Source organism: Chamaea fasciata, unplaced genomic scaffold, assembly GCF_029207755.1.
Source record: "Chamaea fasciata isolate MVZ Bird 193981 ecotype frontalis unplaced genomic scaffold, bChaFas1.0.hap1 SCAF_37, whole genome shotgun sequence".
Lineage (NCBI taxonomy): Eukaryota > Metazoa > Chordata > Aves > Passeriformes > Sylviidae > Chamaea > Chamaea fasciata.
The window spans coordinates 522,733-665,175 of NW_027094122.1; the positions used below are offsets into that span (position 1 = coordinate 522,733).

General features: G+C 50.6%; 2 protein-coding genes and 1 pseudogene across 2 annotated transcripts; 2 read left to right on the plus strand and 1 right to left on the minus strand.

The window, feature by feature from the left end:
* Window positions 1-35,980: 35,980 nt before the first annotated feature.
* On the minus strand, window positions 35,981-89,259 carry LOC136303559 (serine/threonine-protein kinase pim-1-like; the record flags this gene model as incomplete). The annotated part of the gene is made up of 7 exons (XM_066207194.1): window positions 35,981-36,402; window positions 86,557-86,567; window positions 87,650-87,803; window positions 88,050-88,226; window positions 88,444-88,810; window positions 88,990-89,040; window positions 89,161-89,259. Coding segments are annotated over 7 exons (1,281 nt in total), but the record flags the coding sequence as incomplete, so codon positions are not given.
* A 17,071-nt stretch (window positions 89,260-106,330) lies between these two features.
* Window positions 106,331-111,151, plus strand: LOC136303560 (maestro heat-like repeat-containing protein family member 7; annotated as a pseudogene).
* Window positions 111,152-116,445: 5,294 nt separating this feature from the next.
* LOC136303561 (serine/threonine-protein kinase pim-1-like) lies at window positions 116,446-117,981 on the plus strand (the record flags this gene model as incomplete). The annotated part of the gene is made up of 5 exons (XM_066207195.1): window positions 116,446-116,517; window positions 116,638-116,688; window positions 116,868-117,234; window positions 117,452-117,628; window positions 117,875-117,981. Coding segments are annotated over 5 exons (774 nt in total), but the record flags the coding sequence as incomplete, so codon positions are not given.
* Window positions 117,982-142,443: the final 24,462 nt, after the last annotated feature.

Sequence of the window (142,443 nt, forward strand, 5' to 3'; positions counted from 1 at the left end):
CCAAAAGGTAGGAAAAGGTTCTCTGCAGGGGAGGGGGAAAAAAAAAAAAAAAGGCATTTCAAAAAGTTCTCAGACATAAATTTCTGCCCCAACATGACAACCCCAAAGTCTCTGTGGTCTTTCATGACACAACATTTTTGTCAGTCCCCCAAAGCACAATCAGCTCCCCAACAAGATTTCAAGACTAAAGGACAAACCTTGCCCCCTCACCTCTCCACACCAGCTCTAGGGAGTCTCTGTCCATTGCAAGATCTCCTTTGTCAGTCTGCATTGGCAAGAGCTGGCTGCAGGAGGCATTTGCATTGGAAATCTCCCCAGATGGGGGGAAAAACAGAAGAAGCGATTCCTGAGGAAAGAAAATGGCAACGTCCTTTGGGAAGACACCGGCGTGAGCGCCCTACAAGTGAAGGCCTTTCATCCCTTGCATCAAGCAACATCCATCCATGGGGCAGCACTAGCGTTTTGATGACAATGCTGACAAAACCACTGCCCCTTCCTGCTTCTGCTGCTGACTCCAAATCATGAAAGATGTTCCAACTCTGCAAAAAACAGGCAGAGATGGCGAGAAAAAAACAGTTAGTCTGCTGAAAAGGTGACCAAAAGGATGCTTTCTCATGTCCCCTTTTCATCCTTTCCCCAGCCAAGACAAAGCAATGGCCTTTTCCCCCGTCACCGACGGTGACCCAGGCACAGGATGCAGCGTGGGGACAGAGTCCACCACTGCTCCCAGAGCCCACCCTGGCCACGGGCTTCCCGTGCCCTACCGTGCCAAGCCGAGTTGTGCTGATCTGTGCCGAGCCGTGCTGTGCTTGGCCGTGCCGTGCCGAGCCGAGCCGAACCGCAAAGTGCCGAGCCGTGCTGTGCTGCGGCCATTGCCCTCCAGCCGTTGTGGCCACTGTTGGCGATCGACGCCATGGCGGAGCTGCCGCTGCCCGCCGGGCTCAGTGCCGGCACCTTCCCTGCCAAGCTGTGGCGCCTGGCAAACAGCCCCCACGTCCGCTCCGTGCGCTGGGACAGCCAGGCCCGGGGGCTGCTCATCGACCGCTCCCTCTTGGAGCAGGAGCTGCTCAGCCCGGGCGGCTCCCAGGGGCCGGCCCCGCACACCTTCCGGGCCACGCAGTTATGCAACTTCCAGCGCCAGCTCAACCGCTACGGCTTCCGCAAGGTGCCGGGCTGGCTTGGCGATGCCGGCGCCTGGCTCCACTACAGGAACCCCTGGTTTCGCCGCGACCGCCCCGACCTCCTGCTCCGCATCAGGCGCCGGAGCACGGCCAACAGGCAGCGGCCGGCGGCGGGGCGGGAGGGGCGCAGGCGCCCACCCTGCAGCTCCCAGCAGCTCCCCAGGGCGCGGCTGCTGCCGGACGGGCGGGAGGGGCGCGCTGGCTTCAAGCCGCTGCCCAGGGAGCAGCTGTCGCTGCCGCTCGGGCGCCCGCCCTGCGGCTTCCTTCTGCTGCACAGGGACCGGCAGCTGTCCTGTTGTCCGCGGCAGGACTTTGTCCCTGGGGAGACCTGCTGTCTGCGGTCGGACTTGGTCACTGGCTGCCGAATGCCCCCGGGTAGACCTGCTGTCCGCAGCAGGACTCGTTTCCTGGGTAGACCTGCTTTCCGCTGCTGGACTTGTTTCCTGGGTAGACCTGTTGTCCGCGGCAGGGCTCGTTTCTTGGGGTAGACCTCCTGTCCACGGCAGGCGTTTGTCCCAGGGTAGACTTTTTATCCGCCGCCAGACAGTCCTGTCCACGGCAGGCGTTTGTCCCAGGGTAGACTTTTTATCCGCCGCCAGACAGTCCCTGGGGAGACCAGCTGTCTGCGGTAGGACTTGGTCCCTGGCTGTCGAATGCCCCGGGGTAGACCTGTTTTCCGCGGCAGGACTTGGTCCCTGGCTGCCCAGCCTCGGGGTAGACCTCTTGTCTACCGCTTCACTTGTTTCTTGGCTGCCCAAGTCCCGTGTAGACCTGTTTTCCGCGGCCGGACTTGGTCCATGGCTCTCCAACCCCTAGGTAGACCTGGTATCCGCCGCCGGACTTAGTCCCTTGCTGCACAACCCCTGCTTAGACCTGTTGCCTGCGGCAGGACTGGGTGCCGGGCTGCCCAACCCTTGGGTAGACCTGTTGTCCGCGGCCGGACTTTGTTCCTGGCTGGTGAATGCCGGGGTAGACCTGTTTCTGCCGCCAGACTAACTGGCTGCCCAAGGCCTGGGTAGACCTGTTCTCTTCGGCCAGACAGTCCCTTGCCGGCGAATGCATGGGTAGACCTGTTGTCCGCCGCCGGACTTGGTCCCTGGCTGCCGAATGCCGGGGTAGACCTGTTCCCCCGCGCCGCCCGCCAAACCTGGCTCCAAAATCCTGGCTAGACCGCTCGTCCCGTCCCTGGACCTCCAGGACCCTGGGTAGACCTGTTGTCCGCTGCCGTTCTGACCCAGGGCTTGGCTGGTGAATCCTGGGTACACCTGCTCTCCCGGGTCGGCCTTCGGACCTGGTTGGTGAAGCCCGGGAAGACCCATTCCCTTGCGCCAGCCCCGGCCCCAAAACCCCGCCTGCACGAGTCGTCCTCGTCCCGCCCCCGGACCGGACCGCCGCAACCCTGGCTACACCTGATCCCCCGCGCCGGGAGAGATGACAGTGAGATACAGCCATGGAAATTCCACGGCAATTCCGCCATTCCCAAGTGCCTCATTTCTCAAGCCCACATTCCCAGAGGAATTGCCCTTCCTCTCCCAAACCCACCTCTCTGCTCCACGGCTTCCTGACCATATCTGATGCCTTTTAGGGGCTCTTCCACACACGTGTGTTGCAACTAATGCTTCATCTGCTCCACCATCATCCCTTTGCATTCCCAGCACCTTGGGGTCATCCAGTTGGAACCATGGGACACTGCAAGGCTCCTGGATCCCAGCTGGAAGGAGATCAAATCCTACCCCTTGCAGCTGTACTGGGGGGATCCATGGATTCTTCATTGGAAAGGAGGTCACAGCTGGAAACCACCTGCACCGTGTGGAGACCTGGGAACAAGAAGAGAAGGGACCCATGGAGCTGTGTCCCAGCCCTGTTGGAAACCAGATAGAAATCTCCCAGGACCCCGTGCACACAGGCTAAGAGGCAGAAAAGAATGCAGGGCTTGCTTTGAAACTCTCAGAAAAACTGAGATCCATAAAGTCACACGGGCAAGAAGTGGGAATGGAAGTTTTAGTTTTAGGTGAGTAAAAAGCTGCCTTAAGTGCCTTAAGCACATCGGACACTGTAGTAGTTGATAGAAAAGCCCTGAAGTCCAGTTTAAACTTCAGTAGCATTACCTCGCGCAAAGTTCACTAAGTCCTAGACATATCATAAACATAACAGAGCATTGCTGACATTGCTAGACTGAATCGAAAGGCTGTAGGCGTAGGCCCTTGTGTAAGAAACGACCACCATTGTCCCACAACTGTGTTAGACCAGGACAGGTGCAAAAAGACAGGAAGAGCATCGTGTTTGTAGCAGGTTGGATGATTTAGGAATAGAATGCATTGGATTGGGGGTGCTGCTGCTGCCGCTTCTGCTTGGCACATGGGGACTCTGTGCTAGAAGCCATTTTGCAGAATGGCAGAGACTGTAACGCTCTGACCTTGGTGAGACTGGTGTAACCATGTCAAAAACTACTTCTACAACAAGCAGCAGCCTCTCTTGATCCTCGCTTGGCCCGCTCCAACTTGCCAGCTGTCCCCACCAGCAATGTGCCCGCTGCTCCTGCGCGCTGCCAGCCCTTCCCTGGTGGTGACAGCAGCAGCTGCTCCTGCCACCGGCCAGCTCCTGTGCCTGGAGTCCCTTCCCGTGCTGGCAGCACAAGCTCCTTCTTGCCTTGAGCCCAATGCCAGCCTGCAGCTTGGGCTGGCTTTGCCAGCTCTCTTTTCCCAAGCCTTTGACTCCCAGACTTCTGCCCCAGCCCAGGGACATTTGTTATTTCCATCACCTGCTAGTTTGACACCATGAACCATTCTGGTTTTACCTAAGAGGTGAATCGTGAGGATTTGGGGGCTTTTTTTTGTCCACAATGTCCTGTTAAGAGCAAGAACACACTGTTCTTACACCTGGAATTGTGGCTGTTCCTACACCAATGATTCCGCACTGCATGACTAAAGAAAATCTCTCCTTTTCCTTACTAAGCTGAAGCTAGAGCTTAGTGCAAATAGGTGTTAAAAGAGAATGAATGCCATAATCCCCCTTTTCTATTTTGGTCGGTTGTGGATACCTCCTCGAAGGATCCAGAACAACTCCAAAATGTTTTGCATACAGTGAAGAAAAAGCAAGCCAAAATTCCCTCTGGATGACAAGGTTAGAAAACCTGTTTGAATCACTGTCACTGTTTCTCACCACATCTGCTTAAACTGACAAGAAATTCAGCTGATTTTCTCTGAGAAAAACACAGTTCAGTTTTTGTTAAAATTTTAAAAGTTTAATAATAAACAATAAGAAGAGACATAAGAAAAGCAAAACTACAGACGTCTGGGTGCCTGGTGTTTCCACCCAAAGCACAGCTTGCTAACAAAGGATCTTTCCTTTAAATACCATAGGTTATTGCGTATTCATAAATTTCGTATGTGATTTACACATTCCTTTTGACTTTAGGTGTTCCTGCTTAATTGCAACATTTCTCTCCCACCATTCTTTCTTGCACATAAATTTTTCATGCCTCCACAAAGTCGTAAATCTCTTGATAACGAAGGCAATAAATTCTTCCCATTGGAGTCGTCGGTGTCCTTGCTATTGTGTCTATCCACATGAGATTATGTGAGGAATTTCTTCATTGCTTCTCCAATTTTTTTGTAATTTTTTTAACTAGTTACAAAAAGCATCTGCTATAGCCTAAAAACTGTATTTATCCCACTACTACAAGAGGGTATATTACTGTAGCATAACTTTCTACCATAACACATCTAAGATTCATTTTCATATTTGTAAAAAGACAAACACTTAATATGTATTTATAACAATGCTGAGGCAGTTTTGCAATGAAGCAGCAGCGTGTCATGGTGCTAAATAGGAATTTGGCATTACCTCTAATGTTCACTGCTGCAAAGTATAGTAGTACACAGCAAGGCAGACTGGGTTAACACAGTCATTCCTCCCCTCCCCTTCCTCCTGTCCATCCCATTGTCTCCTCTGCAGAAGATGCAGGCTATGAAAACAAGGCAAGGTTGTGACCCATTTTTCTTCTGCCACAGGACTTGTTAGACACTGTGTTTTTTCAAAGGACTGCATGTGCCTCTCCCCAGCTTGCTTCTTTCTCATTCTACAGAAGAAGAGAGCTGAAGGAGTTTCAGGCATGTGAGTGCCTGATCTGTCTTTCCCTCTAAAGTCTGTGCCTCCCAAAGCCCTGGTTACCTGCTGTGCTTTGGCATGAGAGCCATTCCAGCCCGAAACACAAGGGCAGTGGACTTCAACTGCAAAGCCTCTCTCTGCAATGGGATTGCTTTGAGCCTGCAGCCTCCATGGGCAAGGGCTTTGTGGGGCAGGGGCCATCACAGCCTGTGCCCTGCACACAGAGCCAGGAAAAGGGGCAGATCCTGCTGGCTTCTGCTGCTGCTGATCCGAGCAGCAACTCCCTTGGGAGTTCCCCCAGGGAACTTCACACCAAGGGCTTCCATCACTGTTGTGGCTGTGAGAACTTGTTGCTTCCCAGTTCTTCACCATCCTTGTGGATTTCTGAGAATTTCAGCCCAAGTGTCCATGGCCCTTCCTTCATCCCCAGCCTGCAGCACAGTCCCTGCGGCCTCCCCCTTGCTGCAGCTCGTTTGCAAAGTGCTGCCAAAGGCAGCGGAGCTGGCTCAGGATCCCTGTTGGCTCCTGGGCTTCAGGATGACCTTCAGAGGGACACTTGGAGCGCTTCCTGAAGAGCTGCCCATGGCATGGCGGGTGGATTTGTCCTCCCTGGGTGGCTCTGGTTGGACTTGAAGGCTCCGTGGAGTCCCGGAGTTTTCTCAGCCGCCCTTGCAGTGAGTTCTCAGCCAAGGTGTGGCTCTGCTGCCATCCCAAATCTGTGCTTTCCTTGCGCAGCCTGAGTGCAAGTGGGGCATGTGCTGGGCATGGATGGAGATTTCCATGGCCAAAATCCTCCAGTATTTACAACTGCTCATTGCTCTGGACAGCACAAATCACAAAACACCCATCGCAGTTGACAATTGTATTTTCTTGCAGATTCCTACAGCTGCACTGCTGATCGACAAATACACCAGAACTGATTTCACATGGAAAATGTCATTTATTACAAAATGCTTCACCGGCGCTGACACTATACAACTATGTATTTAATTTAACTATATATCTCAATTTAAATTAAAAAAGGGATTTTTTAAATTTTTACAACAATGCTATGTAAAAATATAGAAATATCCACTTCAGTTAAGAAAACCTTAATTTATTGCCAACATCTACAACAACTCACTAGACACAAAGATCAATTAGGTGTTTAGCAACTTAATTTATTACATATTACTGCAAGCCTAAAGCCCATCTAGGAATACAAAAATATCAGTATTTCTATCTAAACAGTCGTCTACAAAGATCTCAATCGATACAATGACACAACTATACATCTCCAAACATGTTTAAATAGAAAGATACACCCAGATACACCCACCTCAAAATACAGAAGTCAATACACAGATGTAAATAGAAAACTAGATCTATTTACTTCTAGGAATACCAATATACCTAATTAAAGAGCCATATAACTCCAACTGCATAAATAGAAATACCTACACAACTGTATTCATGGGAAATAGAATTAAAACACACATAGAACAGCATACTTACATATACATATACTTACATCCATATATACATATGTTATTACAAAGATGTATGCATATATACAGACACATATATATGTAGCATACATTTATAAATATACCAAGATACATACAGAAATATTCCTATACAAATAGTAACTTGCATATATAAATATCCATGAAATTATTCCTCTCTATGCTACAGTCCATATATCTTTAAACAGAAATCTAAGCAGAGGGATTCCCGCCGCTCCATCTTCAAAGCCTTTCACTCTGTTCTTGCTTCCTCCCCTGCAGAGCAGCACCCCTGGACAAGGACAGCAGATGGCACTGGCTCAGGGGACAGTGCCTGGGGCCACCGGCAGCTCCCAGCGCTCCAGGGACAGCCGGGGCTGGAACTGCTGCTCCGCCCGGCCCGGCCGCCAGCTCAGACCCAGCACAGCAACAGGGGACACAGGGGGCACAGGGGGAGAAACAAGAGCTGAAACAGGCAGCTGAGGGGGGGAAAGGTAAAAATGCAGCCTAGACCAACACAAATATCACTCTATCCATCTCTATCGATTCACAGACCGTCGCGGGGCTTTGCTTTGTGATGTCAGGGCACGGTTGCCACGTGGTCATGGTGACATCACAAGGTTGCCTTGGTGCCCGGAAGGCCTCAGGGGTGTCAGAGCAGCTCTTGAGCTTGCTCAGTGCAGGAGCGTCCTGCAGCTTGAGGCGTCTGTCAGTGGGCACGTGCACACTAACAGGAGACTTGCTTTTTGATAGTGTTGGAGAACAGTTGGCAAACTTGCACAGCAGTTGCCACAATGATTGGGCAACTCGCCGCTGCAGTTTTCACTGTTTATGGAGTTACTTATTCCTGCTATTTCCTGACTCACCTGGCAGGTAAGTAGAGGTTTTCCCTGGGTGTCACCTAACCTGGTTTTTGTGTCTTCCTGCTCTTTCTTAGTGACTGAGTTGATTTGGAAACAGAAAGGCCATTGGGATGCCGCTTGGGTAAAGCTCCTGTCAACATTTTCTGCTCAAAAGGGGCTGTGTGTAGCCACGGCCGTGCGGGCAGCATTTGCAAGGGAGCCTGCAGGGGTTGCGTTCCCTCCGTGGGAGAGTCTGTGGCAGCAGAGTTTGCCAATTCCTCCATTGCTGGGTCGAGCAGGACAACTTTGAAAATGTAGACTGGGAGGCCTTCTTGGAAAGTCTTCTAAAAATGGTTGTCTCCAGTTTTCTCAAAGCATCTGCTTCATTTTCCCTTGCCCACTGCAGGTCACCTGAGCCGGGTATTCAGAGGTGCTGATCCTGAGGTGAGTAAGGAAAGAACATTTGATGTTCTTGGTGTTTAAAATTGTGCAGCAAGCTGTGAGCTTGGCCTGTGGCAGTAGAGTGTAGAGGGCCAGCTGAGTAGGCTGCAAGAAAATCCCTTTCCATGTCTGCTGCAGCAAGAGCAAAGGCATCACTGCCTATTTCCTAATTTTCCATTCCAGAGCTTTAAAAGAACTAAAAGATCAGTTTTGCAGAGAGAATGTGCTTCCTGATAGTAGTCAGGGGGGAATATCTAATTTGGAGCAGTGTCCAGTTGAATCAGCCCATTAGAATTTAGTCAGAGTGACTTAGAATCCCCTTGCTCTCCAAGTTGATGATTTGTGCTTAGTAGAGCTGGTTCTAGAGCTGAAGAGAAAGAAGGTTCTAAATGATAGGTCATGGCCTGTGTCTCACGCTCCTGTCTGTCCACAGATCCCAGAACCAAGAGCAGACTCTCCTCCGGCTTCCTCTGCTCCTGGACAAGAAGCCGAAGAGGAGCCAAATGACCACAAGGCTCCAGCTGTGGTCACACCACAGCCGGAACTTTCCCAGACAGTAAGTGCCACTTCTGGAGGGTGCTGTCTTTAGTGCGAGGCAGAGCTGCAAGTTTCTGAGCAGCCAGCTCTTGCTGTTGGTGGCTGAGGATGCTGAGTGCTGCAGTCCTGCCAGACCTAGCCATTCCCCTCAGCCAGTGACAGCTGGAAAATGGGCTTTGAGCTGCCGTGTTTAGGCCCCAGCTTGCTGGGATTCTGATAGGGGCCAGCCTGGAGCAGGAAGGCTCCCTGTCTGCAGAGGAGGGAGCATGTCAAAGGCACTGTGCTCAGCCTTGGTGGATACGTAGGGGACGCTGTGGTCTGGGGACACCTGTCCCTCTCCACAGACGTGCCAAGTACCCACAGGCACCAAAAGTCTTGATCTGAGAACACAAGCTCTTTGGGGTGGTTTGTCCCCGGGAGCTTCTTGGCTGTGCTTACCTGGGAGCATTTCAGAGACACACTGGGGACGTGGAGTTGCTGTTTGAAGACAGGGATTTTGGTGCCTTTGTTGCCAGGTTGTTCTTTTGCCTCTTCAGGCAGAGCAGTCAGTAGCAGAGCTGACAGGCACTCGGAGTCCACCTGTCTTTTGGCTTTTAAAGAGCTGCTAAGAGATGATGTGTTGTCCATGAATCTTTGGGGGGCCACTCTTCTCTTGTGTGGCAAAAGACACGTTCCCTGTCAGCTTCCAAAGAGGCTGTTGGAGCTTCAGCCCCAGATGGAGGCTGATTGTACTGCTAGTGTCACAGTGGGACAGAGTGAAGGGCAGGGAGAGGGGAATTCAATGGAGCTCTTGGGACTGAGGAGGCCAGGAGTCCCCCAGGCACTGAAAGCACAGAGCCTTGTCATCTGCAGAGATCAGCACTGGGACAGGAGGGTTACAATGGAAGCAGAGGTGGGCAGGGAAGCAGAAAGAAGTGGCTGAATGAATATGATTTGTACGCTGAAAAAGGAAAAAGCTGAGCCTGATGGCATCTCCCAGTCACTTGCTCTGCATTTGTTTGCACAGAACGTGGAGGCAGAGGCACAAGCAGAGCCGCCCAAACCTCCGAGTGACACCATGGCAGCAAGGAGGAAGAGCAGGGAAGACATCAGAAGAACTCAGGATCAATGGAAACTCCATCAGGAGAGGGGCAATCAACAAAACCATGTAAGCGGAGGAGTAGTAGCCACTCCCCTGATGGAAGGTTCTGTCTCTTGTTCTTTACGGAACTTTGGAGACAAGTTGGAGGCAGAGCTGCAGAAAACTCGGGCTAGGATCAAGGCATGGGAGAAGAGGCTGGAGGAAGAAATGGAGATTCTAGCAGAAGACCGAGCAAAAATTGGTCTCCTCCTTGAGAAGCGAGAGGCTCTACAGAAACAAGTGAGTGAATGAGCAATAGCCACTGCAGTCACCAACCTGGTGCTTTCTGCCCTTCGTGCCTTTCCCCTGCAGAGCAGCAGGGGGGTGGGGTGATGCCTCTGAGTGCCATCCTGCTCCAGTGTGTGCCACAGGCACTCTGAAGGACACTCCCTGCTCTGCTGAATCTCAGCTGCTGCCCTGCACAGTGGCACTAGTGCTTTGGCCTTTTGGCCAGCAGTCATCTGAATGCATTCCTGCTGGCCTCTTCCTGCTCTCCTTGTTTCTTGAGGTGTTCTTGCAGGTGAACACGGTGACCCAGATGAATCTGGAAAGAAGCTGTCTGTATCCCTTGTGAATCTGGTCCTCTCCCTTTCCTCAGAGTCGATGACTCTTGGCTGACAGGGACAAGCTGGACTCTCTGACTGCTTTGTTCTCTTTGACTTGAGGTGGAAGTGTTGACATCTCGCCTGGCAGCCTGCAAAGATTTCCATCAAGTGACTGGCAGCAAGGAGCCCCAAGATTCCTGTGAGGCACAGAAACTGTCCCAAGCAGCAGCGCTGCCGGTTGGACACGTTCAGAAGATGCCGGAGGAAAAGAGGACTCCATGGGAGAAGGTAGAACATTTGAACAAAGAGCTGCAAGTGTGTCTGCAGCCCTTGGAAGGGGAAAAGCGTCCTTGGGAGAAAGCGGAATGGTCATTTTGGCAGTCACCCTTCAGAAAATCCATGCAAATGCATTTTGGAGAAAATGGACAATGAATCTGGCCTTGCACTCCAGTCAAACCAGCCTTTGGCTTTGAGCCATCCAGTTTGAGGAGTGGACATCAGAACAAACCCATGGCAGAGCCCTGCATGTGGCTGACAGCATCTTGCTAAGGGCTTGCACTTGAAATGGGATCTGGGGCTAATCTCTGCCAGCCACTTTTCTTTCTGACACCAACTCCTTTGTTGTCTCAGATCTCCACAGGCTCTTCTGTTGAACCTGCAGCAGCAGCAGTGTTACCTGAAGGCACTAGTGCTGGCCAAGCTGTGCAGTGGAAGCCGGGCAGTTCGTTCATCTCCAGCACTGACAGGGCTTCTGCTCAGCAACAGGAGATGGAGGATGATGAGGATGAGTCCCTGGAGCTCCTGAGTATGTCTTGTGTCTTTCTTCTCTGAGGGACAGTGTATTGTGTGCACGTGCCAGCACAGCTGGACCCAATCATCCTCCTCACTTTGGTGTCCCAGGAGCATTTAGGGCTCCCCACAGGAGAGGCTGTGCTCCAAGGCAGCAAGAGAGTGCTCTGGGTGTTCCCGCTGCCTCTGAGGGCAGCTTGGACGTGCCTGGGGTTTGCCTGAGCTTCCCCAGCTGCTAAAGGCAGAAGCAGGGGTTGTCCTTGCATCAGCAGAAGGCTGTGAGCTAGCAAATGATCTGGGCAAGTCCTGTGTGCTAGTGACCAAACTGGATAGAATAGTTAGCTTCCTAAATTCTCCTTAGACTCCTGACTTCTCATCCGCCATCAGAGCAAAAAAAAACTTCACAGAAAGTGATTGGTTTTGGCATTTTGTCTTTTGGTTGTGGTTTTAGTTTGGGTTTTTTTCCGGATTTTTTTGGGTAGAGGTTTTTTCTCCATCTTGAAGGAGCTCTTCTGCCCCATGAGTCTCAGTGGCGTAATTTTGATGACTGTTCCTATTTACCACTACTACATCTGCAGGTTTTTTAATGAGAAGATTATATATTTGTCAGTGAGGACTCTTTGGAAAGAACATCAGGTGACAGCAGAAACAGAGAGCAGGAGCTGGTTTTTTTGTGCCCCCAATGAAAAAAACAGATCCTTTTATTACATTCTGTATTTAATATCCTAGTTTTGTTCCTAGAAAGATAAGTCCAAGAGACACAGGCCTGGGGCATGATCAGATAAAAGTGCACTGTAGGCATTTCTCAGGAGTGAGCCTCCAGCCCCTCTGCTGTATATTCCTCAGATCCATGGCACTTTTTCCTACCTGATTCCCAGTCATTCCCATGACTGTTAGAATGCTACCCACTGGCCCAAGCCCTGCTCAGATCAGTCTCTAGGAAAACAAATCAAGCCCTTTGTGATTCTACAGCACAAGTCATTGAAGCTGCTTCTTGCCCAGAGCAGCTGCCGGTCCTGTGCCCTCAGATAAGAGCTGGTGGGGCTGAGAAGAGAGCCCAGCTGACTCTCTGTCTCCCGTCACCTGTTGGCACAAAAGGGCACTGCCGTGCACCTGGCTGTGTCTGCTCTCCAAGCCAATCCTGCCGTGTCCTCAGTGGGGGCACCAGCTTGGAAGGGGCTGGGTGTGGCCGTGCCTTCTTGCCATTGCTTGTCAGTGCTGGTGCCTGGGCTTTGGCAGCTTTGTGGCGGTGGCTGCCCTGGCCCTGAGGGCTGGTGTGAGCGCCGAGGCTGGAGCCTTCCTTAGCTGGGAGAGTCCCGCTGCCGGCCGGCCGCTGCAGCGCGGAGCTGCCCCGAGGCAGCAGCCCCTGCTCTGGGCCGGCTCCTGCACGGCCTGGGCTGGGCTCACAGAGGGTCAGCATCTCCTCTGGGCAGCTGTCCGTGTCCCGCCGGCACCTGAGGAGCACTGCTGTCCTTGCTGCCCTTGCCCGCTGCGGGAAGGTGGGCACGTGTGCGGGGCTGAGAGGGCGAGTGCAATGGCAGGGACTGATCCCTGCTGTCAGGGGGAGGAGAAGCAGTGTGGTTCTTCACGTGGGCCACGGGCAAGGGCGTCTTCCAGCTCAGCCTGCTCCTCAAGGGTGAGGGTCCTGCTGCTGAAGGCCCCTTGGGATTGGTTAGAGCATGAGCTGCTTGGGTTTACAAAGGGAAAGGCATTCTTTTGGTAAAGTGCTGCAAGGTGGGGAAGATGCCCTCCTCTCCTGGGAATGCATCTCCCTGTGCTTTGTTTGCTGTCAAGAGATCTCTTCAAAGGACTGTAGAAATCAGTGCTGGCCTGCTTGTACTGCAGAGCTGCCTGTCTTGTTGCAATTCTTGCAGTTGTTGTTGTTACGCAGCTGGCCACAAAGGACTCAGAAGGCCAGACTGTACAGCCCCAGCAGGGCTGCCTTTTGTATCTCCTGGATAGTGGGATCTCTGCTTTCAAGTGAGCATCTTGCATTTTGTTTCCCTCAGGGCAAATGGCGAGCATGGAAAATCCCCGAAGGAAATACATTGAAGAGGAAATTGTTGGCAGAGGGTGAGTCCAACCACAGTTACTTGTACACAATCATGGGGCAACGATCTGCTGCTGGAATATCTGTCAAGGGTGAAGTCAGGCAAGCTGCAAACATATTCAGACACTGGGGTTAGTCTGCCCCATCTCTCAGTACCAGCCAGAATTTGGAAGTGTGGTCAGAAGGAATTGTCAGACACTTGGATTTCATTGCCAGAAACAGCAACCACCCCTTTTTGTAGCAGGCAGATAACTGTTTGAAGGAACATTTCTTCCCAAGAGTTTGCTGAAGGAAATAGTGTGATCAGGATAAAAACTGCCCAGTTTAGAAACTGAAATCCAAGACGAAAGAATCACCTGGCCTTTTGAGCTGAGGCACTAAAGCCCAGTGCTTCAGAAACAGGCCCAGTGCCCATGCACTGGAGAGGAAAATGCATCATCTGCCTTCTGGCAGAGCCCTCCTGCATGCTGCAGGTTGGAGGCATTTCCAGCAGACATCTCCTGTCTGGGCTGGCTTTCACTCCAAGGTCTAAATGGCTTCTCCTTTCTTTGCTGCTGTTTTGTTTCTAGGGCTTTTGGAGAGGTTTGCAGAGCCATCGACACTGCCACAGGAGGACAGGTAAATGTCAAGAGCCCCTGCAGATTCTGCTGCTCTCCAGGGCTTTCCTCTCTCGTGTCAGCTGTGGCTGCAGCTGTGGCTAGAGCTGTGCTGCAAAGGCACAAGAAGCACAGACTGGTGCCAGCCTGCCAGCTGCATTTGGGACAGTCTTTGTCCTGCTCAGCTGCCTGAAGGAAGGCAAGGAGGGCAGCGGTTCCTTTCAGAGAAGGATGCTCTCCCTGGCTCTCAATTGCTCCAACAAAGGGGCATCTCACTGCTCTCTGGGGCTACGGCTTCAGAGTCCTGAATTCTCATTTCTGGCTGCCAGCAAATTCATCAGAATGTTCCTGGCAGTTCCTTAGGCACCTGCAGTGCTGCAGTTGGGAACTGCATGTAGGGGAGAGATCTGCAAGGCATCCCTAAAAGCCCCAAGCCCTGCCTAGGTCCCAAGATGTATCCACAGAGTACCAAGGCACGCATTTCTTCCTCTGAAGTACGGACAGAGAAACAGAGTGTGTGCTCAGAGCTTTGGGGGCTGAGAGTTGAGACACCATTTTTAACAAGTGGACAAGGCAAATTGTGGTCAGTGGCCACGTGTCCTGGAACTGGCCCCCAAAGGAGCAATGAGCTGTAGGAATGTCAGTTCCTAATTACTCCTTTGTCTAATCGCAAGGCACTTTGGCAGAGCTCACCTGTGGCATTGCAAAATCACTCGCTCCACGTGTGTTGTGGTCTCATTCCACCAGCTTCTAAAGTTACTGATTTTCTGTGTCATTCTAGGTGGCCATCAAGAAAATCAATCTTCAAGGACTGAACAGGAATCAACAAGCGCTTAATGAAATCATGGTCATGAAGAAGAATAAGAGTCCCCACGTTGTGGATTATTTAGACAGGTGAGTGGTCATGGTCTCTTCCCATGAAGGTTTGTTTCCATAGTAAAAGCATGCGAGGTTAAAACCCCACTTTGGACACTGGCAGAAAATAGAGCTGTTAATAATCAGTTAATTATTATTTCTCTACTCATCTCCAATGGATGGGAAGAGAGTCTATTTTGCCTGCATGTGTCTTCCCTGGCTTTCAAACACTGAGTTGGAACATTGGCCAAAAACCTGAATCAACCTTCCCATACTAAGTCAATACCTTGTAAGCTCACTGCCTCCATGTTGTCTCAGGATTGATTTTTTCAAGTTTCTTCAATGCTGATGAAGCATGCTAGAGAGGATTTCCCTTGGATTGTTGCCCCTCTTTTCCAGGGCTGGCCATGCCAGGAACACTAGGTGCTCCTTTCCAGAAATACCATGCGGGACAGGTTTTTCATCTTGGCTGATACTAAACTGTACTTTTGGCTTGCTGGCCATCTAAAATATCTCCTTTCTCACAGATGTGCTGTTCTCCTTGAGACTGCACAGACTGCAAACAATGCACAGCCTGGAGGGCATGTCTATTCCTTGAATTCTGTCCTTGTCACAAAGGGACCCGGAAACAAGAATCAAGCAAAGAAACCAATGTATGCATGTTCATCTGCATGGCCTTGTTCCCTTCTTTCAGCTACCTTGTGCTCGACGAACTCTGGCTGGTGATGGAGTACATGGATGGAGGCTCTCTGGATGATGTCATCGCTGAGGTTCGCATATGTGAACACCACGTTGCAACCATCAGTCGAGAGGTGAGGGATCCCATCTGTGCGTCCCAGGGCTTGGGCAGTATTGTCTGGGAAAGGGGCTCAGGACAGGAGCGATTCCGTGAGCCAGGCTTTGTTTCTGTGTGGCTGATATGCTCTGGGCAAGCAAGAGCATCTCAAGCGAACTGCCTGCCAGTGCCCCTGCACTCACTGGACTCTGTTCTTGTCCTCTTCTCTCCCGCTGTTGCATTCTCACTCTGGCTCTTGTATTTGCTCTTCTCCATCTTGCCTCTCTAAACTTTGGCCTGTCTGCACTGCATTCCTTGCCTGTAAAAGCAAAGGTGGGGGTGGCACTGTTTGAAAGGAGCAGCAAAGAAGAGAGACTCATTTCTCTGAGTCCTCAGCTGGAAAGGTTAGCAGTGCAGCCAGAATGCTCTGTACTTCTGAGCACATCCACTGCAGCAGCAGTCATCCTGGCTGGTTTGCAGGGCAGAGTCTACACCAGCAGTTGCTGTTGCTCTTTGACAAGCTGACATGCCTTTCTTTAGAAAGGTCCTGCCCTGCCTGTGTTGGAGCAGCGAGCTCTTGCCCTCAATGGCACTGTCTTCTGCCATTACTCCCCATTCCCCTGCAGAGGGAATCTTGGAGAGCTCTTTCCTTTCTTGTGTGATGAAATCACATCACTGATTTTTGCCCTCCTGTTTCTGGTTTCTCTCTCAGTGCCTGCAAGGACTGCATTTTCTCCATTCCAACCACGTGATACACCGAGATGTGAAGAGCCTCAGCATTCTCCTCAAAACGGATGGCTCTGTCAAGCTGGGTCAGTATATTCTTGGGCAGGTGCAGCGTTCCAGGGATATGTGGGCTGTGGGGCTGCTTTTGAGTGAGTGCCAGCCCCCCCAAAATGGTGCTGGTGGCAGTGCAGGGAGCCTGTTGTGAGCTGACCACGCGGTGGCAACGTGCACAGACCAATGGCAAGGATCGAGCAGTGCACAGTGGCATTGCTCTGTGTGTGTCCCTTCCAGAGGGAGGGGGCTACAAGTCTAAAGCTTCAGGGGAACAAAAGACACTGCTGGAGGCCGTGTAAAAAATGTGGGGATTTTTGAAGCAGCCAATGCCATATTTCCTTGGCTAAAGTCCTGAGGAAACAGAGCAGGGAGAGTTGTCCAGGAGATTCAGCAGCACATTCTCCAAATTCAACTGGGCAATTCTTTTCCTTGCTTTCCTAATTGCACAGGATTCAAATCAAAACCTTCTTTTGCTTTCTCCCCAGCTGATTTTGGCCTCTCTGCTCAACTCACCCCTGAGCAGAGTAGACGGAGCTCGGCGACCGGGACTGCTTGGTGGATGGCGCCTGAAATTGCAAAAGCTGAGTCCTATGGCCCCAAAGCAGACATCTGGTCTTTTGGAATTGTGGGCATTGAAATGGTGGAAGGAGAACCTCCTTACGGGAATAAAGGTCCTCTCATGGTAAGGTGTAAATACTCTCTGATCCCGCTGTCTTTCTCCCCCATCCCACGTTCCGTGTGCCATTGGACAAAATCCCATTGCCATCTGCTGGAACTACTTCCACCACGGTCCCTTTCTGAAAATGTCCCTGCAGCACATCAGCATCTGCTGGGGTTTTGGTTGCATCCGTGGGGGAACTCAAGCCTTAGCCCAGGCAGACAATCTCCCTTCTCAGGCAACATTGGGCTTTGGCTTAGAAGTCGTTCCAGCTCTTTTGGCCGTGTAGATGGCCCTACTAACAGGAAACAAGCATCTTAGAGCTGCTGTTATCTTTCCTGAAATGAAGGAAAGAAACCCAAACCCAACCAAGTTTCTAAAGCAGTGGTTTGGAGAGAAGTGTACCCCCATTCTTCTCACAGGGAAACTTGCCTTAACTGAGGGATTTCCTTTCTTTACTTTTAATTACCATTGTTTTCAAGAACCAAGGAAAAAGCTTGATGACATTTATAGCAGCTGTGCTTAAGGGACCAACAAGTGCTGCAGAGATGCTTTTCATGTCATACTCCTTGGAAATACTAGAGTGAGTTAGTAGAGCAAAGTCCCTCTTCCAACTAGCCTGTCAAGCTGGTCAGGTGAATCCTCAGAGAAGCAAAGGTGCTTTTGCTGATATAGTTTCCACTAAGGAGGTCAGTCAATGAAATCAGCTGCCAGGGCAAGATCTGCTGGATGCTGGAAAAGCTGTGGCTACATTGGGCTTTGGGTGTTTTGTTGGTCCAGGAAAGTCATCTCTTCCTCTGTGCCACGGCAGAAAGAGCCACTGCAGAGTGCAGCTGAAACAATGGGATCTGGGAGAGCAGTTCCAGATGTGAAAGAAGCAGCTGAGAGACTCGTCTTTCCTTTTTCTCCAGGCTCGATTCCTGATAGCCACCAAAGGGATCCCAGAGCTGCGGCAGCCCAAGCTCCTCTCCCCTTTGCTGCGTGACTTCCTGAGCTGCTGCCTGCAGAGAGACGAGGAGCGGCGCTGGTCTGCCAAGGAGCTGCTGCAGGTAAAATGCCAAGGGGCTGCAGGGGAAACAGTGTCCCAGGGACGGGCTCCTCCTGCACTGAACTGCCAGGCATCAGATGAGCCTCGTCCTCCTCACCTCCACTCTTGGTGCTGTTCAAATGAGAACAGCCAGGAATCCTAGACTGGGCTGGGCTGGCAGGGACCTGTAAGGGTCATCTGGTCCAAGTGCCCTGCAATGAGCAGGGGCATCTTTCAAGAGATCAGGATGCTCAGACCTGAAATATTTCCAGGCCTGGGGCATTTAGCAGCTCTTGCAGTAAGCTGTGCCACTGTTGTCCCACTGTTCCTCCTTAGACCTACTCTGACTCAATCCCCTTTTCATTGAAAAAAAGATTACCCTGCCTTTGGGGCTCTTAGCTTGGAAAGTAATGGTTCATTCTTGGCTTTTTTGTTTTCCTTTGTGCAGCATCCATTTGTAACATCGGCCAAGCCTACATCCAGCCTGGTGCCACTCATCCTTACCTTTAAGAAGTGGAAGGAGTTGACAGGAATGGACCAGTCACTTAAAAACTTTTTCTTCCATCACCAGCATTGTAGTGGATTGTAGAGTAGGATTTTAGCCTAGGATTGTAGGGTAGTATTTTGGCCTAGGATTGTAAATAAAGTTTCTGAAACCTCAAGTCATTTTGAAGATTGTCCTCCTTCTGAGCCTGTGAGAATGCTCAACATTTCCTTCTGAACTGTTCATTTTTGCTTAGAGGTGGAAAGTGACATTGATGCCTTCTTTGGTACGGTTTGAAGGGGGAGTAGGCTCTTCTTTCGTCATGCTCTCCGGACCGCAGTGCCTTTGGAATATGGCCCAGGGGCTGGGTTTTACCCAGCTGTGGCACTTGTGTTTGAGGCAGAAAGGGCAGTGGCATTTGCAGGCAGAACCAAAGGACGAGTGGGGCAGCCCAAATACCCTGTGCAGATGCAGGCCTTGAGCTCTGACTCGAGAGCATTTGGGTTGCTGCCACTTGCATTTGTATCCCTAAGTGCAATCTCTTTGTCTGGGGGAGAGTTTTGCCCAAGTGAGACAGCAGAAAGATCAGGGAGGCTGCTGGGAAAGGCGCAGAGCTGGTGCAGAGCTGTCAGCGGCTGCAGGGTGAGCCCGGGCCCCGCCTTGCCCAGGCTGGAGCCCCAGCAGAGCCCTGAGCAGCCTGAGCCTGGGCAGAGGCAGCTGCAAGGAGGCCCTTGGAGCTGCAAGAGGCAGCAGCCCGGCCCTGGGTGCCTCTTGGGGGCCCCGGGCGAATCCTGCGCTCTCAGAGCCCAGCTGGCAGCCGGCTGCTCCCGAGGGGAAGCGTGGCCGTGCTGGGCACAGCACAGACCGGTGGCATCGGCCGTCCGGAGCGTGCACAGGAGCAGAGAAAGGCAAACCACAGCCGAGGGCTGCAGGCCTGGCTGAGGATTGCCACCCTTGTGCCGGCTGCCCTCTAACTCCTGGCCAAGGCGAGCAGTGTGTGCAGCGCTCTGGGCACAGGGGAGGGAGCCGGGCTGCTCCGCAGGCTCCGGCACAGGGCAGCCTCCTTCAGGCACGGCGCTTCTGCCGGGGGAAGCGAGGCCAGCGGCAGGCAGGGACAGCTTGTCAGGTCACATCTGCAGGAGCCGGGGCCTCACGCGGCTCTGGGAGGAAGCGCCTGCAGTGCTGGAGTTGTGCACTGAGCCAGAGCAAAGGGGTGAAATGCTGAGTGTTCTGCAGAAATATTCCGGGGCACCAGGCCAGCCTGCTTTGAGCTCTCTGGCACACAGCAAGCACTGTACAATGCAGCCCTGAGCTGCTGGGAGAGGGGTGTTAGAAAGGAGCCAAGTCTTAGATGAAATTAAATGGGGAAAAAGTCCTCAAAGTCAAAGAGAACTGTTTCTGAGGAAGGATTCACCTGAGCTGGGTGTGTATCTCCCTCTCCCAAGAGCCAAACACACACACAACACACACACAGAAAATGCTGCTTTTTACTGCCTTTCCCAGCCCAGGGTGAACCGTGTCCCCTTTCCCTTTGGCTGGGTAAAAGGAAACTTGTATTCTGTCCCCACCGCCTCCTTTTCTGTCCCCTCCCCTCTTCTCCTACTTCCCTTTTGGTTTGGTCTTCACGCTGGCCCCTCTTCCAGCTCACGGCAACACCCAACAAATCAACTAGAACAAATCCAAACCCTAAATAACAACACCTAGAACCAACAACTTTCCTTCTTTCTTCTAATAACCCTTCAGCTGAAGCAAAATATTACCTCCTATCTCACTGAGGGAATCGGGCTTGTGCTTGAGCAGTGAACTGATTTGGAAGAGAGTAGAAAGGTTTCAGTAGGCAATTTGTGTTTTTCTTTCTGAATTGCTGAAGGAAAGACACAATGTGGCTTCAGTCAGCAAAAACTTTTTCAAGGTGCATTGAGGAAATGCTTGTGAGCAATTCCCAGAGAAAGAAAGTGTTGAGAAAATGTTGAACTGCAACAAATCATGGATTCCCTTCCCATTAACAGTGTTGAACCCTCTATTCCCCCAGTGCAGTGATTGATGTGTGCAAGTGGCTTCCTTAGCCTTGAGAATAGAGTAGTCTTCCTAAGAATGTAGCTGGAATGCATTCAAGGGGAAAAGAGTGGTTGTAGGAGGCTCTTGAGCATCGGAGGAGAATTGCAGGAATGGGATGTTCCCCAAATGACCACCCGAGACTCTCAAGAGAGCCCTACTCTCCTGTCAGTTACTTCTGAGAAGTGATTTAAATATGTCAACTAATTTGAGGGAATGTTTAGCCTGTGAGTTTCAGCAAAGTAATGAGTAGGTCTTGTTTCCATGGTTACAAATGAGTAGGTGGGATTTCTGGCTGAGCACGTGTTAGGAAAGTGATTCCCCACGCACCCAGCACTGAAATAAAGTCATGCCTCCTTTCTCACACCGAGCTGGCACCAGGGATCGAGCCCTTCTTGGTAACTTTGATTTTAGTCACTTCTATTGAAAGGTGAAAATGAAACCTTTTCCAGCTGTTCCCCTCGGGTTTACATTTCTGGGGGCCAAAGCTCTGTGCTGCAGGTGGCCCGCGTGTGTGCAGAGCAATGCAGCCTCCACAAAGCCCTTGGTTTCCCCACAAGTCGTCATGATTTGTTGCCAGGTGTGCCCAGCTGTGGCAGGAGAAGGAGCCCGCAGTGCAATGGGCGCCGTGCCCTGCCCAGCCAGGGCTCTCTGGCACAGAGGAGCAGCAGCAGCACCTTTCAACCCACTCCTGCCCTGGCCTCACCTGGGACACAGAAGCCTCTGGAAATCAGCACCACCTGGCCCCTTCCCAGCCTGGAGCAGCTCCTGCTGGTGGGCACATCCTGCACTTCTACTGCTTCCGAACAGGAATCAAGGCACAGGGGGAGACGGACATACAGAGAAGCCCTGGACTAGTGCAATAAATGGGCAAATGCATGGGGGAATGTGTTAGGAATCATTTCAGCTGTCATGCCAATCCTGCCTTCTCTCCTTTTCTCCCTTCACGTTTCCTGTTCTTTTCCCTCTCACATTTCCACCCCTTCCCCCTCTCGAGTCTCACAGTTTTCCTGTCATGTTTGCCTCCCAAGTTTTACTTCTTTTCCCCACCCTTTTCAGCTCCCTTTCCTCACACTTTACCTCTCACATTTCCCCACCTTCCCACTTTTTCCTGCTTTTTTGTTCTCTCATGATTCTCACAGTTTTTCCCTCATTAATCCTACCATTTTCTCCCTTCATGCTTTTCTCCTTTCATCAGTCATTTTTCTCCAGGTTGTCTCCTCATGTTTCTCACTTTTGCCCTCGTGTTTCCCAGCGTTTCCCTCTCCCATTCCTCCCACTTTTCCCCTCACATTTATCGTTCTTTCCCCCTCATGTTCCTTATACTTTTCTGGCACATTTTGTGCCCTTTTTTCACTGTTGTTTCCTGCCACTTTTCCCATCAAACTTCCCACCCTTTTCCCCCCCTCATGTTTTCTGCCTTTTTCTGCCCTCTGGTTTCTCACAATGCTCCCCTCAGGATTCTCACAATGTTCCCCTCACATTTGCAGCCTGTTTCTCTCTCTTTGACAGCAAACTTTCTCACTCTCTTCCCCGCACATTTCCCCCATTTTTTCCCCTATGTGTCTCACCCTTCTCCACTCACCTTTCTTAGAATTTTCCCATCATATTTGCTGCCTTTTCCTCCTCTCACCTTCCTCTCCTATTTTCACTCACATCTTCACCATTTTCCCCTCCGTTTTCTCACCCTTTCCCACACAGGTTTCCTACCCTTTTCTTCCCTCACACTTCCCTCCTTTTTCCACTCCCATTTCTCACATCTGTCACTTCATGTTTTCTGCCTTTTTTTCCCCCTCACATTTCTTAACCCACTGCTTCCTGTCAGTGACTCTTCCTCTTCAGTAGCTGATGGGCTTCCCTTCTTTTTTCCTGCAATCCCCTACTCCAAAGAATGGGTGCCAGAGCAGTGCTCCAGGAAGCCCCTGCCCATGGGTCTGCTGAAGAGAATGGCTGTGCTCAACTTGAACAATCTCGTGAAGAACAAACTAAACTGCAGTGAACTTCCTCCTTCAGTTTTGGTTTGTATTTCAATTCCCACATGGAAACTCCCATGGGAAAAAAATTTCTGGCTGACTTCAGAGGCCACGACAGAACTGAGTGGTTTCCCTCCTGTCCCCCAGCCCTTCCTGGCCCCAGGGCTGATGGCATTTGTGCTCCCTCAGGTTCATCTCCCCACACCAACACCATGGGGGTGCTCAGGCCTGCTCTGGGCACTGCAAACTGGGGCTCCTGAGCCAGAGCTGCCGTGTCTGTGCCTGCAAGGATGCGGCCCCCGTGTGAGCTGGGAGAGAGGCCAGGGCTGCAGAGGGGGGATGTTGTTGGAAGGTGCATGAGGACGCTCTGGGACGCTGCCCGGGGGTGTCCAGCACAGTGGGGATGGATCAGCCCCTGCTCTGCTGCTCCTTCCCGTCTCCCCCAGAGACCCTGCAGAGCCCCAGCCGGGCTGTTTGCCCCCAGCCTGCCCACGGCCACCCTGGGGCTGCTCACGGGGCTTTTCCGTGCACAGCATTGGGCCTGGGCGTGTTCTGGAGAGAGCCTGGGCAAGGAGCCTGGAGCAGCGAGGCCCTGCCCTGAGGCGTCAGCGCTGCCCCAGCGGAGCCCATGGCCTGTCCCTGCTGCAGCCCCGGCACTGCCAGCCCCAGCCCTGTGCCCGGCGCCGAGAGCACTCCGGCCCTACAGCAACACCAGGGCCAGGAGGGCAGCGGGGCAGGGCCACGGGAGCAGCGCTGCCAGCACCAAGGGCTGCTGCTCCTGGGCACAGCTGCTGTGCCAGCACTGATCTGCCCCCAGCTCTCATCCAGAGAAGAGAACCAAAGGGGGATCTCTGCAGAAAACTTGCCTGCCAGATCCTTGGGTTCCTTTAAAGCCACCAGGAGTGCAGCCCCTCATTGACACAGTCTGTGGCCACAGGGAAGGTGGAGAGAAACAAAATGAGAAATGGCACAAACAGTGACACTGCTTTGTGGACAATATTATAAAAGTAAAACAAAGGAAAAGAACCTCCAAAGTAAAGCAACAAGAGGTATCAAAAATGACTTTTATGACAAGTGATTTTGAGAAACTGGCCAGCAGTTTAATGTGTGTGAAACCATCCAGCCATCAGTCTTCCACACTGCAGCCTCGAGCTCCTGCTTCCTCAGGCTGTAGATGAGGGGGTTCATGGCTGGAGGCACCAGCGAGAACAGAACTGACAGGGCCAGATCCGGGGATGGGGAGGAGATTGGGGGGCTTCAGATAGGCAAACATGGCAGTGCTGAGGAATAGGGAGAGCACGGCTAGGTGAGGGAGGCAGGTGGAGAAGGCTTTGTGCCGTCCCTGCTCAGAGGGGATCCTCAGCACAGCCCTGATGATCTGCACATAGGAGAAAACAATGAACACAAAACAACGTAATCCTAAAGAGATGGGAAAACCAATGAACCCAAACTCCCTGAAGCAGTAGTTGGACTAGGAGAGCTTGAGGATCTGGTGAACCTCGTGGAAGAACTGGCCCAGCGCATTGCCATGGCACAGGGGCAGGGAAAATGTATTGGCCGTGTGCATGAGAGCATTGAGAAAGGCACTGGCCCCGGCAGCTGCTGCCATGTGGGCACAAGCTCTGCTGCCCAGGAGGGTCCCGTAGTGCAGGGGTCTGCAGATGGACACAGAGCGGTCATAGCACATGATGGTCAGGAGCAAATACTCTGCTGACATGAAGAACAGAAATAAAAAGAGCCGTGCAGCACCTCCCGTGTAGGAGATGGTCCTGGTGTCCCAGAGGGAATTGTGCATGGCTTTGGGGACAGTGGTGCAGGCCGCTGAGGGCCAGGTTGAGCAGGAAGAAAAACATGGGGCTGTGCAGGTGGTGGCCGCAAGCTATGGCACTGATGACGAGGCCATTGCCCAGGAGGGCAGCCAGGGAGATGCCCAGGAAGAGGCAGAAGTGCAGGAGCTGCAGCTGCTGCGTGTCTGCCAATGCCAGCAGGAGGGAAGCGGCTGATGGAGCTGCTGTTGGACATTTGCTGTGGCTGCACATGGGGACATGTTCATGGATAAAGGACAGTGACAAGTCAGGACAGGCTGCTTTGAGCCAAACATGGGTCATTCCCTGTAGACTGTCCCACTGTGATTCACCCACCCTTGTTCCTGCTCTGGGAAAACCTTCACCCAGGTCCCTGCCTGAGCTCCAGTTGTGCTGTCTGAGTGTGCCAGGAGCAGCCAGGCCTGTGCATGGGGGCTCTCCAGGAGCCGTCCCTGCCCCGCTGCCCTGGGTTTTTGGCCATGTGGCAGAGGGACAAGCCTGGATATCCAGGATTTGTCAGTGGAATCACTCCTAATGCAGAAAGGCTTGTTGCCATCTTCACTCCCACTTCTAAAGGGCATGGAGAACAGGAAGGAATTATAGACATTATTTTCCTGCCCACACATCATTCCTGGTTCTCTGAGGTCAGAAATCCCCAGCATTTCTGCTGCACCAGACCTTGCCCAGAGCAGAGGGATCCCTGAATGTCTCACCCTCTCCAAAGGTCTCTGGGCAAGGTCCTCAGCACCCCCTTCTGCCAAGGACACTCACAGCTCCCTTGGCAAACCCAACAGCATTTCCTCAGCTGTGGCATCTCTGCACTTCCCCGTGGCACATTCAGGGAACTGCCAGAGGCTCTGGCACAGATCTGCAGGCAGGAGGGCAGCTCAGAGCTTGGAAGGACGCAGCAAGGAGATCCCCGGGTGTGCCCATGATGGGATCTCAGGGAGGGGGCTCAGCTCATTCCCCTTTCCCATGGACTGCTTTGTCCACAGCCACACAGGTCACAGGGAAGCTCGGACACCCCATTCCCATGGACACAGCTGCCTGGCAAGAATCCCAAGGGCAGTGCCTGGCTCAGCTGCTGCAAATGCCAGAGCCTCCCTGAGAGCACCAGATGGCAGTGACAGTATCAGGGGAGGGCAGAACCAAGAGAAGATGTTGTGGGGCTGTGCCTGGGAGGGCAGGGCAGACACAGCCAGGCACTCAGGACAGTGTTCCCGTGCCCAGCTGTGCACAGCACCTCCCACACACCCACAGTGCCCTCCTGCCCCCAGCACTGCTCTGTTCAGCCCCCTCTCCTTCCCTGAGCCTCTCCCTGGGCCTGGACATTTCCCTGGGACCTGCTTTGCTCAGAGAACTGGGTTCACCCAGACAAAGAGAGGTTTTCTTCCTTTCTTAGCAATCAAAACCTCCTAAGTTCCAAACAATCTCCTCAATTTGTGGCAAGCCCAAGGTGTCACCAAGGAGGTTCCCCTCCCCAAGGCAGAACCATGCAAGGAATGTTTTAGACACCAATGAAGATGTACAATAAACAAAAATTTAGAGTTGGCTGGAGGCAGAATTAGACCAACTCCTCAAGGACAGACAAGCTTTGAACTCCTTGCAAGTCAAAGCTCCAGGTGGGTTGTTGGGAGGTGTGTGAGTGAGGCAAGAGTGAGGGCAAGGGAAATGCAGAGAGCCCTGGAAGTGCTTCTGTGCACACAGGCTGTGGGGAAGGGCGCTGCAGCCCAGGCCTGGGCCAGGAGTGAGGCTGGATCATCATCCCAAGCTGCCCGGGGCCATGGCAAGGGGCTGTGGCCATGGACACTGGCCTGAGCCCAGTGCCTGGGCCCCTTGCCCAGGGCTGGTGTCAGTGGCCAGAGCCAGAGGGGATCCCTTGCTGGGGGCTGTGCCACGGCCACCTGCCCTGTGCCGCGCTGGCTGCTCAGGCGCCGCGGAACCAGCAGCAAACGCCGCTGCCAGGGCCAAGGGCAGCTCAGCCAGACAGAAAGGGGCAGTGCTGGGCACTGGTTCCATGGCAACCCTCACTGGGACAGCACACCTGGGTCACCTGTCCTGGCAATTGCCACGGAAACCTGGCTCATTGGGAATGCAATGGTGGACAAAGGTTTTAGGAGGGCCTGTCCCAATAGGACAAAGGGTGCTGGTTTTAAACTGAAGGAAGGGAGGTTCAGATGCGGAGAGATAAGGAAGAAATTTCTGAGGATGAGGCTGGTGATCCACCAGGACAGGCTTTCCCAGAGAGCTGGTCAATGCCCCCTTCCTGGAAACATTCAGGTCCAGCTGGGACAGGGCTCTGAACAACCTGATCTGGTGAAAGATGTCCCTGCTCATCGCAGGCGTTTGGATGAGATGAGCACTGCAGAGCTCTTCCCATCCCAACCATTCCAGGATTGCATGGGGAGAAGGGGCTGCTGGCTGGACTCCATCCACTCCCTTGACTCCTCCTTGTCTCTGCTGGAGCCCACATCCAGCAGCCAAAGCCAGCCCCTTCTCTGGCCTTTCCCCCCCTGCCCCAGGGGCTGCCAGAGCCAGGGAGGCACAGGTGACCCTGAGGCTTTGCAGGGCTCAGGCACAGCGGCTGTGCCAGAGTCAGGGCTGAGGTGTCACTCTGCGGGCTGGGGCAGAGCCCAGGCAGAAATGAGCCCTGAAGCAGCAGCTGTGCAGTGGGGGCCAGCAGGCCGGGCTGCCAAGGGAGGCTTCTGGCCATGGCCTGGAAGCAGCTGCTGCTGCCAAGGTGCCTTTGGTGCCTCAGGCTCTCCCTGGCACAGCTCCCAGCACGGCACTCTGCACTTGTGCCCGAGCCCTTCGTTGTGTTGGCTTGGCCTGGGGCTTTTCCTGCAGCGGGACCTGCCCTGGTCATGGCACAGGAAAGGCAGTTCCTCATGGAGCAGGAGGCTCTGCCTGGAATGGGCTCAAACAAGTCCAACAAGGCCCTGTTTACTTCAAAACTGCTTCCTAGAGCACTATATTCTATATAATTGTTACAGCTCCTATACTGTGGAGTAAATAACTCTCTTTTCTCTATTTGCTCTGTTGTGTAAATAAATCTTTCTGTCTAATCCTGATCAGAATCAATCATAGCTGCATTTATGGAAATATATCTGGTATTGAATCGATAATCCTGGGGGACAAATTGCATTGCAGTTCAATTCCACCTGTCCAGTCTTTTACACGTAAACCTTTGACAAAGTCTGGGACTAGGATTGGATCCAGCCACTCCCAGTCTCCTCTCTTAGATGGAATTTGAAAAGTCAGGCATCCTGGAGGGATATGAGGATCCATGGTGTCTGTTGGGTGTCATTTCTCCACCTAGTGACTCAGCAGGAGTTTCTCCAGTGAAGAAATGAAGCTTTTGCCTGAAGCTCCCACTCTGCCCATGACAGGAAGCTGTCAGAGTCTGTCCAAGGATGTGATATGCCTCACGACTGTCTCCAATGATTGAGGACTGAGACCCCAGGCTCTGAAAGCAGCCCCTGGCCTGGCTGAGGTGGAACGCTTGCCAAGTCTCGGAGGACTGGTGTGCATCTCCATGAGAACGGAGTGCAAGAACAATGGAACTGGTCACAGTGGACTGAGCCAAGGCTGCCTGTCCAAACTGGTCTGTCCGTACTGGAAGTACGGTTTGCAGCTTGTTCCTGAGCACTCAGCCTTTACACAGCTGGTTCCCGCTTTGGCTCTGTGCCCCTTGCTTTGCTTCCCGCTTTGACCAACCTATAAAACCTCTGGAGACCCCCGCTCACTTTTGTGATCACCCCACGGGAGAAGATCGTGTCTATAGGCATCGTTAGGCATCGAAGACTCGACCCTCCACGTTTGTAGCTATAATCCCCTTCCCCTCTTTCTCTCTCTTTCCTACTATTTTTTATTTCTCTCCCCACTATGGCATTTGTTGGCACTAAATAAAGGTGCATTTTTGATGGAGTAAACTGAGTTGTTCCCCACTGTGTCTTTTGCGCTCTGAGATCCCTAAAACAAACCATCAGGTTCCCTGCGTATATTTGTGGACCCTGACATGAAATTGGCGTCACGGTCAGGACCTTGATGGACAGAGGGGTTGCGGGTTTTGTATAGCTTGTAACAGGGGAAGGACCCTCGTCTCAGCCGCACCTAGCACGCCACTTCGGTGAGTGCTGTTAAAAAGCAAGGGGGCCAGGGAAAATTCCCGCAAACTGTATACACCCAGGCGTATAGCACTCCCTGTCATCAGGATTTCACAAAAGGATCTCATTGTGCAAAAGATGGGACTGTAGTTAGTTTTTGTGTGTTTTGGGCTGCTTGGTGTCGTTGAGGAGACAACTTTTTGGAACTAAGGTGAACCACCCAGGCAGTTTTGGTCTCCTTGCCCATTCCAGGGAAGCGAAGGGAAACACAGTTTTAGCTGTGCCTTTGGTGTAACTTTAGGCGTACCTCCCTGAGAGTGGTTTTGGTCCCTGCACAAAATGAGTGAAAAAGATAAGAATGCATTTTATGCTTTGCTAGCCAAACATGGTGCTAGACCTTCTCCAGACGGAGAAAGGTGGGCACAGAATAATTGGTTTAACTTTGAAAACATTGTAGATAGAATATATTCTTTGCAACATGATGCTAGATACAAACTGGGCAGAAATAAAACCATTCTTTGCTCAGTTTTGGGGGCCTGTCTTTCGGCAGCCATAGAAACCCGTTTTGAACGGGTGAGTGAAGAAAAAGCAGTCATAGAATCCCTGCAGAATTTGGTGGAAGCTTTGCAAAAACAATTAGAACAGGAAAGAAATCAGAATTATTTGCTGCAGATTTCCCTTGCAGAAGGGCGAAGTAAAAACTTAAAATCTGCAGATTCACCCACAGAAGGAAAAACAGAAGGAAAGGAGACATACAACATTAAACAAATATACCCTCAGAAAGAATTAGTACACATGAAAAATTGTGGGGAACACTGTTGCTCCAACTTGAGACCTCTCATCAAAACAGAATACAATTATATAAATGAAGAAGATGGTGATCCCCACATAACCACCAAAGAAATACCATACACAGCCACTGAATTAGCTAAATTAAAGAAAGAATACTCCCGCCTCCCTAGTGAATCAGAGACGGAGTATGTTTTTAGAGTTTCCCTCACAGGGAGTGACCAAATTAAATTAACTGAACAAGAAGCAAGTGGCTACTGGGGACATGGAGTTTTCTTAACAACAGGAAACACACATGCTCCATGCTCCCTGACACAGCGTGCAGCTCACTGGGCAGGGGGGTTAAATCCCCTAGAGACGGGCGACCCTCTGGCAATAGTCGGTACCTCAGACCAACTCCTAGAAAACATACACAAAGCTGCATGCTTGCAAATGATACAGGAAAGAAAATTAATCTCTGGCTGTGAGTCACCAATGCAACAGCCTGTCAAACCTGAGATTATGACCCCCCTCATTCGAGGTTTGCCAGAGTCTCTTAAACCAACAGCAATTTTTCTTCCAAAAACAATAGCATCTATCGCTTCAGTAGATAGACTTGAAAGATTTCTTGGACATACAAGAGATCAAACTGGTTCCACTGACTCCACTGACTCCTCACCTTTTACAACTCCTAGCACACAATCTAACAGCAGTTATAAACTTTGGACATGGAGTGAGGTAGCAGAGGAGTTAGTAAGTTACAGTAGAAAATATGGACCAGTGAAGTACCCAGAGGACAAACCAGAAAAACCCAGAGGAGTCAGGCACATTGCCTCTCCTAATGAAAAATCAGAAAAGGGAAAACAAATTTCCAACCAGCAGCAACTGTGGTCGCTAGGGCTGAAAAGGGGAGTGCCACCAGAAGCAATGGATAACTTGCCTTATGATAAATTGGCTAAAATAATTTCTAATTGGCCCTGTCCCAAACCTATTGTGTTGGAATCATCCAAGCGATAACCCAGTGCACCTCCTCTTCCACAAACCTTGGGCAACAAGCCACAGCACTCCCTAGCACAAGTTTTAAACAATAAGACACAGCAAGTGGGGGGCGGTCAACAGAAAATAATTTCCCACTTAGAAAGCCTTGGTTTGCAGATCCCCTCTGAGAAAAGACAAAAACCTTCTCAAGAAGTAAAATGTTTGGGTATCTGGTGGAAAGGAGGTATGACATGCAGCCCACCTGGCACCCTAACCTCCTGAGATCAAATTAAAGTGCCTGAGTCCAGGAAAGATTTACAGCATGCCTTGGGATTATTAGTGTTTTGGAGAAAAACCCATTCCAGATTTTTCTATAATTGCCAGACCTCTTAATAACTTCCTGAGAAAAGGGGTAAAATGGGAACGGACTGCTTCTCAAGAAGAAGCAATGCAATTACTGATTTTTGAAGCAACTGCTCACCAAGCCCTTGGCCCTATTCATCCTATAGATCCTTTCCAGGGGGGATGGGGATTTGCTTCCTCAGGGTTGTCAGTACACATATGGCAGTGGGGTCCTGGTGGTCCGACATGGCCTGTTGGTTTTTATTCCCATGGTTTCAGAGATGCTGAAAAGAGGTATATTGCCCGGGAAAAAGGCTTGTTTGTGGTTAGCCTAGCTCTCATACAAGTAGAGAAGATTGTACAACAACAACCAGTTGTTTGGAGAGAGCATTTCCAAGTTTTTAAGTCAGTCACTACTGGGACTCCCCCACCTGACGGAGTGGCCCAGACGGCCTCAGTAAGAAAGTGGCATGCTCAGATTGAACATTATTGTAACATCTTCTCAATAACTGAAGGAGCTGTGAAAAAACCGGCAGTACAAGAAGCAGAAAACTTGGGTAGCATCCAAGACAAACCTGCCTCAGTCATTACCCCTCCCTTTCCCCCCGAACAGTCAGCAAGTCCTTGCTTTACTGATGCTTTTCCTTTTGGCCCAACAGCTCCAAGCAGAGTTCCCTCACTACAGGGACCAAGTGATTCCAAGAATCCAGCACATGGACACTTGTGCTGACATGACCCAGAATCCACAAGGATTCTGGGGGAGAACTGGCAAGCAACAAGTTCCCACAGCCACGACAGTGATGGAAGCCCTCGGTGTGAAGTTCCCTGGAGGAACTCCCAGGGGAGTTGCTGCTATAAGAACTAGTACCAGAAGGCACAAATGTAGGAACACTAGGAGATGGCCTCTAGGACCCACAGGCAATAGCTTAGGGAAAGATCAACTCTATATTTGATATATTCTATTGATTATGGCATATCAAAATATAGAATATGCAGCATTCTATTTGATCAGTTGCATATATGATACATATAAATATGTACCATTGAGTGCATTTTCATAAATATTTTCATTTCATATAGATTTGATAGATTCTTCCCACTTGGGGGAGTGAAGATGTACTGCTGTTGAGAACCTTCTGCCCACACAGCAGTCAGCCCACAGGGCTGTGCGTGCACACCCACCCACCGTCCTTGTTCTTCTCGGCATCTTGGGGCTGCTGTTGGCACAGAACTGGGATGAATTGAACTCGACACACCTGTCCATGTCCAGCCTGTCATCAACGCTGATGTGGCAGGGCACAACACACAGCTCTCAAATCACTCACATTATCATACATGCTTTCATTCCTGCTGGGGAATGGGGAACTTAGAAACACCAAAGACACAGAAAAGAGGTGGAAAAAGTTGGGATCTTTGGGACACTGCTGGTACCCTCATGTAGGAACATTTGTTGGCTTTTTTAAGGTGATAACTTTCCAAAACCTAGCAAAGCTGCTCAGCATCGGTCACCCAGTTGTGAATGGTTTTCTTGGCTTGGCAAAACTGCAGTGTTAACTGCGGACTCCGTCCTTGGTTCAAACCACCTGCCCTGACCTGCAGACAAAAGCACCAGCACCAGCAGAAGCTACATCAGCCACTTTTCTCAAAAAGCTCTCTTCAATAGGCGAGAGGAAAGGAGAACATGTCAGACAGTGTGGACTAATGACAAGACTCTGAGCAACAGTTAAAAAGCAAAGGGCCGCAGCTTCTCTGGGACACCCCTCGTGCTCCAAGGCAGCCGGGCCGCCCTGGCTGCCCGGGACCCTGCGCTCCACGGGCTCTGCAGAGCTGCACAGCGGGGAGGCAGCCTCGGGCACCTCAGGCCCTGGGCACCAGTGGCCTTCTTGGTCTGGACGGCTGCCTCTGGGCAAATGCAGGCTGCTGGCCCTCTGCTCTTGGCCCTAGCCCGGCCTTGCAGGGCTAATCCTGCTCCCGCTCTGAAACGTGCTCAAGCGGGATTTGTTTGTTTCCAGCTTTCCAGGGCATTGATTTGCACCACAAAATACTGAAGGACTAAGGCCTGAACAACAGGTCCTGAGCTAAATCTGCCCTCTGGATGACCCTTCCAACCAAACGTTCGATGGATCTGCTCCTTAACCAAGTGTTACTATCAATAGGATCTATGCATTCACTACTTGGTGAAACACATCTTTACCTTTCAGCATGAAGAAACCAGACAAGGCCACATCTGGCCTTGGTTCCTCTTTGAGCCCTGGACAGGCTCAGGGAGAAAACCAAGAGGAAGATGAAATCAGATCTGCTGCCCCAGAAGGTCTGTCAGATTGCTCGTTCACCACTGTCAAAGCTGGGCTACTCTCACAGTGCAGGCAGAAGCCTGGTGGCCAAGAAAGGGGGAGGCAGTGTAGGATTTCCTGGTTCCTGGCAGGGACTTTCCAGAGCTTTGCTGGGACAGCTTTCCCCACCTGATGAGTGGATCTGGATGAAGGATAAAGCAGAAGGGTGTCTGCTGATGTATCTTTCTTAATCACTAGAGGCAACCTTTTGTACCAGTGATGAGGTGCATTGCTTACCTTCTTCTTTTCTGATTTGTCTTTGCACTTCTGCATGATAGTAAATTACACTGTTCCTTCAGCTGGTGTCTGTGTCTGTGACTCTCCCTGCTGCAGACAGGTAAAAAATGTTATTAAAGAAAGGTCTTATGGAATATGGATGAGGCCATGCTACTTTAGCTAAGCAGCTAGCAATAGCTTGCAAGTTCCCAGTTGAAAACTGTTTAGAGAAGGTGAAGTTTGTTCACAAAACAGCCCGTTCCTAGGGAGAAAAACAAGTGCATCTGCATAAATATTAGCTCTGTTCCATCAGAACCCACCAAGGAAAAATGGAAACAACCTGAAACTTAGCACATCCACACAAATGACCTTCTGACCAATAAATGAGGCAGTAAGAAAACTACCCGCCAATGGGTGTGGTGCATGAGGTCCCTGAAAACTGGACAAAAGAAGCGATGTGAATAAAGAATTGGCTTTTCCTGCATGAAGGCTATGGAGTCTCGGCTGATTCATTACAACATCTCCCCACCACCAAAGCAAACACACAGCCAGTTGAGCACAAGACCTGCCTGTCTGCCAGCCCATTTCTCAGAAAACACCCCTGATTGCCCTCTCTGCAAGTGCAATCCCCACTTTCCCACTACCTTTTCTGCAGCCAGGCGAGAAAAGTAGTTGCTCCCAGCTCCGGACACCTCCAGAAACCAACTGCTTTCAGCAGTCACAAGCCTGAAATATCAACTTCCTTACTGAACCAGCCCACTGGGAGCTCACACAGGGAGGCCTTTTGTCCAAGGATACCCACACAAGAGCTCGAGGCTGGAGCAGTTTGAAATGCAACAGCTCCAGAGTTTAAACCTCCCTTTATCAAATGAGCACATACCAACCTGCCCCAAAGGGAAAGCCGGGAGGAAAGAGAAGCTCTTCTCCCGCAACAGCAAGCTCTGTGCTTCTTTCTGTTCCAGCTGGAGAGTGGAGGCCATGGGCTACTCCTCAGTTTGGGAAGGAACCCTGGGAAACGGCTGGATCTGGGAGACCAGCAGACGGAAGTTCCCCAAAAGGTAGGAAAAGGTTCTCTGCAGGGGAGGGGAAAAAAAAAAAAAAGGCATTTCAAAAAGTTCTCAGACATAAATTTCTGCCCCAACATGACAACCCCAAAGTCTCTGTGGTCTTTCAGGACACAACATTTTTGTCAGTCCCCCAAAGCACAATCAGCTCCCCAACAAGACTTCAAGACTAAAGGACAAACCTTGGCCCCTCACCTCTCCACACCAGCTCTAGGGAGTCTCTGTCCATTGCAAGATCTCCTTTGTCAGTCTGCATTGGCAAGAGCTGGCTGCAGGAGGCATTTGCATTGGAAATCTCCCCAGATGGGGGGAAAAACAGAAGAAGCGATTCCTGAGGAAAGAAAATGGCAACGTCCTTTGGGAAGACACCGGCGTGAGCGCCCTACAGGTGAAGGCCTTTCATCCCTTGCATCAAGAAACATCCATCCATGGGGCAGCACTAGCGTTTTGATGACAATGCTGACAAAATCACTGCTCCTTCCTGCTTCTGCTGCTGACTCCAAATCATGAAAGATGTTCCAACTCTGCAAAAAACAGGCAGAGATGGCGAGAAAAAAACAGTTAGTCTGCTGAAAAGGTGACCAAAAGGATGCTTTCTCATGTCCCCTTTTCATCCTTTCCCCAGCCAAGACAAAGCAATGTCCTTTTCCCCCGTCGCCGACGGTGACCCAGGCACAGGATGCAGCGTGGGGACAGAGTCCACCACTGCTCCCAGAGCCCACCCTGGCCACGGGCTTCCCGTGCCCTACCGTGCCGAGCCGAGTTGTGCTGATCTGTGCCGAGCCGTGCTGTGCTCGGCCGTGCCGTGCCGAGCCGAGCCGAACCGCAAAGTGCCGAGCCGTGCTGTGCTGCGGCCGTTGCCCTCCGGCCGTTGTGGCCACTGTTGGCGATCGACGCCATGGCGGAGCTGCCGCTGCCCGCCGGGCTCAGTGCCGGCACCTTCCCTGCCAAGCTGTGGTGCCTGGCGAACAGCCCCCGCGTCCGCTCCGTGCGCTGGGACAGCCAGGCCCGGGGGCTGCTCATCGACCGCTCCCTCTTGGAGCGGGAGCTGCTCGGCCCGGGCGGCTCCCAGGGGCCGGCCCCGCACACCTTCCGGGCCACGCAGTTATGCAACTTCCTGCGCCAGCTCAACCGCTACGGCTTCCGCAAGGTGCCGGGCTGGCTTGGCGATGCCGGCGCCTGGCTCCACTACACCAACCCCTGGTTTCGCCGCGACCGCCCCGACCTCCTGCTCCGCATCAGGCGCCGGAGCACGGCCAACAGGCAGCGGCCGGCGGCGGGGCGGGAGGGGCGCAGGCGCCCGCCCTGCGGCTCCCAGCAGCTCCCCAGGGCGCGGCTGCTGCCGGACGGGCGGGATGGGCGCGCTGGCTTCAAGCCGCTGCCCAGGGAGCAGCTGTCGCTGCCGCCTGGGCACCCGCCCTGCGGCTTCCTTCTGCTGCACAGGGACCGGCAGCTGTCCTGTTGTCCGCGGCAGGACTTTGTCCCTGGGGAGACCTGCTGTCTGCGGTCGGACTTGGTCACTGGCTGCCGAATGCCCTGGGGTAGACCTGCTGTCCGCAGCAGGACTCGTTTCCTGGGTAGACCTGCTTTCCGCCGCCGGACTTGTTTCCTGGGTAGACCTGTTGTCCGCGGCAGGGCTCGTTTCTTGGGGTAGACCTCCTGTCCACGGCAGGCCTTTGTCCCTGGGTAGACTTTTTATCCGCCGCCAGACAGTCCCTGGGGAGACCTGCTGTCTGCGGTAGGACTTGGTCCCTGGCTGTCGAATGCCCCGGGGTAGACCGGTTTTCCGCGGCAGGACTTGGTCCCTGGGTAGACCTGTTATCCGTCGCCGGACTTGGACCCTGGCTGCCGAATGCCCCGGGGTAGACCTGCTGTCCGCGGCAGGACTTGAGCCCTGGCTGCCCAGCCTCGGGGTAGACCTCTTGTCTACCGCTTCACTTGTTTCTTGGCTGCCCAAGTCCCGTGTAGACCTGTTTTCCGCGGCCGGACTTGGTCCATGGCTCTCCAACCCCTAGGTAGACCTGGTATCCGCCGCCGGACTTAGTCCCTTGCTGCACAACCCCTGCTTAGACCTGTTGCCTGCGGCAGGACTTGCTGCCGGGCTGCCCAACCCTTGGGTAGACCTGTTGTCCGCGGCCGGACTTGGTTCCTGGCTGGTGAATGCCGGGGTAGACCTGTTTCTGCCGCCAGACTAACTGGCTGCCCAAGGCCTGGGTAGACCTGTTCTCTTCGGCCAGACAGTCCCTTGCCGGCGAATGCATGGGTAGACCTGTTGTCCGCCGCCGGACCGTCCCTGGCTGCCGAATGCCGGGGTAGACCTGTTCCCCCGCGCCGCCCGCCAAACCTGGCTCCAAAATCCTGGCTAGACCGCTCGTCCCGTCCCTGGACCTCCAGGAGCCTGGGTAGACCTGTTGTCCGCTGCCGTTCTGACCCAGGACTTGGCTGGTGAATCCTGGGTACACCTGCTCTCCCGGGTCGGCCTTCGGACCTGGTTGGTGAAGCCCGGGAAGACCCATTCCCTTGCGCCAGCCCCGGCCCCAAAACCCCGCCTGCACGAGTCGTCCTCGTCCCGCCCCCGGACCGGACCGCCGCAACCCTGGCTACACCTGATCCCCCGCGCCGGGAGAGATGACAGTGAGATACAGCCATGGAAATTCCACGGCAATTCCGCCATTCCCAAGTGCCTCATTTCTCAAGCCCACATTCCCAGAGGAATTGCCCTTCCTCTCCCAAACCCACCTCTCTGCTCCACGGCTTCCTGACCATATCTGATGCCTTTTAGGGGCTCTTCCACACACGTGTGTTGCAACTAATGCTTCATCTGCTCCACCATCATCCCTTTGCATTCCCAGCACCTTGGGGTCATCCAGTTGGAACCATGGGACACTGCAAGGCTCCTGGATCCCAGCTGGAAGGAGATCAAATCCTACCCCTTGCAGCTGTACTGGGGGGATCCATGGATTCTTCACTGGAAAGGAGGTCACAGCTGGAAACCACCTACACCATGTGGAGACCTGGGAACAAGAAGAGAAGGGACCCATGGAGCTGTGTCCCAGCCCTGTTGGAAACCAGATAGAAATCTCCCAGGACCCCGTGCACACAGGCTAAGAGGCAGAAAAGAATGCAGGGCTTGCTTTGAAACTCTCAGAAAAACTGAGATCCATAAAGTCACACGGGCAAGAAGTGGGAATGGAAGTTTTAGTTTTAGGTGAGTAAAAAGCTGCCTTAAGTGCCTTAAGCACATCGGACACTGTATTAGTTGATAGAAAAGCCTTGAAGTCCAGTTTAAACTTCAGTAGCATTACCTCGCGCAAAGTTCACTAAGTCCTAGACATATCATAAACATAACAGAGCATTGCTGACATTGCTAGACTGAATCGAAAGGCTGTAGGCGTAGGCCCTTGTGTAAGAAACGACCACCATTGTCCCACAGCTGTGTTAGACCAGGACAGGTGCAAAAAGACAGGAAGAGCATCGTGTTTGTAGCAGATTGTGTGATTTAGGAATAGAATGCATTGGATTGGGGGTGCTGCTGCTGCCGCTTCTGCTTGGCACATGGGGACTCTGTGCTAGAAGCCATTTTGCAGAATGGCAGAGACTGTAACGCTCTGACCTTGGTGAGACTGGTGTAACCATGTCAAAAACTACTTCTACAACAAGCAGCAGCCTCTCTTGATCCTCGCTTGGCCCGCTCCAACTTGCCAGCTGTCCCCACCAGCAATGTGCCCGCTGCTCCTGCGCGCTGCCAGCCCTTCCCTGGTGGTGACAGCAGCAGCTGCTCCTGCCACCGGCCAGCTCCTGTGCCTGGAGTCCCTTCCCGTGCTGGCAGCACAAGCTCCTTCTTGCCTTGAGCCCAATGCCAGCCTGCAGCTTGGGCTGGCTTTGCCAGCTCTCTTTTCCCAAGCCTTTGACTCCCAGACTTCTGCCCCAGCCCAGGGACATTTGTTATTTCCATCACCTGCTAGTTTGACACCATGAACCATTCTGGTTTTACCTAAGAGGTGAATCGTGAGGATTTGGGGGCTTTTTTTTGTCCACAATGTCCTGTTAAGAGCAAGAACACACTGTTCTTACACCTGGAATTGTGGCTGTTCCTACACCAATGATTCCGCACTGCATGACTAAAGAAAAATCTCTCCTTTTCCTTACTAAGCTGAAGCTAGAGCTTAGTACAAATAGGTGTTAAAAGAGAATGAATGCCATAATCCCCCTTTTCTATTTTGGTCGGTTGTGGATACCTCCTCGAAGGATCCAGAACAACTCCAAAATGTTTTGCACACAGTGAAGAAAAAGCAAGCCAAAATTCCCTCTGGATGACAAGGTTAGAAAACCTCTTTGAATCACTGTCACTGTTTCTCACCACATCTGCTTAAACTGACAAGAAATTCAGCTGATTTTCTCTGAGAAAAACACAGTTCAGTTTTTGTTAAAATTTTAAAAGTTTAATAATAAACAATAAGAAGAGACATAAGAAAAGCAAAACTACAGACGTCTGGGTGCCTGGTGTTTCCACCCAAAGCACAGCTTGCTAACAAAGGATCTTTCCTTTAAATACCATAGGTTATTGCGTATTCATAAATTTCGTATGTGATTTACACATTCCTTTTGACTTTAGGTGTTCCTGCTTAATTGCAACTTTTCTCTCCCACCATTCTTTCTTGCACATAAATTTTTCATGCCTCCACAAAGTCGTAAATCTCTTGATAACGAAGGCAATAAATTCTTCCCATTGGAGTCGTCGGTGTCCTTGCTATTGTGTCTATCCACATGAGATTATGTGAGGAATTTCTTCATTGCTTCTCCAATTTTTTTGTAATTTTTTTAACTAATTACAAAAAGCATCTGCTATAGCCTAAAAACTGTATTTATCCCACTACTACAAGGGGGTATATTACTGTAGCATAACTTTCTACCATAACACATCTAAGATTCATTTTCATATTTGTAAAAAGACAAACACTTAATATGTATTTATAACAATGCTGAGGCAGTTTTGCAATGAAGCAGCAGCGTGTCATGGTGCTAAATAGGAATTTGGCATTACCTCTAATGTTCACTGCTGCAAAGTATAGTAGTACACAGCAAGGCAGACTGGGTTAACACAGTCATTCCTCCCCTCCCCTTCCTCCTGCCCATCCCATTGTCTCCTCTGCAGAAGATGCAGGCTATGAAAACAAGGCAAGGTTGTTACCCATTTTTCTTCTGCCACAGGACTGGTTAGACACTGTGTTTTTTCAAAGGACTGCATGTGCCTCTCCCCAGCTTGCTTCTTTCTCATTCTACAGAAGAAGAGAGCTGAAGGAGTTTCAGGCATGTGAGTGCCTGATCTGTCTTTCCCTCTAAAGTCTGTGCCTCCCAAAGCCCTGGTTACCTGCTGTGCTTTGGCATGAGAGCCATTCCAGCCCGAAACACAAGGGCAGTGGACTTCAACTGCAAAGCCTCTCTCTGCAATGGGATTGCTTTGAGCCTGCAGCCTCCATGGGCAAGGGCTTTGTGGGGCAGGGGCCATCACAGCCTGTGCCCTGCACACAGAGCCAGGAAAAGGAGCAGATCCTGCTGGCTTCTGCTGCTGCTGATCCAAGCAGCAACTCCCTTGGGAGTTCCCCCAGGGAACTTCACACCAAGGGCTTCCGTCACTGTTGTGGCTGTGAGAACTTGTTGCTTCCCAGTTCTTCACCATCCTTGTGGATTTCTGAGAATTTCAGCCCAAGTGTCCATGGCCCTTCCTTCATCCCCAGCCTGCAGCACAGTCCCTGCGGCCTCCCCCTTGCTGCAGCTCGTTTGCAAAGTGCTGCCAAAGGCAGCGGAGCTGGCTCAGGATCCCTGTTGGCTCCTGGGCTTCAGGATGACCTTCAGAGGGACACTTGGAGCGCTTCCTGAAGAGCTGCCCATGGCATGGCGGGTGGATTTGTCCTCCCTGGGTGGCTCTGGTTGGACTTGAAGGCTCCGTGGAGTCCCGGAGTTTTCTCAGCCGCCCTTGCAGTGAGTTCTCAGCCAAGGTGTGGCTCTGCTGCCATCCCAAATCTGTGCTTTCCTTGCGCAGCCTGAGTGCAAGTGGGGCATGTGCTGGGCATGGATGGAGATTTCCATGGCCAAAATCCTCCAGTATTTACAACTGCTCATTGCTCTGGACAGCACAAATCACAAAACACCCATTGCAGTTGACAATTGTATTTTCTTGCAGATTCCTACAGCTGCACTGCTGATCGACAAATACACCAGAATTGATTTCACATGAAAAATGTCATTTATTACAAAATGCTTCACCGGCGCTGACACTATACAACTATGTATTTAATTTAACTATATATCTCAATTTAAGGTAAAAAAGGAAGTTTTTAAATTTTTACAACAATGCTATGTAAAAATATACAAATATCTACTTCAGTTAAGAAAACCTTAATTTATTGCCAACATCTACAACAACTCACTAGACACAAAGATCAATTAGGTGTTTAGCAACTTAATTTATTACATATTACTGCAAGCCTAAAGCCCATCTAGGAATACAAAAATATCAGTATTTCTATCTAAACAGTCGTCTACAAAGATCTCAATCGATACAATGACACAACTATACATCTCCAAACATGTTTAAATAGAAAGATACACCCAGATACACCCACCTCAAAATACAGAAGTCAATACACAGATGTAAATAGAAAACTAGATCTATTTACTTCTAGGAATACCAATATACCTAATTAAAGAGCCATATAACTCCAACTGCATAAATAGAAATACCTACACAACTGTATTCATGGGAAATAGAATTAAAACACACATAGAACAGCATACTTACATATACATATACTTACATCCATATATACATATGTTATTACAAAGATGTATGCATATATACAGACACATATATATGTAGCATACATTTATAAATATACCGAGATACATACAGAAATATTCCTATACAAATAGTAACTTGCATATATAAATATCCATGAAATTATTCCTCTCTATGCTACAGTCCATATATCTTTAAACAGAAATCTAAGCAGAGGGATTCCAGCCGCCCCATCTTCAAAGCCTTTCACTCTGTTCTTGCTTCCTCCCCTGCAGAGCAGCACCCCTGGACAAGGACAGCAGATGGCACTGGCTCAGGGGACAGTGCCTGGGGCCACCGGCAGCTCCCAGCGCTCCAGGGACAGCCGAGGCTGGAACTGCTGCTCCGCCCGGCCCGGCCGCCAGCTCGGACCCAGCACAGCAACAGGGGACACAGGGGGCACCGGGGGAGAAACAAGAGCTGAAACAGGCAGCTGAGGGGGGAAAGGTAAAAATGCAGCCTAGGCCTACACAAACATCACTCTATCCGTCTCTATCGATTCACAGACCATCACGGGGCTTTGCTTTGTGATGTCAGGGCACGGTTGCCACGTGGTCATGGTGACATCGCAAGGTTGCCTTGGTGCCCGGAAGGCCTCAGGGGTGTCAGAGCAGCTCTTGAGCTTGCTCAGTGCAGGAGCGTCCTGCAGCTTGAGGCGTCTGTCAGTGGGCACGTGCACACTGACAGGAGACTTGCTTTTTGATAGTGTTGGAGAACAGTTGGCAAACTTGCACAGCAGTTGCCACAATGATTGGGCAACTCGCCGCTGCAGTTTTCACTGTTTATGGAGTTACTTATTCCTGCTATTTCCTGACTCACCTGGCAGGTAAGTAGAGGTTTTCCCTGGGTGTCACCTAACCTGGTTTTTGTGTCTTCCTGCTCTTTCTTAGTGACTGAGTTGATTTGGAAACAGAAAGGCCATTGGGATGCCGCTTGGGTAAAGCTCCTGTCAACACGTTCAGCTCAAAAGGGGGTGTCTGTAGCCACGGCCGTGCGGGCAGCATTTGTAAGGGAACCTGCAGGGGTTGCGTTCCCTCCATGGGAGAGTCTGGGGCAGCAGAGTTTGCCAATTCCTCCATTGCTGGGTCAAGCAGGACAACTTTGAAAATGTAGACTGGGAGGCCTTCTTGGAAAGTCTTCTAAAAATGGTTGTCTCCAGTTTTCTCAAAGCATCTGCTTCATTTTCCCTTGCCCACTGCAGGTCACCTGAGCCGGGTATTCAGAGGTGCTGATCCTGAGGTGAGTAAGGAAAGAACATTTGATGTTCTTGGTGTTTAAAATTGTGCAGAAAGCTGTGAGCTTGGCCTGTGGCAGTAGAGTGTAGAGGGCCAGCTGAGTAGGCTGCAAGAAAATCCCTTTCCATGTCTGCTGCAGCAAGAGCAAAGGCATCACTGCCTATTTCCTAATTTTCCATTCCAGAGCTTTAAAAGAACTAAAAGATCAGTTTTGCAGAGAGAATGTGCTTCCTGATAGTAGTCAGGGGGGAATATCTAATTTGGAGCAGTGTCCAGTTGAATCAGCCCATTAGAATTTAGTCAGAGTGACTTAGAATTCCATTGCTCTCCAAGTTGATGATTTGTGCTTAGTAGAGCTGGTTCTAGAGCTGAAGAGAAAGAAGGTTCTAAATGATAGGTCATGGCCTGTGTCTCACGCTCCTGTCTGTCCACAGATCCCAGAACCAAGAGCAGACTCTCCTCTGGCTTCCTCTGCTCCTGGACAAGAAGCCAAAGAGGAGCCAAATGACCACAAGGCTCCAGCAGTCGTCACACCACAGCCGGAACTTTCCCAGACAGTAAGTGCCACTTCTGGAGGGTGCTGTCTTTAGTGCGAGGCAGAGCTGCAAGTTTCTGAGCAGGCAGCTCTTGCTGTTGGTGGCTGAGGATGCTGAGTGCTGCAGTCCTGCCAGACCTAGCCATTCCCCTCAGCCAGTGACAGCTGGAAAATGGGCTTTGAGCTGCCGTGTTTAGGCCCCAGCTTGCTGGGATTCTGATAGGGGCCAGCCTGGAGCAGGAAGGCTCCCTGTGTGCAGAGGAGGGAGCATGTCAAAGGCACTGTGCTCAGCCTTGGTGGATACATAGGGGATGCTGTGGTCTGGGGACACCTGTCCCTCTCCACAGACATGCCAAGTACCCACAGGCACCAAAAGTCTTGATCTGAGAACACAAGCTCTTTGGGGTGGTTTGTCCCCGGGAGCTTCTTGGCTGTGCTTACCCGGGAGCACTTCAGAGACACACTGGGGATGTGGAGTTGCTGTTTGAAGACAGGGATTTTGGTGCCTTTGTTGCCAGGTTGTTCTTTTGCCTCTTCAGGCAGAGCAGTCAGTAGCAGAGCTGACAGGCACTCGGAGTCCACCTGTCTTTTGGCTTTTAAAGAGCTGCTAAGAGATGATGTGTTGTCCATGAATCTTTGGGGGGCCACTTGTGTGGCAAAAGACACGTTCCCTGTCAGCTTCCGAAGAGGCTGTTGGAGCTTCAGCCCCAGATGGAGGCTCATTGTACTGCTAGTGTCACAGTGGGACAGAGTGAAGGGCAGGGAGAGGGGAATTCAATGGAGCTCTTGGGACTGAGGAGGCCAGGAGTCCCCCAGGCACTGAAAGCACAGAGCCTTGTCATCTGCAGAGATCAGCACTGGGACAGGAGGGTTACAATGGAAGCAGAGGTGGGCAGGGAAGCAGAAAGAAGTGGCTGAATGAATATGATTTGTACGCTGAAAAAGGAAAAAGCTGAGCCTGATGGCATCTCCCAGTCACTTGCTCTGCATTTGTTTGTACAGAACGTGGAGGCAGAGGCACAAGCAGAGCCGCCCAAACCTCCGAGTGACACCATGGCAGCAAGGAGGAAGAGCAGGGAAGACATCAGAAGAACTGAGGATCAATGGAAACTCCATCAGGAGAGGGGCAATCAACAAAACCATGTAAGCGGAGGAGTAGTAGCCACTCCCCTGATGGAAGGTTCTGTCTCTTGTTCTTTACGGAACTTTGGAGACAAGCTGGAGGCAGAGCTGCAGAAAACTCGGGCTAGGATCAAGGCATGGGAGAAGAGGCTGGAGGAAGAAATGGAGATTCTAGCAGAAGACCGAGCGAAAATTGGTCTCCTCCTTGAGAAGCGAGAGGCTCTACAGAAACAAGTGAGTGAATGAGCAATAGCCACTGCAGTCACCAACCTGGTGCTTTCTGCCCTTCGTGCCTTTCCCCTGCAGAGCAGCAGGGGGGTGGGGTGATGCCTCTGAGTGCCATCCTGCTCCAGTGTGTGCCACAGGCACTCTGAAGGACACTCCCTGCTCTGCTGAATCTCAGCTGCTGCCCTGCACAGTGGCACTAGTGCTTTGGCCTTTTGGCCAGCAGTCATCTGAATGCATTCCTGCTGGCCTCTTCCTGCTCTCCTTGTTTCTTGAGGTGTTCTTGCAGGTGAACACGGTGACCCAGATGGATCTGGAAAGAAGCTGTCTGTATCCCTTGTGAATCTGGTCCTCTCCCTTTCCTCAGAGTCGATGACTCTTGGCTGACAGGGACAAGCTGGACTCTCTGACTGCTTTGTTCTCTTTGACTTGAGGTGGAAGTGTTGACATCTCGCCTGGCAGCCTGCAAAGATTTCCATCAAGTGACTGGCAGCAAGGAGCCCCAAGATTCCTGTGAGGCACAGAAACTGTCCCAAGCAGCAGCGCTGCCGGTTGGGCACGTTCAGAAGATGCCGGAGGAAAAGAGGACTCCATGGGAGAAGGTAGAACATTTGAACAAAGAGCTGCAAGTGTGTCTGCAGCCCTTGGAAGGGGAAAAGCGTCCTTGGGAGAAAGCAGAATGGTCATTTTGGCAGTCACCCTTCAGAAAATCCATGCAAATGCATTTTGGAGAAAATGGACAATGAATCTGGCCTTGCACTCCAGTCAAACCAGCCTTTGGCTTTGAGCCATCCAGTTTGAGGAGTGGACATCAGAACAAACCCATGGCAGAGCCCTGCATGTGGCTGACAGCATCTTGCTAAGGGCTTGCATTTGAAATGGGATCTGGGGCTAATCTCTGCCAGCCACTTTTCTTTCTGACACCAATTCCTTTGTTGTCTCAGATCTCCACAGGCTCTTCTGTTGAACCTGCAGCAGCAGCAGTGTCACCTGAAGGCACTAGTGCTGGCCAAGCTGTGCAGTGGAAGCCGGGCAGTTCGTTCATCTCCAGCACTGACAGGGCTTCTGCTCAGCAACAGGAGATGGAGGATGATGAGGATGAGTCCCTGGAGCTCCTGAGTATGTCTTGTGTCTTTCTTCTCTGAGGGACAGTGTATTGTGTGCACGTGTCAGCACAGCTGGACCCAATGATTCTCCTCACTTTGGGGTCCCAGGAGCATTTAGGGCTCCCCACAGGAGAGGCTGTGCTCCAAGGCAGCAAGAGAGTGCTCTGGGTGTTCCCGCTGCCTCTGAGGGCAGCTTGGACGTGCCTGGGGTTTGCCTGAGCTTCCCCAGCTGCTAAAGGCAGAAGCAGGGGTTGTCCTTGCATCAGCAGAAGGCTGTGAGCTAGCAAATGATCTGGGCAAGTCCTGTGTGCTAGTGACCAAACTGGATAGAATAGTTAGCTTCCTAAATTCTCCTTAGACTCCTGACTTCTCATCCGCCATCAGAGCAAAAAAAAACCACAGAAAGTGATTGGTTTTGGCATTTTGTCTTTTGGTTGTGGTTTTAGTTTGGGTTTTTTTATGGATTTTTTTGGGTAGAGGTTTTTTCTCCATCTTGAAGGAGCTCTTCTGCCCCATGAGTCTCAGTGGCGTAATTTTGATGACTGTTCCTATTTACCACTACTACATCTGCAGGTTTTTTAATGAGAAGATTATATATTTGTCAGTGAGGACTCTTTGGAAAGAACATCAGGTGACAGCAGAAACAGAGAGCAAGAGCTGGTTTTTTTGTGCCCCCAATGAAAAAAACAGATCCTTTTATTACAATCTGTATTTAATATCCTAGTTTTGTTCCTAGAAAGATAAGTCCAAGAGACACAGGCCTGGGGCATGATCAGATAAAAGTGCACTGTAGGCATTTCTCAGGAGTGAGCCTCCAGCCCCTCTGCTGTATATTCCTCAGATCCATGACACTTTTTCCTACCTGATTCCCAGTCATTCCCGTGACTGTTAGAATGCTACCCACTGGCCCAAGCCCTGCTCAGATCAGTCTCTAGGAAAACAAATCAAGCCCTTTGTGATTCTACAGCACAAGTCATTGAAGCTGCTTCTTGCCCAGAGCAGCTGCCGGTCCTGTGCCCTCAGATAAGAGCTGGTGGGGCTGAGAGGAGAGCCCAGCTGACGCTCTGTCTCCCGTCACCTGTTGGCACAAAAGGGCACTGACGTGCACCTGGCTGTGTCTGCTCTCCAAGCCAATCCTGCCGTGTCCTCAGTGGGGGCAGCAGCTTGGAAGGGGCTGGGTGTGGCCGTGCCTTCTTGCCATTGCTTGTCAGTGCTGGTGCCTGGGCTTTGGCAGCTTTGTGGCGGTGGCTGCCCTGGCCCTGAGGGCTGGTGTGAGCGCCGAGGCTGGAGCCTTCCTTAGCTGGGAGAGTCCCGCTGCCGGCCGGCCGCTGCAGCGCGGAGCTGCCCCGAGGCAGCAGCCCCTGCTCTGGGCCGGCTCCTGCACGGCCTGGGCTGGGCTCACAGAGGGTCAGCATCTCCTCTGGGCAGCTGTCCGTGTCCCGCCGGCACCTGAGGAGCACTGCTGTCCCTGCTGCCCTTGCCCGCTGCGGGAAGGTGGGCACGTGTGCGGGGCTGAGAGGGCGAGTGCAATGGCAGGGACTGATCCCTGCTGTCAGGGGCAGGAGAAGCAGTGTGGTTCTTCACGTGGGCCACGGGCAAGGGCGTCTTCCAGCTCAGCCTGCTCCTCAAGGGTGAGGGTCCTGCTGCTGAAGGCCCCTTGGGATTGGTTAGAGCATGAGCTGCTTGGGTTTACAAAGGGAAAGGCATTCTTTTGGTAAAGTGCTGCAAGGTGGGGAAGATGCCCTCCTCTCCTAGGAATGCATCTCCCTGTGCTTTGTTTGCTGTCAAGAGATCTCTTCAAAGGACTGTAGAAATCAGTGCTGGCCTGCTTGTACTGCAGAGCTGCCTGTCTTGTTGCAATTCTTGCAGTTGTTGTTGTTACGCAGCTGGCCACAAAGGACTCAGAAGGCCAGACTGTACAGCCCCAGCAGGGCTGCCTTTTGTATCTCCTGGATAGTGGGATCTCTGCTTTCAAGTGAGCATCTTGCATTTTGTTTCCCTCAGGGCAAATGGCGAGCATGGAAAATCCCCGAAGGAAATACATTGAAGAGGAAATTGTTGGCAGAGGGTGAGTCCAACCACAGTTACTTGTACACAATCATGGGGCAACGATCTGCTGCTGGAATATCTGTCAGGGGTGAAGTCAGGCAAGATGCAAACATATTCAGACACTGGGGTTAGTCTGCCCCATCTCTCAGTACCAGCCAGAATTTGGAAGTGTGGTCAGAAGGAATTGTCAGACACTTGGATTTCATTGCCAGAAACAGCAACCACCCCTTTTTGTAGCAGGCAGATAACTGTTTGAAGGAACATTTCTTCCCAAGAGTTTGCTGAAGGAAATAGTGTGATCAGGATAAAAACTGCCCAGTTTAGAAACTGAAATCCAAGACGAAAGAATCACCTGGCCTTTTGAGCTGAGGCACTAAAGCCCAGTGCTTCAGAAACAGGCCCAGTGCCCATGCACTGGAGAGGAAAATGCATCATCTGCCTTCTGGCAGAGCCCTCCTGCATGCTGCAGGTTGGAGGCATTTCCAGCAGACATCTCCTGTCTGGGCTGGCTTTCACTCCAAGGTCTAAATGGCTTCTCCTTTCTTTGCTGCTGTTTTGTTTCTAGGGCTTTTGGAGAGGTTTGCAGAGCGATCGACACTGCCACAGGAGGACAGGTAAATGTCAAGAGCCCCTGCAGATTCTGCTGCTCTCCAGGGCTTTCCTCTCTCGTGTCAGCTGTGGCTGCAGCTGTGGCTAGAGCTGTGCTGCAAAGGCACAAGAAGCACAGACTGGTGCCAGCCTGCCAGCTGCATTTGGGACAGTCTTTGTCCTGCTCAGCTGCCTGAAGGAAGGCAAGGGGGGCAGCAGTTCCTTTCAGAGAAGAACACTCTCCCTGGCTCTCAATTGCTCCAACAAAGGGGCATCTCACTGCTCTCTGGGGCTACGGCTTCAGAGTCCTGAATTCTCATTTCTGGCTGCCAGCAAATTCATCTGAATGTTCCTGGCAGTTCCTTAGGCACCTGCAGTGCTGCAGTTGGGAACTGCATGTAGGAGAGAGATCTGCAAGGCGTCCCTAAAAGCCCCAAGCCCTGCCTATAGCCCGAGATGTATCCACAGAGTACCAAGGCACGCATTTCTTCCTCTGAAGTATGGACAGAGAAACAGAGAGTGTGCTCAGAGCTTTGGGGGGTGAGAGTTGAGACACCATTTTTAACAAGTGGACAAGGCAAATTGTGGTCAGTGGCCACGTGTCCTGGAACTGGCCCCCAAAGGAGCAGAGAAATGAGCTGTAGGAATGTCAGTTCCTAATTACTCCTTTGTCTAATCACAAGGCACTTTGGCAGAGCTCACCTGTGTCATTGCAAAATCACTCGCTCCACGTGTGTTGTGGTCTCATTCCACCAGCTTCTAAAGTTACTGATTTTCTGTGTCATTCTAGGTGGCCATCAAGAAAATCAATCTTCAAGGACTGAACAGGAATCAACAAGCGCTTAATGAAATCATGGTCATGAAGAAGAATAAGAGTCCCCACGTTGTGGATTATTTAGACAGGTGAGTGGTCATGGTCTCTTCCCATGAAGGTTTGTTTCCATAGTAAAAGCATGCGAGGTTAAAACCCCACTTTGGACACTGGCAGAAAATAGAGCTGTTAATAATCAGTTAATTATTATTTCTCTACTCATCTCCAATGGATGGGAAGAGAGTGTATTTTGCCTGCATGTGTCTTCCCTGGCTTTCAAACACTGAGTTGGAACATTGGCCAAAAACCTGAATCAACCCTCCCATACTAAGTCAATACCTTGTAAGCTCACTGCCTCCATGTTGTCTCAGGATTGATTTTTTCAAGTTTCTTCAATGCTGATGAAGCATGCTAGAGAGGATTTCCCTTGGATTGTTGCCCCTCTTTTCCATGACTGGTCATGCCAGGAACACTAGGTGCTCCTTTCCAGAAATACCATGCGGGACAGGCTTTTCATCTTGGCTGATACTAAACTGTACTTTTTGCTTGCTGGCCATCTAAAATATCTCCTTTCTCACAGATGTGCTGTTCTCCTTGAGACTGCACAGACTGCAAACAATGCACAGCCTGGAGGGAGTGTCTATTCCTTGAATTCTGTCCTTGTCACAAAGGGACCCGGAAACAAGAATCAAGCAAAGAAACCAATGTATGCATGTTCATCTGCATGGCCTTGTTCCCTTCTTTCAGCTACCTTGTGCTCAACGAACTCTGGCTGGTGATGGAGTACATGGATGGAGGCTCTCTGGATGATGTCATCGCTGAGGTTCGCATATGTGAACACCACGTGGCAACCATCAGTCGAGAGGTGAGGGATCCCATCTGTGCGTCCCAGGGCTTGGGCAGTATTGTCTGGGAAAGGGGCTCAGGACAGGAGCGATTCCGGGAGCCAGGCTTTGTTTCTGTGTGGCTGATATGCTCTGGGCAAGCAAGAGCATCTCAAGCGAACTGCCTGCCAGTGCCCCTGCACTCACTGGACTCTGTTCTTGTCCTCTTCTCTCCTGCTGTTGCACTTTCACTCAGGCTCTTGTATTTGCTCTTCTCCATCTTGCGTCTCTAAACTTTGGCCTGTCTGCACTGCATTCCTTGCCTGTAAAAGCAAAAGTGGGGGTGGCACTGTTTGAAAGGAGCAGCAAAGAAGAGAGACTCATTTCTCTGAGTCCTCAGCTGGAAAGGTTAGCAGTGCAGCCAGAGTGCTCTGTACTTCTGAGCACATGCACTGCAGCAGCAGTCATCCTGGCTGGTTTGCAGGGCAGAGTCTACACCAGCAGTTGCTGTTGCTCTTTGGCAAGCTGACATGCCTTTCTTTAGAAAGGTGCTGCCCTGCCTGTGTTGGAGCAGCGAGCTCTTGCCCTCAATGGCACTGTCTTCTGCCATTACTCCCCATTCCCCTGCAGAGGGAATCTTGGAGAGCTCTTTCCTTTCTTGTGTGATGAAATCACATCACTGATTTTTGCCCTCCTGTTTCTGGTTTCTCTCTCAGTGCCTGCAAGGACTGCATTTTCTCCATTCCAACCACGTGATACACCGAGATGTGAAGAGCCTCAACATCCTCCTCAAAACGGATGGCTCTGTCAAGCTGGGTCAGTATATTCTTGGTCAGGTGCAGCATTCCAGGGATATGTGGGCTGTGGGGCTGCTTTTGAGTGAGTGCCAGCCCCCCCAAAACGGTGCTGGTGGCAGTGTAGGGAGCCTGTTGTGAACTGACCACGCGGTGGCAACGTGCACAGACCTATGGCAAGGATCGAGCCGTCCACAGTGGCATTGCTCTGTGAGTGTCCCTTCCAGAGGGAGGGGGCTACAAGTCTAAAGCTTCAGGGGAACAAAAGACACTGCTGGAGGCCATGTAAAAAATGTGGGGATTTTTGAAGCAGCCAATGCCATATTTCCTTGGCTAAAGTCCTGAGGAAACAGAGCAGGGAGAGTTGTCCAGGAGATTCAGCAGCACATTCTCCAACTTCAACTGGGCAATTCTTTTCCTTGCTTTCCTAATTGCACAGGATTCAAATAAAAACGGTCTTTTGCTTTCTCCCCAGCTGATTTTGGCCTCTCTGCTCAACTCACCCCTGAGCAGAGTAGACGGAACTCGGTGACCGGGACTGCTTGGTGGATGGCGCCTGAAATTGCAAAAGCTGAGTCCTATGGCCCCAAAGCAGACATCTGGTCTTTTGGAATTGTGGGCATTGAAATGGTGGAAGGAGAACCTCCTTACGGGAATAAAGGTCCTCTCATGGTAAGGTGTAAATACTCTCTGATCCCGCTGTCTTTCTCCCCCATCCCACGTTCCGTGTGCCATTGGACAAAATCCCATTGCCATCTGCTGGAACTACTTCCACCACGGTCCCTTTCTGAAAATGTCCCGGCAGCACATCAGCATCTGCTGGGGTTTTGGTTGCATCTGTGGGGGAACTCAAGCCTTAACCCAGGCAAACAATCTCCCTTCTCAGGCAACATTTGGCTTTGGCTTAGAAGTCCTTCCAGCTCTTTTGGCCGTGTAGATGGCCCTGCTAACAGGAAACAAGCATCTTAGAGCTGCTGTTATCTTTCCTGAAATGAAGGAAAGAAACCCAAACCCAACCAAGTTTCTAAAACAGTGCTTTGGAGAGAAGTGTACCCCCATTTTTCTCACAGGGAAACTTGCCTTAACTGAGGGATTTCCTTTCTTTACTTTTAATTACCATTGTTTTCAAGAACCAAGGAAAAAGCTTGATGACTTTTATAGCAGCTGTGCTTAAGGGACCAGCAAGTGCTGCAGAGATGCTTTTCATGTCATACTCCTTGGAAATACTAGAGTGAGTTAGTAGAGCAAAGTCCCTCTTCCAACTAGCCTGTCAAGCTGGTCAGGTGAATCCTCAGAGAAGCAAAGGTGCTTTTGCTGATGTAGTTTCCACTAAGGAGGTCAGTCAATGAAATCAGCTGCCAGGGCAAGATCTGCTGGATGCTGGAAAAGCTGTGGCTACATTGGGCTTTGGGTGTTTTGTTGGTCCAGGAAAGTCATCTCTTCCTCTGTGCCACGGCAGAAACAGCCACTGCAGAGTGCAGCTAAAACAATGGGATCTGGGAGAGCAGTTCCAGATGTGAAAGAAGCAGCTGAGAGACTCGTCTTTCCTTTTTCTCCAGGCTCGATTCCTGATAGCCACCAAAGGGATCCCAGAGCTGTGGCAGCCCAAGCTCCTCTCCCCTTTGCTGCGTGACTTCCTGAGCTGCTGCCTGCAGAGAGACGAGGAGCGGCGCTGGTCTGCCAAGGAGCTGCTGCAGGTAAAATGCCAAGGGGCTGCGGGGGAAACAGTGTCCCAGGGACGGGCTCCTCCTGCACTGAAGTGCCAGGCATCAGATGAGCCTCGTCCTCCTCACCTCCACTCTTGGTGCTGTTCAAATGAGAACAGCCAGGAATCCTAGACTGGGCTGGGCTGGCAGGGACCTGTAAGGGTCATCTGGTCCAAGTGCCCTGCAATGAGCAGGGGTGTCTTTAAAGAGATCAGGATGCTCAGACCTGAAATATTTCCAGGCCTGGGACATTTAGCAGCTCTTGCAGTAAGCTGTGCCACTGTTGTCCCACTGTTGCTCCTTAGACCTACTCTGACTCAATCCCCTTTTCATTGAAAAAAAGATTATCCTGCCTTTGGGGCTCTTAGCTTGGAAAGTAATGGTTCATCCTTGGCTTTTTTGTTTTCCTTTGTGCAGCATCCATTTGTAACATCGGCCAAGCCTACATCCAGCCTGGTGCCACTCATCCTTACCTTTAAGAGGTGGAAGGAGTTGACAGGAATGGACCAGTCACTTAAAAACTTTTTCTTCCATCACCAGCATTGTAGTGGATTGTAGAGTAGGATTTTAGCCTAGGATTGTAGGGTAGTATTTTGGCCTAGGACTGTAAATAAAGTTTCTGAAACCTCAAGTCATTTTGAAGATTGTCCTCCTTCTGAGCCTGTGATAATGCTCAACATTTCCTTCTGAACTGTCCATTTTTGCTTAGAGGTGGAAAGTGACATTGATGCCTTCTTTGGTACGGTTTGAAGGGGGAGTAGGCTCTTCTTTCGTCATGCTCTCCGGACCGCAGTGCCTTTGGAATATGGCCCAGGGGCTGGGTTTTACCCAGCTGTGGCACTTGTGTTTGAGGCAGAAAGGGCAGTGGCATTTGCAGGCAGAACCAAAGGACGAGTGGGGCAGCCCAAATACCCTGTGCAGATGCAGGCCTTTAGCTCTGACTCGAGAGCATTTGGGTTGCTGCCACTTGCATTTGTATCCCTAAGTGCAATCTCTTTGTCTGGGGGAGAGTTTTGCCCAAGTGAGACAGCAGAAAGATCAGGGAGGCTGCTGGGAAAGGCGCAGAGCTGGTGCAGAGCTGTCAGCGGCTGCAGGGTGAGCCCCGGCCCCGCCTTGCCCAGGCTGGAGCCCCAGCAGAGCCCTGGCAGAGCCCGGAGCAGCCTGAGCCGGGGCAGAGGCAGCTGCAAGGAGGCCCTTGGAGCTGCAAGAGGCAGCAGCCCGGCCCTGGGTGCCTCTTGGGGGCCCCGGGCGAATCCTGCGCTCTCAGAGCCCAGCTGGCAGCCGGCTGCTCCCGAGGGGAAGCGTGGCCGTGCTGGGCACAACACAGCCCGGTGGCATCGGCCGTCCGGAGCGTGCACAGGAGCAGAGAAAGGCAAACCACAGCCGAGGGCTGCAGGCCTGGCTGAGGATTGCCACCCTTGTGCCGGCTGCCCTCTAACTCCTGGCCAAGGTGAGCAGTGTGTGCAGCGCTCTGGGCACAGGGGAGGGAGCCGGGCTGCTCCGCAGGCTCCGGCACAGGGCAGCCTCCTTCAGGCACGGCGCTTCTGCCGGGGGAAGCGAGGCCAGCGGCAGGCAGGGACAGCTTGTCAGGTCACATCTGCAGGAGCCGGGGCCTCACGCGGCTCTGGGAGGAAGCGCCTGCAGTGCTGGAGTTGTGCACTGAGCCAGAGCAAAGGGGTGAAATGCGGAGTGTTCTGCAGAAATAATCCGGGGCGCCAGGCCAGCCTGCTTTGAGCTCTCTGGCACACAGCAAGCACTGTGCAATGCAGCCCTGAGCTGCTGGGAGAGGGGTGTTAGAAAGGAGCCAAGTCTTAGATGAAATTAAATGGGGACAAAGTCCTCAAAGCCAAAGAGAACTGTTTCTTAGGAAGGATTCCCCTGAGCTGGGTGTGTATCTCCCTCTCCCAAGAGCCAAACACAGACACAACACACACACAGAAAATGCTGCTTTTTACTGCCTTTCCCAGCCCAAGGTGAACCGTGTCCCCTTTCCCTTTGGCTGGGTAAAAGGAAACTTGTATTCTGTCCCCACCGCCTCCTTTTCTGTCCCCTCCCCTCTTACCCTACTTCCCTTTTGGTCTGGTCTTCACGCTGGCCCCTCTCCCAGCTCACAGCAACACCCAACGAATTAACTAGAACAAATCCAAACCCTAAACAACAACACCTAGAACCAACAGCTTTCCTTCTTTCTTCTAATAACCCTTCAGCTGAAGCAAAATATTACCTCCTATCTCACTGAGGGAATCAGGCTTGTGCTTGAGCAGTGAACTGATTTGGAAGGGAGTAGAAAGGTTTCAGTAGGCAATTTGTGTTTTCTTTCTGAATTGCTGAAGGAAAGACACAATGTGGCTTCAGTCAGCAAAAACATTTTCAAGGTGCATTTAGGACATGCTTGTGAGCAATTCCCAGAGAAAGAAAGTGTTGAGAAAATGTTGAACTGCAACAAATCGTGGATTCCCTTCCCATTAACAGTGTTGAACCCTCTATTCCCCCAGTGCAGTGATTGATGTGTGCAAGTGGCTTCCTTAGACTTGAGAATAGAGTAGTCTTCCTAAGAATGTAGCTGGAATGCATTCACGGCAAAAAGAGTGGTTGCAGGAGGCTCTTGAGCATCGGAGGAGAATTGCAGGAATGGGATGTTCCCCAAATGACCACCAGAGACTCTCAAGAGAGCCCTACTCTCCTGTCAGTAACTTCTGAGAAGTGATTTAAATTTGTCAACTAATTTGAGGGAATGCTTAACCTGTGAGTTTCAGCACAGTAATGAGTAGGTCTTATTTCCATGGTTACAAATGAGTAGGTGGGATTTCTGGCTGAGCACGTGTTAGGAAAGTGATTCCCCACGCACCCAGCACTGAAATAAAGTCATGCCTCCTTTCTCACACCGAGCTGGCACCAGGGATCGAGCCCTTCTTGGTAACTTTGATTTTAGTCACTTCTATTGAAAGGTGAAAATGAAACCGTTTCCAGCTGTTCCCCTCGGGTTTGCCTTTCTGGGGGCCAAAGCTCTGTGCTGCAGGTGGCCCGCGTGTGTGCAGAGCAATGCAGCCTCCACAATGCCCTTGGTTTCCCCACAAGTCGTCATGATTTGTTGCCAGGTGTGCCCAGCTGTGGCAGGAGAAGGAGCCCGCAGTGCAGTGGGCGCCGTGCCCTGCCCAGCCAGGGCTCTCTGGCACAGAGGAGCAGCAGCAGCACCTTTCAACCCACTCCTGCCCTGGCCTCACCTGGGACACAGAAGCCTCTGGAAATCAGCACCACCTGGCCCCTTCCCAGCCTGGAGCAGCTCCTGCTGGTGGGCACATCCTGCACTTCTACTGCTTCCGAACAGGAATCAAGGCACAGGGGGAGACGGACATACAGAGAAGCCCTGGGCTAGTGCAATAAATGGGCAAATGCATGGGGGAATGTGTTAGGAATCATTTCAGCTGTCATGCCAATCCTGCCTTCTCTCCTTTTCTCCCTTCACGTTTCCTGTTCTTTTCCCTCTCACATTTCCACCCCTTTCCCCTCTCGAGTCTCACAGTTTTCCTGTCATGTTTGCCGCCCAAGTTTTACTCATTTTCCCCACCCTTTTCAGCTCCCTTTCCTCACACTTTACCTCTCACATTTCCCCACCTTCCCACTCTTACCTCCTTTTTTGTTCTCTCATGATTCTCACAATTTTTCCCTTACTTACCCTGCCCTTTTCTCCCCTCATGCTTTTCTCCTTTCCTCAGTCATTTTTCTCCAGGTTGTCTCCTCATGTTTCGCACTTTTGCCCTCGTGTTTCCCAGCATTTCCCTCTCCCATTTCTCCCACTTTTCCCCTCACATTTATCATTCTTTCCCCCTCATGTCCCTAATACTTTTCTTGTGCATTTTGTGCCCTTTTTTCACTCTTGTTTCCTGCCACTTTTCCCATCAAACGTCCCACCCTTTTTTTCCCTTCATGTTTTCTGCCTTTTTCTGCCCTCTGGTTTCTCACAATGCTCCCCTCAGGATTCTCACAATGTTCCCCTCACATTTGCTGCCTGTTTCTCTCTCTTTGCCAGTAAACTTTCTCACTCTCTTCCCTGCACATTTCCCTCCATTTTTTCCCCTATGTGTCTCACCCTTCTCCACTCACCTTTCTTAGAATTTTCCCATCATATTTGCTGCCTTTTCCTCCTCTCCCCTTCCTCTCCTATTTTCACTCACATCTTCACCATTTTCCCCTCAGTTTTCTCAGCCTTTCCCACACAGGTTTCCTACCCTTTTCTTCCCTCACACTTCCCTCCTTTTTTCACTCCCATTTCTCACATTTGTCACCTCATGTTTTCTCCCTTTTTTCCCCCTCACATTTCTTAACCCACTGCTTCCTGTCAGTGACTCTTCCTCTTCAGTAGCTGATGGGCTTCTCTTCTTTTTTCCTGCAATCCCCTACTCCGAAGAATGGGTGCCAGAGCAGCGCTCCAAGAAGCCCCTGCCCGTGTGTCTGCTGAAGAGAATGGCTGTGCTCGACTTGAACAATCTCGTGAAGAACAACCTAAACTGCAGTGGACTTCCTGCTTCAGGTTTGGTTTTATTTCAATTCTCTCTAGTCTTCCTAGTGTTCTAAAGAAATAGGTACCCTGAGGGACACACATCACAGGTGCGCAGCCGCTTATGTAATTTCGCTCTTTTATGTAATTTATAAAACAGTTAAAGACAGAAGTAGACATCCACATCAGAAGAATCCCAGCACTCCAGTTAGTTACCTCAAATCAGTTATAAATACTTGCCAGAGATATCTCCTATTACAGAGAGGGAAAAGACTTCTCAGGAGAGCTAATGGAATTGCAATTTGCAGCAGCAAGGGACACAGTTGCATTCAGAGCAGGTCCTCACAAGTGCTTTGCACAATATCAGAGCTGGATGCAGAGCCCAGGTGCCACTACTGCAATTTTCAATATTTGACCCGAGTTACACTATGCAGATGACATTTCTGGCAGATTCCAGCTGAAGACAGATTAACTAAACTAGAGCAAAGGTATCATACGACTGTATTTGCATCTAATGCGTGACTGATATGGCTTGTGACATCAGGGTCATCAAGAAAATGACCTTGAGTGCTTTTTTCATCGTAGAAAAAGTGATTAACAGCTCATCACAAACTAGAAAAGTCTCAGTTGCTCCCACACGTGCAGAATACTGTCTCTTCCTTTACTGTAGCATCCATGTCACTCCCACTGGCCCCTTTGTACAATCATCACAAGCCACATCACTGGCTCCAAGCAACAGGCACTGCAGAGCTGCAGCAAAATGCTTGAACAATAAAAACATCAAAGTCAGATCAAGTTAAAAGGGTGCCAGTTGCAGGACGATAGCCACCATTCAATAAGAAATTGTTCCATAGGCATTAAGAACCCTAGAATGGCTCACAGGGGGAATTAGTAGAACAAGAGGAAAAAGAGATATCAAGTTACAGGTCTGATTTACTGGGCTTTTCAGGAGGGTTCATAAGAAAATTGTTGAATGCAGAGAAGATCACAGAGTAGCTTAACTTACTATAAAGGAAAAACCTGACAGAACATTTCCCTTTCAAAGGCAGACAGCTGTATGTGGCAAGTGGAGCACAAGCCCGGCTAGAACACTGCAATCACATTAACTGTTGGATGCAGAAATCTTTTTGTAGCTGCAGTTTCCATATTTTCCCCCCTACATTTGGATCCTTGCTGTTTTTCACCCCCAATAGTATGTACTAATGACATTGTCATAGGAATGAAGTTTTGAAAAGTTATTGCAAAACCTAAACATTTAGAAAAGACCCATGGGAAAGCCCATGCATACCACATATCCAGCACCAGCTTTCACAAAATATATGTCAATACGATAGCAACAAATGTATGATCAGATAAGACTCCAAAGAATTTTTGAATTTAACGTTTACATGCTAGATTTTGGGGGTTTTTAGGCATAGGAAGGCATGCATTCATTGTGTTTTGGTATTTTCACACATCAGTATTTGATGTCAAACACCCTTTCATTATATAAGCCTTGAACCAAATATAGATTAGAAGGACGGTAGGTTCTATTTAGACAGTGTATGAAAGTGTAATTAAAGGAAAATTGCTGCAGACAGGAAACAGCTCTTGGTCCCAGTAGAAACAAGTCACCTATACTTAAGTCTAAAATCACTGATACAATCCAAGTACAGGTGATTTCCCTAAATTTCAAAAAACCCTGTGATCAGAAATGCAAAATAAAACTTCTGGCACTCAGTTAATTCTCTCCCCCTCAGTCTAATGCATCAAAACAGAGACCAGAGGCCAGCACAGCAGGAAAGAGCATCTGTCCAATTGGTCACCACATCCAAGTGACTCAATGTCACACCGAGCAGGACCAACAGAGATCCTGAAAATCCTGAGAAACTGGTTTTATGGAAAAGAAAAATCAAATTCTGTCGAATCTCGTCCTGCTAAGGTTTATATGCTGGAAATATCATTACGCATCAGAAAATAAATTCCTATCACATGGCTGTCATTTCACATCATTTAAGTGAGAAACATGTACTAAGTATATTAATACCCACATTACCTTTAATTTCATCACTTTTGCACTCATAAGCAAACACAGACCCAGCGTCTCCTTCAGCCAACCACATTTTCTTCTGGGCTGCAGAAGCAAAGCTGTCCCTGTCACAGGAAGGGCCAAGGGCATCCTGACACACCAGGGTTGTTTTAAGTCTGTTTTATAGACAACTGAAACTCGGACGGGTCGTGTGAGGATGAAAACATCTGCTGACACTGACATGGGAGACCATTCCTGAGGCCACACAAGTTTTGTTCAATGTTTTAAGCAGGAATGAGAAGTATTACAAAATCTTTGGAAATACATTCCCAGTATTTGTAGGCTATCGCTCATTATGCTGAAATCATGGATTTTTTAACTGCTTCCAGTTTTCAGCTACAAAACCCTGCTTTTTGATTCAATAAAAGAAGTTATTTCATCTTAATTTGGCCCTTTTACACTCTTTAGTTTTTATCTCAACCATTCCTATTTTATTTTGAAACTCCATAATTGTGAATATAAACAGCTCTACTCTATTTAAGGAGTCATCATGTTATTTTTAAGTTAATTTTGTGGTTTTTTGGTTCTCTATGACATTTTCCTCTAGGCTACAGAACACTGAATATTCCAGCACCAGATAAGTACAGCAGTAATTGAATATTAGTCTAGATGCTTGTGGGCAGGGTACTTATGAAAAAATATCTGTGGGCTAAAAATGAAAAATCTTTTTGCACTGTGCAAAGCCAGTCAACACACTGGTTACGAAAAGGAAAGGATTTTCAGTGCAGTTATTAAAATTTGATTTCGTTCACCTTCAACACTCTACTACTGTGTATATTCTCCAGTTTTCCAAACCATTCTCTCAATTAGAAAATGGTTCACAGACACATTAAGACGGACATGGAAAAACTGAGCAGATCTCTAAATCCTACAGAGATAGTCCTCAGTCCTTTAATAAGTTTGAGTCAAGAAAACCTGGCGCTCTGGTGGAGCCTCTGACAGTAACAAAGCTCCTCAAGCTTATTTCAAAATATGATTTTACAAGTAATAACTTCACATTAGATTGAAAATTTGGCACTCTGCTTGAAGATCTAATTCTACATTCAAAAGCATTCAGTAATAAACTAAGTATTACTCTTCCCTTTCAAAACATTGATGACTAATTCATGCTCACAGTTTGGATTCAGCCAGCAGGGAAATGAACACAGCTAAATGCAAGCTTTCAAATTGACAGGCTCTCTCTAGAAACCATAAAATTATTCTTTAAACAGAACTACTGTTTTATTGCTACTGGGATCTTAGGTTCATTATGTTCTCATAACACTCTCAAACATATCTATTAATCTGCATGATTACAACAGCCAAGAATTAATTTCAGACAAATGCAGTAAGCTGCTTATTCATTCTTGATTTCAGCAACAATTTTCACTACAGATATATTTCAAAGAAATTTCCAGTGCATAATAAAAATTTTGTCTTATTCCTAACATCACAAGCGTAGCTGCTAACACAAATACCAAATGGAACGAAAATTAAGTGAATCAAGATTTTCTCTGAGTCCCAAACTCCACAAAATTCAATATTTCCACTGAACTGAAATGAAAACCTTTTTTCTTTTCATCTACAAGAAAAAAAAAAAAGTCTTAAAATTCTTTAAGCTTAGAGGTTCAAATTTTCATCAATTACTTCTGATATTTCTAGGTAATAATTTCCCCACCTGCCCATACACCAGTGCACCCTTGAAAGCAAGAGCCATGATTATAAATTCTGTTAGGCATGACAACAAATGCAATTCTGGGATACAAACAAAGAACTTAGACAGTCTAATTCTCATCTGGGAAAAGATGTCTTTTTGGGATGGGAGTGTTTTGTTCCCAATCCTAAATTCAGTTTAGCTAAGTCAAACTTTAAAAAGGCCACAGGGAAAAGTGAAAAGCATGGCGACAGCCAAGACCCTCCACATGTGAACTACCAAATATTTTGTGTCCAAGCTCTATGAAAACACATTATTCTCCAGCTTCCTCCTCAAAATACCGGGAGGACACTAGCTTTTGCTCCAACTGCTGCTTCCCTTGCCTCTCTCCCCACCTCTACTAAAATGTATTTATATAGTTATGACACATTAAAATACATATTTACACTGGCACAGGAGTTGAAGCACAACAACACTGACACGGGAGGTGCTGGTGTGTAAGAGACGGTCCAAAGATCCCTCATCTGCCTCACGACCATCGCCAAGGACAGAGACTGAAACCACTAAAAGGGACTCTAAAATCTCAACACAGGAGTTCTGGCCTGGCTGAGGTTGGTGGGATGTTGGCCGAGTGCTGCCTGCAGGTGTGTTTGATGGAAAAACCCAGCACCCACATGGGAACATCAGAACCTGAGCAGAAACAACGGGCAAGTCGCGGTGAAGTGACTGCGCCTGCTGACTCGTTCTGGTTGACACTGTACCTGCTGACGGCTGACCTGCTCTGAGTTCTCTAAATGAACACACTGCAGTGATTTCCCCCACCTGTTTGGCCAACTGCCTGTCGCTTCAAAGAGGACTATAAGGACCCCTGAGTTAACCACAGACTTTGAGATCTCCCCACAGAAGAAGACAGATCTATTGGCTGGACCATGAGGATTTCGTCTCTCCGTTGGTAGCTATAACCCACTCCCTCTTTCTCTTTTCTCGCTATCCTTTATTTCCCTTCAAACTCCCTCTATCGCATTGGTTGGCACTAAATAAAGCTGCATTTTGGATGGAGCAAACTGAGTTGTCCCCCGCTGTGTCTTTTGCGCCCTGAGATCCCTAAAACGAACCATCAGGTTCCCCGCACATGTTTGCGGACCCTGACACGGTGCCATACCCTTTTGGTCCACAGAGCTACAAAGTGCCTTGAACATGTGAAAGGGAAGTTGGGGACAAGAGAACTGTTTTTTACACTGAGAGTACGCAAATGAAACGCAGGTTATTTGTGCCCTAGATCCAATTTGCTTTTGCCAGCCTTGATAGTGCACTTAAGTGATCAAATACTTATGGTCAAGTATTATTAACAAATAAATAAAGCTAAATAAAACTTTGAAGAAACAGGAAACTGGGCTACAAAGGCAATATAAACTATCCCCCAGACAGAGCAAAGGCAGGCAAGCCCCATAACACTTAGGTTCAGTGCATGCACATATCCCAGAACTCAGAACACCAAACCAGGCGCTGTCTTTAGTGGACAAGAACCAAAATTACACGTCGTAAGTGTGAGGAAAAGGTGACCAGTAAACTGGAAAACAACCACACCCTAAGAGCTGTTGGAACTGTTTCCATCATCCTAAACCCTCCAGACAAATCATTTCTGTCTCTGCATTCTTTCTGCTTTACTTTATGGGCTGAGAAAAGCCCGTGGCATTTTATATGATGGCTTGTTCCAGAGGCTGAATCAATTCCTGTTCTTGGTGATGTTTCCGTGATGTGAACTGTGGTTGGGAGTTAACCAAGATCTCGTAATGAGAATATTTTTATAGTGTAATCTACTTGCCTAGTTATTATTGCAGCCTGGCAGTTTGCATCGAGGAGAAAATAGAAGGAAATAGGACACATTGAAACAATGAACCAAATTATGGGGTGGGGCAAAGAAATCAGGGCTGAAAAATGATCATGGAATTACTGACTGCAAAGGATCAAGCGGGGATTATTTTTCTTCTCCTCCTTCCCCTCCTATTTCGGTTCTTGATTAAAAAAAAAATGAAGTAAATATTAGGTGCTGTGTCTGTAAAACAGGGATAAGTCAATCATTCAGTTAATCCTTACTATCACCTGCAAATAGTTTAATGATTTGATGAAACTTCATTACAAATCATCTATTTGAGGAACATTACATAAAGGAAGATGAGCTAACAGTAAAGTCTTCATCCCTTAAGGTAATTTCTTAACTGGAGTTTTTCATCTTGTTTGTTTTTTGTGGGGGCAGGATTTGTCTGGTGGCTTTTTTGTACGGTTGGGATTTTGTTTAGTTGGTTTGGGATTTTCTTTGGTTGGTTTTTCATTTGCTCGTTTTGGGGATTTTGGTTGGGGTTTATTTTGGTTTGTGGATTTTGTTTGGGTGGGTTTTGGTTTCTTGGTTTTATGGTTGGTTGGGGGTATTTTTGTTTTGTTTTGTTGGGGGGTTTTTTGGTTGATTTGAGGATTGCGGTTGGTTGTTTTTTTCATTTGGCTGGTTTGGGGGATTTTTTTCTTTTTTGGTTGTTTTTTTCATTTGGTTGGCTTTTTGGTTGGTTGGTTTTTTGGTTGGTTGATTTTTTGGTTGGTTGATTTGAGGGATTTTTTTTGGTTGGTTGGTTTTTAGTTGGTTGGTTTGGGGGATTTTTTTCTTTTTTGGTTGTTTTTTTCATTTGGTTGGTATTTTGGTTGGTTGATTTGAGGGATTTTTTTTTTGGTTGGTTTCTAGTTGGTTGGTTTGGGGGATTTTTTTGTTGTTGGTTTTTTTGTTTGGTTGATTTTTTGGTTCATTTGGGTATTGTGTTTGTTTCAGATTCAGTACTAGCACCTGTAAAGAGTAGAATGAAGGCACATGAAATAGATTTTCATATACAGAAATTCACAACACATTTACTGCTAAATACTACTCCTATCTAAGCAGCCCTGCAGCATGGACACAGCACAGTTTGGAAAAGCTCTGGCCTGCAGGGCAGCATCACTCTATTTTGTGATGATATAACAGAGCACTAATAATCTTCATATAAGTAAAACCCTGCTTCCACTCTTAGCTCAGAAAACATCTTTCAGAAGTATTTCCAACTGCACTAAGCACTCTGAAAAAAGTTATCTTCCACTGCACAGTGTTTACTTTCACAGTGAGCATTGGGGGATGCAAGAGCACAGGACTGGCTCTCCCTGCCCAAAGCTGGAAACAACTCTTTCATCTCAAATTTCTCTTGCAAAATTGCCTCCAAGCTTCATTGCTTTGACCTCACAGGCTAAGGACTAATGAGGACCAGAGTCATCAGTGCTGTCTGTCTGACCTCAGCTCAGTGCTACTGGATACTTACAGAGGACATAAATTAACAAATTAATCTCATAAAAGCTCAAATTTAAAACTACTATGATGATCAGTCTTTACAGTAACCTGACTCTCTAATAAGAAAAATGCACACTTTGTTATTTCTGTGGATGGACAGAAATATTATTCTGTTATTCCATGGATAGACATGCTCAGCTGCAGCACTGCTCTGAGAAGTTCTTTGCCTGGGTTTGTGTTATTCCCAGTCAGCTGCCGCCTCCCTACCCTGAGACTAAAACCCCACCAAAAGCCTTAACAGCAGCAAATAAAGGGGAAGGCAGATGCCCCAAGTCTTCAGTTTCGTACTCCGTGCCCAAAATGACCAGCTTCTTCTACATTTTGCAACTTTCACAAAGTACCTTTCACTGCAATATATATTTCAGCCCCCCAGAAATTTGGGCAATTGAACAATTTCCCAAACTGAGTATGAAAACAAATGAAAAAATTTTGACCATGGTACCTAATCAAAGGAATATCAAGAAAGGAGCATACTGATTCCTGAATATTCACCATTAACTTGGCAGTAACTGCCTTTTTAAGGATAATTTTCTTGACGCCGTCACAGAATACATCAAGACGCCTGAAATTAGCATTGTTAACCAAAAAGGGCAGTGACTGTGCATTCTCTGCCTGGTTTGCAACTATGACCATGAAAATGAAGCATTAAAGTTTCTTGTCCCAGCTATATAGATGGCAGATGGTTTTCAAGTTATCACATGTAGGACCTTAAGTTTTTATATTAAATATTTCTAAGGGTTTTCAAGCCAGGTATTAAGAGACCAAATAAATGGCTTACTTCAAGTACAGAATTTCTCTGAACCTTGATGGGGGCACTTCAACAAATGCCATTCTAGCTATTTGCACAAACAACCCAGACACTTCAGACACCCACATCTGTCGCAACCTTCCACTCCATGAATAAGCAGCACATCACTACATTCAGGAAAGCACAACTTCATGGAGTTATTTCCATGTCTTTAATCTTTTTCCTGTGCCCTAGTGTTCTATACAAAAGGGGACAAAGATGGAAGCAGACAAACTGCGGCACATTAGGCTTATGATCCCATCTCTGGAAGTTAAGATCATCATCAGCTGATGGTTGTATAAGAATAATTACAATTGTTTTATTTGGTCGGATTTAAACATATGTTTTCAAAATTTTCATACAAATGAACAATTACAGCATAATTAGGTACCAAATCTAAGTAAACACTCTGCTAGAACAATTTTAATTAAAGGAGATACTTAAGAAATGGTTTAATAAAGCAACCCTCTAGTCAGAGAAGCAGTACTTCTACTGTATGTATTCTTCTTACTATTCCAGCAGCCAGTTACTGTCCCAGCCATGCCTGCCTTTGCCAAATTAAGAATATGATTTGAATTCTACTCAGTGTAAAAATACACTCAAGAGCACAAGAAAGAAGATGTTATCCGATGGCTATAATTTGAAAGACTTCAAAAACTGATCTTCATATTTACCTCAACTTCTTCAAAAATGTGCATTGCTAACAGGCTGTTTCTTCCAGAAGACCGAAATTTTTCCTTGTGTTCTTAAGCACTGCAGACTCTCTGACAATAAACCTTTGCCAGAGTGGACTTGAAAGAAAGAGAAGGGTGAAGGTGCTTTTATGCCAAACACAACAGTTAAGGGTTTATACAAAAATACTAGTGGGCCCACGTGAAACAATACCTGGTTAGTTTTACATTACCAATCATTATCATGATCAATTTCATAAAATATCATATCAACATCAATGCTTACTAACGAGAAGAGTTTTGCAAAAAAAAAACCCCTTAACTCCAGAACCCCTCAGGAATAAAATATTTCTATGATAATAACCTTAACTTTTAAGTGAGGAGACTAAAATACAGCACTGCAGGTTGGAAACCACGTTACAGGCGGTCTAATGGAGATGTGGAAGTGTTTACTAGCAGAGATGGGATACTTTTTCACTTGATCAGAGGAGTAGTAAAATAAAACCCAAAAGCAACAGCCCAAAGTAAAAGGACAGAGACCAAATCAATGCTAGTCTGTGTCAGACTGAGCACCTGAATGTCTTGAAAATACCTCACCAGCCTTCTGTTCACCGTTTTTGCTCTTTACTACTAGCAAGAACATTTAAAAATGAGATAAAGGTAAGTGACAACATTGACTGAAGTGCAACACTCCTCACTCCTTCAGGAACTGCAGACCCATCTTTAATCAGCAGTGGCACTTAGCCACAGTGTGAGTGGCTCACAGTCAGTCAAAGCAAGTCAACTGGAAAACCCACCCCTGCTTCTGCTAACAGAGAGAGAACAACCAACACTGAAGCAGCAATTAAACTACCGTGATTTATCCCCTTCCTTCCTGTGCAGAATTGTCCCTGTTTTAGATCTTCCCTACCTTTGCTCCTTCATGGAAATTCAGTACGCCACATCATCAGGCCTTCCCTAATCCATTTTCTATTCCAGAAGATGAACAGCCAAACAACCCTCCTTTCCAATAGCTTTCAGCTGCCCAACCCAAGCCCTCTAGCTGAGAGTTTCATCTTTATTTAACTTGTTCCTTGGCCTAAAAAATACTGCTGCTACAATAAATGAGAAGATTATGGAGCTATCGACTAATGCTTAAAAAGTGACTGAAAGAAACAAAAAAAGAAACACTTGAAAAGGTGTACCTCTCTTTCCCAGCCTCCTAATTTCCCTTTTGCTCTTCAGTTGCGGTTTCAAGTCATTTAAGATAATATTTGTTGGAAAGTATGAAGAAAAAATACTTTAACACCGCATTTGTGACTACTGTAAACTTTAAAAACTATATCTTCTACATGAACAAGAGAGTATTCAACAGCTTTGTGCTTCTGCACTCCAGAAATGATTTCAGGACAGTCAACTTCTGAACATCATCTGATATTTTAGGAACTGAGGTTTTTCACTACACATTAGTGTAACTGCTGAGCCCTTAGGTTTGCTGCTAAATAAATACTCCTGCCTATTAAAATTATTTCATCACTACTGATCCTCAACTTGTGCTTCTCAGGCTGTTATACTTTAGTACATTTCAAGTGCGAGTTCCGAAAACACAAGTCAGTATGGATGTGTTTAAACCACTTGAAAATGTTCAAGAAGTTGCCAAAGTTCACACTCCTTAAATATCACTTAAAGCATTCATTAAAATTCCTTTCCTGAGGGGCTGAAGAAATCCTGTTATACAATGGCACCTACCTCTAAACTTGCTAAAAGTAGAGGATGCATTTCAACCTCTGTAATTTGATGCTGACAGTGAAGTTACACAACAAAAATCTCTACTGCCAAGGTAAAATGTGCAAAGAGGACAAACAAACGGCTGAAGTTCAGACTGGGTAAGTTGGATTGAAAACTGGCTCAGCTGCTGGGTTCAAAGTGTTGTTGTCAGCAGCACAAAGGCCAGTAGTGGTAGAGCCCAGGGGCAAATACTGGGGCAAATATTGCCGTCCTTCACTAACCACCTTGATGATGGCATCACATGGGCCTTCACCACTTTGGAGATACCAAACTAGGAAGATCGGCTGATAGAAAAGCTGGTGGTGTTGACTTTCAAAGACACCTCTCCAGGCTGGAGAAGGGGTCAGACAGACTGTATCAGAGACAGAACTTCCTTAAGCATCAGGACGATTGTCAAGTCCCAAACTTGCCGCTATATTCAAAGTATAGATATATTCAAAACCCAGCTGGACACAGCATTGAGCAACCTGCCCCAGTTAACTTGCTCCAAGCAGAGCAGTTGGACTCAGCCACCTCCAGAAGTGCCTTCCAACCACAACCATCCCCATGATGCAGCTGCCTTCAGCTTTTGGACAGACTCTGTGGACAATAGTACACTTTTTCATTAGAGTCCATTTCAAAAAACCCCATGAGTTTTTCTGTTTTTCACAGAAATCCGACAAAAACCAACAAAGACTGTCCCATCTTGTCTCACATGATCAAATATTTCTTAAGGAAGTCTATTAAGGGCCAGTAAGGCTTTTCCTCTTCTGCATGCAGTTTTTTCAACGTAAATAAGAAAACATTCCACTGTCTAAACACCTTTTTGAGGCTGAGGATTTTGTAAATATTTGTTGCGAGAATGAATTACATCTGGGTCCTGTCTTTTTTTAATTTTGTTTGGTTTGGGGTTGTTTTTTTTTTTTCCCTGTTAATTGCCCCTAGGGCCCCCTGAGGGAGATTTTCTTTGCTAAGAAAGCCTGAGGCACATAACTCTGTCAAGCTCTGTTTGCATCTCTGCCTCCTAAAAGGGTTACTCAGGTTGTTTTTATTGCTTTGGACACACACCTGCACACAAGATACCACCTGCAAAAAGGTGGAGCAACCATCTTCCCCAAGCACAAAAAAATTTAAATATCAAAGAAAGACACTTTTCTTGAAAGAATATACCCATTGTTAGATGGCAGCCAGATCCTACTACCAGCAATGACTGGCAAATGCACAAGGTACAGACATGACTCTGCTCTCCTCCAAAACCTACAATTTTACTCGTTCTAGCTTGTTCATTTGGCACTTTGTTCTCAGCTCAAACTCTACCTGTGCCACATGCTCAAGTTGTCTTTCCTCCCCTCTGCAGTTTTTCCTCACAGCCCTAATCACAGCTGACCTCTTGTAGATTGACTACTTATCAACACTCACGAAATTCCTACTCAGTCATTCTGCAGAGCTGAGATGCCCTGGTCAGTGTCCCTGCCCGTGCACAAACTGCAGGAAGAACAAGAGCTGAACTGATATTGCTTCTCTTAAAAGCATATCTAGGGAAAACACAGGCTTCCAATCCATTAAATGAACATACAAATGAGACAAAACAGACTAATGAGATCAGGCAATAAAATTTTCATAAGAATAGAACATTTTCACTAAATTTCCTGTGCTGATTAAGGTTACATTCTGAGCTTATAAGACATATCCATTTGATAGTAAATTAATTGCTTGAGCAATGTGAATATTTTACATGTACTCTACAGTAGGTGTCCAAGATGCACACTTTAAAGTCAGCAGTGACTTTTGACAACTGTAAGCTTACAGAACTGACTGCCTCTGTTCTATCTCTAAATTTCTCATCTCAACTTTCCTCCCACTGCTGCCCCTGTTTGAGTTCCTCATTTTCCAGGTAAGGGGGACTATCCCAGGGGAGAGACACACAAGCACGGGTCTGATACTCATCCAAGAATGTTTCCATGGTTCTAACAGTTACTCAGATTATTACAGATTGACAAGTGTTGGAAACAAATATGAGTGAAAATGCAATTTTGTGCCATCAAACCAAACAAGGACAGGCTTCTTATGTCTCTACTTGCACTTGACCAGAAATAAAGCTTCCCTTTGCTTATTTCTGCTGCCCTCTGTACATGCAGCTTCTGAAATTCAGGCAATTTCTGCCTCTGGCAACAAGAATAAACTTGCACAACTACTCAGGGCTGTGTCTCCCCGAAGGAGGCAGTTTGATGCAATTTGTCAAAAGCCAAAAGAGTGCTTTAATGGACAATTTACTTCAAACGACTGCAGCTGTTGCCTAATAAAGGATCAGAGACAAAAGATTAAAAATGGTTCTACCCATGCCAATACAATTCTCAATGATCAATGAATAAAACACACCCTTTTCTATCTCCCCTTTTTAGTCAAAAGCAATAAAAGTAATGAATCATTCTCTTTCTGTAGTTTGCTACACGTGATGTTCAATCAAAGCACTTGGGGAAATTTCAGTAGGTATTGCTAACAAAGTACACATACGCATTTTGAGCTTATTGCTTTGTCTTGAAAAGTAAAGCCAGATACTCCCTCTTCTGTCAGAGCTCTAAAAAGTCACTGAAAACTTCTCTGAAACTCCACATATCAAAAAAAGCTCTAAAAAAAAAAAAGCCACCAGAACCTCCACACCCTGATCTGGTCCCAGGAGAGCTTGTGCTCCCACACTGCAAGAGTCTCATGTTCTTACGTATGAAGCTCATACTTCACTATCAGACAACATTACAAGCACAGCTGGAGCATAGAGAATGAATAATATTAAGTGTTCAACATGAACTTAATAGAAAGACAGCTCATTATTCATTTTGAGGGCCTTTCTTTGCCTCTACATCTTTCTTTGTTGAAATGATGACAATCAAAATATTACTCAACAGCAAACACAGGGAAGTTAGGACAGCAGCATCTCATTAGACCACAGGGAATATTTGGTATTTCAAGGGAGTGAAGGAAGAAAATACAGATAAACACGAGACAGAGCTAACCACAGCATTTGAATGTTACCCCAAGAGCTCCTCCATGCAACCCCATCCTTCAGTCATCCAATTTGAATTACCCCTTGAGCTACTCAGGCATATTCATCTACAAACTAAGAACAGAACTCGCATCAGGGTGATATTATTCCTTTTCAAGGTTCCAAGTACAGTTTTCAGTATTTCTCCTCCTGGGAAGCACTTATGCACTGGAGCAGCCCCACTGCTGATGTTTATTCTTTCCCAGGACTGGCAAGCCTTTGAGCTCGAGCTCCTTGGTAGTACCAAAACATTCAATTCCCTTCAATTTTGTCTTCACCTAATCCAGTACCTGCCTAGCATTTAACAGAGAGAATACTTCCATATCATCATTTACTGCATGTAGAGATGAGTTAGACACATAATTAATTTTCACCTTTACCCACGAATTTATTTCCAGATGTTCCCAATATTGCTGTGCAGCAGGCAGGATGCACACAGCAGTATGCCAAAAAATACATGAGCTGTGAGACTAGAAGGTAATTTTTGTTGACTAATGTCACTTTTCCATCAAACTCAAGGAGTTCCAGTGGGCTTGTGAATTCATTTGAAGAACAGGGTTGGGTTTTTCTCATTATGCTTATTACTGACTTCCCACCAGGACAGGCATCTTAAAATTCCAAAAACAACACACGGGCACGTGCTCAGAAGAAAAACTGCCTTCCAAATGCATCAAATCCAGAAAAACACTGCTCAGCTACATTTTATAAATCCCAGTACAAAGTATAAAGATAAAATCTGGCTTCAGGCATACAGGAAGCCATTGCCCACATTAGCACCACCTCTGGCACTCCACGCTCTGGCTATCTGTTCAAAGCACTGGATTCAACTCCTCACGTTTGAGATGTTCATACAGTTACAAGGGGCCAGCTAACACTGCTGTTTTAAGTGAAAAGTGCCAGTCAATATGTAATAAATGCTAAATAAAAAGCCACGGTGAAGAAATCTTGTCTTGTCAGTCAGGAAGATTCTAAATGAAATAAAGGAGAATCTAACCAGCACCTGTGAAAGCGTGTTCGTCCTGTATTACACCGCATCTAGCTGTGTTACCTTACAGCCACCAACAAACATCAAATTTACACCAGATAAGGACTTTTCTTTTAGGCTCATATTAACACAAACTTGTTGCTCTAAAAGCATTTCTGTACACATTTACACAGAATATAAAATACCCTAAATGCACAATACTTAAAGGAACAAAGCATCAGGTGACAAGCACTCTTTCACTATCACTCACACTTACAGAGGAGCCCTTTACTGCCTATTCCACATGGAAAGCATTTGTTCCAAACTACTAAGTCACGAGTTGCCTCCAAGGAAAATCTGATATACCAGAGTATTTTCCCCTTTAATTTTCCACCAAAGGTAAAGCACACCAAATTAATTTGTCAGAAAGCAGAGCAGTCAGGACTACCTGCACCCCCCTAAAGATCCACGAAGGAATCACTAACAGAATCTCTTGCTAACAGGAGAAAAAGAAAAATACATTTCGTGTATTTCATAAGCACAGAAACTTTGCTAGACCAATGGACGCCCATATTTCAGCCTAATGAGGCAACTCTTACTTCTTCAGCATTACATTTTCATGTACGATAGTTAACAAAAATACTCAAATGTCACCATTTACATTACAGAACTGAAAGATTCACTTGGACCTAGGCATTCAAAATAAGATGGGGTACAACATGGAACTATTACCTGAATTATGTTCAAAGCCCTGGAGAGACACGTCTGACCCCTCATTTCTCAGAGTAGACATGTATAAGTATTTAAACACACACGCTCAGCCCCCACACAGTTATTCTAAAAAAATATTACGTACTTTTACTACCAAACAAACTCCAAGTTACTCTTTCATCCTGTCACGAGAATCACATACAAAGTTTTCTATATCAGATTGTCTCTGACTAGCTAAACCATATGCTTATTTGCACTATTTACACCTTTAACAGAACTGTTTAATAGCTATTTAATAGCTGTTTAACTGTTTAATAGGTAAACCCAAACAACTTTGGTAGACTGATCAAATAATTGATCCAAGTTCATTATTGACAGGGTAGGAAACATGGAGGTTTTCTTCGAATGATAAATCACTGTGTAACTTTTTCTTAAACTTACCTGGCATAACAAATGGCTACAAATTAAGTCAAAAGCATATGGTAGAGGCTAAAGCGGAGAGCACGAGTTGAATTTTATTATACAGAACCATATGCTGCACTTAACGTCTGTGATGACTTTGCCTTTCGCCACAGACGATGCCTATAAATCAGCACTGCAGACGTGAGAACTCCACTAAACTCTACAACTGAATGATCTTGAACACACAGATTCAGTATTTTCCTTTATCACATTGTCTCAAAGGGTTACTTGTGTTATGGATCACTTTTGCGCTGTTGCAGAGTGCCATTTCTAGCACAGCCAGCTCTTTGAGCAGCACTCCAGCAATACTTAAAGGATAACTGAATAACCCATTCCAAGACCAGGGCTCCTTAGAGTTCTCCACACAGATACTCTAAATAGCAGAACACTGGGCAGAACTTTCCACAGAATCGTTTCTGAACCTAAGGAGCCGAAATTGTGAGTGCAACTTGCACATCTGCAAGACTGGGACTCAATGCTCTGCTCCAAGGCAGCTCACTTCTGCAGCTCATGCCGAGTTTGGTATTCCACATACTAAAAAACCAACATCCAACATCCTAGAATGAAATTGCTTTGATGTCAGGTAACCAGGTGAACCCTAAACAAAAAAGGAGCTTGACCACAGCAGCCTGACACAACTTTAAGCAGTGGCTGCATAATAGGAGCAAAAATAAGCCAAATATGTGAAAGGCACATACTGAGTCGAGAGGTTGATCTTCTGCTGTCTGTTAGACCACTTATCTCCAGTTCGGACATTTCTCGCTTTCCACACAGAGATTATGACATTAGAACAACACTGACATTACTGAGCAACACACAATCCCTTCAAATGGCATTTCAGTTTTGAGAACTAAGAACACTAAGCAGAAACAGCAATACAGTACACCTGACTGCTCAAATTGGTAACTTCTGGTGAACTGAAGGGAAGATGCTTTCAGAGAAGTAATTTAGCAATCCTTATTTTAAGAGTATTTAAAAATACACTGCGTTTTCATTGCCAGTGCCACAGGGCACATCACATGGAAGATGCTTCAGAAAACTGCTCACCGCAAAGGTCACATCTCAAGGTAAAGCACTTGCACTAGTAATGAAAAAGGCACTTTTCAAAAGGAAAAAGTGAAGGTTATTTCCTTGTTCCCACTGACCACAAACCCTCCTTCTTTAGGCCAGAATAACTTACACTTTTTTCTTCACTTGGCCACTTTTCACCACCACCTGGTTTTGGGGTTTTTCCCCAAAACCAGCTAATTTTATTTAGCTAAAGTCAGTTCCTGCTACTAATAACATACAAGTCAAAACCCCCACTGATTTTTGGTGAGATCAAAGCGATCAATAACTTCTGATCTCAGCTTGCCCACTGTTTCCTATTTCTTTCCCTTAAGTGTAGATTTTTAATGAGCTTGAGGCACTGCTACAGACAGCGCCACGCTGTTTCCTTAGTACATTTTATCCAGACAGTACTTGAAAAATACCATTACAAATAATGCCCAAGTACCATTTTAAGAAGAAAATGGGGCTACCCTGAGCAAATTATCTTCCTCCTTCTAAATTTGATTCCATAATCTCATCTTAATTAAAATAAAACACAATATTTATCCAGCAAATATTTTTAGAAAAACATTTATACAAAGAAGGGAATTCATATATTTCAGGGTTCTGCTCCTGGCTAAACAATTAATAATCCAAATACTGACTTCAATATCTAATTGGATAACAAGACACAACCAAACACAGTGAGGAGGGTGTGCGTGTTCACCTTTCTGGCCTCTTCAAAACACTGTCAAATCTGCAAAAACATCAGCAACAGAGAGAGAAGAATGAAAACTTTAAACTTTGCAATTCCTGTTTTTCCTGACTGTGCACCTGAAGCTCTGTTATGAGTACTTGAGAAGCACAGTAACCAAAACCATTCGCCATTTGGGATTCTCAGTGCCTAACTGTTCCAGCCAGAGAGGATTAACACAGTTCAAGGCACCTGACAACTTAATGCTTCCCAGATACTACAAAGACTAAAATCACCATTACTGGAAAACAAACAGACAAAATAAAATCCACATTTAACCCCCTGGAACCTTCCCACAACTCCCAATACACTTTTAATAAAACTGTGCCCCATGAGCCAACATCCAGCTTTCACACAAGTCACTGAGTGAGCAGCAGCAGCAGTAATCACTGCATTTTATAGTTATGTTCGTAGAGGCACAATTTTGTGGGAGAATTCATTATTTTGGTTTTGTCTGTCATTTGGGATAGTAATTGTTCTCCAAAGAACTCACCCACAACCAAACCTCTACCAATGTCAATGAATGAACAGATCACGGCCCAATATGAAGGGTAGTAGCAAAGCCATCTGTAAAGAACAGCTGTATTTGCTCCCTGCAAGAAAGCAGAGAAGCAGACAAGCATGGTGGCTTGTGGAGTGTCCTACTTAACAATATCTTATACCCCAAGCTTGTATTCCAAGTAGGAGAGGCCTGAAAACTCACCCTGCCCAGCTATCAGGCAGAAGATCAGAAAACACCAGGAATCTTACTCCTGCCCTCCCTGCAGGACCTGTGTGCTGCCAGCCTGAACCCCAAATTCTCCTCGGTGCTCTGAGCAGCTGGAGCCAGTATAAGCAGTGACCCACAGCCACAGCCCAGGCCAGATCACCCTGGAGAAACTCCACTCACCCAGCTGCATTTTTCAAAGGAGATATCTTCTACAGAATAACTGAAAGAACAACTCAAACCCAACTAGCAATCTCTTCTCAGACATTTGCAGCATCCATCCACAGGAAACTGCTCTGCCACTTGGCTCTCTCCAGTTGCTATAAAAGCCAATAACGCAGAATTGGAACTGAGACTGTCAAGAAAAGCAACTACAGTTGCACAGGTCCAGATTATGAACCGTACCATCAACACCTGGGAAGTATTATACAGGGAATCCATCAGAACACAGTTATCTTTGTTTTAAAATATACATATTCTGTCTAGTAGCACTACTAAAACTCCTTGCAGATATCCCTCTCAGGACCTGCAGTTCCTCTCCTAAAGGAAGGCTCAGTCTGGGACTCATTCCTCTCTCTTCCAAGACACTACTTTAGAAAACTGCAGGATTCCAACCTAACCCTTCCTCCAACACAGGGGCCGGAAGAAAAGATTCAGAATTTCTGTCCACCCCCATAGGTTCAGCCATACAGCTATGGCAAAATGCATCTCTTCTCTGCAGTCTTCTCACGTAAGATTTGTTTCTTTAATAAACCTTTCCTCGCAGGAGCAGTCTTAGATCAGTATGAGATTTGTAATGTTTTAAGGAAATTTATAAACCAAGGGTTTGTAGTTGCACAGACGGCAGAGATTCCAGATGAGAGAAGAGCAGACCAAATGCAGCCAGACTGGTGTTTTAAAACTGAGGTCATCGACTGATTCCTGTGATCCACAATCCCAACACCAGGCCACACCCGGTGTTCTTGCCTCTAGAGAAAAGCACACAACCTATTATCTCTGCTAAGCTCATTTGGTACCATTTAATACGTATTTATCACACACTCACAAAATGGCAAGTGTGGTTGCATCACTACCAAAAAATGCTCTTGGGGATTTACTCAATCATGGATGATTACAGAAATGGTAAGAAGAGAGGCCAAACAATAGGGGGAAAAGGTGGATTTACCCTACACAGCATCCAAATTCTTAACAACAGGATGGACTTTGCCACTTACTGCTAATGCTAACTCACATAGAAGGAGTTAGAAGTTTGATCTGCAAGACAGTTCACACAAGGCCACAAAGGAAAACAAGCACTTTACATGTTGAATTTCACCCCTGTTTATGAGGTTTTCTCATGATATTTAACTTCAATTATCAAACACAAATTTTCAAACATACTAGTGAACATCCCTCAGTCCAGAGTCTGTGCCTATTTCTTGCTCTAAGTTAGATGAGCAAACAGATAAAATTGTATCAGCTCCTTTGAACCGACCAATTTCAATTCAGCTGTGGTTACAGCATTTCAACGGCGAACAAAAAGCATGCACAGCTGAGTTTCAGAAAATATAAATACTCACACAAAACAACATTTTCAACTCCAAGAGTGTTTAGTATGACACACTTAACTACCTCCAGTACCTAAGAGATCTGTATTGAAAAATCTGAGCCACGTTACTAATTTTAAGTGGACACTAAAAAACCAAACCCAAACATTAACGTGCCACATGTCCTGGCTCTCTTAGCACTGCATTGGCCATAAACACACAATAATTTTGATTCCAAATATTTCTCAAGATTTCCTGGGTTTTTGTTGTTCCTACAAGTATCCCAGCTTGTTTTTACTCACTGTACCAGTCTCAGGTTGTAAACACAAGTGGGCTGTGACTCTCCCATGAGCAAGTTTTTTCAGGTATTTGCAAAACTGACCGCACGAACATGGTTACAGCTGCTCACATGCTCTACTGCCTACACACACTGAAATGCCAAACAATTAAGGAAGGCTCCAATGAATTCTCAAGATTTGGGATGCTTTTAAAGAGCTATTTCAAAAAATAACTAAAACCAATATTTGTTGATGCATTTACTACCACGTAATTGTACTAGAGCCCGTTGAAGAGACAAATTTGAGGGTTTTTTTTTAATGCCTTAACTTCATACTTGTACAGCAATCTAAACTGAAAAGCATCAAAATATACCACGTGGAATCACTAGTGCGACAACCAAGCCAAAAAAAATCTCTGCTATCAATCTTCAGCAGCCAGCTCCCACTTTTTTACCCTGTTTTAGAAACCATTTCTTCTTACAGAGTCACTGCCAGGCCCTCACTTTGAGTCTACTGCGTTTGACAGATCAGCTACAACATTTTTCTTCTGTAAAACAACAGAACTTAGACCAGATTTTACTCACCCACAGACTCTGCAAGCTCAGGTGTCGTTGCTTTACACTCACTGTGTCAGGTTCTCCTACCACCAAGCCCGAAGGTGCCACAGTGAAGGAGCTCTGGAACTTGCTGCTCTGATGAAGGCACTTGGTCCAACTGCAGAGTTTCCACTCTGTCTAACTGAAACCTTGACTGATGCCAGCTGCGCCTCATTTGTTCCATCACCAGGTTTTCCTGAAGAGCAGCACTCACCCTCCAAATTTTAGCCCTGTAGGGGACAAAATTAAATTATATAAAAATATACAATGAACATCTATATTATTTATAAACTGAAGCATTTATGATTTATTTAATGAAACTGTAAAGTTTAGCCCTCTAGGGGCTAAAATTAAGGGGACAACAAGTAGAAAGACAAGAGAAGCACGGTCTGTCCAAGAAGTAAAAATCACTCAAGGCCCATCAGGAGTTTGAAAGTTTCCCTCAAATAGTAAAGATCACACAAGCAAAACAGAAGTCTCCAAAGTATCTAACAGAATCATTTTGTAGAGATTACATCAGTACATCCACCATTTAATTAATTCATTAACAGGTGCTAAAACCCCTCCTTTATCTGTCCAAAGACCAATCGTGCACAGAAAAGAGGAACATATGGAAATGAAATAGAGTCTTGCAACATGCAGGCATGTGGGAGACAGACCTTTTGGGGATCCCGAAGGTGGCAGCACAATTACTAAATTACCTAAGCAAGAGTCAGCCGCCAAAAACTCCTGGGGAAGCACCACGGCCCAGAGCTGCCCCTGCCAGTGTCACATGGGACAGCTGCAGCTTGTTTGGAGGAATACCTAAAGGTGATCCACCCAGAAGGAAAGGGATCCTGCTTTAAGAGAAGTCTCCAGTTCTTAAAGGATTGCTGAAAGTAAGAGTACGTTTATTTGTATGTTTTACGCTTAATACTTGCTTGAATACCCCTCCAAAAATGTTGTTAATCTGATAACTAAGAACGTGCCATTAAAAAAATGGCATGTTTTTGTCTCTTTCTTTCAAAAGTCAAATATTCCTTGTTGTTTCATGGAAAAGCTGGCTCCTCTCCAAACACATCCTGTGAGGCCTTTTCCAGTGAAGCAGTGTGCATAATGATAAATGAAAAAGGGAAAGGTTCTTGCAAGTATTTTTATCTGTAGTATGCAGGGGTTGATCTGTTCCACCCAAAAATTATTTTCAACTTAAACAATTCACCTTTGCCAAATCCCTAACTCACTGTAAAACTCTAATAGGTACACACAACATTTCTTGTGAATAAGTTTGCAACAAATCGTACAAGTTCACCCTCAGGAAAGGTGGCAAACACCCCAAGGGAGTATACAACGCACAATATACACTCCTTGGAAGGGGAGGGAGTGAGATTTGTCCTTCCTCCTTGTCTTGGTTTAGGAAGACAGGTATCTGCCAGGTAAAATTACAATCAGAGGCTCTTTGGCAAAGATTTGGGAAATAGGAATAGCAGTTCTCTACTAGTATGTAATACAAAGCAAACAAACACAAAAAACTCCACCCCCACCAAACAACTACAGCATTAATGACAAACGACAACAGTACCAAGAACCCTGAGGGCTTTGTTTCACAAAACCCAGGGCAGTTTGGTTTCGCTGTCCCCGCAGGATCCTCAGAGCACCAAGCTGAAACAGTGGAAAAGTCCCGGGCTGGTCGCTGGGATGGCAGGGTGTCCCGGCAGGCAGGGGCAGGATGTCCCGGCAGCGCAGGGGGTGCAGGGTCACGCTGCAGCAAGAGGAGCAGCGCCGAAGGAGCCGAAGGCGAGGCAGGGCCTGGACCAGCTCCCGCAGGTGGCAGGGAAAACTCAGGATTCAGGCCGAACTGGTGATAGTAGATTTCCCAGGACTGGATCCCTTTGGCCACAGTGAAACTCCTCCAGCCAGCAACAGCCGTTCTCCGCTCGGCGTGCTCTGCGGCGGCTGAGATCCTCGAGGAGCGGCAGACACGCGTCTCCCCGAACGCCGGAGAAAGAAAAGCACGCAGCTGCCTCAAGCTTTGTCTTTTACCGGCGTTATCTCCCCCTTCCACCTTTGTCCACTTCTTTGTTTCGGTTAAGTAAACCTTTGTTTCCCGATGTTGTCCTGCCACACGTACAGATGTTACCCCAGCACCACGGGGATCAGCTGGATGAAGGGGGATGAAATCCGGGATCATTCCCAACAGTGACGGCGCCTTCCCCCCCCGGGCCAGGATCGAGGCGCTGCCGGAGGAGCGGGAGCAGCACCGGTGCCGGGTGGAGCATCCCGGAATGCCGGAGCTCGGCATCTTCTCCTGGGCTGAGGCGGGGAATGTGGAATGTGGTAACTGGGAGTTTGGGAATGTGGCACAGTGGGATGGAGGTTCCCCTGCCCCTCCTCACCATCCCGTGCTTCCCAGAGCCGGAATCCAGCAGGAATCTCACCCTGGTGGTCGTTGTGTCCGTCATCACTGCCATCGTGGTCATTCTCCTCATCGGATTCAGCGTCTGGAAGCTCCAATCCGTTTCTGCCCAAACCCATCCTGGGGGCTCACCCTGTTCTTCCCCCCCTCCCAAGACTCCTGGAAATCCCCCCATGACCCCACCAGTCCGCCCCCAAATCCTCCTGGGTCCCCCCTAAGCCCCTCACGGGGATTCCTGGGATTGTCCCCATGTCCCCTCCTCCAGGACTCTGGGGTTCCACCCTGACCTGTCTGTGCCCCCCTGGTTTCTTCCACAGCCCCCCCATGATAGTGGGGGCAGGGGCCGAGTGCTGGTGTCCCCCTGCCTGCAGCAGATCCAGGGGTGAGGGAGTTCAGGGGAGCCCTTCGTATTTTGGGTCCCCTGGGAATTGGGGTGACCCTCGGGGTCCCCCAGGATCTCCCTGAACACGCTGACGCTGCCCAGTGAGAAGGTTCGGACCCGGCACGGGGTCCCAGCTCTGTCACCTGCCCTGCCCAGGTACCCCCCAGCCCCTCCCTGGGAACCTCCAATCTCCCCGTGACACCCCAACCTCCCCTGGAACCCCAAAAACATCCCTGGGGCCCTCCAAAAACTCCCCAAGATTGCAAACGCCCCGTACGAACCCCCTAAACCCTCTCAGGACATCAGAATTCCCATGGGACCTCCCAACACGCCCCCAAGCCCCCTTGAGCAGGTTTATACTTGGCACGGGGTCCTCATCACCACCATCGGCATCACCCAGGTAGCCCCAGACCCCCCCGGGACCCCCAAACCCTCCCGGGACCCCCAAGCCCCCCATGGGGGCTCCACTACCGGAATCAACGGGAGTGGTGTCGCCCTGTCAAGGGGAGTTAAAGCGGCGCCTGACTGTCGGGGGTTCTTAAAGCCGTGATGGTGGGGAGACCCCCAAAAATCCACCCTGGGGGGCACTCTCCCATTTGCTGCACTCGAGGGAGCCCCAGACAATGACGGGTCCTGGGCTGAGCCCCCCACTCAGCCGGGGCTGTGGAGGGAACTGTGGGCGCTGGGACAGGGCTTGGGAGTCCTGGGGTTTACTGGGGGACCCCTACTGGGAACTCCCTTCCCGCTGTCCCACCTCCCCCTATCCCCCCCCTCTCACCCCTTTCCCATTGTTCCCCCAAACCTCCGCTGCCCCCAGCTCGGTTTGGGGGTGACCCACCCCTTTCCCATCGTGTCCCGGCCCGGCCCCGCTCACCCGAGAGCTCCCGGCCCGCGGCCGCACGGACGGAGGAGGAGGAGGAGGAGGAGGAGGGACAGAGAAGGAGGAAGAGGAGGGATGGAGGAGCTGGAGCCGGCAGAGGAGGCACTGCGTGACTTCACTGCTCTCTGGATCTGCAGCTCCTTCGCCCCGGGACCATCGCCCCCGTATCCTGCGGGTGACCGGGGAGGGGGAGCGCGCCCCAAATATCCTGGGCGGTTTTTTTGAAGTGGGGAGGGATGTTTGGAGCTCACAGAAAATGTATTTATGGCTCCCGGGGCTTTTTTCTGTCGGGGCCGGGCAGCTTGATGTTTGGATCTGGCAGGGCTCCAGAGCTGAGGCGCAGATGCCCCTCAAGGGGACATGGGGGGTCCCCGGGAGGTGTTTTTGGGGGTCCCGGTGGCGGTGCCGGCAGAGCCCCGGCGGGAGGCGGGTCCCCCCGCGGTGGGGTTGGGCTTCCTTAAGTTGGTGTGTGTCTCTTCGGTGCTGACCCTGCCCGCCAGCTAAACCCTGCGGGCCCCATAGAACCAAAGGTGCCCTGGGAGCCTGCAGGGCCTTGTGGAGCCAGGGGACCGCAGTGACACTGTGGATCTCCTCTCTGCACAACTGTTTTTCAAACTGCAATATCAGTAATTGCTGCCACACCATAGGCTTAAATAATCCACTCTGTTCACTATTGTTTCAAAGGATGACTTTGATTTCTCCTTGACAATCTGCATCAATTCCTTCTCCCATGACATCAACGCTTTTCAAGGCCAAGCTCCAGTGAGCAGTTCTCAAACCTCCAGTGTCCTGGAGAAATCTGAGTTCCTATTCCTGTATTGATAACTCTCATTTGCTTCTGATTTGTCCTAATTAATTCTAATGCATGAAGGTCCAGCCCTGCAGCCTCTGGGGTGGCCCTGTCAGGGGCCATCACACCCAGAACAATTTCCCCAGAAGTCAAAGTCTCACTGTGCACGGTTGTATTCGCAAATTGGGCGCAACTGTGCACATCCAGGGGTTTCCATTTCCCCACTGGGTCCATCATTAAGGGTATGGAGAACATCTGTGGGATGGGTTCTCCATCAGGACAGGTTCCCATCTCCTCATTTTTTCACCTGCTCTTTCAACTGCCCCTTTGTCTGTTTGATGATCCTGCAGCTTGTGAATAGTCTGGTACATGAAAACACCAGCAGTCCAAATCACTGTATTTTCACAGTAACAGACAAAGCATTCCACACCACAGTATCAGCAAACCCCATAAAAATCGCCAATTTCATCCCTTCCTCCTTTATTCCTTGCAAGCAGTCTCACAAAGTTTAGCACTGACATTTGAGTCGTGGCCAATGCTTTTCTGTAGGGTATTTAGTGTCACATCCCTGAGCAGCCAAAGGTGGCAAATCAGTATTGTCAGCATTACTGCACATTATCATTATTGTTTCACATATAAAGATAGAGATATAGATAGAAACATAGATTTAGACATAGTGTAACACGAGGCTGGTGGGTTGGAGACAGACACACCACACAGTATCTTCTTGAGTTCTGACCAACAGCCACAATTTATTGTTCCAAGCTCCCTTTTATGGTGAGTTTGAATTTCCCGGGCTTGGAAAGCCAACTGGTTGGGAATCTCTGCACTGCCCACATCTCTGGCCAGGGGTGTGTCTGCAGCCAGGGCTTGGATGGGCTTGGCTGAGCTCTTTGTTCCCCCAGGGACTTCTAGAACAAGCCAGGTCAGCCCAGTTGGGTCTGTTATGATCAGACTCATTATGCCCAGCTGTGAACCAGCTGGACCCTGCTACATCTCCTGCCTTTGCTTTTATTAAAATGCAGATTGTTTTCCGTTATCCCATTTGCAAGGGCCCTTTTGCAGACAGGGTAACACAAGACAGCATGGGTTTAATTTGAAGGAGGTTTTGACAAACTTAATTCTGCTCAGCCAGTGATGTGTCCCATGTACCACTGGAGCTGCAGCACTCACTCCCAGGAGCTGTCAGGCGAGATCACAATCTTCCGGGCTGGCATGTTACAGGTTAACTGCTTATGGTTCCAAACTACAACTTAACACTAAAACAAGAAAACGTTCAACTTTTAAAACCCTGAGAAAAACCAATTAACAGAATTAACAAGATTAACAATTAACAGAAAAACAATTTGTAAACAGAAAAAACCACTTTGTAAACAGAAAACCAGTTTGTAAACAAACAGAATCCTTAAATGCACCGTCACTCTAAGAGTCCCAGCTCTCCACGAGGTCGGTGAACAAGCTGTTTCCAGCACTGTTCCACACACGGCTCCACACCGTCTGTGGAGGGGCCACCAGGAGAATGCTGCTGGTGGTCTTGGACAGGACGTAAGGTAGGACAGACACGTCGGGCAGGTGCCTAAAGCGTTCCAGTGTCCTTGCAAAGCACTTTGCAAGGCTGTACTGTTAGCAAAACACCATTAGAATTGCTCTTGTGTCACGGAGACAAGACAACTTTTGAAGCATCCGTAGCATTCAACTGTAAACACCTGCGACAACATTTGATAATTAACTGTGCAGTTAGTTCAAAGACGGTGGGTGCCGTCTTTTTTGCTTGATGAGGTGGAAGCATTCATTCTGGAATGTGCAAAGGATCAGGCCAGCGTGGATTCCACTGCCCAATAACACCAGTAGGATGAAAACTAACAATGAGAATAAACACAGTGATCCACACCTCTGGGCATATCCGGTGGACTTGTCTGTTGGTGATAGCTTGCTCTGCTGTTTCAACAGCAGCTTTTGCCTCTAGGATTAATTTTCTGGGGGAAGTTAATTCAGAGTCACCCTTTAGGAGGTCAAATAAAGGTGCTAGTTGAGAGTCAGTCAGTCCCAGGTAAGGTCTGACCCAGTTGATGGTACCCAAGAGTTTTTGTGCATCGTTTAGAGTTAGAATTTTGGTTGGAAAGGGAATTGTTTGTGGCTGTATGGTCTGGTTCATTATTTTGAGTCCCCAATATTTCCAGGGTGGTTGCTGCTGCACTTTCTCTGGTGCTACTTGCAGCCCAAGTGGTTTGAACGCTTGCAACAGGCTTGGCTGAATCAGTGAGAGTTCTTTTCTGGTTTGGGTTGCAATCAAAATGTCATCCAGGCCATGGTAACAGTATGCCCCTGGAAACTGTTCTCTCACTGATCAGAGTACCTGAGCAACACCCCACTGACACATCGTGGGGCTGTTTCCCACGCCTTGGGAAAGTTCTTTCCACTGGTAACGTTGCACTGGTGCAGCGTTATTAATAGAAGGCACGGTCAAGGCAAACTTTGGGGTATCATCTGGGGGTAATGGAAGAGTGAAAAAACAGCCCTTTAAGTCCACAATCAGGATGTCCCAGGAGGCAGGCAGCATTGTGGGACATCGATGGCACACCAGGCTGCAATGTGCCCATTCTCTCCATCGTGGAATTGGTTTTTCTCAGGTCATGGAGTAACCTCCACTTAGCAGATTTCTTTTTTATAACAAATACTGGGGTGTTCCAAGGGCTCATAGATGGCTCTATGTGTCCTTGAGCCAGTTGTTCCTGTACCAGGGTTTTTAGGGCATCTAAGTCTCTCCTTTTCAAGAGACCACTGTGGTACCCACTCAGGCTGAGTAGTGAGCCATTTCAGAGCCAGTGTGGGGTACTTTACACCCTCTAATACAGTGGCCCCTGTCAAAAATCTGTTCCCACCTCAGCCCACTCCAGAGCCAGAGAACTCTAGGGAAGGGCTTCCCATCCGGGAATTTCGGATAGGACTGATTCCTCACCTTTAGATTTAAAAAGTGTCATTTTGTGCTGATCCGGCCAAGCTATGCCAATTTTGTTTTCGCAGTGGGCAGGCTCAGCACCAAGGACACAGACACCACCTGAAGGAATCAGTGAAATTTACTACAGTTCAAAGCAGCAAAGGAGCACAGAAGGAGCAGCTCAGCAATGCAGCCAGCCGTCACTACCACGGATTGCCCGCAGTGATTGAGAAAGATCCATCACCAGTTACCCTCAGCCTTTCCCATCACCCACACCCACACAGCAGCTGGGGAAGCTGTCACAGCCAAGGACTGCAGAGCCTCTCCCGGACACTGGGAATTCCTGCAGCTGCCTCCAGCCACAGCTGAGGCTCCAGCCTGGCTGGGAGAGGGCCCAGCTTTGATAGTGCTGAATAAACAAACTGCCAGCAGCACTCCTAGTGCAGGAACATCTGGTTGCATCCTCCTCTTGGGTTTCTCCCAAAGCCTGGCCAGGGCCCAAGGAGGAACCAGGGGAGTTGCCTTTGACCCTACAGCCCCGAACAAGGCCAGATGTCAGACTTCATGGCCTTGTCTGGCTTCTAAATACAGAAAGGTCAATACATGTTTCACTGAGGAGAGGATGCATCTATTACAACGCTAATGACGGTGCGTATTTTGTTAACGAGCAGATACAAAGATAACCTTTGGCTGGAAGGTTCATCGAGAGGTCACCTTTGGCTCAGGGCCGCTTGTTCAGGCCTCAGTCAGGCCTCTTGTCCAGGCCTTGGCACTTCAGGCTTTAGTGCTGGGCTTGACACTGCTGGCTTAACACTGGGACTTGATGAGCTCCCAGGTCTTTCCCAACAGAAAGGATTCTGTATTTCCATGATTTTATCTGCTGGATTCAGTCAGGTCCATGTTAGCAGCATTACTTTGGTCAAAAAGTTCCCTCTTGGTCAGCTCTTGTGGCCTAAGGCTTCAGCTCCTTCAGCTCCTGGTGCTAAGCTGCTCACGCTGAACGAGACGACTCAGAGAGAAGAATACAGTTCATCCAGTTCCATCTGGGACACTGAGAGGGGAGGGTGTGCAAACAGGAGCATTGTTTGGTGTCCCCTCCTCTCTGCCCTTCACGCCTTTCAGCGCTTAGAAACAGCTGAGAGCTTTCTCCAAGAGTGCGATGAAGCAGCTGCTCCTGCTCCCAGGTCTGGCTCTCTCCAGTCTCTGACCTTGCCTGCTTTTGTCCCTCTTGCTGTGCCCTCTGTTCCCCCGGGGCTCGGTGGCTGCTGCCCAGGACTGTGGAAGTGGCACAGATCCAGGGGTCGAGACCCTCCTTCCTCTGCCCTTGCAGCTGCCTGCTCACAGCAGCCTTTTCCATCTGGAAGCTCCACGTGGAGAGGGAGTCCTCACCTCTGTCCCTTGCACAACCCCCAGGAGCCCAGGGCTGCCATCTCAAGTCCCTGCGGGCCCTGAGGGCTCCCGGGTGCCTCAGGCTGCTGTGACACCACTGCCCACGGGAGGGAACAGTGGCGGGGGCTGTGCTCAAAGTCAGCTCCATGTGCTGCTGCTGCTGCTGCTGCTGCGGGGGTCGTTTGTCCAGCCCTGCCCCAGACTGAGGGATCGGATCCAGGCCCTGCTGCTGCTCCCTGGGGATCAGGCACAGTTTGGTTGTCGCCGTCAGGGCCAGCAGAAGCCGTGGCCGGAGCAGCGGGTGCTGACAGTGCCCCGAGGCCCGGGGCCGGAGGTGTTCCTGTGCTGGGGGCTGGTCGGAGCTGCCCCTGGTTCTCCCTCTGCCTCCCGCAGAGCTGGGCCGGGCACAAGTGGGGCAGCACAGCAAACAGGGAGCCTGCCAGTCTCTTCCAGCCCTGTCTGCTCAGAGTTTGGGCCTTGGAGCTGCAGGTGGACACAGGCAGCTGCTCCTGCTCCCTCTGCGTGTCCCCGTGTTCAGCAGCGCTGCTCCATCAGTCTGTGCCCAGCAACGGGGAAAAGCCTCAGCCCTGCAGGGCCAGGAGCTGCCGGACTCTGCCTGGGGAGCTGCTCCACACGGGAACCAGCAGCAAAGGACATTCCTTCCCTAGGACAAGTTTTCTATTAAGGAAAGAAAAAAAAAAGGAAATTAAAAACAACACAGAAAAAAAGTGGAAGATAAAAACAAAACCCAAGTGCAGCGTAGTAAAAATACTTTATAGCTTTGGATAAAGAGATAACTGAACTTTTTCAAATGAGATCTCCGTTATTTACTCCATAAATGTGCTGATGGCATGGATCCATCCTGCGGACCTCAGCAGCCTTTTAAAAAAGATTTTGTGGTTTGTTTCCAGTATTATTTTAAATTGTGATTGAAGCAATAGGAAATTGCTTTGTGCCCCGCCAGCTCCAAGCAGGACTGGGATCTAAACTTTGCCAAACCCCAAATCCTTTACAAGACGACCTTCCTTCTCACCCTGTGAATGAGCTGCACATTCCCTTTGAAATTGTCAGGGGTTTCTTAAAGACGCAAAGTCCCACTTACAGCTTTTTGCTCTGCTTGGGAAGTGCAGAAGGGCAATTCTTCATCCATCCGCTCCAGACTGCACTGCCTTAGGAACGCCGTCCACTCGCCAGGTTTTGCTCACTTGTGGCACTTCTGGAGGAGGAAGAAAGGGCAGTTGCACGATTCCAGCCAAAAAAGGAAGGAAGAGCGGGGCAGACAAAACATCCTGTGGAGATCCAGGCGTTCAGCTGGAACTGTGGAGTGCTTGGGTTCTTGCCAATTGGATGTGGATCCCTCACTGCAATCTCTTGGCCTGCAGGAGAGTCTCACTCACCTGCAAAAGCAGAAAGCTCACTCGGTGGGCTCAGAATGGGCTCGTCTGATGCAAAGCTGTCAGAGCAATGTGAGGGCAGAGCCAGCCCAGCCGTGCCTGGGGCTGAGCCCAGCAGAGCCCTGGCAGAGCCCAGAGCAGCCTCAGCACCCGCAGAGCCCGGCTGGAAGGAGAGAAACCAGAAAGTGCCCGTCAGCCGAAGGGTCCTGTCCCCTCGTCCCGGCCGCCCGCAGTGCCCAGGCCACGCTGGCCGTGCTCAGAGCTGGGCCCAAAGCTGCCCATCACTGCTGCCTTTGGGGGCAGAGCAGGAGGGCAGGACACGTGCCCAGCCTGCAGCCGGCCACGGCACATCCAGCCCTCAGCAGCTGCGCAGAGCCAAAAGGCAGCTTGACGGCCGAGTGAAGAATCTGTGGCGTCTGCCCCAGCAAAGGGAGGAACCTTTGGTGCCCGGCCAGGCCGTGCCATGCCCACATCTGGGAGCATCCCCCCAGCTGTGGACTCACCTGCAAATTGGGCCCCAGGGAGCGTGTCTGAAGAAGGTGCCAGAATCCAAGTCGATCATCCTCAGCTGCCGGTGGCCAGGTCGAGGAAGAGCTTGGCATCCTTGGGGTTGTCCTTGGTGTCTCCAGCAGCAGCCCCACCTGATACAGCTTCTCCAGGGGCTCCTCCTTCCCTGGGGGCCAGACCAGGCTGTCAGTGCTCTGCCCAGGGCCCCAGCCACCAACGAACCAGGACAAGCACAACTAGGGTGGATGGTGGCCACCAGTGCTTGCTACACCAGGTCTCCAGCTCCGCCCCAGCACAGATGTTCCCATCTGGTCATCCCTGCTCAGAGCTACAGGCAGGACAAAAACACTCTGGTTTTCTTTAGCACTGATTGCCATGAGATGTGTGGAGCTCTTACCTGTCAGGTCTTTGGATCAAACTGTGCACATGGACCTCTCCCATCTTCTGGGGACGATGAACACCCTGCAGCCAAGGATCACTGAAGAGGTCTTCTAAGGATGGCCTGTCCAAGGGTTGCATGGACAAACACCTCCTGATAACATTTTGGCACTCTGAAGAGAGAAACCAGAAACCAGCAGTCAGTTGGAGAAGGATCCCGTCTGCTTTGCCCCTCCATTCCCGTGCCCAGGCCATGCTGGGTGTGCCCAGAGCTGTGCCTAAACTTCCCCATGGACTCCCTGTTTGGAGGAGAGCAGGACATGTGCCACCTCCTCAGCAGCTGCCAGAGCAGGCTGCTCATCAGCCTGCTGCTGTCTCCCAGCACCGGGATTCCCCTGTGCCCAGAGATGAGGACCCACCTTGAGAGAGCCATCGTGGGAACAAGATGCGCCCCCAGATGAACTGCTGGCCCCTCCTGAACGGGTGCTTCCCCATGACCAGGTGGTACAGCAGGAGGCCCAGGGACCAGATGGTCGCTGCCTCGCCGTGGTAGCGTTGGTGGTGGATCCACTCTGGTGGGCTGTAGGGCAGGGTTCCTATGGAACACAGACGGAGTTCATCAGGGGATGCTGCAACTCCTAAAGCCTCGCCCCGGCATCCCTGGGCGTGTGGGGGCTGGCCCCCTCCCGCCTCCACCCAAAAGCAACTTGGCTCAAGAAATAACGCTGCTCCTAGCAGCGAGAGGGGGAAGCCGCGGTGCTACAGCCAGGCTGGGCCGTGAGATGCCCAGGAACATCCCCTGAGAGGGCTCACCTGCAAATTGCCTGTAGGCTGTGTCTTGGAGGAAGGCGCCACAGCCAAAGTCGATCAGTTTGAGCTGCCCGGTGGCCAGGTCGAGCAGGACGTTCTCGGGCTTGATGTCGCGGTGCAGGACCCCGCAGCTGGTGCAGTGCCGCACGGCCTCCAGCACCTGGCGGAACAGCCCCCGCGCCTCCTCCTCCGGCAGGAACCTCCGCTCCGCCAGGAAACCCGAGAGGTCCTGGCACCGCTCCGGACGCTCCAGCACCAACAGGAAGCTGTTGGGGAGCTCAACCCACTCCAGCAGCTGAATGATGCCACCACATCCAGAGGACAGCCTGTCCAGCAGCACGATTTCCAGGGGCGCACGGGCGCCGTTGGGCTGCCGAAGGACCACGATGCCGTCAGTGGGGCTGAGGCTGTGCCAGGGCTCGGGAACCCCTCACCCAGCCCCGGATGCTCTGGGCCCCCCGCTCAGCCCACGCCCGCTCTCCCTGCAGGGCTCCCGCCGGCTCTTCCCCTGCCGGGCCCCAGCTTCTCCCGCCGGCCCCGCTCACTCACCAGCTCGCCCCAGTGCTGGACGCGGGCCCGGGGCACGCATTTGATGGCCACCTGCGAGCAAAGGCCAGCAGCGGGCTCAGCTCGCCGCCTGCCCCGCCGCGCCCCGATCTTCTCCTCCTCCTCCTCCGCCCTCCTCCTCCTCCTCCGCCCGCCGCCAGCCCCGCCGCTCACCGGGGCGCCGTCCGAGAGCCGCGTCCCCGAGTAGACGCTGCCGAAGCCTCCGCGCCCCAGCAGCGAACCCAGCCGGTACCGGTCCTGCAGGGCCTCCCGCGCCTCCCCTGCGGGCGACACGCGGCCCTCAGCGCTCGGCCCGGGGCCAGACACGGCCCCCGAGCGCCCCCCGAGCGCCCCGGGCCGGGCATCCCCACCCGCCCCGGGCCCCGGCGGCTCGAGGCCGGCGGCTGCGCTGCCGAGCGGCGGAGCTCGGGCCGGGGAAGCCGCGGCGGAGGCGGCGGGAGCGGCCGCGCCGCGTGTGTCCTTAGCGGGGCCCGGGAGGAGCCGGGGCCGGGGTCGGGGTCGGGGCCGGGGCCGGGGCCGGGGCCGGGGCCGGGGCCGGGGCCGGGGCCGGGGCCGGGGCCGGGCTCGGGACAGGCGCAGCCAAAGCGCAGCGATGCCGCCCTGGCCCCAGGCACTGATGCCCGCCCAGCACCGCCACAGCCAGCACCGCCAGAGCCGGGCGGAGCCCAGACCGCGGCGGGACGCCCGGGGCCGGGGGCGGGCCCGGGGCATGGCCCAGCCCTGCGGGGGGAGAGGGAGAGGCCGGGACGGGGACGCCGAGAGGGGCCGGGGGGGTCGGGAAAGGGACACCGGGAGAGGCTGCGGGACACCGAGGCTGAGTGCGGGACAGCGGGAGAGGGAGAGGAGGAACAAGAGAGGGACGGGGAGGGGTCGTAGACGCCGTAGACGCCGTAGACTCGCTGCTGCCGCTGCTGCTGCCGCTGCCGCCGCAGCAACTGGAGCCCTGGGGCCGTTTGTCCGCGTGTCCGTTCCACGCTCCAGCCCCGCGCTCCGCGGGGGCAGCCCCCGAGCCGCTCCAAACACGGCAACTTGGCCGTGCTGAGCCCACATCCAGAGGCCTGACTCCTGCGCCGTGGCAGAGGATTTCCCTCGGTCGCTGCTGTGCATTGTCCCTGCTGAGGCTCAGACACTGTCAGGACACATTCCCTGCTTGTAGGATTCGTGCCCGACCCAAGCACGACGTTTATGTCTCCAGCGTTACTTTGCAGCAAAAACAGGGGAAGGCAAACTCTGTGTACGGCTCATGGTATTTTCGAGGGTCTAAAACTCACTAAGTCATCGATCTGAGAGGTGAGATCCATTTGGAATTAATGGCACGGAGAAGTAGTGCAACACGGAAAAGGGAAGCATAGAAATAAATAGAGGAAAACCTCTTGGTTTATTTCTTGCGTTTTCATTTCACTTCTGGAAAGCTGTTGCAGTTTTCCAGCAACCTTCACCACAGTCCCAGCTGCTCTTTTCAAGAACCTTTGGTGGAGAACGAGGTCGAGCTTCTGGCACAAGATGTGCCACCAACTGCAGCTTCTCCTGGATTTCCATACTGAGTGCAGCACGACTTTTGCAGCAAAGCAGGACAAATGTTTGGTAAACTTTACAATTTGTCCTTTCTTTTTTCCTTGTGGGCTGGGGAGTTGTGCCTTTGGTAAGGTTTTCCTTGTTACTGTTTTAATCCAAGAAAACAGGAGGTGGCACCAGCACTTGTTGGGGAATGCAACCCTGACTGAATCCAGAGACAGAATCTCCCTGACACTGTGTGAGCTCCCCGGGCTGGGCTCAGGTTCCTGCTGGGACTCTGCAGAGAGCTCCAGCTGGGATCAGCAGCAGCTGGAAATACCTCTGGGCATCTCCCTTTTCTGCTGCTCGCAGGAAGCAATGAAGTGAGTCAAGAAGTTCTGGTTTTTCTTTCTCCGGGTGCATTTTTTCATTGTGTTTGACACCCCAGCAGCAATTTTTGTGATGGCCTCTCTAAGTTGATTCTATTTCAGCAGCACCAGCAGCAGGGCTGTGTTGGAGCGCTGCAAATGTGGCCTGTGTGGCTTTAATTCCCCTCGACTTAGTGCCCGGGGACTTGGGAGCATTTCAATCTCTTCTTTGCACGGTGCCGGCAACAGAAAGACTGAGTTCACTGTCACAAAAGCACAGCGGGCAGCAAGGATGGAGAAAGGCAATTGCAGTTGTCCTGATAAAATCCAGTCGGCAGCCAGAGGGGTGCAGCAGCCGCCGCGATCTCCAATTGCCAAGGCAAAGGCAGCAGCAGCCTCCTGCCGTCACCTCGGGCTGAGTGAAACAGTGCTGAAAACAGCGCTGGAAGCCGACCCTTCCTTTCTCTGGAGGCTGGGTCGGGGCAGCACAGGCGGGCCCTGAGCAGTCTGGGCTGTTGGCGGGTGAGCGTTGCTCCAGGCCGCACTGGAGCCGGACAAAGGCCTTGGAAGGCGAGGCAGGAGCAGGTGGGAAGGGGCCGGCGCTGCTGCTGCTCCTGCCCGGGAGCCCCGGCCGGGCCGGGCCGGCGCCCGCTGCGCTGCGGCTCCTGCTGCTGCCAGAGCCGGGCGGGCCTCGGGGACAGGGAATGGACACGGGGGGACAGCAAAGGCCGGCGGGGCTGCGGGGATGCTGGTGCTGGGGCCAGCGCCGGCACGGAGCTTCGGCCGCAATTGACCCGGAGGGAACCGCTGGGCAAAGGCTCCATTTCAGCCTTTCTTTCCTCACGGCTGCGAAACGACCGAAATAAAAGGAGAACCAGCAGGGCCCGGCCCCTTCTCCTTCGGGAGGAGCTCCACGCCTGGGGCCGGGAGGGGCCCTGAGGGGCCGGGAGGGGCAATGAAGGGCCATGAAGGGCTGTCGGGGGCCAGGAGAGGTTCTGTGTAGCCAGGAGGGGTTTGAGGGGCCGTGAGGAGCCTCAGCCCCGGCAGCAGCGGGGTCCCACCGTGTCCCCAGGGCAGGGCAGCCGTGAGGGGCCGCGAGTGCAGACGTGGCAGCAGAGCGGGCTTGGGGCACCTCCGGGAGGGGATGAGAGCCTTCCCCAGCTCCAAACCACACCAAACCCACCACTAACAGGATTTCCCATCTTTAGAATCCACTGGCAACTTGGAGTCGACTGAACCGTTTAATCCCAGTGGAAAATGCAAGGGAATTTTCCTAATGACTTACATCCAGCCTTGGTTAATCGTGTCTAAGGTTTAAAAATCTGACCAGTGAAAAGTAACACTAATAAATAATAAGAACAATAGCAAGAAATAAACTCCCAAATCCCAACATTCAGCACCACACCAAAATGACCAACCTCATTTTTCTTTACTAGCACAAGGTTCATGAAAACAAATGCTGTTAACTTTCTCCACCTCACATCTTCCCCACCAGACAAATGAGGCCGTTTGCAGTGTTTAATACAAGTCACAATGGAGGGCTGGAGGGAAGAACGGGGAGACACTACCAATTTACATGTCAAACCCAGCGGTCCAGCTTCAAAGCGGAGAGAATAAAATGGAATGGGGGCAGGGGCTGGTCAGATGTTCCTCTAAAGGATGGCAAAATCACCTCCAAGTGAACAGGAGGGGAAAATCAATCCCTATAAACCACCCAGGGTGTTCAGGGACTCAGCTGTGAGGAGCTGGACATGGACAGAGGCATCTGGAACAGTTCTTTCCTCAGGCTGAGCTCTCCAGCCTGGCCCTGAAGTCAATCAAGTGCTTTCCCAGAGCATTCCATGGTTGCCAACCACCCTTCAAGATGTGGCTCACAGGAGCAGAGAACCTTTCTCAAGGTTCTGAGCAGAAAAAGTGGCAAGAGATGCCCAATTCAGAGCCCTGTTTAAAAACCTGGAAAATAAAAATCAGTTGAACTCTGAAGCCCAGCGGTGGCTCCCAGAATCTCAGAGCCAAGGGGAAACGGGAAAGGCTTTTTACAAGAACCAACGCTGAAGAGCTCCCAGATGAATGTGTGTGACATTTTGAGAGGCTTCCAATTTTCCACAGTTTCCCTTGAATTGTTGAAATTGATTTTGCCTTTGCCTCCTCTTGCACTAAAGGAGCCTCATTTCAGCAGCCAGGAAGGCAAAGCTCATTCCTGGCCCTGGCTGCTGCTGTCCGTGCAGCATTTCCATCCCTCCCGTGGCCTCTTCCCTCAGGGTCCCCAGCAGCAGCAGCAGCTGCTGGAGCAGCACATGGAAGCTGCAGATGGAAGTGCTGCCCACCCCAGCCTGAAGCTGCACAAGGATCCTGCTGCCAGGAACCCCAATATTCCCTCCCAGGGGCCCTGCAAACAGTCACCAATTTTCAGAAGAGCAGTGTGGACAGCAGCTGCACCTGGCCGTTATCCTCTATGAAAGGAAGAAAAAAAGACCTCAGCATCGGCTGCTCGGGGCTCAGCTGGGCGTGAGCCTGCAAACCCACAGGGCACCAAGTGTTTGGTGGGCACACAGTGGCCGTGGCTGGGGGCACAGAGCCTTGCATGGTCAGAGAGCGGCAGGAGCACCGCAACCAGCTGCAGGGCGACAGGGCTGGGTCTCAGCATGTCCTTGTCCAAAACTGCAAAGCTGAGCATCACGGCCGTCATCCTGACTGACTGTTCATCTGTGTCCCGCAGGAGCTCCACAAAATGTTCAGTCAGGGGCCACACTTTTTTGGCCTGTGAGGAACACAAGTCGTGAAACGCCGCCCTGGTGCCAACAGGGCCCAGAGGCCAAAGGCCTGTCCTGAGGTACTCGGGCAGCCGAACCAGGAGGCAGGAGAGCTGGGAGCAGCTGTCTGAGCTCTCGAAGCCCAGCCAAGCCCAAGCGACTGCATTCCCCAGCTCAGCTCCAGCCACTGCCCCCTTGTCACCATTGAGGGAGGGATCCTCAGTGAGCTCGAGAAGGGCCCTGAGCGCAAGGTTACACCTTTCCCTGCACTCACTCCACAGGTACTTTGGGGGAGCGCCAGAGCAGCCGGCTGGCAGGAACATGGCAGCTCCCCGGGGCTGCTTGTGGCCTCTGACACCCAATTCCTCAGGGCTTCCCACCAGTCCAGCCCCTCAGAGTCTCCCGCAGCCCGGCCAGCCTGCCCGGCAGCAGAGGCGCAGCCCCACAGCAGCTCCAGAGGAGCCCGATCAAGAGGCACCGCGGAGCCCTCAGCAATCCGGCCAGCAGCACACGGGCAGGAGGACACAGACGGCGGTTCCTGGCTGGCACAGGGCTTGTGGCCATCTCCAGGCTCCGGCCTCGCAGGGATGCCCACAGCTCCGGCCCCCGCCCACGCGCTCTCTCGGCAGTGCAAAGGCTTCCGCAGGACCACCGAGGGCCGAGGGGCTTCTGGCCATTTTCCCTGCAAGGCTGCATGCCTGGGCAGCTTGCTGAGCACAAAGCACCCTTTTCCCCCTCTTCCCCTGTGCACCCAGGGCAGCAAAAGAAAAATACTGGGAGTCCGTGTATTGTAACACATATCCTATATTTATATACTGAAGAAAAAAAAGAAGAAAAGAAGAATCCTGTAGAAGAAGAAAATCCCCGCTGGCTCAGTTGGCCCCAGCAGGCAGAGTGTCCCAGATCAGCTCTCCGCAGAGCTCCAGCAGCGCAGCCAGCCCAGGCCCGACAGTCGAGGCCGTGTCTTCCGTGCCCTGCGGAGCTGATCTCGCAGCTTCCGCAGGATGGAGTACGGAGCTCTCTGGACTGCCCAGAGGACCAAGGCTGTTTCAATGGCCAGGTTTCTGATGGCAGGGCTGCTGTCATCTGCCGTGTCTTCAAGGGCTGCAAGACAGAGGAACACGGGGCCATAGCCCTGATCAGCAGGGACCCGAGGAGAGCCCCCTGCCAGGGCCAGCCCAGCCCGCTCTTGCCATGGCCACGAGGGAGCAGGGACCAAGGGGATTGAAACATTAATTTTGAAGAATTACAGACTTTAACTGGATATTGCTGAAGTAAGACAGATAGACTTCCCTTTTGATAAGCAGAAGCCGGATTTAAGGAACTGATAAATCATGGGGCCTGTCAACTTATGTTTGTGTGTTCTGACTAATCAATAGGCTTCAAGAAGCACAGTAAATTCATAAATGAAATACTCCTGGGAAAACAGGATTCAGTCGTCACGCAACACTAAAAGGTTAAAAAGTCAAAGCGAAGAAGACTCACTTACTTCATCATTTTGAGACCCCGCCCCATAAAAAAGACCACCGACCCATTTCAAAGAACAAACCACGCATGCTTAATAGCTTTTGGCTAATTACCATAGGAAGCGGGGAATGGGAGGTACTAAAGTCATGAATATACATTTGTGTTTTGGGTATTCAATCCTTCAGTACATAAAAAGACCCTGTGATCTTCTGTGAGCGCGCGTGTGTTCGGGAGCTATCCCGCACGCTGCCCGGCGTCGTAATTAAACATACACTTTCTAACTCTAAACTGCTGGAGAGTCTTTTGTCCGTCATTGTTGGATATCGGCATTAGGGCGATATTCCTATTTTTTTTAGTAATTCAATAGAACACCCCAAATTGCCCAATTTGGACCCCAAATTTCCAAGAATTAGCTGTATAGAGCCAAAAATTCACAAAAATTTCCTTTATGGACCCCAAAACTCCACTATAGAAGTGCCAAGACTCCCCCAGACCCCCTTACATCCCATGCAGAGAACCCCAGATCCCCTATAGGGTCCCCCAGGCGCCCCCGGACCCTCTATCGAGCCCCTTTATATCCCCTCAGACCCCCCTGGGGACCTCCAGACCCCCCCAGGCCCCCCAAATCCCCCACAGGGACCCACAGACACCCCCAGACCTCTCCGGACCCGCTTCAGGCTCCCGCTCACCCCTAGAGATCCCCTACAGACCCCCCAACCCCCCAAAACGCCACAGAAACCCCCAAAATTCCCTATATTCCGCCCCAAATCTCCTACAGATCCTCCACCAAATCCTCTAAGGAGACTTCCAGGTCCTCTCAGACCCCTATAGATCCCCTAGAGAGCCCCCAGCCGGCTCGGGGCAACAGGAACAAAGATGGCGGCGCCCGGGAGAGCCACTTCTGGGTCATCTGCGCATGCGCTCGAGGGAACGCGCCAGCAGATGGGCGGGGCCCAAGGGAAAAGAGGCGTGGCCAATTAAAGGGCGGGGAACGAATGGAACGAGGCGGGGTCAGAGAAAGGGCGGGAACTGGGAGGGGAAAGGGGCGGGGTCCAGGAAACGGCGGGAATTCCGAGGGGAAATGGGCGGGGTCAAGGGAACGCGCGGTCCTAAAAGGGCCCGGTTTGGCTTAAAATCACCCAAAAGACCCTAAAATCTCCGGCACCGAGACCGAGACCGGAACCGAGACCGGCACCGCTCCGGGACCCGCACTGTGGGACCGACACCGAAACCGGCACCAGAACTGGTACCGGAACCAAGACTGAGACCGACACCGACACTGGGACCGGCGCCGGGAGCGCTTCGGAACCGGCACCGGCACCAGGAGTGCTCCAGGACTGCGGCCAGAACCCAGACCGGGAGCGCTCCGGGATCGAGGCTGAGACCGGCACCGGAACCAGGACCGACACTGGCACCGCTCCGGGACCAAGACTGGGATTGGCACTGGGAGCACTCCGGGACCAAAAACGGCACCGGCACCGCTCCGACACCGAGACTGAGACCAGGACCGAAACTGGAACCGGCACTGGCACCGAGACTGGCACCGCTCCGGGACCAAGACTGGGATTGGCACTGGGAGCACTCCGGGACCAAAAACGGCACCGGCACCGCTCCGACACCGAGACTGAGACCAGGACCGAAACTGGAACCGGCACTGGCACCGAGACTGGCACCGCTCCGGCATCGAGATCGGCACCGCGACCGGAATCAGCACCGGGAGCGCTCCGGGACCGAGACTGAGACCGAGGCCGAAACAGGGACCGGGATCGGACCCGGAATCGCTCCGGGATCGGCTCCAGGATCGCTCCGGGACCGCCGCGTTCGCTCCGGGGAGTTTTGGCCGCGCCCCCGGGCGGGACTGGGAGGGACGGGGAGGTTGCCCTGGGCCGGGCGGGACCGCCTCGGTTCGCATCGTTCCGAGGCGGCCACCCCGGTCCAGATGATCCCAGTCTCTATGGTTCTGATCCAGATGGTCCAGCCTGTGAAATCCCAGTCCATGTGACCAAGAACTCTCCAAGTTTGATTTACTCTCAAACCACATCCCACCCACCCAGCCCCACACAATCCCGATCCCAACATCCGCCCACAAAAATATCCCCAAACCCAGGGACCCCCCGGGATATTTGGGGCGAGCTCCCCCCCCCCGGGCACCTGCGGGATGGGGGCGATGATCCCGGCGGTGCCGCCAGTTCAGGGAGCGCTGGAGCCGCCGCTCCCTCCGCTCGTCTTCTCCTCCCGCTCCTGCTGCCGCTGCGCCTCTTCCTCCCTCCCTCCTCCTCCTCCCCCGGGCCCGGGCCCGGCCTGGGAGGGCGGGGCCAAGGAAAGGGCGGGAACTGGGAAGTGAAAAGGGGCGGGGCCAAGGAAAGGGCGGGAACTGGGAGGGGAAAGGGGCGGGGTCAGGGACAGGGCGGGAATCGTGAGGGCAATGGGCGGGGCCGAGGGGACGCGCGGTCCTAAAAGGGCCCGGTTTGAACGAAAATCATTCAAACGGGCCTGAAATTGTCTAAAGAAGCCTAAAATCCACCCTTACACCGATCAGGTTTGGCCTCAAATCACCCTAAGAGGCCTGCAATCCCCACAAAGTGGCCTAAAATCACCCAAAGGGCACTAAAAGCCACCCTATAGCCACAGGGTTTGGCCTGAAATCAGCCACTTGGGGATAAAATCATCCAAAGGGGTCTAAAACCAGCCAATGCGGCCTAAAATTGCCAAACGTGGTTTCAAACCCACACAAAATGGCCAAGAATCCCCTCAAATCTCCGAAAAGGCTGTGAGATCCTCCCTGAAAATACCGGGTGTGGCCTAAAATCAACAAAATGTACCTAAAGTCCACCCTAAAACCTAACAGATTTCAACTAAATTCACCCAAATGGGACTAAGCCCCACCGAAATGGGCCTAAAAACCATTCAAAGGGATCAGAAATCCACCCTAAAACTGCCCAGTTTATCTTAAAATCACTCAAATGGGACTAAACCCCACCAGATTTTGCCTAAAATCAGACAAAGGGGCCAAAAATCCACACTAAAAGGCTCAAAACCCCACCCTAAACCTGCCCAGTTTGGCCTAAAATTACCCAAACCCGCCTAAAATCTCCGGGACCTGGACCCAGACCAAAATCAGCACCAGAAGCGGCACCAGCACCAGGAGTGAGACCGACACCGGATCCGAGACTGGCTCCGAGAGCGGCACCGCTGCAGGACCGGGACCGGAACCGACAGCAGCACCCGCAGCGGCGCTGCACAGGCACCGGGACTGCGGCCGAGACCGGGACGGAAACCGGCACCAGAGCTGCCACCGGGACAAGACTGAGACCGGGACCGCAACCGGCAAAAAACGGCCCAAAAGTCACCAAACACGCCCCTAAAGAGACCGACAATGCCTGAAAGGTGCCGGAAAATGGCCACAAAATGGCCCCCAAATGACCAAAACCTGACTAGAAATGCCCCTGAAATTACAAAACATGTCTCAAAATGATTCAAAGCGTGACCAAAAATGACCCAAGAGTGACAGAAAATTGCCCAAAATGCCGCAGGATGGGGGAGAGCCCGGAGAGACACAGAATTCCCAAAAATTTTTTTAAAAAATCACCCCAAAACTGCATAAAAAAGGAAAATTATTTTTAAAAAATCCTGAAAAAAGCCTCAAAATAGCTCAGAAAAGAAAAAAAGCCAGAAAATGCCTGCAAAACTTCCAGTAATATTCCCAAATTTTCCCAGACTCCCCAGAATTTCCCAAATTCCCCAAAATTCCCCAGAAATTCAACCAAACTCCATCAAAAATCACCCCGAAAATGAAAACAAACAAGCCAAACAAACCCTTCAAATGCTCAGAAATATTTTTTAAAATCCCTCAAAACTCCACAAAAATTCCCTGAAAACTCCCCAACTCCTCAGATTTCTCAAAATTCCCAACATATAACCCAAAGAAGCCCCCAAATAACAACAGAAAACAGTCTAAAAATGCAAAAACACCACCCCAAAATTCCTAAAAATATTTTAAAAATCCCCGAAAGCACCCAGAAAGTCCCCCAAAATCCAAAGAAAATTTCCCGAAACTTCCACAAGTCACAGAATTCCTGAAATCCTTGACAATTGCCAAAATTTCCTACACGTGCTCTCGATGAAGTGGTGCAGCAGGCAGGACTTGCTCGTGCCGGTGCTGCAGATCACCAAGAACTGCCGGAACTTCCCACATTTGGTATCAAAATTCCCCAAAATCCCCTCTAGAGATCCCAAAATTCCCACACTTGGACCCAAAGTCCCTGCTTTTGGATCCAAAATTCCCCTGAAATTCCCCTCAAAATTCCCAATAGAGGCCCCAAAATTCAAAAAAGTTCCCAATAGAAAACCCCAAATTGCCCCATTTGGACCTCTACATTTCCAAGAATTCCCTGTACAGAGCCCAAAATTCCCTCCAAGGGTCCCAAAATTTCCCTACAGAGATCCCAAGACCCTCCCCAAACCCTCTATATGCTCCCCCAGGCTCCTATAGAAGCCCTATAGACCCACCCCAAACCCCTTTTAGGGACCGCCCCAGATCCCCTATAGACCCCCCAGACCCCCCCTAAATCCCCTATAGAGACCCCCAGACCCCTTCCCAATCCCCTGTGGGACCCTCCCCCCCAGCCCCTTTTAGGAAGCCCCAAGCCCTCCCCAAATCCCCTGCAGAGACCCTGAGATCCCCTAAATGGACCCTCAGACCCCTTCCAGGGACCCCCAGGCCCTCCCAAAATCCCCTAGGGAGACCCCCAGATCCCCTAGAGAGACCCCCAGGCCACGCTGAACCCTCTCGAGATCCCCTATATATCCCCTGGAGCCCCCTCAGAGCCCCTTTGGGGACCCTCAGACCGCCCCAAAACCCCACACAGGGACCCACGGACACCCCCACACCTCCCCGGAGCCGCTACAGGCTCCCCCAGATCCCCGACAGACCCCCCAAGCCCCGGAAAGGCCACCCAGACCCCAACAATCCCCAAAAGAGACCCCCAGAGCCCCGGACTTAGGGACGCCCCGAGCCCCTTTACAGACCCCTACGGACCCTCGATAGACCCCTCAGACCCCTATGGAGCCCCTATAGCCCCCCAAACCCCCTTTAGGGACGCCCAGACCGCCCTAAATCCCCTATGGACCCCCTTAAACCCCTTACAGACCACCCACTAAACCCCCTAAAGACACCCCCAGGTCCCCCCAGACCCCTAGAGATCCCCTAGAGATCCCCTAGAGATCCCCTAGAGATCCCCCATTGCCCCACCGTAGGTCTCGGACACGCCGGAGCCGGCTCGGGGGACCAGGAACAAAGATGGCGGCGCCCGGGGGAGCCACTTCTGGGTCATCTGCGCATGCGCTGGACGGAACGTGCCAGCAGATGGGCGGGACCCAAGGGAAAGGAGGCGTGGCCAATGAAAGGGCGGGGAACGAACGGAACGAGGCGGGGTCAGAGAAAGGGCGGGAACTGGGAGGGGAAAGGGGCGGGGCCAAGGGGACGCGCGGCCCTAAAACCGCCGGGTTTGCCCTGAAATCCCCCAAAATGCGCCTAAAACTCTCCAAAGGGGCCTCAAATCCACCCTAAACCCGATCAGGTTTGGCCTCAAATTATCCAAATGGGATTAAAATCCCCACAAAGTGGCCTAAAATTACCCAAAGGGCACTAAAATGCACCCTAAATCTCCATGGTTTGGCCTCAAATCAGCCCAATGGGGTTAAAAGAATCCAAAGGGCTCTAAAATCCAACCAAGGGGCCTAAAATTGAACAAACTGGTTTAAAAAAAAACCCCCCACAAAATAGCCTGAAAGCACTCCTAAATCTCCCAAATGGGTGTAAAATCCAAACTGAACGTACCTGGTTTGGCCTAAAATCAACCAAAAAGATCTAAAATCACCCAACATGGCCTGAAAGCCACACAAAAGGACCTAAAATCAGCAGAGAAGGACTTTGTTTGACATGAAATTATCCAAAGAGGCTGAAAATCCACTCATAAGGGCCAAAAATAACCAAAAAGAAGGGGCCTAAAATCTCCCACGCACACCTAAGATCCACCCATGTGGGGCGAAAATCATTCAAAGGGACTTAAAATCCACCAAAAATATCCCAGTTTATCATAAAATCACCCAAATGAGCCGAAACCAGACCCAAATGGGCGTAAAATCATCCAAAGGGATAAAAAATCCACCCTAAAGCCCACCAGATTTGGCCCCAAACCACCCAAAGTTATCTAAAATCCACCCAACACGGAACACAGGGAATGTGGGTCACCGGGGCCCTGCCCAATGTGGCTCCTCCAGTGGGGGCTGGAGCTGGAGCCGAGCTCGAAGCTCTTTCTGCACTGGGGGCACTGGCAGGGCTTTCCTGATGGTGCCTTTGTTGGTGTTGGGTCAAGGCTGAGCTCTGTGAGAAGCTCTTCCCACACTGGGGACACTCTTGGGGCCCTCCCTGGTGTGGATGCGCCGGTGGATGATGAGGTTGGAGTTGTGCCTGAAGCCCTTCCCGCAGTCGGGGCAGCGGAAGGGCCTCTCCTCTGTGTGTGTCTGCTGGTGTTCAAGGAGCTTGCTGCTGACCCGAAACCCCTTCCCACACTGGAACCCTCGTAGGGCCTCTCCCCAATGTGGATCTTTTGGTGCAAGCTCAGGCTGGCTCTGTGGCTGAAGCCCTTCCCACATTCCCCACACTTGTACGGCCTTTCCCCAGTGTGGATGTTCTGGTGCTGGATCAGGTTGATTCTGTGGCCAAAGCTCTGCCCACATTCACCACTCCTGCTCTGGCCATCTGTGAGGTGATGATGTAACTGGAGAAGCTCCAGTCCAGAGGAGGAGCTATGAAACCTGGTTCTGGGGTGGAGTGGCGACATGGACTAAATTCACGCTCCTTTGATGCAGGGCATGCCCTGAAGTTGGATGGGCTGCCTGCATCTCCCAGCTGAGCATCACCTTCCGTCTCCTGCTGCCGCTCAGCAGCTTTTCACCAATCCAGGGGTTGGGATGTATTTGTTGCATCAGCAACTCATCAAAGAAAACTTGTTTTGCAGTCACAAGTACGTTTCAGATTGTTTTATTCCCGAGCATCCCTGACAACTAAACACTGAGCTTTTGTTGTGCCTGAGGGCAAGTGAAGCAGCAGCACGGTGGCCGAGGCTGGGACACGCGACCACCGTGCCAATTGCCCGGAGCGCCGTCAGGCAGTGCCGGGATCCCGGCTGCGGTTCTGGTCCCCACAACGGAGGAATCGCAGCCCCTGCCTCAGAGCCTGTCAGAAAGGCACCCAAGTGAGAGCAGAGGGAGGGCACCCTTCCAGTCTCTCTTGGGCATGGCCACAAAGCAGCCCCTGCTTCTCCTTCCTCCGCCTGTGTTTGGGGTGTGCTGACGGCAGCGCCAGCCAGGTTGTGCTCTGTGTTCCAAAGGCTGTGGAGAGCGGGCATGAAAAGTGCTGCGTGCACAGCGGAGAGTCCTGGAAGGTGCTGGCAAGAGTGTCCTGCGGGAACAGGGCTCTGGTCTCTGGCCGGGAACAGCCTGGTTTTGCTGCTGTGAGCGCAGGCAGGAGTGGAGGCAGGTGAAGAGGCAGTGGGCAGCTTGTGTTTGTAGAGGGCCTGGGGCTGCATGTGCGAACCTCCACCTGGAATCACACTGGGGGGAATACGAGCTAGAGCTGGAGCGCCTGGCCAGAAAGGACCAGAAGGAATTCAGCCTTGCCAGGGTTTCTTAAGAGTGTGTTGGTGCTCCCCAGGAAAGTTCCCAATGCGGGGAAACACCTCTGGGGAAAAGAGACTTGCTTCTCAAGGAAAGCGCTTTCCATGGAGCTCCCAGTGAGGAAGGTGCAAGTGTCCCCCTTTAGCTGTCTGTGGTCCTTTCAGTCCTTGAGGCCCGTGGCACTTGGCAGATGGAGAAGGGAAGGGAGAAGGCTGTGAAGAGCAGGTTTGGAATCCACCTGAACCTGCAGAGACCAAGGCAAGCACCTGCAGCAGGGTGTGTTACCCCCACTGTGGACAGAGGTGTGAGCAGGAGCATCTCTGAACAGCTGCGAGCCCCAAAGCTGTCTTGGAGAGCTGTGAATTCAAAGGCCTTCATGCACACACGTCTCACATCTTACCTGTCTGCTGTGTTTCAACTCTTGGCAATATGCATTTCTGTCTTGCTCGCTGGAAGCGGCTCCGGCCCAGAGGGCCAGCACCGAGCTGGGCTGTGTGGGCCAGGCAGCACGGAGAGTCTTGGCTGATCTTGCTGTGTCCCTGGCCTCAGAAAAGGCTTGGAAGGTTTGCCTCCCAAGGCACCCTCTCATCGGCTCTTCCTGTGCATCTTGGAGAGAACAAGGCAGGCGTTTCTGGCAGCTGGGCATTAGCAGGCCTTCAAATGGGGGCGTGTTGTGGAGCAGGCCCAGCTGAGACACCCTGAGAGGAGCCCAGCGCTCCTTGCCCCTCTCTGCAGACACGTGAGCCTTGTCTGCTTTCGGGATGACCCCGGCTGTGTCAGGGGGTGCTGCTACGTGGACACGAGACAGCCGGTCCTGTCCTGCCGGGTCCCAGCAGTGCATCGCAGCAGTCCTGCATCCCCGTCAGGATGCCGGCCAAGAGAGGTCCTGCAAGCTGAGGCAGCTGATTTGAAGCTTGTGCGGGTGCCTACGGGTCAAGGCCAAGGGTGTTCCCTCAGGATAGAGCAGTGCTGAGGGGTCTCTAGAATTCAAAGAAATGAGCAGACAAATGCATCGTCCGCCAGAAGCTCTTTTATTGGCAGGAGGCAAGGGGTCTGCACTCCACCACAAGGCTTCTTTGCCTGGTCTAAATTTCAGTGGTTTTATGCAGGAATTCTATTAAAAATACCATCCATCTTTACACTGCTGAGGTGATTGGATAGGCAGGGGGTTTACAAAGAAATCCATTGTGTCAGATTCCTAGACTTGAAGCTAATGTCCACCTGCTGGCCAGGATCGGTCTCAGCGCACCAAAGCAGCTCGTCTTCCTCATCCCTTACCTGCACAGGGCTGATTCTGTGGCCGCCCTTAGGTCTTCTGGAAGGTTATGTCTAAAGCTTTTTGTCTAGTCACTCTCCTGTCATGCTAGGCTTCCAGGTTTTTCTTATGTTAACTGGTGCTAAGTACTTAAGGATATCTGTTGCTAAGTACTCTTTGCTTCTCTAAATTGCCTGTGCTTCCTTCCATCAAACAAAGGCCTTGTTTCATTCCTAAATGTGCCTGATGCCGCCCAGGTCTTTTGGCACCGCTTGCTTTCCTGTGGCAGGTTCTACCTCCCCCGAGAGTAAAGAGGGAGCTGGAGAAGGAGCTTGCCAGGCTGCTCTCCATCCTTTAGCAGCAGTCCTGGTGAAGTGGACAAGTCCCAGCTGAGCGCAAACGTGCAAATGGAAGAGCCGTGCGCAGGAAGGGTCGGCGGGAAGAATGATCCAGGAACCGATGGCCTGGCAGCCTGAGCTCGCTACCGGGGAAGGCCTTGGAGCACATCGTCCTGAGTGCCATCCCACGGCACGTGCAGGGAACCAGGGGGTCTGCTGGAAGACGGGAAAGCTCTGCTGAGGGATGGGGACACCTGGGGGCTTGGCAGGGTGCTGGCGAAGGAGTTGTCTGGAAGGTGAGAGGTTGAGGCTGGAATTGGAGTCAGTTTGAAGGCAGCATCTGTGGTTTAGCACAGCTTTGGTTATGGAGGACAGAAGGAATAGCTGGGACTTTTTCTGTTCGTGGTCCTGCTTCTCGTGCAGAGAAGAGGGGAGAGCTGTACTTTCTCGGCCACTTAGGTATCTGTAGCAGGATAGGGAGGATTAGCCCTCCTGCAGTCTACTCATTTGTTTGGGCTACTTTTGTAACACTGAGTGGACTTTCACTTGCTGGAGAGCCTTTATTCCTTAAGAGAATTAGGTTCTTATCATCATCCCTTCAGAGAAAAATGTTCGAAACCAAAGCAAGGCCTTTCTTTTGCCCCTGTGTAGTCTTATGTTTTGTACAGTGACATTCAATGGATGACCTTAAGGCAAATGTGTTGCTGCTTTGAGATGGCAAGGAAACTTCCAAACCTATCACCTTCTCAGGCCATTCCCATGAATTTAGGAAGTTTGCAACTTTTTGGAACTACTTGAGTTGAGCAATGGGACGTAAAGCTTTCCTGAACTGAGCATTCTTAAATGCCGGATCCTTCTATGCCTTCGCTGCCAGGGTGATTTTGTGCTGCAGGAAATTACTCCAATGAGAAAACAATTTCAGCATGGAGTAACAGCTTCTGACAAGAGACCAAGTGTTGCCAGCAGCTGCTCCAGGTGCTCCTGCTAACATCCCCTGGAGGAAGGAGCACAGCCCCCAATGCACCTGGGCTTTGGCTGCCCTGTGGCAGAGAAGCCCCCCGGGGCACAGGTCTCTGGGGCAGGAGATGACACCAGCACTGCCAGGGCTCAGGGGGTGGCAGCTCTGCTTGTGCGGGGACTCTGCCACACCTGCCGGTTTCAGCGCTCCCCTGGCCCCAGGGGTCAGAGCAGCGCTGGTGCCCTGGCCCACACGTTCCTCGTCTGTGTCACACCTGCGGGTTTAGGACGGCCACCGGCCGAGACGTGTCCCAAGGAGGCCGTGCCACCTTCTGTGCAAGGCCCCGTGCCCTTCCCGCTGCGGCTGCGTCGGCAGCCCTGGGGGCTCCTTCTGCTGCCCTGAGCCCGCAGAGCAGGGCAGCGTTTGCCCGTGGTTTGAGGCGCTCCGAAAGATCCTGTCTTAGGGCTGTCTTAGACGCTTGGGGCGAGGGATTCCTTCCAACCCGGGCCACTTTGGCTGGGCTGGGAGCGGCCCCAGGGCAGGTGGCAGTGTGTGCATTGGCCCTTTGTGACACGGTGCAGCAGCGTGGTCACTCACCGTGGCATGGAACGGCACAGGGTGTCCAAGGAGCCTTTGTGACACGTGGTGACACAGGTGCTGGTGGTGATGCAGCTGTGCCACTGTGCTCGGAGCACGTGACGGGACAGGACAGGATAGAGCGGTGTCGTGAGGAGCCCCCTCACAGCACACTCGTTCGTGTCTGACCCGGAGCTTTTCCGAGGCGTTATTCCTGCCGCCGGTTGACCTCAAGGCCAAAGCACAATCCTTGACCAAGAGTCACCCGTCCTTGTGGCAGGAGCCCTCGAGAGCAGAGTGCAGGACTTGCTGTCCTGAACTCTTCCCAGCACTTCAGTTGTGTCGGTGCCTTCCAGGCGCCGCTGCAGGACTTGCTGACTCGGAGCTTTTCCGAGGCATCTCTCCTGCAAGTCCCCATCAGTCCAGTCGCTGACATGGAGCAGAGATCCCCAAGAGTGCCCAAATTGGCCAGCGTGGAAGAGGAAGGTCCTGGAGCTGCCCCAGTAGAGGAGACTGGGCTCAGAGGATACTCTGAGGACCTCTTCAAAACCAAGTCCAGTGCTGCCCTGCTGGATATGCTTGTAGAGGAGGGATTTTCCAAGCCAAAGCAAGTAAGAAGCCTGTGACCAGGGTCTGATCCTCCCAGGAACTGCTTGGCCTCCCAAGCCACCCCTGCTGGTCCCTGTAACCCTCCCAGGCCACCCAGTGTGCGGAAAGGGAAGCACTTCTCTGGGGAAGCTGGGGACATTTCTCCCTCTGGCAGCTTTCCAAGTCTTCCCGTGCCTTCTCCAGGCGCCTGCCATGGTCAGGTACATCCACCAGTGGCTCCTGGCCAATGAGTACTCTGGGCACAAGCTGTTCAGGACCCTGCTGGATCTCACCGAGGCACAGCCTGCTGACGTGGTGATGACTCTCCTGCGTGTGGCCCCATCGTGTGACAGGTATGGGGCCCACCTGCCCAGAGGGCTCAGGGCTCCCCAGCCCATCATCCTGTACAGCCTGTCCCAGGTGTCTGAGCAAAGGAGAAATCCAGGGCCCTCCGGCTGCTCCCTTCTCCAGCTCTGGCATGGCAGGCCCCGAGCCTGCTGCCGTGCTCCCTCCCTGCCCCTCGGGGGTCTGTCCCCACAGGGCCGGGCTGCCTGCATGCTGCTGGCAAGGGCCAGTGGGCAGAGGCAGAGCTGGCAGCCAGCTCAGCTCCCCCCTGCAGCCCAGGCCACGGTGCTGTGTCCGAGGCCCCCCTGAGACAGAGTTCTGACCCTGCAGAGCTGCTTTGTCCATGTGGAAGGCCATCCTGTGCTCCCCCAGCACTGCGAAGCCGGCGCAGATGATGCTCCTCCGTGTGCTGGAGGACTGGCCAGAGCACAGCACGTGCACCTCGGATGGGGACAAAACTGGTGTCTTTGCCCTGGCTGTGAGTTTCTGGAACTGGCCCCAGCTCACCCCACGGCTGCCTTTCCAGCAGCTCTCCACCCTCCTTCCCCCACCGCATCTCCCTGCCTCAGGCGCTGGGATGAAGCCTGGCCTAGGGGCAGCTTCAGGGGCACCGGGCCCGGTGCTCCCCCTGCGTCTCCCCTGGCCTCTCCGTGCCACGCTGGGGCCCTGCCACACCAACACCTCAGCACTGTGTCGGGGGGATTCGTCCTTTGCAGGCAACTGCGGTGATGTGGAAGATCCTCCAGGAGCACTATGTCCCACTCGAAGTGAGGCTGTGTTTCCCCCGCCTACTTGTGCATCTGCTCTTCCAAGTGTTCTCCAGCACTTTGGATCCACCAGAGGAGATCGATACCTTCTGGAAGGCATGCCAGGAGCGAGACGGCCTTGCCACCAGCCCCAACAGGTGCTCCATCCCAGTCCTCCTGTCCCTGCCACATCTCCAGGGCAGGAGCCAGTGCTCCCAGCGTGACCTGGGCTTTGCTCTGCACACAGGTTTGCAGCGTGGACCCTCAAGTCCCTGCTCTGCCAAATGCGCTGTGAGAATGTGGTGGTGGCAATGGAACGCCAGCGTGGCTGGGACAAGCTGCTCCATGCTGACACCCACCACTATGCTTTGGGTCTGCTGGCCAGGTGAGACCCCCTTGACGCCGCCGCCCCCAGAATCTGTGCTCTGTGCTCGGGGTCCCCCACAGAGTCTCTGTGGTGATGAGCCAGAGGGCCTTGTCACCCCGGAACACCAAGCAGACTGGCAAAGGCTGGCAGAGGCGGGTGCCCACAAGGAGCCACCTCCCAAATGCCTGAGGTCCCCGTGCAGGATGGTGCTGAAAGAGCCGACCTCTGGGAGTCACTCCTGGGAAAGGTCTGTCCCCCTGGTTCACAGTGTTGGTTACTTTTTCTCCTGCCAGGCAGATGTCTTCTGTCTCCAAACCCTTGTGTTCCTGGATCATTCACTACCTGCTCCAGCTGCTCAGCACACGGCAGCCACGCTGGGATCTGCCCGCCCTGGTGTTCCTTGTGGAGGTGAGCCTGAAGGCCAGCGCTGCCTGGCTGAGCTGCCTCCCAGCTCTGTGCCCTCTCGTAGCCGCAGCTGCCTGGGACGGTGCCCGCGCCCTGTGCTGCTGCTGCTGCTGCTGCCTGGGCCCGGCCCTGTGCGGGTCTGGGCTGCTGTCGGCCGGGACCCCTGTCACTGCCCTGTGCCTTTCAGGTCCTCCAGTGCCTCAACTTGAGTAAGTGCAGCGGCATCGCTCTGGAGATCCTGTCCAAGAACCTGCGGAGCGAGTGCAGGGAGAGGCGTCTCTTGGCACTCAGAGGCCTCGTGGTGCTGGGCAATAATCGCCTGATGGTGAGAGGGGGGCAGCGGCTGAGGCTGTGCGGGCAGCGTGGGGCTGGGGAAGGCAGTTGCTTGAGCTTGCCTTAGTTTTGGGTGCTGAGACAGCTGCTCCCAGCTCTCCCGCCTCCCACTTCAGCTGCCCGAGTGCTTCCACACAGGCCTTTGGCCTCTGAGCCCTGTGGCAGCAGGCTGGGCTTACACAGACTTGTGTTCCACACAGGCTAAAGAAATGTGGAACCTGACTGAAAGCCTCATCGAGCTCCTGCAGGAAAGTGATGGCGACATCATCAGGATGACCATTGTTCTACTGAAATATTTGTTTCTGTACAATGGCGTCCTGATACCCAGCCCCATCGCCCTGAGACTGGCTGAGGCGCTCCTGCCGCTCTTTGACAACGTAAGGCTCTGTGCCCCCAGCCACGGCCACCGAGTGCCGCATGGACACTTTGTGCCATGTGGATTTGCAGGCTGGTGCCCAGGTCAGCCAGAAGCAGCCCGTGATGAGGTCTTTTTTCCTTCCTTTCATACAGGATGATAGCCAGGTGCAGCTGTGCGCTATGTTTGCCTTTCAAGACATGATGGTTTCGTTAACGGAAGAGGGAAGAAAGGTGCTGAAGTCACACGTGCGCCAGAGCCTGCTCCCACTCTCCTTCCACTGCCATGACCAGAACAAGTGTGTGCTTGAGGTGAGCACTTGTGAGCTGCTGCGTCCCCCTGGGCAGGGGCTCGGCTGCCTCCTGCCCTGGAGCCTTGCAGGCTGGAGCCTCTTGCAGGCCTTGGCACAGGGACACTCCTGTGCCCTGAACTGTGGGGCCATCTGCGGCTCTCTGCTGCTCTCCAGGCCGCCCGGGAAACGCTGCATTCTTCAGCCAGATTCCTGAGGAGGAGGGATCTTGAACAGATGCTGCAGGTGGATCAGACGTGGAGGTTCGGCGAAGGACTGGTAAGGGACTGAAAGCCGCGGCCTCAGCCCGGAGAAGGCCCCCGAGTGCGGTGCCCACGGAGCCCCGGGCCCTGCCCTACCTGGAGCACCCACAGGAGCCCCTGCGAGAGGCGGCCATCAGGTTCATGGGTGAGCCACGAGCCCGAGCCCCCATCCCCGGCCCGCCGCAGCTCGGCCCCGGCCCCGGCTGCTGGCGGCATCCGCGCCCGGCGCCGTGGAGCCGCGCCTGCCCTCGGGGCCGCTGCCGCCCTCTGGCAGCCGTGCCCTGGGGCGGCAGCGTGCGGCAAGGGCCCGGGCCGAGCCCCGCCGGGGCAGGAGGCCGTGTGGCCACAGGGCTGGCAGCGCCGCCGGCAGGGCGCCGTGCCGCTGGGGCACTGACAGGCTCTGTGTTCCCAGGGATGGCCGGGCGGCACCTGAGGGGAAGGAAGGAAGAGCTCGAGCTCATCTGTGCGGGTGAGTGGGGGCAGCAGGCTGTCAGCGGGGGCTGCCGGGGGAAGCCGCACGCTCTGGCCCGGCTGCGGAGGGCTGTGCTCCCTGTGCGGACGAGGGGTGGTGAGGGCGGAGCACACGGAGAATTCGGAGACACGTCGGGGATTCATGGCCAGCAGCTTTGGGCTGATCCTGAATTATTAAAAAAAATAGGAATATCGCCCTAATGCCGATATCCAACAATGACGGACAAAAGACTCTCCAGCAGTTTAGAGTTAGAAAGTGTATGTTTAATTACGACGCCGGGCAGCGTGCGGGATAGCTCCCGAACACACGCGCGCTCACAGAAGATCACAGGGTCTTTTTATGTACAGAAGGATTGAATACCCAAAACACAAATGTATATTCATGACTTTAGTACCTCCCATTCCCCGCTTCCTATGGTAATTAGCCAAAAGCTATTAAGCATGCGTGGTTTGTTCTTTGAAATGGGTCGGTGGTCTTTTTTATGGGGCGGGGTCTCAAAATGATGAAGTAAGTGAATCTTCTTCGCTTTGACTTTTTAACCTTTTAGTGTTGCGTGACAACTGAATCCCGTTTTCCCAGGAGTATTTGATTTCTGAATTCATTGTCCTTCTTGAAGCCTATTGATTATTCAGAACACACAAACATAAGTTGACAGGCCCCATGATTTATCAGTTCCTTAAATCCGGCTTCTGCTTATCAAAGGGGAAGTCTATCTGTCTTACTTCAGCAATATCCAGTTAAAGTCTGTAATTCTTCAAAATTAATGTTTCAATCCCCTTGGTCCCTGCTCCCTCGTGGCCATGGCAAGAGCGGGCTGGGCTGGCCCTGGCAGGGGGCTCTCCTCGGGTCCCTGCTGATCAGGGCTATGGCCCCGTGTTCCTCTGTCTTGCAGCCCTTGAAGACACGGCAGATGACAGCAGCCCTGCCATCAGAAACCTGGCCATTGAAACAGCCTTGGTCCTCCGGGCAGTCCAGAGAGCTCCGTACTCCATCCTGCAGAAGCTGCGAGATCAGCTCCGCAGGGCACGGAAGACACGGCCTCGACTGTCGGGCCTGGGCTGGCTGCGCTGCTGGAGCTCTGCGGAGAACTGATCTGGGACACTCTGCCTGCTGGGGCCAACTGAGCCAGCGGGGATTTTCTTCTTCTACAGGATTCTTCTTTTCTTCTTTTTTTTCTTCAGTATATAAATATAGGATATGTGTTACAATACACGGACTCCCAGGATTTTTCTTTTGCTGCCCTGGGTGCACAGGGGAAGAGGGGGAAAAGGGTGCTTTGTGCTCAGCAAGCTGCCCAGGCGTGCAGCCTTGCAGGGAAAATGGCCAGAAGCCCCTCGGCCCTCGGTGGTCCTGCGGAAGCCTTTGCACTGCCGAGAGAGCGCGTGGGCGGGGGCCGGAGCTGTGGGCATCCCTGCGAGGCCGGAGCCTGGAGATGGCCACAAGCCCTGTGCCAGCCAGGAACCGCCGTCTGTGTCCTCCTGCCCGTGTGCTGCTGGCCGGATTGCTGAGGGCTCCGCGGTGCCTCTTGATCGGGCTCCTCTGGAGCTGCTGTGGGGCTGCGCCTCTGCTGCCAGGCAGGCTGGCCGGGCTGGGGGAGACTCTGAGGGGCTGGGCTGGTGGGAAGCCCTGAGGAATTGGGTGTCAGAGGCCACAAGCAGCCCCCGGGGAGCTGCCATGTTCCTGCCAGCCGGCTGCTCTGGCGCTCCCCCAAAGCACCTGCGGAGTGAGTGCAGGGAAAGGTGTAACCTTGCGCTCAGGGCCCTTCTCGAGCTCACTGAGGATCCCTCCCTCAATGGTGACAAGGGGGCAGTGGCTGGAGCTGAGCTGGGGAATGCAGTCGCTTGGGCTTGGCTGGGCTTCGAGAGCTCAGGCAGCTGCTCCCAGCTCTCCTGCCTCCTGGTTCGGCTGCCCGAGTACCTCGGGACAGGCCTTTGGCCTCTGGGCCCTCTTGGCACCAGGGCGGCGTTTCACGACTTGTGTTCCTCACAGGCCAAAAAAGTGTGGCCCCTGACTGAACATTTTGTGGAGCTCCTGCGGGACACAGATGAACAGTCAGTCAGGATGACGGCCGTGATGCTCAGCTTTGCAGTTTTGGACAAGGACATGCTGAGACCCAGCCCTGTCGCCCTGCAGCTGGTTGCGGTGCTCCTGCCACTCTCTGACCATGCAAGGCTCTGTGCCCCCAGCCACGGCCACTGTGTGCCCACCAAACACTTGGTGCCCTGTGGGTTTGCAGGCTCACGCCCAGCTGAGCCCCGAGCAGCCGATGCTGAGGTCTTTTTTTCTTCCTTTCATAGAGGATAACGGCCAGGTGCAGCTGCTGTCCACACTGCTCTTCTGAAAATTGGTGACTGTTTGCAGGGCCCCTGGGAGGGAATATTGGGGTTCCTGGCAGCAGGATCCTTGTGCAGCTTCAGGCTGGGGTGGGCAGCACTTCCATCTGCAGCTTCCATGTGCTGCTCCGGCAGCTGCTGCTGCTGCTGGGGACCCTGAGGGAAGAGGCCACGGGAGGGATGGAAATGCTGCACGGACAGCAGCAGCCAGGGCCAGGAATGAGCTTTGCCTTCCTGGCTGCTGAAATGAGGCTCCTTTAGTGCAAGAGGAGGCAAAGGCAAAATCAATTTCAGCAATTCAAGGGAAACTGTGGAAAATTGGAAGCCTCTCAAAATGTCACACACATTCATCTGGGAGCTCTTCAGCGTTGGTTCTTGTAAAAAGCCTTTCCCGTTTTCCCTTGGCTCTGAGATTCTGGGAGCCACCGCTGGGCTTCAGAGTTCAACTGATTTTTATTTTCCAGGTTTTTAAACAGAGCTCTGAATTGGGCATCTCTTGCCACTTTTTCTGCTCAGAACCTTGAGAAAGGTTCTCTGCTCCTGTGAGCCACATCTTGAAGGGTGGTTGGCAACCATGGAATGCTCTGGGAAAGCACTTGATTGACTTCAGGGCCAGGCTGGAGAGCTCAGCCTGAGGAAAGAACTGTTCCAGATGCCTCTGTCCATGTCCAGCTCCTCACAGCTGAGTCCCTGAACACCCTGGGTCGTTTATAGGGATTGATTTTCCCCTCCTGTTCACTTGGAGGTGATTTTGCCATCCTTTAGAGGAACATCTGACCAGCCCCTGCCCTCATTCCATTTTATTCTCTCCACTTTGAAGCTGGACCGCTGGGTTTGACACGTAAATTGGTAGTGTCTCCCCGTTCTTCCCTCCAGCCCTCCATTGTGACTTGTATTAAACACTGCAAACGGCCTCATTTGTCTGGCGGGGAAGATGTGAGGTGGAGAAAGTTAACAGGATTTGTTTTCATGAACCTTGTGCTAGTAAAGAAAAATGAGGTTTGTCATTTTGGTGTGGTGCTGAGTGTTGGGATTTGGGAGTTTATTTCTTGCTATTGTTCTTATTATTTATTAGTGTTATTTTTCACTGGTCAGATTTTTAAATCTTAGACACGATTAACCAAGGCTGGATGTAAGTCATTAGGAAAATTCCCATGCATTTTCCACTGGGATTAAACGGTTCAGTCGACTCCAAGTTGCCAGTGGATTCTAAAGATGGGAAATCCTGTTAGTGGTGGGTTTGGTGTGGTTTGGAGCTGGGGAAGGCTCTCATCCCCTCCCGGAGGTGCCCCAAGCCCGCTCTGCTGCCACGTCTGCACTCGCGGCCCCTCACGGCTGCCCTGCCCTGGGGACACGGTGGGACCCCGCTGCTGCCGGGCTGAGGCTCCTCACGGCCCCTCAAACCCCTCCTGGCTACACAGAACCTCTCCTGGCCCCCGACAGCCCTTCATGGCCCTTCATTGCCCCTCCCGGCCCCTCAGGGCCCCTCCCGGCCCCAGGCGTGGAGCTCCTCCCGAAGGAGAAGGGGCCGGGCCCTGCTGGTTCTCCTTTTATTTCGGTCGTTTCGCAGCCGTGAGGAAAGAAAGGCTGAAATGGAGCCTTTGCCCAGCGGTTCCCTCCGGGTCAATTGCGGCCGAAGCTCCGTGCCGGCGCTGGCCCCAGCACCAGCATCCCCGCAGCCCCGCCGGCCTTTGCTGTCCCCCCGTGTCCATTCCCTGTCCCCGAGGCCCGCCCGGCTCTGGCAGCAGCAGGAGCCGCAGCGCAGCGGGCGCCGGCCCGGCCCGGCCGGGGCTCCCGGGCAGGAGCAGCAGCAGCGCCGGCCCCTTCCCACCTGCTCCTGCCTCGCCTTCCAAGGCCTTTGTCCGGCTCCACTGCGGCCTGGAGCAACGCTCACCCGCCAACAGCCCAGACTGCTCAGGCCCGCCTGTGCTGCCCCGACCCAGCCTCCAGAGAAAGGAAGGGTCGGCTTCCAGCGCTGTTTTCAGCACTGTTTCACTCAGCCCGAGGTGACGGCAGGAGGCTGCTGCTGCCTTTGCCTTGGCAATTGGAGATCGCGGCGGCTGCTGCACCCCTCTGGCTGCCGACTGGATTTTATCAGGACAACTGCAATTGCCTTTTTCCATCCTTGCTACCCGCTGTGCTTTTGTGACAGTGAACTCAGTCTTTCTGTTGCAGGCACCGTGCAAAGAAGAGATTGAAATGCTCCCAAGTCCCCGGGCACTAAGTCGAGGGGAATTAAAGCCACACAGGCCACATTTACAGCGCTCCAACACAGCCCTGCTGCTGGTGCTGCTGAAATAGAATCAACTTAGAGAGGCCATCACAAAAATTGCCGCTGGGGTGTCAAACACAATGCAAAAATGCACCCGGAGAAAGAAAAAACAGAACTTCTTGACTCACTTCATTGCTTCCTCCGAGCAGCAGAAAAGGGAGATGCCCAGAGGTATTTCCAGCTGCTGCTGATCCCAGCTGGAGCTCTCTGCAGAGTCCCAGCAGGAACCTGAGCCCAGCCCGGGGAGCTCACACAGTGTCAGGGAGATTCTGTCTCTGGATTCAGTCAGGGTTGCATTCCCCAACAAGTGCTGGTGCCACCTCCTGTTTTCTTGGATTAAAACAGTAACAAGGAAAACCTTACCAATGGCACAACTCCCCAATCCACAAGGAAAAAAGAAAGGACAAATCGTAAAGTTTTCCAAACATTTGTGCTGCTTTGCTGCAAAAGTCGTGCTGCACTCAGTATGGAAATCCAGGAGAAGCTGCAGTTGGTGGCACATCTTGTGCCAGAAGCTCGACCTCGTTCTCCACCAAAGGTTCTTGAAAAGAGCAGCTGGGACTGTGGTGAAGGTTGCTGGAAAACTGCAACAGCTTTCCAGAAGTGAAATGAAAACGCAAGAAATAAACCAAGAGGTTTTCCTCTATTTATTTCTATGCTTCCCTTTTCCGTGTTGCACTACTTCTCCGTGCCATTAATTCCAAATGGATCTCACCTCTCAGATCGATGACTTAGTGAGTTTTAGACCCTCGAAAATACCATGGGCCGTACACAGTTTGCCTTCCCCTGTTTTTGCTGCAAAGTAACGCTGGAGACATAAGCGTAGTGCTTGGGTCGGGCACGAATCCTACAACCAGGGAATGTGTCCTGACAGTGTCTGAGCCTCAGCAGGGACAATGCACAGCAGCGACCGAGGGAAATCCTCTGCCACGGCGCAGGAGTCAGGCCTCTGGATGTGGGCTCAGCACGGCCAAGTTGCCGTGTTTGGAGCGGCTCGGGGGCTGCCCCCGGGGAGCGCGGGGCTGGAGCGTGGAACGGACACGCGGACAAACGGCCCCAGGGCTCCAGTTGCAGCGGCGGCAGCGGCAGCAGCAGCGGCAGCAGCGAGTCTACGGCGTCTACGACCCGTCCCCGTCCCTCTCTTGTTCCTCCTCTCCCTCTCCCGCTGTCCCGCACTCTGTCTCGCTGTCCCGCAGCCTCTCCCGGTGTCCCTTTCCCGACCTCCCCGGCCCCTCTCGGCGTCCCCGTCCCGGCCTGTCCCTCTCCCCCCGCAGGGCTGGGCCATGCCCCGGGCCCGCCCCCGGCCCCGGGCGTCCCGCCGCGGTCTGGGCTCCGCCCGGCTCTGGCGGTGCTGGCTGTGGCGGTGCTGGGCGGGCATCAGTGCCTGGGGCCAGGGCGGCATCGCTGCGCTTTGACTGCGCCTGTCCCGAGCCTGGCCCCGGCCCCGGCCCCGGCCCCGGCCCCGGCCCCGGCCCCGGCCCCGGCCCCGGCCCCGGCCCCGGCCCCGGCCCCGGCCCCGGCCCCGGCTCCTCCCGGGCCCCGCTAAGGACACACGCGGCGCGGCCGCTCCCGCCGCCTCCGCCGCGGCTTCCCCGGCCCGAGCTCCGCCGCTCGGCAGCGCAGCCGCCGGCCTCGAGCCGCCGGGGCCCGGGGCGGGTGGGGATGCCCGGCCCGGGGCGCTCGGGGGGCGCTCGGGGGCCGTGTCTGGCCCCGGGCCGAGCGCTGAGGGCCGCGTGTCGCCCGCAGGGGAGGCGCGGGAGGCCCTGCAGGACCGGTACCGGCTGGGTTCGCTGCTGGGGCGCGGAGGCTTCGGCAGCGTCTACTCGGGGACGCGGCTCTCGGACGGCGCCCCGGTGAGCGGCGGGGCTGGCGGCGGGCGGAGGAGGAGGAGGAGGGCGGAGGAGGAGGAGGAGAAGATCGGGGCGCGGCGGGGCAGGCGGCGAGCTGAGCCCGCTGCTGGCCTTTGCTCGCAGGTGGCCATCAAATGCGTGCCCCGGGCCCGCGTCCAGCACTGGGGCGAGCTGGTGAGTGAGCGGGGCCGGCGGGAGAAGCTGGGGCCCGGCAGGGGAAGAGCCGGCGGGAGCCCTGCAGGGAGAGCGGGCGTGGGCTGAGCGGGGGGCCCAGAGCATCCGGGGCTGGGTGAGGGGTTCCCGAGCCCTGGCACAGCCTCAGCCCCACTGACGGCATCGTGGTCCTTCGGCAGCCCAACGGCGCCCGTGCGCCCCTGGAAATCGTGCTGCTGGACAGGCTGTCCTCTGGATGTGGTGGCATCATTCAGCTGCTGGAGTGGCTTGAGCTCCCCAACGGCTTCCTGTTGGTGCTGGAGCGTCCGGAGCGGTGCCAGGACCTCTCGGGTTTCCTGGCGGAGCGGAGGTTCCTGCCGGAGGAGGAGGCGCGGGGGCTGTTCCGCCAGGTGCTGGAGGCCGTGCGGCACTGCACCAGCTGCGGGGTCCTGCACTGCGACATCAAGCCGGAGAACATCCTGCTCGACCTGGCCACCGGGCAGCTCAAACTGATCGACTTTGGCTGTGGCGCCTTCCTCCAAGACACAGCCTACAGGCAATTTGCGGGTGAGCCCTCTCAGGGGATGTTCCTGGGCATCTCACGGCCCAGCCTGGCTGTAGCACCGCGGCTTCCCCCTCTGGCTGCTAGGAGCGGCGTTATTTCTTGAGCCAAGTTGCTTTTGGGTGGGGGCGGGAGGGGGCCAGCCCCCACACGCCCAGGGATGCCGGGGCGAGGCTTTAGGAGTTGCAGCATCCCCTGATGAACTCCGTCTGTGTTCCATAGGAACCCTGCCCTACAGCCCACCAGAGTGGATCCACCACCAACGCTACCACGGCGAGGCAGCGACCATCTGGTCCCTGGGCCTCCTGCTGTACCACCTGGTCATGGGGAAGCACCCGTTCAGGAGGGGCCAGCAGTTCATCTGGGGGCGCATCTTGTTCCCACGATGGCTCTCTCAAGGTGGGTCCTCATCTCTGGGCACAGGGGAATCCCGGTGCTGGGAGACAGCAGCAGGCTGATGAGCAGCCTGCTCTGGCAGCTGCTGAGGAGGTGGCACATGTCCTGCTCTCCTCCAAACAGAGAATCCATGGGGAAGTTTAGGCACAGCTCTGGGCACACCCAGCATGGCCTGGGCACGGGAATGGAGGGGCAAAGCAGACGGGATCCTTCTCCAACTGACTGCTGGTTTCTGGTTTCTCTCTTCAGAGTGCCAAAATGTTATCAGGAGGTGTTTGTCCATGCAACCCTTGGACAGGCCATCCTTAGAAGACCTCTTCAGTGATCCTTGGCTGCAGGGTGTTCATCTGCCCTAGAAGATGGGAGAGGTCCATGTGCACAGTTTGATCCAAAGACCTGACAGGTAACAGCTCCACACATCTCATGGCAATCAGTGCTAAAGAAAACCAGAGTGTTTTTGTCCTGCCTGTAGCTCTGAGCAGGGATGACCAGATGGGAACATCTGTGCTGGGGCAGAGCTGGAGACCTGGTGTAGCAAGCACTGGTGGCCACCATCCACCCTAGTTATGCTTGTCCTGGTTCGTTGGTGGCTGGGGCCCTGGGCAGCGCACTGACAGCCTGGTCTGGCCCCCAGGGAAGGAGGAGCCCCTGGAGAAGCTGTATCAGGTGGGGCTGCTGCTGGAGACACCAAGGGCAACCCCAAGGATGCCAAGCTCTTCCTCGACCTGGCCACCGGCAGCTGAGGATGATCGACTTGGATTCTGGCACCTTCTTCAGACACGCTCCCTGGGGCCCAATTTGCAGGTGAGTCCACAGCTGGGGGGATGCTCCCAGATGTGGGCATGGCACGGCCTGGCCGGGCACCAAAGGTTCCTCCCTTTGCTGGGGCAGACGCCACAGATTCTTCACTCGGCCGTCAAGCTGCCTTTTGGCTCTGCGCAGCTGCTGAGGGCTGGATGTGCCGTGGCCGGCTGCAGGCTGGGCACGTGTCCTGCCCTCCTGCTCTGCCCCCAAAGGCAGCAGTGATGGGCAGCTTTGGGCCCAGCTCTGAGCACGGCCAGCGTGGCCTGGGCACTGCGGGCGCTCGGGACGAGGGGACAGGAGCCTTCGGCTGACGGGCACTTTCTGGTTTCTCTCCTTCCAGCCGGGCTCTGCGGGTGCTGAGGCTGCTCTGGGCTCTGCCAGGGCTCTGCTGGGCTCAGCCCCAGGCACGGCTGGGCTGGCCCTGCCCTCACATTGCTCTGACAGCTTTGCATCAGACGAGCCCATTCTGAGCCCACCGAGTGAGCTTTGTGCTTTTGCAGGTGAGTGAGACTCTCCTGCAGGCCAAGAGATTGCAGTGAGGGATCCACATCCAATTGGCAAGAACCCAAGCACTCCACACTTCCAGCTGAACGCCTGGATCTCCACAGGATGTTTTGTCTGTCCTGCTCTTCATTCCTTTTTTGGCTGGAATCGTGCAACTGCCCTTTCTTCCTCCTCCAGAAGTGCCACAAGTGAGCAAAACCTGGCGAGTGGACAGCGTTCCTAAGGCAGTGCAGTCTGGAGCGGATGGATGAAGAATTGCCCTTCTGCACTTCCCAAGCAGAGCAAAAAGCTGTAAGTGGGACTTTGTGTCTTTAAGAAACCCCTGACAATTTCAAAGGGAATGTGCAGCTCATTCACAGGGTGAGAAGGAAGGTCGTCTTGTAAAGGATTTGGGGTTTGGCAAAGTTTAGATTCCCAGTCCTGCTTGGAGCTGGCGGGGCACAAAGCAATTTCCTATTGCTTCAATCACAATTTAAAATAATACTGGAAACAAACCACAAAATCTTTTTTAAAAGGCTGCTGAGGTCAGCAGGATGGATCCATGCCATCAGCACATCTATGGAGTAAATAACGGAGATCTCATTTGAAAAAGTTCAGTTATCTCTTTATGCAAAGCTATAAAGTATTTTTACTACGCTGCACTTGGGTTTTGTTTTTATCTTCCACTTTTTTCTGTGTTGTTTTTAATTTTCTTTTTTTTTCTTTCCTTAATAGAAAACTTGTCCTAGGGAAGGAATGTCCTTTGCTGCTGGTTCCCGTGTGGAGCAGCTCCCCAGGCAGAGCCCGGCAGCTCCTGGCCCTGCAGGGCTGAGGCTTTTCCCCGTTGCTGGGCACAGACTGATGGAGCAGCACTGCTGAACACGGGGACACACAGAGGGAGCAGGAGCAGCTGCCTGTGTCCAGCTGCAGCTCCAAGGCCCAAACTCTGAGCAGACAGGGCTGGAAGAGACTGGCAGGCTCCCTGTTTGCTGTGCTGCCCCACTTGTGCCCGGCCCAGCTCTGCGGGAGGCAGAGGGAGAACAAGGGGCAGCTCCGGCCAGCCCCCAGCACAGGAACACCTCCGGCCCCGGGCCTCGGGGCACTGTCAGCACCCGCTGCTCCGGCCACGGCTTCTGCTGGCCCTGACGGCGACAACCAAACTGTGCCTGATCCCCAGGGAGCAGCAGCAGGGCCTGGATCCGATCCCTCAGTCTGGGGCAGGGCTGGACAAACGACCCCCGCAGCAGCAGCAGCAGCAGCAGCAGCAGATGGAGCTGACTTTGAGCACAGCCCCCGCCACTGTTCCCTCCCGTGGGCAGCGGTGTCACAGCAGCCTGAGGCACCCGGGAGCCCTCAGGGCCCGCAGGGACTTGAGATGGCAGCCCTGGGCTCCTGGGGGTTGTGCAAGGAACAGAGGCGAGGACTCCCTCTCCACGTGGAGCTTCCAGATGGAAAAGGCTGCTGTGAGCAGGCAGCTGCAAGGGCAGAGGAAGGAGGGTCTCGACCCCTGGATCTGTGCCACTTCCACAGTCCTGGGCAGCAGCCACCGAGCCCCGGGGGAACAGAGGGCACAGCAAGAGGGACAAAAGCAGGCAAGGTCAGAGACTGGAGAGAGCCAGACCTGGGAGCAGGAGCAGCTGCTTCATCGCACTCTTGGAGAAAGCTCTCGGCTGTTTCTAAGCGCTGAAAGGCGTGAAGGGCAGAGAGGAGGGGACACCAGACAATGCTCCTGTTTGCACACCCTCCCCTCTCAGTGTCCCAGATGGAATTGGATGAACTGTATTCTTCTCTCTGAGTCGTCTCGTTCAGCGTGAGCAGCTTAGCACCAGGAGCTGAAGGAGCTGAAGCCTTAGGCCACAAGAGCTGACCAAGAGGGAACTTTTTGACCAAAGTAATGCTGCTAACATGGACCTGACTGAATCCAGCAGATAAAATCATGGAAATATAGAATCCTTTCTGTTGGGAAAGACCTGGGAGCTCATCAAGTCCCAGTGTTAAGCCAGCAGTGTCAAGCCCAGCACTAAAGCCTGAAGTGCCAAGGCCTGGACAAGAGGCCTGACTGAGGCCTGAACAAGCGGCCCTGAGCCAAAGGTGACCTCTCGATGAACCTTCCAGCCAAAGGTTATCTTTGTATCTGCTCGTTAACAAAATATGCACCGTCATTAGCGTTGTAATAGATGCATCCTCTCCTTAGTGAAACATGTATTGACCTTTCTGTATTTAGAAGCCAGACAAGGCCATGAAGTCTGACATCTGGCCTTGTTCGGGGCTGTAGGGTCAAAGGCAACTCCCCTGGTTCCTCCTTGGGCCCTGGCCAGGCTTTGGGAGAAACCCAAGAGGAGGATGCAAGCAGATGTTCCTGCACTAGGAGTGCTGCTGGCAGTTTGTTTATTCAGCACTATCAAAGCTGGGCCCTCTCCCAGCCAGGCTGGAGCCTCAGCTGTGGCTGGAGGCAGCTGCAGGAATTCCCAGTGTCCGGGAGAGGCTCTGCAGTCCTTGGCTGTGACAGCTTCCCCAGCTGCTGTGTGGGTGTGGGTGATGGGAAAGGCTGAGGGTAACTGGTGATGGATCTTTCTCAATCACTGCGGGCAATCCGTGGTAGTGACGGCGGGCTGCATTGCTGAGCTGCTCCTTCTGTGCTCCTTTGCTGCTTTGAACTGTAGTAAATTTCACTGATTCCTTCAGGTGGTGTCTGTGTCCTTGGTGCTGAGCCTGCCCACTGCGAAAACAAAATTGGCATAGCTTGGCCGGATCAGCACAAAATGACACTTTTTAAATCTAAAGGTGAGGAATCAGTCCTATCCGAAATTCCCGGATGGGAAGCCCTTCCCTAGAGTTCTCTGGCTCTGGAGTGGGCTGAGGTGGGAACAGATTTTTGACAGGGGCCGCTGTATTAGAGGGTGTAAAGTACCCCACACTGGCTCTGAAATGGCTCACTACTCAGCCTGAGTGGGTACCACAGTGGTCTCTTGAAAAGGAGAGACTTAGATGCCCTAAAAACCCTGGTACAGGAACAACTGGCTCAAGGACACATAGAGCCATCTATGAGCCCTTGGAACACCCCAGTATTTGTTATAAAAAAGAAATCTGCTAAGTGGAGGTTACTCCGTGACCTGAGAAAAACCAATTCCACGATGGAGAGAATGGGCACATTGCAGCCTGGTGTGCCATCGATGTCCCACAATGCTGCCTGCCTCCTGGGACATCCTGATTGTGGACTTAAAGGGCTGTTTTTTCACTCTTCCATTACCCCCAGATGATACCCCAAAGTTTGCCTTGACCGTGCCTTCTATTAATAACACTGCACCAGTGCAACGTTACCGATGGAAAGAACTTTCCCAAGGCGTGGGAAACAGCCCCACGATGTGTCAGTGGGGTGTCGCTCAGGTAATCTGATCAGTGAGAGAACAGTTGCCAGGGGCATACTGTTACCATGGCCTGGATGACATTTTGATTGCACCCCAAACCAGAAAAGAACTCTCACTGATTCAGCCAAGCCTGTTGCAAGCGTTCAAACCACTTGGGCTGCAAGTAGCACCAGAGAAAGTGCAGCAGCAACCACCCTGGAAATATTTGGGACTCAAAATAATGAACCAGACCATACAGCCACAAACAATTCCATTTCCAACCAAAATTCTAACTCTAAACGATGCACAAAAACTCTTGGGTACCATCAACTGGGTCAGACCTTACCTAGGACTGACTGACTCTCAACTAGCACCTTTATTTGACCTCCTAAAGGGTGACTCTGAATTAACTTCCCCCAGAAAATTAATCCTAGAGGCAAAAGCTGCTGTTGAAACAGCAGAGCAAGCTATCACCAACAGACAAGTCCACCGGATATGCCCAGAGGTGTGGATCACTGTGTTTATTCTCATTGTTAGTTTTCATCCTACTGGTGTTATTGGGCAGTGGAATCCACGCTGGCCTGATCCTTTGCACATTCCAGAATGAATGCTTCCACCTCATCAAGCAAAAAAGACGGCACCCACCGTCTTCGAACTAACTGCACAGTTAATTATCAAATGTTGTCGCAGGTGTTTACAGTTGAATGCTACGGATGTTTCAAAAGTTGTCTTGTCTCCGTGCCACAAGAGCAATTCTAATGGTGTTTTGCTAACAGTACAGCCTTGCAAAGTGCTTTGCAAGGACACTGGAACGCTTTGGGCACCTGCCCGACGTGTCTGTCCTACCTTACGTCCTGTCCAAGACCACCAGCAGCATTCTCCTGGTGGTCCCTCCACAGACGGTGTGGAGCCGTGTGTGGAACAGTGCTGGAAACAGCTTGTTCACCGACCTCGTGGAGAGCTGGGACTCTTAGAGTGACGGTGCATTTAAGGATTCTGTTTGTTTACAAACTGGTTTTCTGTTTACAAAGTGGTTTTTTCTGTTTACAAATTGTTTTTCTGTTAATTGTTAATCTTGTTAATTCTGTTAATTGGTTTTTCTCAGGGTTTTAAAAGTTGAACGTTTTCTTGTTTTAGTGTTAAGTTGTAGTTTGGAACCATAAGCAGTTAACCTGTAACATGCCAGCCCGGAAGATTGTGATCTCACCTGACAGCTCCTGGGAGTGAGTGCTGCAGCTCCAGTGGTACATGGGACACATCACTGGCTGAGCAGAATTAAGTTTGTCAAAACCTCCTTCCAATTAAACCCATGCTGTCTTGTGTTACCCTGTCTGCAAAAGGGCCCTTGCAAATGGGATAACGGAAAACAATCTGCATTTTAATAAAAGCAAAGGCAGGAGATGTAGCAGGGTCCAGCTGCTTCACAGCTGGGCATAATGAGTCTGATCATAACAGACCCAACTGGGCTGACCTGGCTTGTTCTAGAAGTCCCCGGGGGAACAAAGAGCTCAGCCAAGCCCATCCAAGCCCTGGCTGCAGACACACCCCTGGCCAGAGATGTGGGCAGTGCAGAGATTCCCAACCAGTTGGCTTTCCAAGCCCGGGAAATTCAAACTCACCATAAAAGGGAGCTTGGAACAATAAATTGTGGCTGTTGGTCAGAACTCAAGAAGATACTGTGTGGTGTGTCTGTCTCCAACCCACCAGCCTCGTGTTACACTATGTCTAAATCTATGTTTCTATCTATATCTCTATCTTTATATGTGAAACAATAATGATAATGTGCAGTAATGCTGACAATACTGATTTGCCACCTTTGGCTGCTCAGGGATGTGACACTAAATACCCTACAGAAAAGCATTGGCCACGACTCAAATGTCAGTGCTAAACTTTGTGAGACTGCTTGCAAGGAATAAAGGAGGAAGGGATGAAATTGGCGATTTTTATGGGGTTTGCTGATACTGTGGTGTGGAATGCTTTGTCTGTTACTGTGAAAATACAGTGATTTGGACTGCTGGTGTTTTCATGTACCAGACTATTCACAAGCTGCAGGATCATCAAACAGACAAAGGGGCAGTTGAAGGAGCAGGTGAAAAAATGAGGAGATGGGAACCTGTCCTGATGGAGAACCCATCCCACAGATGTTCTCCATACCCTTAACAATGGACCCAGTGGGGAAATGGAAACCCCTGGATGTGCACAGCTGCGCCCAGTTTGCGAATACAACCGTGCACAGTGAGACTTTGACTTCTGGGGAAATTGTTCTGGGTGTGATGGCCCCTGACAGGGCCACCCCAGAGGCTGCAGGGCTGGACCTTCATGCATTAGAATTAATTAGGACAAATCAGAAGCAAATGAGAGTTATCAATACAGGAATAGGAACTCAGATTTCTCCGGGACACTGGAGGTTTGAGAACTGCTCACTGGAGCTTGGCCTTGAAAAGCGTTGATGTCATGGGAGAAGAAATTGATGCAGATTGTCAAGGAGAAATCAAAGTCATCCTTTGAAACAATAGTGAACAGAGTGGATTATTTAAGCCTATGGCGTGGCAGCAATTACTGATATTGCAGTTTGAAAAACAGTTGTGAAGAGAGGAGATCCACAGTGTCACTGCGGTCCCCTGGCTCCACAAGGCCCTGCAGGCTCCCAGGGCACCTTTGGTTCTATGGGGCCCGCAGGGTTTAGCTGGCGGGCAGGGTCAGCACCAAAGAGACACGCACCAACTTAAGGAAGCCCAAGCCCACCGCGGGGGGACCCGCCTCCCGCCGGGGCTCTGCCGGCACCGCCACCGGGACCCCCCAAAAACACCTCCCGGGGACCCCCCATGTCCCCTTGAGGGGCATCTGCGCCTCAGCTCTGGAGCCCTGCGAGATCCAAACATCAAGCTGCCCGGCCCCGACAGAAAAAAGCCCCAGGAGCCATAAATATATTTTCTGTGAGCTCCAAACATCCCTCCCCGCTTCAAAAAAACCGCCCAGGATATTTGGGGCGCGCTCCCCCTCCCCGGTCACCCGCAGGATACGGGGGGCGATGGTCCCGGGGCGAAGGAGCTGCAGATCCAGAGAGCAGTGAAGTCACGCAGTGCCTCCTCTGCCGGCTCCAGCTCCTCCATCCCTCCTCTTCCTCCTCCTCTGTCCCTCCTCCTCCTCCTCCTCCTCCTCCGTCCGTGCGGCCGCGGGCCGGGAGCTCTCGGGTGAGCGGGGCCGGGCCGGGACACGATGGGAAAGGGGGGGGTCACCCCCAAACCGAGCTGGGGGCAGCGGAGGTTTGGGGGAACAATGGGAAAGGGGTGAGAGGGGGGGATAGGGGGAGGTGGGACAGCGGGAAGGGAGTTCCCAGTCGGGGTCCCCCAGTAAACCCCAGGACTCCCAAGCCCTGTCCCAGCGCCCACAGTTCCCTCCACAGCCCCGGCTGAGTGGGGGGCTCAGCCCAGGACCCGTCATTGTCTGGGGCTCCCTCGAGTGCAGCAAATGGGAGAGTGCCCCCCAGGGTGGATTTTTGGGGGTCTCCCCACCATCACGGCTTTAAGAACCCCCGACAGTCAGGCGCCGCTTTAACTCCCCTTGGCAGGGCGACACCACTCCCGTTGATTCCGGTAGTGGAGCCCCCATGGGGGGCTTGGGGGTCCCGGGAGGGTTTGGGGGTCCCGGGGGGTCTGGGGCTACCTGGGTGATGCCGATGGTGGTGATGAGGACCCCGTGCCAAGTATAAACCTGCTCAAGGGGGCTTGGGGGCGTGTTGGGAGGTCCCATGGGAATTGTGATGTCCTGAGAGGGTTTAGGGGGTTCGTACGGGGCGTTTGCAATCTTGGGGAGTTTTTGGAGGGTCCCAGGGATGTTTTTGGGGTTCCAGGGGAGGTTGGGGTGTCACGGGGAGATTGGAGGTTCCCAGGGAGGGGCTGGGGGGGTACCTGGGCAGGGCAGGTGACAGAGCTGGGACCCCGTGCCGGGTCCGAACCTTCTCACTGGGCAGCGTCAGCGTGTTCAGGGAGATCCTGGGGGACCCCGAGGGTCACCCCAATTCCCAGGGGACCCAAAATACTAAGGGCTCCCCTGAACTCCCTCACCCCTGGATCTGCTGCAGGCAGGGGGACAGCAGCACTCGGCCCCTGCCCCCACTATCATGGGGGGGCTGTGGAAGAAACCAGGGGGGCACAGACAGGTCAGGGTGGAACCCCAGAGTCCTGGAGGAGGGGACATGGGGACAATCCCAGGAATCCCCGTGAGGGGCTTAGGGGGGACCCAGGAAGATTTGGGGGCGGACTGGTGGGGTCATGGGGGCATTTCCTGGAGTCTTGGGAGGGGGGGAAGAACAGGGTGAGCCCCCAGGATGGGTTTGGGCAGAACCGGATTGGAGCTTCCAGACGCTGAATCCGATGAGGAGAATGACCACGATGGCAGCGATGACGGACACAGCGACCACCAGGGTGAGATTCCTGCTGGATTCCGGCTCTGGGAAGCACGGGATGGTGAGGAGGGGCAGGGTAACCTCCATCCCACTGCGCCACATTCCCAAACTCCCAGTTACCACATTCCACATTCCCCGCCTCAGCCCAGGAGAAGATGCCGGGCTCCGGCATTCCGGGATGCTCCACCCGGCACCGGTGCTGCTCCCGCTCCTCCGGCAGCGCCTCGATCCTGGCCCGGGGGGGAAGGCGCCGTCACTGTTGGGAATGATCCCGGATTTCATCCCCCTTCATCCAGCTGATCCCCGTGGTGCTGGGGTAACATCTGTACGTGTGGCAGGACAACATCGGGAAACAAAGGTTTACTTAACCGAAACAAAGAAGTGGACAAAGGTGGAAGGGGGAGATAACGCCGGTAAAAGACAAAGCTTGAGGCAGCTGCGTGCTTTTCTTTCTCCGGCGTTCGGGGAGACGCGTGTCTGCCGCTCCTCGAGGATCTCAGCCGCCGCAAAGCACGCCGAGCGGAGAACGGCTGTTGCTGGCTGGAGGAGTTTCACTGTGGCCAAAGGGATCCAGTCCTGGGAAATCTACTATCACCAGTTCAGCCTGAATCCTGAGTTTTCCCGGCCACCTGCGGGAGCTGGTCCAGGCCCTGCCTCGCCTTCGGCTCCTTCGGCGCTGCTCCTCTTGCTGCAGCGTGACCCTGCACCCCCTGCGCTGCCGGGACATCCTGCCCCTGCCTGCCGGGACACCCTGCCATCCCAGCGACCAGCCCGGGACTTTTCCACTGTTCCAGCTTGGTGCTCTGAGGATCCTGCAGGGACAGCGAAACCAAACTGCCCTGGGTTTTGTGAAACAAAGCCCTCGAGGTTCTTGGTACTGTTGTCGTTTGTCATTAATGCTGTAGTTGTTTGGTGGGGGGGGAGTTTTTTGTGTTTGTTTGCTTTGTATTACATACTAGTAGAGAACTGCTATTCCTATTTCCCAAATCTTTGCCAAAGAGCCCCTGATTGTAATTTTACCTGGCAGATACCTGTCTTCCCAAACCAAGACAAGGAGGAAGGACAAATCTCACTCCCTCCGCTTCCAAGGAGTGTATATTGTGTGTTGTATACTCCCTTGGGGTGTTTGCCACCTTTCCTGAGGGTGAACTTGTAGGATTTGTTGCAAACTTATTCACAAGAAATGTTGTGTGTACCTATTAGAGTTTTACAGTGAGTTAGGGATTTGGCAAAGGTGAATTGTTTAAGTTGAAAATAATTTTTGGGTGTAACAGATCAACCCCTGCATACTACAGATAAAAATACTTGCAAGAACCTTTCCCTTTTTCATTTATCATTATGCACACTGCTTCACTGGAAAAGGCCTCACAGGATGTGTTTGGAGAGGAGCCAGCTTTTCCATTAAACAACAAGGAATATTTGACTTTTGAAAGAAAGAGACAAAAACATGCCATTTTTTTAAATGGCACGTTCTTAGTTATCAGATTAACAACATTTTTGGAGGGGTATTCAAGCAAGAATTAAGCGTAAAACATACAAATAAACGTACTCTTACTTTCAGCAATCCTTTAAGAACTGGAGACTTCTCTTAAAGCAGGATCCCTTTCCTTCTGGGTGGATCACCTTTAGGTATTCCTCCAAACAAGCTGCAGCTGTCCCATGTGACACTGGCAGGGGCAGCTCTGGGCCGTGGTGCTTCCCCAGGAGTTTTTGGCGGCTGACTCTTGCTTAGGTAATTTAGTAATTGTGCTGCCACCTTCGGGATCCCCAAAAGGTCTGTCTCCCACATGCCTGCATGTTGCAAGACTCTATTTCATTTCCATATGTTCCTCTTTTCTGTGCACGATTGGTCTTTGGACAGATAGAGGAGGGGTTTTAGCACCTGTTAATGAATTAATTAAATGGTGGATGTACTGATGTAATCTCTACAAAATGATTCTGTTAGATACTTTGGAGACTTCTGTTTTGCTTGTGTGATCTTTACTATTTGAGGGAAACTTTGAAACTCCTGATGGGCCTTGAGTGATTTTTACTTCTTGGACAGATCGTGCTTCTCTTGTCTTTCTACTTGTTGTCCCCTTAATTTTAGCCCCTAGAGGGCTAAACTTTACAGTTTCATTAAATAAATCATAAATGCTTCAGTTTATAAATAATATAGATGTTCATTGTATATTTTTATATAATTTAATTTTGTCCCCTACAGGGCTAAAATTTGGAGGGTGAGTGCTGCTCTTCAGGAAAACCTGGTGATGGAACAAATGAGGCGCAGCTGGCATCAGTCAAGGTTTCAGTTAGACAGAGTGGAAACTCTGCAGTTGGACCAAGTGCCTTCATCAGAGCAGCAAGTTCCAGAGCTCCTTCACTGTGGCACCTTCGGGCTTGGTGGTAGGAGAACCTGACACAGTGAGTGTAAAGCAACGACACCTGGGCTTGCAGAGTCTGTGGCTGAGTAAAATCTGGTCTAAGTTCTGTTGTTTTACAGAAGAAAAATGTTGTAGCTGATCTGTCAAACACAGTGGACTCAAAGTGAGAGCCTGGCAGTGACTCTGTAAGAAGAAATGGTTTCTAAAACAGGGTAAAAAAGTGGGAGCTGGCTGCTGAAGATTGATAGCAGAGATTGTTTTTGTCTTGGTTGTCGCACTAGTGATTCCACGTGGTATATTTTGATGCTTTTCAGTTTAGATTGCTATACGAGTATGAAGTTTGTCTTGTCCTCTCTTTGTTGGGCAGCTTTATGGCCATGATACTCAGGAAATGATGAGCTTTCTTTATGTTGATTTATACTGTTGGCTGGGGTTTATTTGTGGGTTTTTTTTCTGCTTGTGGTCTCAATCATTAACAAACAAACATGTGCTGGACTTCTGCTTTGTGCATAAACCTCTAAAGTGGAAAAAGGCCTTTGATATTTCCTGTATTTCTGTTATAAAGTAGCTATAAGTGGTACAGTTTTGGGGGTGGGTGACTCACTTCTTGAGGATTTTATTTTTAGAAGTTGGATTTGACTTTGTTGATATTCCTTTCAGCATCTAGATTTTCTATTTGGGCATGTATTTTCCACGTTGACTTGAATGATCATAGTGTCAAAAAGTCAAGATGCTGTTGTAGAAGTGAGAAATTTGCCTGAGTACTGGATTCCAGGGAGGAGAAATAGAAGAAAATAAGTAAATACTGTTGCAGTTTGTCTATTTGAAAGCTCTATTTAATATATTTTTTACCGTGTTGCTTGCTGAGTTTAATCAGAGTCCGAATAGATTACGAACCTTCTCTCCAGTTTTAGGAAGCTTGGAGATGGCAATTTCAAGATTACCTCATCTTGTTGGCGTGGTTTCTTTCTAGGAAGGTTAAATGGTATGTCAGAATCTACTTTGTTTTTCCAGAAGCATCAGTACTTCATGGTATTGTGGAAAAGTTCAAGTCATTACTGTGCCAACCCGTCACAGTTAATTTTTTGGCAAAATGAATCCATACCAACACATGGTTTCAATCGATTTCTTATGCAGATTCTGCAGTAGATGTGCAGATCTGTTGATTAGCTCAGCCTGTTGGAAGAGTGGGGTCTGCCCCATTTGTTGTCCTTGGGGACAGTCGTGGCTGGGTTATTGCTGTGGGCCTGTCAGCTCACAAGGAAATGCCCTTCAGCTCTTACCCTGACTCAGATCAGCATGAGGAACATCATGACATTATAGTTATTTTTTTAAAATGTTTTTCATGTATTTGTCACCTTGTACTGCTGCTGCATAAATTCATTAGGAGTCTTTGTGGAGTGCTGAGCAGGGTTGTGGTAAATGAGTTTTGCAGGTGTGGACTGGTGGAATTGCAGTTTGCCCTGCAGTGTGTTTTAGTCTCCTTTGTGAGTGTTTCCCCACCCCTCACCTGGCTGTAACATGTATAAGTGCCCAAGTGAGCAGTTATTTACCTGTGGCAAGTCTGTTGTACCTAAACTCAGGAAATTGTGCACCTCCTGGCCCTATTTACCTTGATCTTATTCCATAAAATCTTCATGCTGATAATCTGTGCAGCTCAGAGGCACTGAAAGATGATCTGCCAAAAGAGAGAATACTTGCTCTGAACTCTATGGAGGCCCTCAGGAGTCATTCTGATTGATGTCTAGGGATTTCCCAAGGATTTGACATGCTTGATCTTGAGCTTGTAATTAATTGTCAGAGCTGCTCTCAGCTTTAGAAATGGGTTTCTACTAGCTGGCCCAAAATAGCAATGTTGGGCTTTGAAACTGTTGCCGTTTATGTGTGAAATCAATTGCACCAAGAGCATGTTGTTTTCATGAGTAACAAAAAGGATCCTGTTCTGTAATGTCATCCCATCTGTTAGAAAATGTTAGCACCTCTCATTTCACAAGGCTTTTTTTTTTGTACACGGCAAGGATGCATTAAATTTAGTCACGTGCAGAAAGAAATCTGCACCTGGATACTCGTTGTAAAGGCACTAGATATGCGTGATTTCTCTGTATTTTAACACTTATTTGAATACAATAGATGAAGCTGGTCAGATGATGAAAGGGCTCTTTGGCTATTGAAAGCCCTCTTGCCACCTCATCTCTCCTACTGTCAGTGTATGCCTGACAGTTAATAATAGCTTGAAACTGGTATAGTTTCAAGGTATTTTTTGCCCATTTCCCTCTTGGTTGCCATCAAAAGAACAGGTTCTATTAGGGGAGCCTTTCTTCCTGCACGTAAATCGATGTTTAGTGAAGAGAAAATGCATGGCAGTGGTGGAAACTTAGCAGAGCTTCCTGCTCCTGCTGCACTGCTCATCATCCCATTTATCCGTGGGGAAGGAGGGCAGTGTCTCTCTTTAGGATATCATGCCCTGACTCGGGGAGATTTACCTGGTGGTCCCACCCCAGAATGGTCCATAGGAAGTCTGGCAGGCTGCCAATTTCTTGCTTAGACTGAGGAATCTAAGGGGCTAAAACCAGGAGAATATGTTCTGCCTGTGTTACGTGATAGACATGAGCAATGTGTTATCACAGAGATGTGACAGGGACCTCGTTAGGCCCAGCAGGTGTTTTAGTCCTGGCTCTCCTACTCTGAATGTGAGAGCTGGAAACATGCTGGCAGTGTAGTGCACATCCTCAGAGGATGGAAGGTAATTTGACAGCTCACTTTAACCCTCTTCAATAATGTTGACTCTTCTGGCATCGGTTTGTTGAGAATGTGGCTTCTCATGTGGAAAACCGAGACTTTTTGTAGTAAAAATACGGATTTCTTTTCCTGATTTGGTTTTTTTTTTTCTGGCTTAGGTTAGAAGAGAGAAATATTTGAATGTAGCATTGACGTGTTTGATTTCTAAACTTTATTTGGAGACTTTGAAAAAGTGAAAATACGTAAGCATTATTGAAGGAATAAAGTGTTCTTGTTCGATGCATTCGACTGTTCTTTTCTTTCTGAGAATCTGTGTTTTTAGAGATACCAGGCAGCTCTTTTTCCTTTAGCAGTAACGGAGTCCTGCTGTCTGTCTCAAGGGAAGGCAAAAAAGGTCAGATAAGAACTGTTTAGATAAGATAGGTGGTGAACCAGATGAGGAGCTGCGCAAAACTGAAAACAGACAAGTAATGTTGCTCTGTCCCTGTCCCCCAAGTCCAAAAAATCCTCTCAATGCCCTCAAGCTGCTGTCTTTGTGAAGGGCATCTTTTGTCTTGAGTGCAAGTTTAGAAAATGTTTTGTTGTACTGGTTATGCTAATTAAAGCGATGTTTGTTTTCCAAGACGGCGATTCAGAGGGCTGTCCTGCTCTGCATAATTACCTGTCACAGCAAAGAGAAAATATTAAGATGGGAAACTGAGATTGGTGTAAAATTCTGTCTTATCTGCAAGGTATATCAGCAGTGTGTTTGATAGAGCTTGATTGTATCCAAGATTCCAGGGGGCTCCTGGTGTCAGGTGAGAATCCTTCTTTATGGAAAGCACTTGCTCTTTTCCTATTGATATTGGTGAGCCAAAGAAACTGTTTTTTGCTGCTTCTTGTAGCAAACCGAGTGGGAAATGTGAGCTGTAACAGCACTGCCTAAGCCTCTCTGGCAGCCTCATGCAGTAGCCTGCTTTTAAAATTGGTTGGTAAGATGACAGCACTTTGCTGCCAGTCTGTGAGGTATCCATGTAAGGTGGGTTATCTTTGCTCAGGTGCCTGGAGACTTGTTCTTACAAGAGATACAAACAATGCATTTGAGAATTTGGCACATCTGGGACATTTTATCTTGCTCTTGGAGAAAAAGGTCAAATGCTCCACAGCCTGTTTCTCTTAAATAGCAGAAAATCCCAGCATGGATTGAAGATTTGACCCCCATTAAAATACATCAGATCTAACATAGCTGTGTGGTTTTAGCTGTGTACATAAATACATAACTGCAGATGAATATTTAAGCACTCCTAGTGTAAATAGAAATATGCAGATGCACATGCTAGGCATCCTCATGCATGCCTACAGCTGCCGAGAAAATGTACAGCAGGCAAAGGACTTTCGGATACAATGAAATGAATGGCTTTATTAAGATCTTAGTTCCTCATTAAAAATACTGAGAAGTAGAACTTGTATGAAAGACTAAAGCTGGGATTTCAGATTAATGTGTGTGGATAGTCAAGATGAACTCAATTCTGAAACGTAGGAGTGTCTATGGAGATCTGTTGAACTGTGTTCATATATATCACTGTTTCTTCTTGTCCCAAGTTTGTTTTTTTTTTTTTTTTTTAATTTGGGTTTGCCATTGTGCAGTTTTAGGAAGGTTAATATTTAGTGTGATTTAGAAGTCCTAAAGAAAGCACGTGTTTTAATCCAAGACATTTCTCCCATTGTTTTAAGAGGAAAAAATGATCTTGTGTCAATGGTATGGACTCTTATCCTCCTGCTTCAGTATTCAATTATTTTGATTCTTCTAAATTTTCAGCATGATGTGCATAACAAATTGGCCTCTTAAGTGATAGATATTTTTTGAAGGTTCGCTCAATTGTGCTTTCAGATTTTTCATTCACCTTCTGGTGGCTTGGCTGGGTCTGCATACACAAGTGCATGAACTGAACTATCATCAGCAAGTGGTGGTTCAGTTTTTCCTCTTCTACTCTTTGTGGCCTCTAAGTTTTTCTTGTCTGCTGTCTCTGCAAACCAGTTTTTCTGCAGGGTCACTTTAAATCACCTGGTGTAACAAATCTGAGTGTGACAAATGTGTTCATGAGGGAATGTGTCTTGCTTGTTGTGGCCATCAAAATAGGTTTCACATGGTAGAAATTTGATAGTATATCTACAGTTCTCCAATCTTGCTTTTGCCAGTGTCCTTGAGTTCAGTTTTTTAACAGTCACAATGAGTTACTGACTAGCTGGCATTGAAAAATTTTGACTTTACCCTCAGGGGCCACTGTAGGCTTTGTTCTGATAAATACTTGTCCAAACATCCCCATTATTTTTTCTTCAAGACAGAAAATGTGACACAGGGTGCTGTGCCTGTTATCTCCCACCTAGACTTGTTTGGTTGTTTGGTTGTTTTGGTTTGTTTTTTTTTTCCTTTGAGAGAAACTTCAACCTTTCTATTCATTGACCTGGTGAATACTTTATCAATGTATTAAGGTCCTTTTATTAGTGTGGATTTTTTTTAAAGCTTAAAATAAAAATCAGGGAAATATTCTAATTGTATGGTTTATATGGTTGGTTCTACTCCAGAAGAAAGCTTAATTGTTGAAATATTTCTGAGTTCCTGTGTGCTGATTTCTTGAGTAGTCTGTGCTAAGTCTTGAGCAGAAACTTGCAGAAGACCTGCAGGATTGAAGGAGAGCAGAAGTGACACAAAGTAAAGTTCTCCTGGGAAATCTTATGGAGGTTAAGCAAGTGCAGCAGGATTTGAGCAATGCTGCTCAGTCCATTTGTTCATGTGTGCATGCCAGGGTGGAGGAGGCTGGAACTGGGAGCCAAGATCGCTTAGAGGTGTGTCTGTGAGAGAAGCCAACTGCAATCTGCTGGTTTCTGGTGACTTTAGAGGTACCTGTCCAGTGTTAGTCCTGTCTCCTACTGGAGCAAGCTATTGATCACTCGGCCAAAAATGTTGCTGCTTTAAAGAACTTCCCCAAACTTTAGGGAATAGTGGGACTGTCATTAAGAAAGAGATATAATTCCAAGCACTTTGTCTTGGTTTTAAATGCTGACTTCATGGGGTTTTTCCCCTAAGAGTAGGAGGGCTTCATGTAAGTCTTGAAACTGCTGGTGGTTGATAGGCTTTTATTTATTTAATCAGGGCAGTGCATGTTACAGAACTGACAGCAAAGGGATCAGGGCGGGAAATATTTTTTACTAGACATCAACATGCTGCTGTGCTGTTGGGAGAAAGTGGAGATTGCTTTGCCAGCACCATCTGGGAGCCTCTGCTTGGCTGTATGGTAGGCAGACCTTTTGTGAATCAGAGGAGAATTGCCTTTGGAATAAAGCCTCTTGGTGGCAGGTTTTTTTAATCTGCTGCACTGACAGAATTGCTCCATCTTGTCCTCTTAATGCAAGCGTGTGTGCCAAATCTGCCTGAAGGGCTCTGTATCCAGGAGAGAAGGAAATGGTGATGCCTCTGAAAGGTGCTTGCCTTCTTTTGAGAGACCAAATAAACTTTTGGTGGCTTTGTGGGGCTGCAGCTGGCACTCTTGGGTTATATATTCTTCTTATATAAACGTAGTACACACTTTAAATTTATTGTTGGAGGAAAGAATAGAAGTGTTGGCTGTGACTTGCAGAGGCAAACAGCGTATGCTGTGTGTATAATTGTCAGTTTCCTTAAAAATAATGTTTCAGAGTCTGTGTCTCCTCAAGATGGTGGCAGAGATACCAGAGTGCCCCTGGTGGGCTTCATGGGTGGAGGGATGGATGCAGTGTTTGCCTGTGGAAAAGGTGGGGTGGCGAATATATCGAGTTGTATGAAATGGCATTTACAGAACTTGCAAATAAGAGCTTCAGCTGTTCAAGCTTCCTGCCCTGAAGTGTTTGTGATTTAGTCTCTCCTCTCTGAAGAGCACCTAGGTAGGTTTTTTTGGGTTTTTTCCCCTGTGTGGGGCAAGGTGGAGAAGAAAGAAGCAGGTATGAAGAGAGCAAATTGAACAGCCAATATTGCCAACAGCAAGTGACATCTTCAAAGTTTACCTGCAGCTTGTAAATTAAAAATGCCAACTCTTCCTTGTGCTGAAGTCAAGCAAGCAGCCACCAAACATACACCTGGTGAGTGCAAGGAGAGATGGCAGACATTTTAACTGGTACCTTTTTCCAGAGGTCTTGAATTAATGTACTTCCTTGAATGATCCAGGAGTATTTGTCCACAAGTCCTGAAGGCCATCTGCAGTTGCTTAAAGTATTTCCAGTGTTTTTCTTTACTGCAGCTCCAAGTTGGTTGGAACCAGTATTCTATCTGCCTTTGGAAAAAGTGTAGTAGATTCCAGCAGAAATGAAATTTCTCTATGGAAATACGAGTGAGGAAATTGAGGCTTGAAAACACTCCGATTCAATTGTGATTGAAGTTCAGTCACAATCTGAGCAGTGAGCAACACCCTGGAACGTTCACATCTAAGTAGCATCTGATCTTGTAGGGCTTGGTAACGTGTTAGGGAAGATTTGAGTGGAATCCAGGTATTTTTGGGCAGTGACATCATTCTGAGGGAGTTTTGGATTCTCTTAGGCACCAGTAGTACCCTAGTACAGCTCCTGCAGGCAGTGGTCTTGTTTCAAATACATCAGAACTTCATTTGCTTTACTGAATATGGAGCAATGTGGTATGAGGAGAAGTGGGTGCAGTTTGAAATAGAATTCCCGTGTTTGTGGAATTTAGGTGTTATGCTGGGGAAGAGCCACCAAAAGAACTGTTAGACAAACAATGAAAATAGGCAATAAGGTGTGGATTTTTGGTGTAGCTTGTCTCCCTGTTGAGCCAAAGAAATATTTCCGGATAATGTAGAAAGGGGCGATGATCTTGCTGCTGAACTACTCTGCCTGCAACAGCCTTCAGGGCACAGTGCTGAGCCAGATCATCAGTGCCATTTTGTAGCCTTTGTCTGATAATCCAGGTTTCTTCTTTTCAAGGGATTGCTGAAGAAAGCGTGCCTGAATTCCTTTAAGTATTTGTGGTGACCAGTAGTTAAACAGGAGAGTGCGCACTTACAGACGTGTCAGTTGGAAAACTCCATATTAAGGAAGGTGAAAATGACTTTAAATACAAATATGGAACTTGGATGTTGACAGAAGTGCTGTAAAAAGCATTAAATGTTGGGAGCGTTTAGAAGACATGAAGGCATCAGGGGTAAGTAAGGAGCAGTGGGAAATGTCCCTGTGGCTCGTGAGAGCCTTGTGAATGGGCAGGAATGTTTAGAGCATGACTGAACATCATGAATGATGGGAAGGCATTGTATCCTGGGTGCTTTGTTTCAATAGCCACAAGAACACGATCAGTACTAAGGAAATATTCCAGTGAAAGCACTGCTGGAATAGTTTCAGAAAGTAATAGTCAGAACAGAGGATCTTGTAACCTTTCAAATCCTATTTTGTTGTATGACACTTCTTTGGATGGGAATATTTTAAAATTGCTCTTAAGTACACAAAGATAACAAAACCTATCCAAACAAGCAAACTCCATGTATGTTTACAAAAAAAACCCCAAAAACCTATGAATAGAAGCCTCCCATCAAGGGGGTGAAAATATTAGGATGAAGAATTCCCCCATGTAGAATAGCATTTCCAGGAACAAGAACTAATTGCTTAGAGCACCAAACAAATAATTTGTTTGTAGACAGAATCCAGAAATGCAGATCATTGTGTGCTATATCTTTGAAGCTGAGCAATATTTTCTTCTGATCATTACAAGCATATACACAAGCTATTTATACAGCTGGTACTAATGACTTAAACTTGTGATCAGTCAGACTTCTTTGGCAGTGTATCTGGTTTAAGGATAAATGAGCAGAGGTGGTTGTAGAGTTAGAGCTGAAGAAGCAGAGCATTAGTAAGTGTTTGGCTGATCTTGATTGAGCCACAGTCAAGAGCAAAAGACCCCTATGAGCAATTACAGACCTATTGTTTCATAATTTATAATCACTCAATTGATTCGAATTTGATGGGCAGCTACTCTGACAACTTGTGTTTTGCTTTTCTTATTGCTTTTTCTGGTTTCTCTAACTCTGAAATGATACAAGTTAGGAGGGCAAAGTAGTTCCTGTCAGTTCTGTTAAAAGGTTGTTCCACTTGACAGTTACGTACTATTTTTCTGTCTTTGAAATCTTGGCTGAATGGATTATGGGATCACCGTTACGTATCAGTCATCAATTTAGGATATTTTTAAGTTTCTTTATTCGTCTTTGTGCTGTAAAATAAGCAACTCAACGTAAAAACTAGTGATGAGGAAGAGTTGCTCAGTTATGGTAACCTACACTTTTTCCCTTCAATCCCTGTTTGTCTTTCATTGCAGTGACTCTCAGTATTGTTTCCAATAATCCTCTTTCCAATGGCAGAATAATGTTTTTAGTCTGAATACAATTCTTGCTATCATGTTTGATCAGGGATAGGCCTCCTGTTATTCTCCATGCCCAACCACATTCTGCCCAAAAGATGTGTTGAAAATGTGCACTTTTTTTGTGTGTCGGGCAAAAAAAAAAAACCCAACCGAACATTTGTTAATCTTTGTGCTTTATGGGAACAGGTTCCTCCGTTGTCCTTAATAGTTGTGATGGAATGACCAAGCAGATTGTGGGTAAAGATACTTTTGGGTTGAGGTGGTTACACAATTAAATGAATAAAAGGTGATATTTCTGCATTGCCAATACGTCAAAAGCTTAGAGCTTTTGTAGTAGAATTTTAATGAAATCCGTAAGACACTCTCGGCTGAATTAACAAAGCCAAAATTATGCATCACCACTACTTCTGTCCATTGAAGTATTATAAAAAATGTAAAAAGAAAGTCATCACTATCATTCAGAATGCTATGAATAGAAATTGGACAATAACCTGGCTGGTGTAAGCATTTATAGTTCTAAGAGAGCGGAAATAAATCTAAATCCTCTTACAGGTTTAATGACCAGGCAAATGTAGGGTAAAGGAAAACTTTGAAAGTTGTCGTAAGTTGAGTTTTGTTGCGTCTTTTTAGTTCTTGAATATCTTTTAAAGAAAGTCAAATCTCAGAGCTCTGAGACCACCTGTAGCTACAAAGCCTTGAATCCTGTTTGCTGACTCCCAAATTCAAATCTCAACTTTGTGTGGACTGCCTGAAGCCACGAATGACACAGTGAGAGCACTCAGGCTCAAATACTGTCTGCTTTTCTCTAGCTCTAGGGGCAGATTAGGCAGCACTTCAAGTCATTTCTCTGGTTTCAGTCCTTCCACTCTTGTAAAATTGACTCTCCGTGCAAGTTGGCCACTTTGTTAATGACTCTATTGGAGTTCAGGCTGTCTTGTGGCAGTAATGAATGATAGTATCTTCAGAGCATGAGCAATAAGTTTTTTTCTTCATCTTTTAAGTGTTTCAGAAAACATGTTGATTGAAATAAGCTCGTTGCCATCAATGAGACAAGAGAGAGAGTGGTATGCTTGCAGAAGAAAACAGCGCTCCAATTTTGTACTGTTTAGTAGGTGTTCTCGGCAATTCCCTTCTTCCGAGTGGCCAAGGATCAGAAGAGAGGTCCTGACCTTGTGCAGTTTTGCAATTCATAGATGTCCAGCATGATTTAGGATTTTGGAATTAAATGGCTTGAGTTTGCTAAGTTGTAATTGAGCTGTTGGATTTCATTCACGAAACATAGTCTGGTCAAACAACTGACCCGTATTTTGGTTGGTTATTTGCTGTTCTGAAAAATAACTTGCCTTGTGAAATGCAAAATTGAGGTCAAGCCTTTCATGCGCCTCATTCAAAGGAGCTTTTCGCTCAAAGTCACTTGAATTGAGCCATGTCTTGGTACTGTAGGGAGTTTGTCTAGGGCTAAGGATTATGGTTTATTGTCTTTGAAATCTATTTTTCTGTTAAATTCTCAATGAATACCCTCATCTGAAAGTAGATGTAGTGGTGGTATTTACCGTTAAATTCCTACTTCTTGCTCAAAAGGTCTGTCTGAACTTCTCTATCTGGTATTGACAAAGTTTGCCCTTTTGTCTGAAAAGATCCTTCATGGCATTTGGTTAGCTTTTGTCTCTGCCCCATCCCAATATAAGGGTGCAAAAACCTGTCTGCCACACCACCTCTTAGGAGGTCGGGGAGAGCTTTTAGGGATGTGTTTCTCCTCCCTTGTAGTACTGTAGTGAGAACAGTCTTTCATGTTTGGCGTCATTGCAAGGAGATCCTCTTTTGGGTAGGTTGTACAACGTGTAAAACCTTTCACTTGCGGGTGTAATAACTATGGTAAGGAAAGAGCAGTGAAAGGCAGCCCTGTTCAGTTCATGTCCCAGTCAGCACTGACAGTTGTGCTTCATGCAGATTCTCACTGGGCTGATGGGCTTTGGTACCAAAGCACTGGGTCTCTCATCCTTACGCTATTGATGGTGTGACTGAACTGCTCCCTGCTCTGGCTGTGCAGTTTGCTTTCTTGACAAATATCCCCTGCTCAGGAAAATGGGCACTTCTGAGGGAGCTGCTGCTGACAAAATAACTTCAGTTGCTTATCCTTTTGAAGTAAGGTTTCTTGAGAACCTCAAGGAAACAGTCTGTTTAACTTTTACCTCTTTGCAGACAGTAATGTTTAGTGGAGAGAAGTATTTCAGCCAGATGCCCAAGTGGTAGTAGTAGTTTAGGCTGTAAATTGATAAAAGTCACACCAAACCGTGTGCTCTGTGTTGGTAACATCAATACCCTTGCTGGTTTCTAAAAAGTATTTGTATTTCTGCATAAAGAAAGAGCTTCTATGAAAGTTGACTCAGCTGCTTTAGAAATCTTGTTTTGCTTCCTTTGGATTCACTGTGTGTTTTAGAAGCTCTTAGGAAGGGACATGGTACAATCTGGTCACGCTCATAAATAATTTGTAAATATACTTCAGGCGTAGAAGCTGGAGAATCACTTCCCTCTTTGGAGAGTGCATCTGATTTTGTATCAGGAGGTGGAAATAATGTGATGAGTGTGTTACTTGTATGAAAAGGAAGTGTGCTGCCCTGTAATGGAAAGATTGCTGTTCAAACATCTGAAGAGCAGCCTTTCAAATGTTTGGAAAGTAAGATAAAGCAATTTTACAGAGATTTATGCACCTTGAGAAAAAGTAGATGTTGAAGAAGCACCATTAATATTCTATTACCTAGTAATCAGCAGTCATGAGGTAGAAAACCAATTTGTCATGCATTTTGTGGTCACAATTTTTGCAAATGAGCCTTCAGTAGTAGAGCTAGATGTAAACCATTTCTGTCAGTGTCTTGGAATTGAGATTTGTGAAGTTTTATCTGTGGTGGGTTTTGTTACTGTTTTCTTACTTCCTCTGGCAACTTTTGTAAATTTGTGATACTCTAAAAGAAAGCACAGTTATCCGTGTGTTTTCAAATGGACCAAGAGGCTTTTCGTTCATCTTTGAAAGGCTTACAGTAAAATGAATCTTTCAGGGTTTTTTTTGTATGCACAATTCAGCAAAAAAAAGTCTTGGTAATTAATTGCTATTTCTGATCCACAGGCTGTTTTTCCCAGTCAGACAGTGGATCAATACCTGCTTTAGATGTTTACAAATCAGTGAATCAATGACACTCAACTGTGCATTTATTCTCACTGGAGCAGTGCCCATTCCTACAGAAATGCCAAGGAGAAACACCCAGCATAGAGCAAGCAAGACCAAAGGTCAGTGGTCAGAAAGGGGGGAACGCTTGAGAAACTGCTTAAAGCTTTCTCTCCGATCCCTTAAAGTGTGGGAGTGCCTTCCTGTCCTTTCCCAAATTCCTTGGTGCTTCAGGCATTATTGAAATCACTGATTTGGGTTTCGTGGTGAGTGATGGATTTAAACCTCATGCAAACTAAACCTAAACGTCAGTCTCGGATAATGCAGAGAACAAAGCAAGTGAATTGTGGGGACAGCCTCAAATTGCTGATGTCCGCCAACAGAACTAGTCAGAGGGAAAATGTTAATTACTTAAAACATTTAGTAATTCTAAAAGCATAAAAGAGAAGCTGTTTTCAGAAAGGATTACGCCAGTCTTTGAGATAGGACAATTACTAGGATGCTCAACAAAACCAGCATTTGAAAGAATTGTCTAATGTAGCAATTGCACTTAGGGTGGAATGCAGTTTTCTCTCGTTCTGACAGTATACTGGATGTAGGAAGAACAGTGAAATTAAATATGGAAAAATTTAAGTTAGTCACCTTAGGAAAGACAGTTTTCTGCACCCAAACAGAGGAATTTGCAATTCTGCATGGAATCCATGAGGGACTTTGCTCCCAGTACTTCCCCTTCTTAAAATGGCTGCAGATATCAGGTAATATGAGCGTTTTAAACACTGGCTGGGTAAATCATCACACTCTACACAGAGCAGCTCCTGTGCATCAGCTGCCTCATGGGAAGGGTCCCTGAGAAGCCACTGCCCTTTGTTCCTCACAGTTTGTGCTGTGGAGCTGCCGATGTGCAGATACACTTGTCTGGTTTTCTGTGAAATTCTTACAAACGTGGATCCCAGTGAGTTTGGATTACAAAAATAACTCGTTCCTTAAGCCATGTTGCAACTGATTTTAAACCTAACTGCTACCCTACATTGACATGTTTGTAAGGCAGCTGTATAGAGTACACTGAACAAGCAGAAAGGACATCCAAGTACAGAATTGCCGTTGTTATGCCCCATGTCATCCATGTTCACGTGCACAA